A 144,179-nucleotide genomic window follows, 5' to 3' on the forward strand; every position below is an offset into this window, starting at 1 on the left:
CGCCATCCACTGACGTCCTGTATCCTTCCCAGGGTCATCAAGTGTGCCCCCATCTCAACAGGCGAGTAGCTTGTGATAGAATCAACTGTTCGAATGAATCCATTATTCCTGCATTTATTAATTTGGACAGTTAAGCTGTAAAGGAAATTTACAGCTGGAGGTAGCATCATTTGTTTGTGCTTATATTCACAGAATATGCTATGGTGCACTGCTGTCTTCCTAATAAATCAGCCCAAACCGCTGCTGTTCTCACATACCCCGATACGTTAAATGCAACAGGCTCTTGCGCATTCTCCGGCACAGAGGGTGTCTCACATTGGCCAGGGAGATTGCTCCAAATGTCAGTGGAAGTCAGCAATCACAAATCCCCGAAGCACTGAGTGTCCCTGACAGCGCACGGGCAGCTGAGCACCACGCTGAGCTCGGTACCTGCTCCAGCAGCGGGAAGAAAAGCGCTGCCTGGAGGGCAGGAGCCTGTGCAGGACGGTGACCGTGCAGCGAAGGGATTCCTGGAGCTGCTCCCATGATAACTATTAAACCACAAAACCTCATTTTGCAGCAACGCTGGTCAGTTTTCCAGGAACCAGCCCTTAGGAGCTGCGGCTCTCTCACCAGAAGCGCAGAACAAGCCATCCTTCATCAGCCCACGCCACAGTTTGGACACATGAGAGCTGCTGCCACGCGCAACGAGCCAGGCTCACCCAGCAAAGCACGCTGCTGCCGTGCACACCGCGCTGCCGGGCACCTCCACCTTCCCTGCCCCTTGGGAATACCACAGTGACCCCCCTCAGAAATCACAACCAGAGCATCACACCGCTGCTGGGCACCTCCACAGGTGGCTTTGGATGGAGGAAGATGTCTGTGGGGCTAACACTGCCTGCCTGGACCGACCCGTCCCCGAGCAGAGGTGCTGAGCCAGCCGGGGAGGGCTGCCCCTTCCTCCCAGCACGCAGGGCAGCCCAGAGCACCACCGAGTGCTCCCCCAGGCTGCCCAGCAGGCAGCGAGCCGGGGGCAGAAGGCCGCCTGCTGCTCCCCCCTACTCCGCAGAGGGAAGCCCAGCCCCAGCCCCAGCCCCAGCCGGGTCCAACGCTGCCACCTACCGACCCTGCCCGAGCGGCCACCGCAACGCTTCCCAGGCCAGGCAGCGGAGGCAGAAGCTGCCACCGAGCCGAAGACATTTTAGGAGCAAGAAATCTCCTGGGTTTCGCTGACTGCCGCCCCTTGCTCGCTCCGGATTTAGCGGGCATCCCGCAGACACGAAGCAGGTCAGCGAACAGAAGTCAGCCATGGGGACGGGCTGACAGGCACTGGGATGCCGGGGTGCTTCGAAAAGCCACCGTACCTTGTGATGCTCTCAGCTTATTAACCCAGAATGAACTAATTGTTGCTGCCAGCGCAGTTGGTCTGGGAGCTGTGCTCGTTCAGAAGGACAGCCAAAATGTAGAGAGAGCGAACGCTGCTGTGTATGTGACCAGGTGGGCTTTAACAGGGCAAGTGGGGCACAGTCAGACCAGAGACAAGAAAATCAGCACCAGTCCCACCTTCATCAGCCGGTGCCCGCTTCTGTGTTAGTGGGGCCACAACACAATTCTTCCTAACGAGAGGAAGAACGGTGTGAACGCAGGATTTAGAGCACAGAGGAGAAAACGCTCCAGCCAGCCTTGATACCAGGTCAGGCAACAAAACCACCACAGCTGGATACCAGCAGAACACAATAAAGCAAAAATTGGCATTTTTTTCATCCTGCATAGTCTCCCAGTACAGCAGGCGGAGGCACGCAGACAGTAGGGCCCAACAGCTGCCCGCGAGGTGCTCAGCCACGGGACCACAGCGATGATGGTGAGGGCTGCCAGCGGCACAGCACCAAGCCCGGCCCTCCCAGCTTCTGGCGGTCAGCAATGCCTGCTGCTGTGCTCGTGCCCCTTTCCCAGCCCCTGTGCCACTGCCCAGCTGGCCAGGCCGCTGGCGATTTGGCAGTCGGGAGCTCTGCCCTTACCAGCAGCGCCAGACGCAAGGCATGGGGCCAGCCCCGGTGCCACTGTCCCATCCTCAGGCTGCCTCGTACCTCGGGTCCTGGTGGCACTGCGCTGAGTTTGCTCCCTCTTCCTCCTCAGTCAAAGGCTTGTCTCTAGTTTTGCTCCTCCGATCTCCTCCCACTCACATTATTTGGGAGTTTTAAAGAGATCTTTCACAGGGGCTAATGCCGCCCTCCCCAGCACACGGCCTGACTTCACACAGCTGCCTCCCCTCCGCAAATACCCACAGCGAGGTTTAACCACCCGCCCTCAACTCCTTGGGCTCAACCCCTCAAGAAAATGAGGGCTCAGATCTGAACCAGACATCTCAGAATTAAAACACAGATCGACAGCAAATTTTCCGCCACATCTTCTGCTGGCTTGTGGTCCAGAGTGAACGGCAGCCTCCCTCTGCGCACCAGCCACTGGAGGAACCGGGCAGTTCGGAATTGCAGCCACGCGTTGTGAACTGTTTGTTCTAGTCAGACCAGGAATTAGTTAGGCAAGAAACTCACAAGCAATTTTGTTGTAATGAACCGTTTGAGAATTTAGCAATCTGCTCACAGGCCATTTTCAGACAGAACAAAAGAGGAATTCATCCAGTAACTTAATTGCAAATTATTTTCTCATGTGTAGCAGAAGGACATGGCACTGAACTGCAGCTCCTATGCAGAGCTGTCAGGGCGCTTCGCACACAGGAGAGCAGCCGTACGACTGTGCTGTGAGGGGAGAACACTGCTCTGCTGTAGAAATGGAGAACAAAGGATGGGAGATAGATGCTAAAAAAGTGGCTAAAATAGCCAAATGGATAAGCGACCCAACTGTGGCGTTCAGATAAGGATGGCCCGATAGATATGTGGAAAATTTTTTGTCCTGGGGTGGGGAACAAAACTGAGACTTGGTCCTTCTCCAGTTAATCCCAAGAAGCAAGGTCAAGATTTCTACATTTTTACATGCAAAAATAAGCAAAAAAAAAAAAAAAAAACAACAAATGGAGGAGTTTCATATGTTATCCTGAATTCTTTATTATAGAACTAAGTAGATTTGTAAAACGTTCTAAAATGGAAATTTAGAATCCTAATTCTGCAATTTTGGATGGTCCCCAACAAACCTCACTTGGGGAATCTCGTGGAAGCCAGCACTTTCCTGTGATGTCCCTTTCCATAAAAATTACTGTGTTCTTGACTGCTGATCCCAGGGAAACCCTCACCTCCCTCCCTGTTCACTCTGTACCATGCCCAAGCCTTGTAACCTCAAAGGCAGCTGTTCTTGCAGGACGCTCTGCACAGAGCACCAATCACTCCAGGTCTGATCTGTTCTCCACTTGTCTGTTCCTCGAGGCCCACAGGGCGTTTTTCTGCTCTTTTGCATTTTGGCTTCAACTGTCTAATGCACTGCAGCAAAAGGATCAGAAGAAATTAATAATTGATAGAGGAGTGTCAGAGGGATTGGGCTCCAGTACACAGCAGCATCCTCAGGCCTCCCAGTGCGACATGCCCTGAGGACAGCCACGGGGCATCAGCCTCCGACCCCGAGGGCAGAGCTCCCAGCCGGGGCGAGGTGTGCAGAGGAGCGGACTCAATGCAGCGCAGACACTGCACGCAGCCCTGCAGCACAGGAAAGCAGCTCACCCAACTCCTGCTGCAGACAGCAGCCCTGCAGAGGAGAAGCCTGCCAAGCTCTCTGCCCGCTGCCCCGCAGAAGATGCAGTTTAGGGGCACAGCCTGCCCATGCCAGGGTCAGGAGCACCCTACACCTGCAGGCCTGAACCACCCGTCCCACGACGTTTCAGCTGAGCAGTCAGCCCCAGCAAGGGCTTTGCTCTTCTCAGCACAGTCAAGGTGAGACACCAACAGACGTGCCTGGTCTCCTGGGCTAGCCAGGACTGGTGGCTGCAGCTGGCTGCGATACGTGCAGGGCAGGTTACGACAGCTGTCAGTGCTAACCACCCAAAGCAGCTATTTACAGCTTCTCTGAACTCTCAGAAACAGCGAGCCCTTAGAAATAGTTAGAGCAAGTCCCTCTTCCAAGAGAGGTGGTACAGGACAAGAATATAACAGTTGTGCTCACAGCTATGTGCAGCAACACAAGCCAGACCAGATGCAGCTCAGTTGCTTTTTTTTTTTTGCTTGCTTGGAGAAAGAGGTTCGTTCTTCCTCTGTGTCACTGAGGCCCACTCACTTTCTAACGTGATAATGCCAGCCTGGTGCTGAACAGTTTTACAGAGAGGTGACACCACCACAAGCACAGCCCAAAGGGCTTTCATACCCCTTTGCAGTGACGCTCCAAAGCAGTTAGGCTTCATTCAGGCAACTCTGAGCAGTGCAATCCAAAACATACATTAGGATCCCCTGTCTAGTCCAATTAAAATTCTTCCAAGATTTCCACTGTCAGGCATAAAATAGAGCTTGCATGGAAAAGTATTCACCTAGAATGCATCCTTACATGTAGCTTATTTTCAGAAATGCTCAGCTAGAACATCACGTCAGAGGATCATTATGCTTTCAGCAAAGTTAAGACTTCAGAAGAGGCTGTTCTGGTGTTTTAATCGCCTCCTCCAGTTCCAAGGTCCTATTGTACAAATAAAATATCTTCTAATTGTGCCACATAAATTAACTCCACATACAAAAGGGAAATCAAATACTTCAATTAAGGTTTGTGAGGTACAAATATCCTCATCTAGATTAGTTCAAAGTAAGCTCAAGACTCGGAAAATCGTTTTCGTTCTTTATCTCAGCATAGGAAGAACATCTTTGAGATGGGGTTGCAGGGGGATATGTGCTGCTCTAGTGATTCAGGACATCCCCTGCACTTGGCAGAAGCACTCAGCCTTCTGGTCTCAGTTCCCCATGACTCCTCTGCACCTGGACGCCCACCCCAGCCCCTTCTTCCTCTTCCTCCCTGCCCTGCTTCATGCTGAGGCCAGCCCTCCTTGCCTTCCCCTTGCTGCACTGAAACTTGTTCATGCCCAAAGTGCTGCTGAGGAATACTGGGGACAAAGGTCATTGTCCTTCTCTCCTTGGGGCCAGGGCACAGGGTGCTAAGGTTTGAACCACCTCTCACGGGACACATCTCCCCATGGATGCTGTGGCCGCCTTCATCCACACCCAGCTCCTCTCAGCCCCTTGGCCATGCACACATCAGAACTTATCTGAGTGAGACCACTCAGGAGCTCTCTTACCACTTTGAGATTAATCCTACAGAACTCAATCCTTGACCCAACAGAACTCGCAAAGCGCTTTGGCTAAGGTTCCTATACAACCATCACCTCAACATTCCCAGCTCAGAGAGAAATCCAGTGGTTTTCTGAGGAGCTACCACAGGACTATGTCAGAAACAAAGCACAGACGACATCCGTAGTCCAAGATATTCCATAGATTGCAATAAACCCCCAGAATTCAGCCTGGTTCTGGCTCTCAGAGCAGCTGCTCTAGCAAAGCGCTCTCAGTGGCTGCTTAAAAGCAGAGTAAATTCCAGTTGTCACACCATCAGCACAGCCGATTGAATTAGAGGAGCATATTTATGTGCCTAACAAGTTTGAATCTGCAGAAAAACCTGCTGGGAGTGATTTGAAAAGACTAATGAGACTTTTCCCATCAGCGGCCCGGTATACTCTCCTTTAAAGGTTTATGAGCATGTCATTTAGTTTCACTACAGCTTTTGCAAAATCATTAATGAACTTGTGAAAACAATTAGAGAGATAAAAGGGCAAGAAATGTGTGTGTTAGCTCAAAACCTGTGATAATACAGAGCAAGTGAAGCAGAGAAGAATGCACTGCTTTGAAGGCATCAGACAAGATCCTGATGTTTTATGCCTGTTAAAATTATCATTCCTAGCTTTGCTCCTGCTAATCCTAAGGTGGAAAAATATCTGTGTAGAACACGATCTTGGAGTTTCTGTCACTTATTAAAACGAGAGGGACAGCAGAACCATCTCATTAGAGTAAACAGAAGACATGGATGTCAGGCCATATAAATGCACCTTGTTAACACCTGCATCAACTGAATGGCAGAGATGGGAATGCTGTAAGGACTGGACCTGACTTTGATCTTTGGAAGCTACCTTTGAATAACTCCCTGCCAAACCAACCGCACACTGCAGAAGAAAACAGACTGTTGAAAGGGAGAAAAGCCCTAGAATTACAGGGATCTTTTCTTGCTTTGGGTGCTCATGGGTTATTTTGGCCTGCAGACCCAGCCCACACCACGAGCAGTGAACACACCGACATTTTTCCCTTGGAAAGACATTTTCTCCTCCTGTGCCAAAGGGAAGAAGAAAATTACACAAGTGAGAACAGACATGGAGGTAGTCCATCTCAAACCAGTTCTGCTTTAGAGCAGCACAATCCCCCCACACAAGCCACCCCAGCTGCCCAGCAGCACGGATCTCCCATGGCTTCAGGCAGCAGTCTGCCTGCATCACCACTCGAGTGCCAGCCCATCCTCATGGGGCCGAGGGGTTCCTGGGCGGCGGGGAAGGGGCTTCCTGGTGGGGACCACGCACAGGACGGAGCAGAGCACAGCAAGGGATTGAGCTGCACAGCAGCTGCCAAACTCCCTCCAGCTATCAAACTGCTTCTCCGCCAGCTCCCAGCTGCTTGGCAGCCCCCAGCGTGTCTCTTCCAGCAGAGACCGAGCCTGCTCCTCAGCTCAGCGCCTGGGCTCCACCCAAGAGCATACACCTCTCCGTTCATATCGATCTCCATGAGGAAGGAGACACCAGGCTGCAGTGACAGCAAATGAGAAAGCAATAACTAACTTAACTCCTACCACCTTTCTCCTCTGTACAGCTACTGAGTTCTTAGCCCTTTGCAACTGGCTGTGCTTCCACCCAAGTGATTCTCTTCTTCACTGGTTTCTGATCGGTTTTCTGGAGCTCTCAGAAAAAGAAGTGCTAACTTAGAAAATGGAGACTGCAAGCTTCACTTCGTTCTTACCTTGGAAGCACTGCAGGTTTGGCCATCTATGCAGCAAAAATATAGCTAAATATAGGTCAAAAACAATGCCAGTTCTGGATGATTTGTAGGCTAAGTTTGAATGTTAACTGCTACAGAAAGTTGCTGTCTCTGGGAAAGTCTGCAAACAAGTTCTTTCTCCGCACATTAACGACCTGCAACTGGCAAATGGGATCACGATAGTCTGTCCCATCCCAGCCTGACGAGTTAGGTAATGTCTGGAAAGCACTTGGACCTCAGGAAGGAGAATTTCAGCAGTTTCACTTCTTAAGTGACTAACTCACTTTTAGAAACAGAGCTTGGCTGCCTCAGCCGTGGCATCATTTCTAAGTGGTTTAACCTACGTGCTGGGCTCTCTTCTCCAGTAGCTGCAGAGAGTTCCAGTTCGGGCCTAGAGTCGCAGAGCCTGGGACAAAGACAGAGCACTCCTGGCTGCGAGTCAACCCGTCCTGGAGAAAAAGCAATCTGTACCAGTGGCTCAGAGTCAATATACACATGGAGAAAAAAAATACTAGGATGTGTCTGCCATCCCCTACACCCACACTAACTGGACTAAACAGGATTGGTCCACAGCCCAGAAAAAGTACTGGAAACCTTTGCAATGACTTCAGGGAATTTGAATCCTGCTCAAAAACTCACAGGTTTTGGTGGTATGAAACCCCAGCTGGAGTCTTCTGTCTCTAGGATATGCTTCTAGGAAGAGCTGCATTGTGCCTTTTCCTGCAATGATTGGCATCTTGCACAGACTGCCCTGTGCACAACAGCTGAGACTGCAATCCCTGCTGCCACTCCACAAACCTGTGCATTCGGATATTTGCTCCACTGTATCAGAATTTGGCCCAGTCCCTGCGTCTGGCAGGGAAAAATGCATTTAAAAGTTCTACACAGCAGCCATTCCTCCTTTCCATAACATGCTCCAGTCTTAATTGCCTTGTTTGGATTCTCCTCTCATCCCTCAAACCTTCCTGATGGGAATAAAACACACAGTAGATGACAACTTTCAAGTAATTTTCATGTCACATCTGATAACTGCTGTAGTAAGGTTATTGATACTGTTATTAATTCTTTCATTTCAATTTTCCCTATACATTTCTGCCCCCAGCAAACCCTCAATATGAAATTATTTTCTGAACTGTTTCCAGCCTGCTCCTGATGTTGCTCTCAGAACGATCCGAAGACAGATAATACAGCTGTCATTTCTCAAGGCTCCCCTGCCATGCTTTGATAAAACCCATATCGTGGTTTTGATGGTGCCAGATTTTACAAGCCTATTAAGCTGTCTCTGCCAAGCGATGGTTTTCCCTTTACAAGCCCTGGGCTGACACAGAGTTTCCAGGCTCTCCACAATGTTTAACGTCCCATCTCCACCCAACTGCCTCCCATTTTCTCTATTTTTTTTTTTAATCTGACTGCCCATTATACCAGAAGATTCAAGTGAGGAATCCAGCATAGCCACAAGGAGCAATTGCCTTATTTGTCCTCAAACAGGATGACGAGGAGAAATATTTGCATTTAAATAGAAAAACATAAACTCCTTTATAAAAAAAAAAAAAAAAAGATATCCTGCATTCCATTTCTGATTTCTGTGCCTCTTTTTTTTTTTTTTCCCCTAACAAAGAGATCTCCATTCACCAAAGCATTTAGCACATATTTCAGTCCCTCCTAAATCTGATAAATTAGAAACTAAACACATGCCCAAGCACTTCATGGAAATCCCATCAGCTCTAGTGAGAGTCAGCCATGCACAGACAGCAGAGATGTGGCACAGGTGGGAAGAAAGAGCTGCTCACTCCAGCACTGCTTGGTACTGTCAGACATTGGCTGTTCTGATGTGCAGATCGGGTCTCACAGGTCGTATCTGCCCTTCTGCAGCCCTCCCAGATTTTGCTCACATGGGTCACTGCACAGGGGAGCAGACGAATTAAATCAATCTTTAATTAAACACTGACTCCCCATAACGTTGCCCACTTTGAGTTTTCAAGGGCTCATCAGTTCTAGTGGTAAGTAGCCAAATAACAGAGTTCAGAGAAGGAAATATTCATCATAAACAGAGATGGCTCTTCTGGACAGCAGCACAGCCTGCCCACAGCAGATGGTTGCTCTGAATCACAGTCACTGGCTTCTCTCTGCAACTGCCTATAAAAGCTAACAGAACTCAAACAAGCCATCTCGGTGGTACCCTAATGCCTTCACGGTGGGCAGCAGACCCAGCTTCCCCTCCACATCCCCATCCTTCTGATACGCAGCAGAATCCCAGCAGAGTGAGTGGGAGCAGTTCCTGTTTCTCCACCCTGCTGAAACCCAGCCAAGCCTGAAGAAAGCTGGTTAGAAATTTTCTGATGTTGACAAATGTCAATTAAGTTGCAAGCAAACTGTTTTGAAATGGAGTCGTGGGGAGAACTCTCTCATCTCCATGAGCACTAGTAGCACGCAGACAACTGACCTGGCAGAAGACAACAGCTTGGCAGCCTGTGCCGATGCCCACGAGTCTTGCAGAGCCCCAGCTCCCACAGCCCCAGCTGCGGCAGCAAGCACGTGCTGCACGGGGGTGCTGCGAGGCTGCACGTTTGGGAACCAAAAAGACATGGCTGGATTTACAAGACAGAAAACGACGATACAGAGGAGAAAACAATGATCTTGGAAAATAATTCTCACTTAAGCTCTCCACAGTGCTGATGCCGATCTTGCAGAGCTAAGTGTTGGGCAGCATGAGGGCAACCTCGATTTTGTACAAAGACCTGAAAAACCCCTAGGGGAACTGCATCCAGACCAAAGAGTCAACTTTCAGAGAATGAGAAGACACAGAAATGAGTTTAAACAAAAGCCAGAAGAAAACCAGGACCTGGAGAACAATTCCTGCTGAGACAGACATAAGGTATTTAATGTGTCTGAGCAAAACAAAGGGACAACTCTATTGATGCTCACAGGTACTTGCACACAAAAAAGATAGCCAGGAGTAATCCTCACCAAAACAGGACCCAATGAGCAGAAACTGAAGTCAAATACATTTAAGCTTGGAAATAAAAGCTTGTTTCCCAGCAGTGAGAGTAATTAAACCATTGGAATAGCTTCCCTGGGGAAGTGGCAGACTTCCCCCCCGGGAAGCATAGCACTGCTGGGCAATACACTTTAATCTGCTTCATCTGTCCCTGCAGACCCGCGCGTGCCAGGCAGATATATCGCAGCGGTCCCCTCCCACACGGCCTGCCGCAGGGCTAAAGGCCCTTGGCTTACATCTGTCCTGCTGGGAACCAAAAGCACGAAGCCAAGGAGCTCCTTCCCAAGCCAGGGCTTGGCTCTGGCTCTCCTGGCAGGGCCTGTGGAAACCCAGGGACCTCCAGACCATGCCAGGCCCAGAGCTCCCAAGCTCTCGGCTAACTCCCAGAGCAGCAGTTTCCACCCCCGAACAGGGAGCCTTGGTGCAGGTATCCAACAGCTCCACCGCACTGCGAAGTGCTCTAGTTTTTCCCCTCTGCCAGGGAGTTTTGAGCTGTTCACTTCACATTCAGAAACAGAACCTGCTTATTTTATCATATTCTAGTCAAAAGATCTCTAAGAGGACAGCCCGTTGCTGAGAGGATCTCCACTCCCAGCCGGGCAGTCCGTGAGCAGAGCTCACCTGACAAGGTCCCTCCAGCTCTGCAAGCACAGAGCCCAGAGCTCCGAACTGGCACGAGCAGAGAACAGACTGAGACAGCCACCTGCACCATCTATCGCCAGGCCACAGATCATCCCAGAGCGGTGTCACAAAATGGGCTTGGTTTTCTTCAACACTTTGCACTGGGACTGGGACCACACTTTCCAACCGAACACATGGGGCACCAGACCGGAAACCCATGGTGTGAGAAGCAGCACCAGCGTGCCTTCAATGCGAGGGTGAGGCAACACAGGTCTCTTTGAATTCTCCCCTCCCAGGCTTTCCAGACACCTGGAAGGGGGCAGTTCAGCAGCCAGACAACACTGCTCGTTCCATTCATTATACATCTCCAACCAAGAGACTTTGCTGCAACCTGGTAAGCACCTGAACCCCATTTGCACTTGCCCGCACATTGCTGACTCCCCAATAAACCACCTTAAGATGGTGAGGACACCGAGTTCAGTGGCAGTTGTTTTCCTGCACAGAGAGGTGAGGTCAGTATGGTCTACCTCAGATCTTCCAGTGCAATGTGAGCCATTTCTTTTTATGCGCTGCAGGCGCCTTTCAAGCATACAGTAGGTTATTTTCTAACGAGCTGGAACATCTTGCTTGATGAGATCTCTGTTCAAATTGTTATTTTCCTCCAGCTGGGTCAGAGCTTTTTGGCTTTGGCACAACAAGAAAAGCACATACATTTTCTGAGATTTATGTATTGTAAGGACTCAGGTGCCCACACGGGCAGAAGCAGGGCTCAGCCATCCACCCTGCTCTGACGGGTTGCTTCCCATTCCTACTAAACACTGCCTATGAGGGGACATTTCCCCTGCCTCCACCCCGATCCCACCAGTCTCAAGGGAGCAGTCACGGTCCTTGCACTTGTCTACAAGAGCACTGTCGCACCCACCAGGCAACGTGACGGAAACACGGCATGGTACAAAGAGAGGAGCAATGCACGCATGAGGTGCACGGTGCAGATGCTGCTCCCAAGAGCAACCAGCAGCGTGCAACGCAGCAGTGCAGCAAGGCTGCAAGCGTCGGTGCCAGATGAGTTCACCCGTCACGACTGACGGAGCTCCTTTCAGCACTCGGCCAACGTGCAGTTATTTGCTTTTATAACATCCCTTGTTTGATGACAAACCTACCCACGCTGCTGCTTCAAAAAATGAGATGTTTCACAAATAGCCATGCAGCGCTTTTATCTTCAAAGGCAATTCCCAGCGAGGCCACCGTTTCCACTCCACTACTCTCCCTCCACTGCCACCAGGTGTCCACCCTCCCCAGCATGCAGGGAGCAGCAGATGTGAGGCAGACCACATTGTGCAATCTGTTAGATCAGGGCTAGAAAAACAATAATAATCCTGCCTGAACTCATGAATAAACAGACTGGTTTAATTACGGGTATGCTCTGACAGAAAGAATTTCCCATTCAAGCCTTTCATAGCACTCTCCCAAAAATACATGAGGACCTCAAGAATATCAACATGTGTATCCTCACATTACCCCGATGGGCAAAGCAAAATCCATTTTTACAGAGGATAACCTGAAGTAGGGTTTGTGTTTTGTTTAAAGAAGTCTGAGGCCTATGATTGTCTGCCAATCTCAGTGAGGTGACAGCAAGAACCTGATGGTGGAGAGCTGGACTTTCCATCCCAGGCAGGCAGCACATGGCACTCGTGTGCCATATTCTGCCCAAAATGCCATGGTGCTATATTAAGTTTTGTGCTGCAGTGCTTGATTTATAACCAGGAAAAAAAATAAGAGGCGATTCCTACCTCTTTCCATCCTCCTGGCCCACCCTCAGACTATTCAGTACCTAGACTGCAGAACACAGAAGCTATCCTGTCTTTCCTAGCCATGTTCCTTAAAGCCACCCAGCGTGCCGGCTCTGGGCGGTGTTGCAAGTCCCTGCAGACCCGCAGCACTGAGGTTACTGGATACACCCCTTGGTTCACTAGAAAGGCTTAAGGTCAGACACCTCTACAAGCCTGTCCCACTGAACTGTAGGAAAACTGCTGTCCCTTCAGGCACGGAGACACGTGAGAAGACAGCAGAGCCATCATCACCTGACGGATTTAATTTTTACTCATGCTGCAATTTCTGCTGTCCTCTGCAGGCAGCCCATGCATAAAAGAAGAAATGCCAGATAAAACCTGAGTATCTAGGGAAGGAGATAGAACCACCGCTACCAAAAATGCCCAAGATAATGCTGCAGGGAAGGGGAAGCCCTGAACAGGCCCTGCAGAGACAGTGCCCAGGTGTGCACAGAGGAAAGCAGTGCCTTATTCACCAAGGATTCAGTCACCCCTCACCCTGACTTCACTGAGGTGTTCATATGCCATAGGAATAGAGAAATGGGAATCTGGGTCTACTTGAAAGTCAATGGTCAAGTAGATAGTCAAGTGAAAGCTAGAGCAGTGCTTCAGCTGGCATTTAGGGGCTGGATGTATGGGCTCTCACCCATACACTGGAGCACCAAGAGCAAAGAGCGGGACAAATGCGCTCCCTGCACCTCATGTTTCTGGCCAGGCATTATTTTGTGGCCACTGCCACCTCGTGGCGCTGTCACTGACAGAGGGGCCCAGAAACAATGCGGGGACTCCTTCACCCCCATTACAACTTAAAACAGAGGAGCTCTCTGGGCTTCACAAGAACATAGAAGCAAGAAGAGACCAGGCTTGAGTGTTTTTACCTGGCTGAAACACCCTTGCAAAACACATCCGCCTAATTCCAGGCCCGTTAATTCAGCCCAGGCCTTTGAAGCCCATCCCTGTCCACATAGGTTCTGCTTCATTCAAAACAAACCTGGAACTAAAATATTCTCTGTGTTACAGTTTCTCCTTTAATAATAATAAATAATAAAAAAAAAAAGGCCTGGATATAATTGAAGTTGTCTGTTCTGGCAGGTGGCTGATAACAAACAACGCTCCTATCACCACAAAAGTTGTCTGGGGCTTACTGGATAGTACCTCCCTGCTGGTAAAGTGTGATCTGCTTTATTCCTGCTGCCTCTTGCTATCTGAGAAGCTGGTCCAACCAATTTCCATCCATTACTGCTGCTCACCAACAGATTGGTTTCTTTAGGTCCAACACCAACAGCCCAGGCTCAATGATCCAGGCACCCCAGGTACAGTGTGCACCCGCAGCCCCCTCTGAAGGCTGACATTTAACACCTCCAAACTGCTGCTACAGCCCGTTTGCACACAAAGCCAAGGACAGACTCTGCCCATGTCACCAACAAGCACCTACTGTGAGGCTACATTACTTTCATCGTGAAGGCAGGCCCTGGTTCTCCCTGCAGACTGTCGCTCAAATGTCCTCACAGCCTTCCAGCTGGAAGTCCTGTTTGCCAAAGGTGGCCAACTACCACTAATGAGTCTTCCAGGGCAACTTGATCACCAACCACCATTACAACATGAACTTCTGAGGACTACCTTTAAATTTTAGGTCTTAAAATTCAAGGCCTAGTGCCATTTGTGCATGCTTTCCATTATGTTCTTAAAGAACACTGTGCACATAAGCAGAGTGAGGCCTAAATCAACACACACAATCAAACTACAGATGATATTGCAAGAAACGTCTCCTTGAAAGTGACTTTCTTCCTTATAGGGGAAAGAGAAAAGCTGAGGTTTTATTCTTAACAATCCTGAGCTTCCCTTCCCCATAGCTGAACAACCACTTGACACCATTTGAAAAGATCCGATGCAGAGCCCTTGTTTTCATTGCCTGCACACAGTCCTTTGGAGAAGGATCACCATGGGTTAGTCCAGACAGCACAACACATTTCCACCTGGGACACACAACCTTCCCCAAATTTCCCCTCTGCAACTTCGAAACACTAGCAAAGGTGGTGTAAAAATTTGTGTGAAATGTGCAAGCTATACCTTTAAAGATGAAACACCTGCTTTCAGGTGCCAGACAGAAGACAGACCCATTTCTTACTCCATCAGGTACAAGCAGATCTGGGAGTACCTGCACTGAGCCAGCACCCCTGCATGCACACAGCCTTAATTGTAACTTCAAACTGCCTTATCCCCACCCTCCTGCATGTTAGCAGGAACCCTTCTTCTCTCTGCTGTGTGACCTCTGCCTATTGTCTGTAGTGACATTTACAGTTGCTTTTGTTTCCCCTGCTCTGTAGGCTGGTTCCTAGAGCCTTTTCATACTTGGAACGTGTCAAGTAAATAGAAACACTGACAGGGAGACTAATTTAAGCATCAAGGAACCAAACTACCATTAAAACACTAACACGCACAGGAACACATTCTAATATGCTAAGGAATAATAGCCAATCTGAAAAACAATAGGTAATTTTCTTCTGCCTCCTGCTCTTTTTATGGTTCATACTACCTGCCATAAGTAGCGATTACAGAGCCCATAACGCGGCATGGAGGAGAGGAGGCGGGGAGCCCAGCGTACACTACAAAACACTCACCCTCAAACTCTGCCCATCAAAGGGAATTTAATCTCCAGATGTCTACCATTTAAGAAATATCAAGCAAAATGGTGAGAATAGACTGCAAAATGCCTTTTTTTGCCATTATACTCACTACTGAGGGAAAACATTTTTGATGGGGTGACCTTTGCATTGAGCTGTGTTCATACTGAAATGCATTTTGCAGACCGTGAAAAAAGCAGCTCTTTTTGACAGCTGAACTCAATACATAGGAACTATTTAAGAGAAGCTGCTTTACAAACAGCAGGCGGCAGATGACAATTAGTTTTATTCTTCTATTATGGTACTGATAGGAAAAAAATTATCTCCATTAGTCACAGTGTGCTTGATACTACAACAAAGAGAGACCAGACTCTCCCTGTCTTCTTTCCCGTATTTTATTTTCTGTGTCTGCCCGCGTCGCCTTAATTCCATCCTACGCATACACTTACATTTACTCTTCTGTCTGTTCCCAATTCTGTCTCCCCTGGGTTTAATTCAGCCCTAAATATATTGCATATTGAAATGTGTTAAATGCAAACCCTAAACTATAGCAGAGCATTGCATTACTCCTTGAAGACCAAAATACAACGCTAAATCCAAAGAAGACAAGCACTGAGAAGGAGAAGTAAAGCAGCACAGAACAAGCCTTTTTACAAGATTATTTTCTTTCAAAGCCTCACCTTTTACCTCACAGTGGTGACTCCAGCAGCTGAGGGAAGGCAGGGGCCATGGCCGGACCCAGACCAGAACCATTACTTCCCTGGGGGGAAGCCAGTTTTGCCGTTCCTGCTTAGAGCTAGAAGTTTTGGGGCAAACCAGCATTTGTGGCTGTACGCAGGGAACACACAAAGGGCCAAGTCCACCAACACCCCATCAGAACCCCTCAGAAGAAGCACCAAGACACACCACCACACCTCCTATCCCGCCTGGGCCCTGCCACCATTACATGACGCTCCTTCACACAGCCACCCCAGCCCCACAGGGAGAAGAGCCCCTCACTCACCCATCCTCACAGCTAGAGGTGGTAACAGTCGGCAGCTGCCCTCCATCTCATCACCAGCCCGCCAGGAGGGGCCAGGCCCAAGGCAGCCCAGCTGTGAGCTGCCCACACTGAGGCAGGGCCGGCAGCCATCTTAGGTGGCATCCCTCAGCTGCAGTGCCCTCCTCAGCACGGCCCTGTCAGGCCGCTGGGGCTGGTGGAAGCTCTCATCTATTTACTGCCAAACACTGGGATATTTAATTCCTTCAAAATACTCTCCAGAAATGCATCTTCCTCCAGCTGGTTAACGGCTTCTCACTGATGGCCCAGTGTGTGAGGAGAAAAGCACGTGGCTGTTTCGGTAGTGGCAGCATGGCTCTTGAAGAGCTCTTAAAGCTTGGCGTCTATGTAAACATCTTTCAGCAAACACAAAATCATGAAAGCCCAAGTCTGGTGGTGATTGCTGAGACAAAAGAGGGAGAAATGGGACACTGGAGTGCTTTTGGAAGTAGAGCTGCAAGAGCATAGGGTATCGACGCAATGTTTGCTGGCACTTGTGCTGTATATACCACAAGGGCCCGCTCCCTCTCCGTGCTCATCATGTTACCGAAAATGACAGCCAACTGCTTTTGGAAATAAAAAGAAACACAGACAGACTTTGCACCCACTTCTGAGTACCATTTGGGGAAGCACATGCATCTGGTGCCTCTCTGAAAACCCAAAAGGTGAGGACAGGGCACCAGGACTGCAGCTTAGCAAAGAGGGAAATGTGCAAAAGCAGCCCAGCACCGCCAGTCTGGGCCCTCTGCACGAGGCTGAGGAGGGCCAGGAAGGCAGCAGTCTTTGTCTATGGAAAAAAAAAACAAATGTGAGTGTTGCTTTGCCACTCAAAGGCCTGGCTTTGGAAGCACCAGCTCCTACACAGGAATCCCCCAAACCCCACTATTACCCTGATCTGCCCCAGCTGCCAACCAGCACAAGCATCACAGGCGGGAGCAGACATGGATCTAGAAATGCCTCACCAGTGCTCAAGTATTCCCATTTCCCTGTCATTCCCAAACTAGACAAAAGGATTAACCCCACAAGCATGGACACCACTCTGAGCTGGTGTCCTCGCTTGTATCCAGTAAACCAGACAAAGCTACAGCATACACTTGCGCTTGTTGGTGTTTTGTTTCATAACTTGTTTTGTTTCTTGTTCATATAAGTGCATAGTAAGTTTCTTCAGCGATAAGCTGAATTTGAGAAGAAAGAATTTTCAGTCTCAGGCTGGTCCGGGTATGCAGCATCATTTTGCTTCAGAAGGGACTAATTTCACTGCCCCATTTGCAGAAAAGTGACCGTTTTCCTCAGCTTGTCAGACACCTCATAAGAGTGATGGAGCAGAGGCCACAAAGGTGGCAGAAGAGCATTTGGTGTGGTCTAGGGCCTGAGAGCGCTGTGTGAAGCACCAGACAGTGACCCACAAAGACAAAGAGGTTTACAGAACCCATTCCCATCCAGGCAAGCGTGTAAATGAAAGGGCAAACAAAACTAATAAAAATATATATCTTATAAAGAAGTTATTTGGCCATAAATGAACACCAGGGTGGCAACATCAGGCACGACAGTTCCCAGATATGTTTTTTCCTGAAGGTCAGGCAGCCCTTTGACTAATAAAATTTGAGAAGCATGCCTATAAAGTCTATTCCTGCCTCTGTTCTCTGCCTGCAGAGAGAATATATGTGCACGAGCCTGTATTTCAGATAGCTGTGGCCAAGGATAACTCAAAAGATCTTCCTGATAAAAATATCCTTTGTTGTATGGCAGTTCCCAAACAATGATTTTGGTAGAAAATAGGCACAGTCACATGAAAAGCTACACACAGGATACAAAAGGCAACAAACAACAGTATGTGAATTCAGACTGTTCTTTAAACATTTTAATATCAGCTGAAGCATTGAAAATGTGATCAGCATATAGTTAGGAGACAGTTCTTTGCATCTAAAAATACCATGCCAGCTCTGGAAGAGAGCAGTCATCAGCAGACAGGAAAGTTACATAAGCCTTTGTGTGCCATTGCCTATGAGAAGCAAAAGGGCCCCAGGTGCTTTCTTGGTGTGGGAAATAGCACATAGCTTATCAAGCAGTTTGATTTTTATGACAACTAACGTAACAAATCCATCAGGGTCATCCTGAAAGAACCACAAGACGCAGGTATTCACGCTATACATTGGCCTCCTTTGATAAAAGGCCAGGCATCACCCGTAGCACTTAAAAAATAATACCTATTTTTAAATGTACAATCTCCAAATAACTTCGTAAACCCTGAAGTGAGAAACAACATTTGGGGCCAATTTTGTGACTGCTTTGCATGAGGCCATGCTCCCAATACAGCAGAAACAATAATGAACTCCATGGACAGCTTCCAGTTGGATTTACTGGGCAGTATTGCCTCTCAGAGCCATCACAGCCTGGCGGTGCTTGGATCTGTGCCAGTGGAAATCTTCCCTTCAGTTGTTTGAGCTTTGGATCACGACTGACTTGCACAGACCTTTAAATGTGAGCTTCAGTGAGATTCACGGAGAAAGGTGAATGCAGCACATATTGCCTATTAAAGGTCACTGGTTCAGGGACAAATTTGAGCAGGCAGCAGCCAAGATCAGACATTATCCTCAAGACTGACCGTAAATTACTTTATCCTTCAGATCAGCTAAAAGCAAGGACCTGAACATCACCTAGACTGCAAGGGACACCTGAAATCTGGGTCCTTCTCAGGCCTACACAGAGGCTTTTATCCTCCTTTCCTTTGTGGCTGAGGAATGGTGAGCACTGGCACGGCTGCACACCAGTCCTGCTGCAGTCCCGACTCAACCCCAATCCCCACACCCCCATGTGCTTCCCATAGAATCTCTGTTGTTGTTCCATGCAGATGGCTCTGTTTTTACTTAAGGCAATTCCATGCCTTTCATTGTGTTTTTAATGCTCATTTCACCAAGATTCACTCCCACAACTGTGCTTTCTGGCTTCTTCCAGCTTTTGTCCTTTATTTTTACTGCTGGAGTCAGAGATGATTATCTCTAAGAAAAAAAATTCAGCTGAATTATGCTGATGGTAAGCGCTGTTTCTCCTGCTCTGTCTGATTTTCCATGCAAGATGCTTTTCGTACAGCTTTAAGTGTTTTATTATTTGGAAATTGGTAGCCACACCTCCAAGTCTCCCTCCTTTCCCTGCTGTGGAAAGCTCCAGCATTGCTGCAGGGAGGGGCCGTAGCCTCTGGCTGGCCTGGATAGGAGAGGACCACAGAAACATTCCACAAACACAGGCTGCTCCGGGGCACTGTCACCTCCTGTGGAGGCACTGAGGTGGCTCTGAGCACCTCTGTGTGCCCCTGGAGGCAGGGATCTTCCTGCACCAGGGCACATCTCGCTGAGAGGCAGCAATAGCAATGCAGGCTTGCCAGAAGCAGCATGTGCTCCAATGTGACACGGAGATAGATCCTCGAGCCATCTCTGTTGCTGCCGGTGCTGGGAGGTGGCCAGGCAGTGGGGAAGCATTGCTGAGGTCCAGAACTGAAGAAGGATCCTGATATCACCCAGAATCAGCATGAGTCAGGGGTGGACAACGCTGTCCTTCTAGAGCATCCTCTTCCCCCTGGCACGAGGTCTCAGAAGACGCTACATGAGTCTCCAGCCACAACGAAGGTCCTCATGAGAAGCACTTTGCCATCCTTTCAGGCAGAAAGAGCCAAGCCCTCCCCAGCCGTGCTCTGTGTTAGACCTCCCCACGTTTTCTTCCCAACGCTGTTGATGCCTACTCGCGATTTGGACCACCAGTTCTCAGCTGCTTCTTCAGCCACTTCTCACGCATCCACAGCAGCCTTGCTGCCCTACCAACCTATTGCATAGGACCTGGCAATGACGTAAGCCCTCTTACATCACTTAGGGGGCTAGCACCCAAAGCTAGTAGAGCAGATGACCCTGTAAGGGAAGGAAAAAGCATTAAAAGCTTTCCCATGTTGCCACAGCCTGCCAGCAGGTCCATCGAGGTCCATGTCCCCTCAGCTGGCCATGCTGCCCAGGCACTACAGGGGAGACTCATCTACTTCAGCCAAATCACTGCTGTAACCCAAGCATCTCGGTTTTTATTCCCTGCCTACTCGTTGGATCCCTGCACCAGTATAAATTACCTGCTTATCTCACAGCATGCTGAGAAAAGGCAGCTTCATGCCCATACAAGACCTCCATGCAACATCCCATGGGCTTGTGAAATAATATATGGTCAGAACCATGAAATAGAGCAAGAACTATTGAAAGCCACTGCTGGATCAGCATTTTTTTTTTCATCAAAGCAGCAGGTTTTTTTGGTAATAGTTTTTCCCCCTTTTGGCATTTCCATTAGAAAACCAACAGGGGAAAAAAAAAGGAAAGGAAAAAAACCCTCAACAATCTCCGAATAAAAGTTATAAGCAGCCTGACACCTAGTAATGAGATATTTCAAGCCATGGCCTGGCACTTTTATAGTATTTCTAAACTATGCACTCAATCAAGTGAAGTTCGGAAGAATGGAAAGTCTGTTACTCCCAGGCATATGTCTTAAGGTTTTTCATCTTATGCCTCAGCAATGGAAGAATACAGTACAAATAAGGCAGGCAAATAACTGGCAAGTAATTACTTTTGCCACACTATAATTATTTCCCTCAACAAAAAGACTTCCAAGACAGCTCCTGACACAGCCAACCTGAGAAGCTCTTGGCTCCTCTCATTTGAAATACTTCATGACTTTTCTTAAGGAAACAGAGCTCAAACATTCCCTTTGTCTGTCCAGCCTGTTGTCTTCCCATCCCCAAGCAAATCTGCAATCCACTAGCCAATTTCACTCAAAGTTTAAACACGGCACTAGAGGTCCAAGATTTTCCATTTCTGCATGTTCCCATGAAATCATATGCAGAAGAGAGAAGAAATCCTAGTGCCACTGCAGAAAAGCAACTGGAAGAGGGGTACCCGTGGAGCCGCTTGTCCAGATTTGTCCAGAAGCTGTTGCAAAGGGACCCAATGCCCCACACTAGTGTGGGCACAGCAAGGTGCCTGGCTGTGGCAGGGCTAAGCTCTGCTCCAGAAACCTGGAAACAAATGGCAAGTATAACAGCAAGCCCTCATTGAATCAGGCAGTACTTTTAAGGTTAATCTCAGGGATCAGGCCAAAACCCTGCAAAACCAGAAGGGGCAGCTCAGCAGCGGGGCTGCCAGACCCCAACACAGCCAGCAGGACTCAGCGGGCTCTGGGCACGCGCACAACAAGCACCTACCTCCCTGTGGGGCCCCAGCACCGCTCCTGGCTGCTGAGCACCAGGGACAGGGACACCTGAAAGCACCCAGAGAAAAGCAAGGCAGGGAGCAGGAGATGAGGAGGTTCCATCAGCAGAAACACGGGCAATGGGCACACTCAAGCAGCCAGCCGTATCTTCATCAACAAACTCCACTTGGAGCATCCAACTCATCATAAGACTTTTTTTTTTTCCCACAAAAATATTTGTGTTTTCTCAAAGCACAGCCGTGCCTAGGCCACTTGCTCAGCTCTCCCACGTGATGCCATCCATTGGTGCTAATTGTGGAGACAGAAAAATCATCCGCATTCTGCCCATAACGATCCATTGTTATTTTTATGCATGCACACACAGACACAAGTAAAGAACCCTTCTCATTTCAAGCTGTGCTATTATGCTAACTACAGAGAAATAAATATGCCACACTGTAGCTAATAAGTGTCATTCACATCAGTATTTATTCCAAACATGTTTCCCCCATCACGTCTGCTCTGCCTGGAACTGCTCATCACTAAAGAGGAGACCTTTCTTTCTAGTGATTTAAGCAAACAGGAAAAGTTAGCAATTAAAGCACTCTTTTGTACAGTTTAACACTTTTTATTTCGGCTATGAGGGAGTGTCACCTGCCATCACGGTATCTTTATTTTTGAGCCATTACCTACCAGCACTGGGCTCTCATTTTGCTGATTTGCAAGTTGGGTTCCCCCACCATGCCTGGGTGCCCACCAAGCAGGTAGGCTCAGGGTCATTTTTACCCAAGCCCTGGTACATTCCCCATACTGCTGCCACCACCTCCCTGTCACTAGGACATTGCTTAGTGATTCCCTTGCAGGGTTACTTCTCCACTCTTCAAAGGCTTGCTGGCAAGGACTGACCGTCACTCAGGGAAAGTGTTTTAGAGCTGAAAATAGGATCTCCTGATTTTTATTTTCTCCCAAAACAGTCTGTCTTGCAGGTAGCAGATGACTTTAGCGGTTCTACCACAATCGTCTCATCTTTTGCTTGACGAAAACTCAGAAATTCCCTTTGCCTGGACTAAACTATAATTATTTTTTCGTTTTTAAAATAGAACCAAGCCAGAAATCTTCCACCTGGACAAATGGACAGATCCACCTGCCCATCCACACCAGAGCAAGCACCAGCCTCTGCAGAAACACAGCTCCTGGATCTGCAGCCTGCCCAAATGAAGTAAAAATGGCTTCAAAACTGAGGACAGCAGATGCTCAACTCAGGGGCTGATGCTGAAGCCCTAAGAAGTGAGTCCCAAGGACTGAATGACAGCCAGCACTAATTACCTGCTCAAACAAACTTGTGGATTGTATATTGAGGATCCTGTTAGGCAAGAATGTAGCTGAGCATGTTGCTGCAAGCGAGGAGACAAGCAGCCATGGGAACTGCAGAGGTGTAGGGAGAAAAGAATAAAAATGTTATGGGGAAAGTGATATTTTTTTCTTATTATTAAAGGCTTGATTTAAAAAGGTACTAAAAGGTACTAAACCCCCAAATTCTCATTGATTTTCCTGGACTTTACTTTTTAAAACAAACTCACTGCATGAATCAACAGACCAAACTATTAGGTTAGGCTCCATCCATATTTAATGAGACTGGGAAGTTCACCAGGGGTGGGTTTCAGCAGCAGCTTTTGTTTTAAACTCGCTCATTGACTGCTTTTCTCCTGCTGCTCCCAGACATAATCCTTGCTCCTTCCTGCTCACAGCCTCGTCCAGCTGAAAATACAACCTCTACGCTACGTTTCTTCCCCACAACAGAACAGACAAATCCCACCCCAACCTAGCTGTGGAGAAGACAGCCAGATGTTGCACACACGTTTCTATCCAAGACCACTTACCAAGTGTTTTGCTAGCCCTGCCTTTTTCATATTTTCTTGTGTTGGGGCAACAGGGACATCTAGAGATCACAGGCAGAGGAGTGCAAGCTTCTGTAAAAACAGCATTTTCTGTGGAAGTGGTAGCACAATATGATTACAGAGCTGGAATAACAAATAAAACTAGTGCAATTTGAAAGAAATCAACTCCTGGTTATAACCAATGGGACTCGTGGCTTGCCCCAACGCAGCACTACACCCAAGCTGTGAAGAGAAGCACCCCCCTGGCAGACCAAGCTCAGGTTGGGTCGCTCAGTGCACATACCCCGCTAGGGAGCCCTGTCCAAAAGCAGCTGATACAAAAGGAGTGCAAATGCAATGAAAAGTGCAGCACTAGTAGACGTAACACCTGATAAAACTTAGCTAAACTAGACTCGGTACTTGAATCCTGCCCTTTCAATTCCAGTGCATCCCTGAGAGCATCCCTTTGAGCTGTTGTTTTCGAACTGAGGCATTTTCACATGACTTTCTTGCTGGATCCACATCTCCGCTGGTGGAAGAAGCCCAAAACTCTTCCAGAGCCATTTCGCTGTCACCAAGTTCATGGCATGTTAGTGCAGATGCAGGATGTGAGGGGTGAGGATGCACAATGAGACTGTCACGTGGGGCCAGTGACACCCCACAAATCCAAGCCTGAATATTTCATTGTCCCTGCAGGGTGCTGGGACTCCTCCATGAGCCATAGGAACTACAGAACTGCGAGCTGCCAGGGAGGCCTGAGCACTTATGAAGAGCACAATCGTTCCACATGTAATATTTTGCAAGCAGTCGTGGACACACAGCCTCATTTCCAATCAGCTACTGGGTAGCCAGATACATCTGAAAGCTGAGCATGAAAACAAGTATTGCTGCAGTGCAACAGAGTGCTGGGCACCAGGTAATTACATCTGCTTTTAACTAACTCAAAGAGTAAAAACTTCCTTCAGTTTACTTGTTTTTATATGCCTACAGCCAAACTCACAAGAAAAGTCATCATGCAGCACAGAGCAGGTAGAATACGCTACCTATTTCATTACAATATGCACCAAGCCCGTTTGCTTTTATAGAGCGTTCGGCATCGGCTTTAGCAGTGTTTTATGTCACTATAAAAACCTGAGTGGTGATTGCTGATCTCAAGCGCCCTGCATTATGCTGTTGCATGGCACTAAAATTTGATCAACTACAACCGTACAGTGACTGTAGTCCTGGTGGCAGCCCAAGAACAAAATACACATCCCTGGAGGTTTGTCTTAAGCAGCCACAACCAGCACATGAAGGAGCCGAAGCTGGGCTGCAGGACACACAGCACGGCTACAGCACAGACAGCTACAGCTAACCCAGTACAGAAAGCAATCTTTGATTACCTTGTTAGACTGAAACTTGTCATCAGCACGTACAAGACTTTCATAAAGGGGTTTTAACTTGCTTGAAGCTTTTTGTGAGTAATTCTTGTAGCTTTGCTCTGCTTGTGAAGGTGGCTTCACCACTACACTATCTTCCTGATCGTACTCACACCTGGACAGCACCAAATGGGGTAAAATTCAACAGGGATGAGGTCCGGTGCCTTTGTTACACAAAGTCAGAGAAGGTAACCGAGTGTCTCTTCTGGACTTACTTCCCAAATCAGATTTTAGAAGGTGAAACAATTATCCTAACGACATAAGTTTTATTTTCCCTAATTTAATGTGGTGTGCATTTTTGGCCTGCTGTTTTCCTTCCTCCAACCTCAGTAAAACTGCAGCTGGAATGTGCGGCAGGTGACGAAGTAACCCCATTTCCATGCTTCAGGAGAACTGGCACACCAAGGAGTCAGCCCTGCTGAAGCATCAGAGGCCAGCTGAAACCGGTGCTACACAGGCTGAGCTTGATGAAAGTACTGCCACATCACAAGTATTGCATTTTTCCAGGTTGCAGTTCGGTTGTTAATCAAGTATCTGCTCATCCTTTCACTCCAGGTAAGGCATGGGGAAAAAGCAGCCCCAAAGACATTTTTTCACTGTTGTTTTTAAAGCATCCAAGCAAAGCGCACATCCTAACCACACGCACAGCACCGAGTTATATCACAAACTCTCACAACGTGCGGTCCCATCTGTTTCTAATAGACACAACAATCCCGCCCTTCTCCAGCTAACGGCGGTGCCTCCCAGCCTTCCCAGTAACAGGCCCAGACACTCAAACAACACAAATGAGCAGGAAAAGCTACCACTGTTAGCTGCAGCCTGTACAATAGGGGATGGAAAACCCTCCTGATGTTCAAGCAGCTGGTTCTGGAGATCACTGACCCAGACAAAACAAGCCCCTATACACAGGAAAAGCTGCCTCCGTTTTGAGACCCCTGTGCTTTTGCCTCCTGGTGCGTCTTAAAAGCCCTCCTCACTGACCAAACTCTAAAACTGAAGACTATCATGAGCAGCCTTCAATGTTTTCTGCTGCTTACTCCAGCTGCAGCCACCATCCACCACCTCTGAAGCATCCCCTCCACGACAGCTCCCAGGCCCTTCAGAGATAAACAGAGCCCCCTCTACTCCCCCATCAGGTTCTCCTGCACATCTCCACGATGTGCCCAGCACTGCACCCTGTTCCTGCACCCTTCACTCGGTGCTCCCCACACCAACCACAAGCAACTTCTGACTCTTTCACTGCCACAAAATTACTACTCGGTGCCAAATCTGCTGAGGCAAGTTATAAAGCCTCATTTGTCATTTCAACCCATTTTCTCTCCCTACTTTTGGTAGTGTAGCAACATGCGTACTTGTCTGTCACTGCTAGGTTTTGTCTCAGCTCCAAAAGGCGTAAAAGAGTCACTAAAATAACTGCAGACATCCATGATCGAGGTTTAATTACTGCTTGCATTTCTGTGCAAATAATTGACACACAAGTTTGAGAAACAGAACACCCACGCTCCACTCAACTGAGCTGACCGAATTACCTGTTGCAGAAAACAAACACAAGGGACACAGAGGAGAGAGGGCATTTCAGTGAACTTATGTCACACACAAGGGTTTAACCTGGTGCAGGATTTTTAAGGTCCATACTTATCTCTCATATTATCTTAAATTAGGCTCTGTTGCATTAAAAAGAATACATTTCTTTGTAAACCCGAGTACAGGCCTGGATATTTAGCTCTGTACAGAGTAGAGGCTGGCAGCAACACCAAAGCCCTCTTAGGACTCCTCTCAGGACAGACTGCCTTCAAAGACTCCAGTGATACAAAGTCAGATGCTGCCATCTGTTGACAACTTCCCACTGCAACAAAAACGACGTATTTCTCTTAATGCACAGCAGGCTGTTCAAACATGTTTTATTCTGTTCTTAAACAGCAGCAGAACAGGAAACAGCAATCAGCATCAGGAAACACTGATCATGTATCTGACAGCACGAGCGTGGCTGGGCTGTACGGGTGATGGATCACCAACCCTCTCCCAACTACCCCCCTTAGTGAGCAGTTTTCCTAACTCAGACCAACTTCTGACCCCATATCACCACGTGGGGCTCAGGCTGCCGCTGCTCACTTACCTTGTGGTGAGGCGAGCAGAGCAGACAAGGAGGCACCGCAGGCAGCACAACGTTGTCACGCGCTGTCTGCAACGCAGCAGCAGCCTCTCCCGCGGCACAACAGCTGAGCAAGCAGGCACTCTGCTGTCCTGCTCACACAGAGCTTGGCGTTGAGTTTGGGCTTAGCAAGTAGAAGCAGCACTCTAGCCAAAAGGCTAAGACCTCTCTCTACATCTTGAGGGCACGGAGGTGAAACAAACGCTTACAGATAGCCAAGGCAGCACCAGAAGTAAAACTGTTAAGAAAGGGGCTTGCAGCACATGCACTTTCTGCAGCTGTCACTCACTCTGCCAGTTTTCCCCATACGAAAGTCGACTGCATCTGTCCCACCAGGGTCTCCTCCATCAGCATCCCCTTCCACTCCGTAGGTACCGAACACCTTCTCTCGAATTAACACTTTGCTTTCACTGCCAGTTGCGACCTGTACTGAACTTTCGGGTTTGTGCCATGCTACCTGTCACCTCTCTGCTAATGCTTTTGTTACCCCAAAGGACAATGAACTTTTACCTACAAACACTGCTTTCCCAAGGCATGCAGCCTCAGCTCAGAAAACATCACTGAGGCTTAAGATACCACTTTCAGGTTTTAAACATCTGAAATGAGAATTTCTGCCAACCCACATAAAGCAGCTGCATTCCAGGGCACGTCACAATCCTGGTGTCAGCGCCTGAACCCCACTTGAGAAGTTTCCTGGACCCCAGCCAGCAGTCATCACCCAGGGGCAGAGAACTCTCACCAAAGAGCTGCAGGCAATGTACTCAGAGATCATCTTAGGAACTCAGACCAGCTGCATAAGCTTCCACATGTGGCAACTCAGCATATAATTTAATTACCTTCATTTGATACACTGAGGAAAAGTTGCATCTGCTGCTGCATGCTTCCCTGCAAGTCTTTCTGTTCATACTGGAGCTTTCATTTCCATTTTCTAGTTCTAAATAATAGGAGTTGGGCTGGCCTGTGGAAGAAGTTAACACAGATTGGTCAGCTGAGGGTATTAGAAACACTCTTGCTTCAGAAGTCTCCGTGCTGGGGTCCTAACAGTGAGTGTACTTGTACAGTAGCAAAGCACATAAACACAGGTAAAATTGTTCAGAAAAACTCACGTGTTGTCACTAATTGGTTTAAAATATCAATGTCAGGGAATCACAGAACCATCATAAAGGGGCTGGGTTGGAAAGGACGTTAAAAGTCACCTATTTCCAACCACCTTGCCATGGGCAGGACACCTTCTAGCATGTCCTTCGAGGAACTTGAAGCCCTAGCAAATTCCTCTGAAGGAAGCCTTCTTGATGCATCTCTGATCTTCTTTCATCAGGGGTCAGGAACATTTGTTCTCTTCGGGCCTGATACAAATCAAGATTTTATAAACAGGAACAGAAGAATCTGGGTAAGATTTTCAGGGTTACTTTAAGCAAGAAACCTAACAGCTCAGCTTGTATATGCAGTCAATACTGCAGAAGTACCCCTGCTGTGGGTGCTGAGACAACAAAAAAGTACCAAAATAGTTTGATTTTGCAATAAAAATGCAATAAAAAGGACCAAGTGTATTTTTTTCCTTTGTAACAACTCTGTAATATCTTCAGCTAAGCAAATTTGTTGCAAGTTAAACCAAGGACCATACTGATCACATCTGTGTGTTCTGATGCCATCTGGAATTCAGACTTTGCGACCTTTAGCTGAATGTGACAGACAACGCAGGAAAACCAGCCTTTTTAATCATTTCCCTGCTCTTCTCAGGTCAGTTGCAAGCCCCTACTACAGGACACTAGTGTACACCATGCTATTATTGTAAGCATGCTTTTGCAGTTCACTTGCTAGCTTCTTGTTCCTCAAAGATCCACATTAGGCAAGACTGTATGATTGCATGGGAAGAATTGAGACCAGTTTGTTCATCAGCCAGCCATCACATCCTCCTCTCCTCTGTAAAAAACAACAACAAAAAAACTAAGACTAATTTGAAATAGGTTACGTAGTTACAAACTATAGAGTTTAAAGGGTTGTGCCTACAAGCAGTTGCTTCCATCCCAAGCCTCTCTGAAAGCTTTGTGAGGAAGCATTGCCTTCAAGGCACAGTACATCTACCCAAGGAATTGTACTCCTGACCAGAACTTACCATCAAGAAGGAAAATTGTGTCCAATGGTTTCTATCCAGAACCACAAATTCAAGTTGTTCTAAGCTGTTGAAACAGGTTTGCTATGTTTCAATATGAGCATTCCTAACAAACACTCCAAAAAAGCAAAATAAGGCACAGATTTCCAACTGTTGTTGAAGAAGCCTGCTTCCCATTCTCTACCATCTGCAAGCAGCTCTTCAGCAGCACTCATCTGCTGCGTGTGCTGCTTTTAAGGAAATTTGCTGGTATTTCTGTATCAAGCACACTACGCTGTCACACATCACATGCTTAAAATGAAGACTAACAACTCATTCCATACAAAACACACTTTCTTCCTCACTATGACAAGTGACTTACAGAAATCCCATTTTTTTGCAATCATGCAAAGCAGCTGCACAGCAACTGTCCTGCCCAAATTCTGATGTTTCAAAGGACTATCGAACCAGAAACACAAAGGGAAAGGAACAATTCACCCTTATACCTTAATTACTCTTTAATACCGTATGATTTAAGAATTCTGTGATCTAAAGTCAAACTTCAGTCATCTAACTACTCCACAACCCTACATCTTGTAACTTAATACATAATCTTAAACCTCAAGCAGTAAATAGTTTCTGGCAAGGAATCTTCTATTATTTGGCCAAAAAGTGAAGCTATGGAGTTGCACTTTTGTAACTGTGGTGACCCACGTATCTAAGAGCTAAGAGGTGATCTCACCAGCGGGTATCAAAGTACAGTTTAACACAATAATTTCTCTACTGAGGATATTCTGCACAACTACCTGTAGCTGTCATCCAAAACAAATGGTAACTATTAAAAGTTTGTTGTATCATTAACAGAAACTAAAGCTGTAACCAGGAATGTGTGGAAACCAAGTGTCATTTGAAGTACAGGCAGAGCTTAAGCACTGTTGAAGAGTTTTCTGTTACAAGCACTATTGCAGGTACCGTTACAAGTCATTAAAATACCAAGTGGAAAGACCAGAGTCCATTTGAACAATTTATTAGTAACCTCTTTTACAAGTTTTAGAAAAAGAATCCCAGGATTTTGCCTCCTGTGTGTTTTCGCCTAGCCTCCTCATGGTCCATGATGCCAGCTGAGGTTGTCAGAACAATGTACCTATTAAGAAAGAACAAACATTCAATTTATTGTCAGTTTTGTCCTATGTTCATGCAGAGCTGATGGCACTAACTTCATTTTTGTATTACAATAGTAAGATTTGATTCTTTCAGTAAGAGCCTAACATAGCTAAGATCATGTTATCAATGAAAAAGGAACTTCTCTCACAACTCCGAAACACACAAAGCACGTCCACAACCTTCTGTTCTCCAGTGAGGTTTACTCACACGTTCCTACCAGAAGTCAGGTTAGCTGTTCCAGCAGTAGCAAGTAACAGCTCTCAGACAAAATCTTCTTCTATTTCACAGACATTTTTCCTGGGAGCAGGTAGAGTTGCCATGGTGCCAGACAGCTCAGCTCTGAATGCTTTGTCACTCACTGTTTTGAACACTGCTCAGCCTGATGCAGATGAATATCTGGACCCAGACTGACAACTGAAGCAGCCTGAGTCATTTCTAATGCCATCATTTGGATTATCAGCATACTTCAAACATCTTTGTGTTTGAAAACCTCCTGTCCTACCACTCTATAAATACTCTTGAAAAATCTCCATATGACAACACATGCTAGTCAGCTATGTAGGTACAGCTCAACTAAGCAGCTTATCACCAGAGCTTTAAGAAGAGAAATGACAAGGAACTGTTAATCCTGCCTCTGATGGGGCAGAGTGGCTGAGCTACTGCAATTTATTACTCTCGACTTAGTGAGTTTGGGGAGGGAAAAACATACTGTAACATCTGTGTTTCAGAGGTTCAAAACTCATTGAGTCTTGCACCACTTAATATCTTATTCAACTTGTACACAATCAGGAAGTGTAAAGTACTGCAACCCTACTGCAACTCAGTCATCTACTGACTTCCCTTACTCCTCTCCCATCTCTAAAGGGTAATTCATAAAATTAAAATGAGCAACAGAAAAATCTTGTTTTCTTGGTAAACTACAGAAGTGGTGAAACCAGGATGTACCAAAGCCAAGCAAAACAAAAAACTGTTCTTGGTTCATAGTGCCCCTTTAGAACTGGCTAAAAGGAGTATTTGTATGGAAGTTGAATTTTTAGGCTCTTATCTCCTTTTAGACTAATGAGTGAAGTATCACAGGACTCTTAACTCAGGCAGTATCAAAGTGTAATTTAAAAAAAAAAAAATCATTTTCACATATGCCAGCCACGGATTCACCTCCACCCCATACTCACCCAAACTGACGCGAAGGCAGTAGGTTGTTCTGCCACTTTTCCAAATCCTTCAGCTGAACATCAAATCTGGGACTGATTACACCACACTATAAAACAGAATTCCATTACAAACTGGAGAACTGTATAAAGTGCATTTTGTACACCTGTCATTCTAACTCATTATATGAAAGAATTAAACAACTGCAATTAAAATATTCTGGCAGCAAAAGATTAGAGTATCAAAAGCATGTATCATCACCGTAGTATGAAATAGCTTTCTCTCAGAGAAACCACGACTCACAGTTGTTCAGCTTTTATTTCCTTAGCCTCACCTCCTTTCTCTTGCCTAAACAGAGTGACACACACTGCTGCTGATGCTAAACAATTTAATGACTAGACCTGGGAGAGCACAAAAGCATGCCATAAACCATTAAAGATTAAGTAGTATCCTACTTCATCAAAAAACTGAGATTATTCAAGGACAGACTACTTCTAATCATCATATGGAGTTAGCAAAAACAAAACAAAACAAAACAGAACAAAAAAACCACTAGGTTTTAAACAGGGAGAAAGTAACACACACAGTTACCAGCATCGCCAAGTTAATCGTATTACTTATTGACCATAACCACGACTAGCACCTCTAGTTACCTCACTGGCTCCAATTTTCTTAACTTCCAAGAGCCAAACAGGACACCTTACTGCAGTGATGGACATTTTCCTGAACCAAACAACTGTTCTCTTATTGCAGCTGTTGAGAGAAACATCACATACAGCTGCACCCTGAAAGATCTGCTACAAAATCATCCAGAAAGAGTTCAAGAAACACTATTCTCTAATCTGACACAGATTATTTTTATGACAGACACATAAAACTAGTAAATGGGGGTTGTGTCAGATTCTTTGCCACTACACTGAGGCAATTTTCAGCTGCATTATCTGTTCATCATGGAAACAGACCTCAACATGTTTTTGCAAATTAACTTTAGCTTTCTTTACTTAAAAACCACTTCTCATTCAAATAGCATAACTAGAAACAATGGCGCACAGCATGTCATCACGGAAGTAGAAAACTACTCAATATCTTAAGTCAAAAGCGTTACAAAAATGCCAAACACCTAGAAGTACCTCGTACACCCCAGGAATTCGCAAAGCACTAATTAATGTAACATTTACCTTTCTCTCAACCACAAGCAATGCTCATCTGGCAGCAGCAGGGGGGGTTGGCTCTCACCATTTACAGGTATTAAACATCAACTGGAAAGCAACTCAGTTGCTCTCTCCTATGACAAAAGTCTCCTAGATAACTACGGCGTCAAATAAAGAGAAATCACGAGATAGCAAGGAAGTCCTTAAGAGAAACACATGGTACCTACAAGCTGACTTCCCCAAAGATGTGGCACAAAGATGTGGCATGGTGTGTTTAACAGAAATGTAATTAGCCAACTGAACTATTATGAACCTAAAGTTTAGTATTTGATAACTACTGGTAACACCGATATTACTCTCGTTTACATGGACTTAATTAAATACCCTCTTCTCACGAGTAATTCATTCAGAATTGGAGCAGACAAACAAAAAAGCCTCATTTAACCATCCCCCCAGAGAAGTGAATTCAGGAAAATGAATCCTACCTTGTTGAGTCTGCCTGTGAGATTGACAACGATCTTCCCAGCTCTGTGATCGTCAATTATCTCAAATTCACCAATGTAACCTAGAGAAGATCAGAAAACGGACAAATCAAAAGATGGTAACAAGATACAGCACAGCTTGTTTGACTCACTTCAAGCATCTTAAGTCAAAAAAAAAACAAAACACCATAACACTACAGCATCTGCAGAATTCCAGAAGTTTTTAGCAATTATGCTTTAAGTTACTTTACGTGTGCCTCTGATATGGCTCAGTTGCACCCAAGTATCAATTGCTGTCTTTAGTTACACTCTGTAAAGGTGGAACCCATCTGAAATAGTGGTTGGTTTGGTGTTTTCTTCTCCAGAACTTGTCCTGGACAAGGACACTTGTGGTAGTTCTGTTTGGACTTCCTTTATAAAGAATACTGTAACAGTATATAAAAAGTCATCAATAAACTTATCCCCCCAAAAACAATTAACAGCACACTCACCTAAAAACATGCCTACGTTCATAATTTATAATCATTTTAGAACAACAATTATCACCAATTCACTGTGAAAAGTCTGAAAAGAACCAAATCAACTCCACAAGATGCTCAAGTTTACCTGAAAATCTCAGTCACTAAAGCAAACCAGACAGAAACCGTGAACCAGAGCAACATCAGCACTGCGGGGTCTCCACTCACCATGTTTCATCATCACAGTTAAAAACCGGACGATTACTTTGGAGCATGGCCTGATGAGAACTTGGCGTTTCCCACGTTTCTCTGCATTGTTGATGCTTTTGAGAGCATCGGCCAGTACGTTCATGCGCACCATGGTGCCTGGGGGGAAGGAGAGAGCCAGTTACGTACACCAGGTTTCCATCAGGGCCACACTGACAGAAGGACGCCTTTCTAAGGCTGATTTTAGATCTAAAAGACCTAAGACTGACAAAAAAAAAAAAAAAAAAAAAAGTTGTGCTAAACCTCAAAAGGCATTCTGAAACAAAAAAAGCAAGTCAATACACACTCAGGTGTGCTCAGAAGAATGCACAGCTGTTGTAACAACTTGGGAAATCTTGGGAAAGAAAAACTTGGGAAAGTGTTGTTTAAACTTGAACTTTACCAGTAAGCACATATGAAGATGTGAAAACCACCACGAAGACATGTCATCCGTGTGACATCTCTCCCAGGTGAGCGTTTGGGGTTTTATAACCCAGTTACGCAGTATCAGCCCCACTCAAGGACCAGCCCATGCACGGCATTAACTATGCTAGACGCTGCTTAGCTTGCTCACCACCAGAGGAATTACAGGACGACAGTAACACGCGGCTCTTCCACCCAGGAGCATGGGCACCAATTCTTGCACTCCGGGGACGAGGACAAGCGCCCCGAGCCGTGCCATGCCCACCGAGCCACCCCCAACCGAGCCAGCGCGGCCGCAGCCCCCCAGGCAGCCCCCAGACCCAGGGGCCGCTCCCCGCGGGCCAACTCCCGCCGCACTCGCGGCTTCAGGCCGGAGCCGGGCAGCCCCCCCCGCCCCCAGGGCCGATCGCGCGCCGCCCGCCCCGGGCCTCCCCTCACGGCCCCGCTTCCGCCGCCTCCCTCAGCGCCCTCCCGCGCCCCCCCCCCGGCTCCCCGCGGGCTCCTCAGAGGGCCGGGCGGGGGCGGCAGCGGCTCAAAGCGGCCCGGGCGGGTCGGGGGCAGTCCCCGGGGCCCGGCGGGGCGGGCGGGGGCGGCGGCGGGGCGCGGATGGCAGCGGCGAGCGGCGGATGGCGGCCGGGGGCGGCAGCGGCGCCCAACTCACCGGCGCCGCAAGATGGCGGAAAAGGAAGGGGCCGGGCGCGCCGCGCGGGGTTATGGGAAGGCCGCGGCCGCGGGGTGGCGAGAGCGGCCCGGAGAGATCTCGCGAGAGCCCGCGAGACCCGGGCGGGAGGCAGCGGCGCGCGAGGCTCGGCCCCTCCCCATTGGTCTGGAGGCGCTTCCGGGGCGAGGCGGCTTCTCGCGTTCCCATGGCGACCGGGACGCTGCCGCTACGGCGGCCCCGAGGGGACAAAAGAAGCGGCGTTGCGTGAGGGCGGGGACAGGGGGCAGCCCTGGAACGCGGCACAGGGCCGGGCCCGGGGCTCCTCCTGCCCGCAGCCAAAGCACGGGGAGGCTCCTGGGGCACGGCTCCCCCCGGCTCCCCCCGAGCTCCAGGGGGCCCCGCACGCCGGCAGCACACAGACCGCCACCCTCAGCCCTTCAGCATCCCCATGGCAAAGCTGCAGCGGGAGTTCACGCCGGAATTTACACCTCCAAAGGAACGCACGGCTCCTGCTGTAACGGAGCTGCCTCCCTCTGAGCCAGCCCCAGCACGGGGCGGAGGTGCCAGCAGGGCTCCCAGCACCCGGCCCCCGTTGCCTTTTGACATGCCCCATTTCTTCCACCAACAGCTCGTGCCAGTTGAGCAGAGCACTTCCCAAATGAATCTCTGCAGCTGAGATCTACTCCAAGACTCACTTCCTGAGCCTGACTGTCCACAGCCCCGGGGACTTCCACCAGTGTTAATTAACCACAGGTGGCGTTACAGCCTCACAGCCCGCCCCCCTCCAGCAGGAGCTGGCCCCACACTGCCAGGAGCTGTGCTGATCTCAGGGAGGTGCTGCAGGAGGACCCAGCCACGCACAGGACTGCCACATGACACAAACACCACTTCCTCCTCCAGTTCCTCAGATGCACACACGGGATTTTTTGTATGGTCAAAGAACAAGTCTGGAAGAAGTTTCTTACTCTGTATTTGCCTATTCAACAGGTACAATACACCAAGAGTTCATTTTAAAACAGTAAACTTTTAAAATGCATTAACACAGGTTTTAGCTTTTCAAAGAAAAGAAGTTCAGTTTTTAAAAAAGGAGGGAGGTCATAGAAAAGCACAAACAACTCAGACAGGCTTATTTACAACAGACAAACTTAAGAAGTTCAGGGTGATATGGTGTACAGACAACATTCATAAGACCAAACATGCTACATGGCTCTGTGACAACAGCAGTTTCAGAACAATCAGCTGTTAAGGTAACACACCTTACCTCATTGTCTACAGTCTCAGTGCAATAAATTGAGGTTTACACTACAGCTACAGAGCTACAATTTATATATCCAGACCCCAATCTAGCAGATGATCTGGTCTATGCAGCCAGAAAAGCAAACAGACAACTAGCTCACCTTCTGCCCCAGATGTGGGTACTCCCCCCCTCAGCTATGATCATTCCTACCCAGCTAATTGTGCCCCTTCCACAAGGCTCAGTAGTAACGAGCTTCCAAGAAGAAGTTTCCAGAACTTTCATACTTGCTGTAACTACAAGACATTAACCAGTGAAGCTACAGGTTATGAGAACGCTGTCGCACACTACAATCGGGATGGGGCATTTTTGTAAGGGGCCTCTTCATTTGCTGACAAAACTAAAGCTCCGCATGGCAAAGGCCAGGATCCTTCCTATGAGATAGCTGCAGGCTGCAGAACCTTAACCTGGACAGCAAAAGAGAGAAACCCAGAGCAGCTGCTAGTGACATTTTGACTTCATCAGGGAGCCAATAAAAAAAAAAAAGCAAGCCAGTGAGCAATACTACTTCTATTATCTTATAGATACATTAATTCTCAAAACTCTTTCCAAGGAAACTTTGCAAACAGCAGTCAAGTCTTCATTCATTTTTCTTTTCCTTGTGCTTGAGAAGCTTGTTTATCTCCCTTTTTGCCATTCCAACATACTTCGTAATGATCCCATGCTGGTTTAATCCAGGAAACAGCAGCAAGAAACTCACTGGAGAAACAAAACCAAAAATTATTTACTAACCCTTTAACAAGCTTCTGTCACCTTGCAATTCCTCACTTCCTGTAAGCCCCACTAACTGCTGAAAAACAAAAATTAAACCCCAAGCCAAAAAAAATCCCTCAACAAATAATCAAGTTTTACTTCTACCAGCCTCATACCATTTTAGGAAGCTAACAAACTCAGTTTTGCTTTGCACACTACACACTTACCAATGAGATAAGTCAGAAAGAGGTTGTGAACTTGCTGTCCAATCCAGGCAACCACAGCAAGGGAACAAAGCATGGTCATGAAGTACTAAAACAAGCAAAGAGACCAGTTAACCACAGATCTGTTGGGAATTTTCCGCCTTCCCCTCAGCATTCAGCAACATGTCAAAGTTTAAAACCTGCTAAAGTTCCCAGGTCATGCCCATGCAATACACGCAGCCTTGTTAGCATTGTGATTAGAGACTGTCTGTACATTCCCTTTTATTTTCAGGCCATCACTATTACAGTAAAGCAACTCTTTTCTATCCCTCACACCTTGCTATCCCCACTGGTAAAACTTCTGCTTCACTCAGCACCTGAAGCTTTATCCTCATCAGTATACTTCGTAGCTCCTGTACTTACACTGACATGTTAAGGTCTTGTTTTTCAGGCAGATGGTGTGCAACTGAAAACACACCTATTTTAATGTGGTCTTTACAGGCTGTTTCTAAAAACTGAAATATCCAAAGAAACACAATTTATATTTTAAGATCAAGAGTACGCTTCTAATTGAAGCAGTATTGCAATTTTAAAGACAGGTATCGTGCCACTCAGGGTTTGACTAGCATGTGTGACTGGCATTAAGCCACAGGCAGAATCATTGGTTCCTGCTTCAAGAATACTGGTTTATTCAGACATGTTCCTTGCTAAAGAACTTCGGACTAAACAAAGCAGAGATCATTTAAAACCAACTCCCAGAACTCATTACCATTTTAGGCTTCTCTTCCTTTATTGTGAAGAGACGTTTCCACCAGCCAACAATTCGGCGACGAGACTTGACCAGGTTGCTGCAAATTTCATGAAATCTTTGCTGCTGTTCTGTAGTCCTTTTTTTTTTTTTAAAAAAAAAAAAAAAAAGACAGGAATAAGAACCCAAGTTTTCATCTCTATTTTTTTTTTAAATGTCTCATACTATTTCCCAGCAGAAAGAAAAGTTGTCCAATACTTATCCTGACATTTGCCCCACTTCATTTTGTACCCTATTTTTAATAGAGCATTGTCTCTCAAATCAACTCCGAAAAAACCACTGAACCACCCCTATTCAGAACAGGAGAGCACTGCTTTTAATTATTCAATACCAATGTGCATTCCTTTAGTACATTAGGCAAGAACATTTATCCACTAGTCAAAGCAGACTAGAATTTTTAAACACAAAATCCATTTCAAATATGGTTCACCTCCAGTGTACTGTGTTCATAAGCCCTGCCCTTCTTTGAAGTTATTTCAATCACTTATGATCACATTATCAGTCTTAAGATCCCTGGGCATTACTTCATCTTCATATTTACAGCTACTACTTTTTCCAAACATAGAATACAATCCCCTTCATATTTTTAGCAGAACTAGAATCTCTAATGGACCGCAAAGAATGCACCCTACGCCTTCAACAGGAACAATAAAGACATATTGCAGTAGTTACATTTCAAAAAAAAAAAAAAAAAAAAGCAAGACATTTTACATGAGTTCTCACCTCATATACTATCGACATTGTCAATTGCAAGGACTACATAGGAATCATTTGACATTTGCAAAGTGGTAAATACCCATTTTGCTAAAATTAATAATTCCTTTACACTCAAGCTATTTAAATTTGAGCTTTTCTTACCATTTATTAGAGCCAAAGATCCTAGGTGCAAGAGCAGGAACAAGATAATCAGCCAGACAGAGGAACATAACAAAACAGGAGACACCTGAAAGAACTGACGGATCCAAGTAGTAGATCATCCTGGAAAAAAAAAAAAAAAGCAATAAACACTCAATGTATTCAGCCATCTCAACAGATTGGCTAGGGATTTCAAATAGTAGACCTACCCCTTTGAAAAAAAATTGAAGCTGGACAAATTTGCTCATCTTACTCATGAAAAGAGGTTTAAGCACTGTACTTCAACCTCATTACAAGGAAATTCAGATGAAAAGATCAAAATACAATTTTCTGAATGCACTTGAACATAAAGTGCCGCAATACAGAAAGCACAATATGATGTTCACTGCAAGTAAAAGTTCATTATTGCTCTCCCAGAAGTTGAGAAGTTGAGTTTGGGATGGGGATGAGTGAGGAAACACGTGAAACAACTAGCTAGGGTGAAAACTCTCATCTTGTTGGTTCTTAAGTAAATCACAGGGTCCAGACACACTCCAGGCTGCTATTTACTGCCTCACCTGCAACAACTAACCAAACCTGTTTCAGACAAGGAGTCACAAGCCTCCAAGCAGGACAGTGCTGTGCTCTTATATATGAGGTTTGCCACCATTTAAATGCAGCTGTACAGGTAGTGGACAAGAACTAGCTTTTCTCATAAGCGTGTTAACATTCAGTTGAGTCCTGTGTAACTTATTTGCACTTTGCAGAACTTCTTGAACAGTGAAGAAAGACAAACCACTGCAGGGCCAGCTTTCTACACATCTGGCACAGTGCTGCTGTGCTGAACATTCGTCTTCAATACAGCACCAATTAAGAATTTGAAGCTGTTCTATTTCCTTCAACTATTATTCAACATGGTATTTCCTGCAGTCACATAACTTTTTAAAATTACAATTACTTTTCAAAATTACTTTTCAGTTTCATTTGACTTCCACCCTCCTCACCTCTCTTGAGGGCCATAAAATTTGCATTAGCCAGAAGACACTGTTCCTACCTCACCTTATTCGACATTCGTACGTCCCCTCTTTTCCTTAGTCCAACAGCGCATGCAGCTGCAACTCTCCAGCTGGTGTGGACACTTACCTGTACAAGGTAGGTAGGAGCCACCCTGACTACCACCATGGCACACAAAGGCATGGACAGGCCTCCAGCACGCCCATTTTGTACCCCCGTCAAAAGACAAGTTACATCCTCCCACTTTGACTCAATGCTGCATTCAGCCTGTCATTCTCTTCTCTTCCTTTCTCAAAGGAGAAAAGAGAATCTAGAAGGACCAAGTTGTGTGAAACCAACTGAATTTGTCACTAAACACCACAGCAAAGACACAGAATAGCTAGTAAGGAAAGTTTGCCCTATGGAAGCAGGTTTTTCCTTATGACCATAATGGTATTGCTGGTGGCTTAGGGAAGAAGGCCAGAAGATGACCAGATCTGACAAGCAGAACACACCAGTGAACAGCACACAGCTGAGCATGCTGAAGAGCTACAGCAACTCCGCCTGCCAAACAGCTTCTGCAGAAAACACCATCCCCCCAGTAGGATGCGACTTGTGTTACTTCCTGTTCTCAGTTCTGGGTTTTTCTTTTCAAAGTTTACACGCATTCAGAAATAGAACTCGAAGAGCCTTCCTATGTGATTGTTTTAAGACGTCTTTGTAGTCTTTTCTTAGCAGTTTTGCTACTAGCCATGAGCACAGTGCTCATGCTCTCTCTATGAGCTACTTACAGGAAAGAAAAGGAAACAACACTCATCAGCGCAAGAGGAAACCAGGCTCTCTCCCAGCGAAGAATTTTATCAGTCATCAAAATCACTTCTCCCCATCCTTGCAACTGCTCTTCCAAGCTAGCAGTTTCCGCAGCCTACACAAAAAAAAGAGAAGAAAGTGTTATTACTAGTCAGAATCAGATTGGTTCCCACACAAAGTAGCTGAAGAAAATGTCAGAGACCCCAGCCACGAATCCAAGTAATTAAATTATTAATAACACACTAAATTATGACACAGTAGAAGGGAAGTAATAGCGTATCTTCCCAGGCTAAATGCTACCTCCTCACAGATTTTATCAAGGTGTTCTCCTTGAATATTTCCTCAGTTTAGAGAAAAAGTCGAGTTTTAAAGCCCAGCTAAAACCCCTCAACTTTTAATTTTCAACATCAGGAAAACATATTTTAAATAGCTCTCACATTGCAGCATTTTCAAAGATAACCCTAACACAGTCAATCAGTTTTCTAGATGTTGTCCAACACTAACATTTTGCTATACGGAAGATAGTTGAAAAGACTCAGAAATACAGTACGGAAAAGTTATCCAGCTGATCACACTTGGCATGCAGAGAAAGTTTTCCTACCAGTTGCCCACGACAGTGACCAGGCAGCCTTTAAACTGCTGTTCCCATGTTATTCCTCCATTCCTCCCCACACACCTTTTGCAAAGAGGCCCTGCCTGCCCTGGCACCAGCTCACTAAGCAGTTCACCTCAGGTGTGCCACATTTAGCATGGCTTAATAGTTTGCCCTCAGGGGAACAATGGATCTCACATATTGCAAAATCCTCATAAACACAAATGGAGCTGACTGCCCCCACAGCAAGGGGTAAAAAGCCATGGAGACCTGCACATGTGCTGTGCAGAGATAGAGCAGATGTAGTTCTCAATCACATGCTGCTCTTATCTTAAATGGCCTGACACCACTAAATATGGACAGCTGAGCGCAGCTACCACTGTAAGGCATAGTTTACTTTTGTCACACCATCTGAATTATTTGAAAACCACATTTCAGGGCAAAAAAAAAGATCAGAAAGCTATCTCACAGACTGCTGAATACCCTTCAGTCATTATATCTTCCTCGTGTTATAGACAAAAAACCTCATACAAAATAGCTGCTTTACTCCAGAAATCAGTTTATGACAAGCCGGTTTGGCTTTACTAACTCCAGCTCTTTGCATTTATTGCAACCAAGAGAAAATTAATGGGAAGCATACCGGGAGGTAAGAGCGTTATTGATCATGGTCAGGGTACCACAAGTCAGCTTCTGTCAACACCTAAACACTCCTGATGGGCAGGATCTGGCACAGTGGTGTTTCCCCCCCCTCCCCTCCCTTAATTAAAAAAAGCTTCCATAAGTGTGAACTGTTGTGAATAGGGCATCCGCTCCTCTAGGATACTTGAATCCGAAGCAGACTCTTCCTGCAGAAGCTCAGGCTTCCCTTCCACCCCCGGGCGGCGGAGGGTTTCCTTCATCCCTTCCCAGGCGAGGAACAACAAACGCAAATAAATAACGCTCTAGGAAGCTTCCCTTCTTCACCTTTTGCTTTTTAATGCCTTTCCAGCACCCACGCTTACAGTTACAGACATAAAGGCGTTTCTTTAAGCTTAGGAGCATTCCAGCTCCCCCGCCCAACAGCCCGGCCGCTGCCCCCTCACTCAGCCCCGGCGCTGAGGGGACGGCCGGAGGAGCCCAAACACAGCCGCGGCCGTTAAACGGCACCCCGAGCAGGGCAGGGATCGCCACCAGCTCCCGCCCGGCAGTCCCATCCCCTCACCAGCTGGTAGGCGCTGTTGTTGTCGCCCTCCGCCATCTTGTGCCGCCCTCCTCACACCGCCGCCCCCGCCGCCTTTTGTAGCCGCCGCAGCACCGTGTCCGCGTCCCGATTGGCCAGCTCGAACGCCGCGCGGGCCAATCGCCGAGCCCTCGCCGCACCCACGCCGCAGCCGGTTGGGCGGTGAGGTTTGAAGCGAGGCGGTTGACCAATCAGCGCGCGGGGCGGGCACCTCCTCCCTTCTCTCCGTCGCAATGCGACGGCGGCGGGCGGGCGGGGCCCGGCCTGAGGGGCGCTGAGGGAGCTCTGCCGGAGGCGGGGCAGCGCAGGGGCTGTCAGCGCTCGGCGCGTGTTTGTAGTTTAAATCTTTGCCCCCCCAGCGCCGGAAATGTCGTTTTTAAGAGGCAAATAAGTGGAAGGTTTGGGGTTTCGTAAAATTCATAGAGTCATTAGGGTTGGAAAAGCCCTCCGAGGTCCAACCACCCCCTACCACCAGTGTCACCCACTGACCGTGTCCCCAAGCACCACGCCCAACCCCTCCTTGAACGCCCCCAGGGACGGTGACCACCTCTGGGCAGCCCGTCCCAGCGCTGCCCGCTCTTTCTGACAGAAATGTCTCCTCATTTCCACCCTGAGCCTCCCCTGGCACACACCGAGGCCGTTCCCTGTGGTGCTACCACGAGAAGGGCGGCTCCTCTCCCCGGCACACAGGGCTCGAGGGCGGGTTTGGGGCTTAGGACGCGGGGGGCGCGTTGCTGAGGCAGCGCAGGGCCACGGGTGTCTCAGCAGCGAGCAGGGCTGCAGGAGGGCTGCGAGGCAGCACCGCGCCCGGGGGGGATTCCTGGGTTACCACACAGGAAGGCTGCCCGGCTCTGACAACCGCAGCTGACCCAGCTGGGGTAATTGCCACCTGTCCACCAATTTTATTTTTTTTTAGGTCAGTGCAGCATGAGAACAGACATGGGAGAAAGGCATTAGGATATAAGTATTTTTTTCTGACACAGCTTCCTCAATGTTACAGTCACACATGCTATGAGCTTAATCATAGTCTCTGCAATGCAGTGGCAAACGGAGAGCAAAAAAAAAAATCCACATTTTTAATTATTTCCGGCACAAAAATTGCAGTGCTTTTCCAGCCCTTCTCCCCAGTTTCATGGAGAGGAAAAAATGAAGGAGAGAGAGCAGGCTACCGTCTCAGATGTACCATCTACTTTAACATGTGCCTGTACTGAATTGTTTGATCTTTTCCCAGGTTCTCTTTGGATGTGCTCAAGATTGTATATAAAGAACAGATACATGATATTTTTGAACATCTTTCAAATTCATTTGCATGTTATTAAAATCTAAGAATATCTTAGTGTACTGTTTTGCACTAAGAAATGGTGGAATCCACTCTCAAAATCCATAATTGCACCACAGCACAGCTCACACAAAAGCTAATTTCTAAAGCAAGTAATGCCTACAGTGATTTTGATGAAAGTATTTGAGAAAGCATGGTCTCAAGCAGAAAGCATAATGCATTGCCTTTACCATTCCTAGGAGCATTTGCAGCCTCCATAGCTATTTGATATAACCATCCAGCTCCTGGTTTCACCCATCTGTATGATTCTCACTGAAAAACACAACTACTTACCACCGAAAAAAACCAGGAACTTCCATCATCTTTAATGCCACTGTCAGATTCATCGTCTTCGAGCTAGTCTTTCACATGCCAGCACCTGAATCAGTTTCCCATTCGAACTTTCCTCCCATTCAAGCGAACCCCTGCAGATGCCATTTCCTTGTGTGCTTCTCCGTGGCTGAGGGGCAGGTGGGACAGTGAGTCTCACGGGGTGCCCTTTCCGCCCCAAAACAGCAGAGCTGCACCAGCACACTGCACTGAGCAGAGCATAGGGTCCTGCCCTGCTGCCCAATGCTCCCCAGCCAGACTGGTGGAAGCACAGTGTAAAGTGGGCATCAAGCATCACCAACGCTTTTATAGAAACTTCATTACAAAAACTTATAGGATATTTTCTCATTTTCCTTGGAAAAATTTTAGGTTTAACCAAGTCTGTACCAGTGTGCCATATTGTCACCCTTCACCAAGAACATGGCAGCTCACAAATGCTGACAGTCACACTAACTTTTAAGCATGTTAGGTGTTTAGGTGTCTCTTCAACGTGAGCTAGGCAAATATAAGTCTCTGTAGAATCCTGTTTTAATTTAGGATTTGTTTTATATTAAGCATTTTATTCTCCCCCATAACTTTCAAAACCACAAGTAGTTTGACATAAGGAAATTATGAATACACATTTTATTTTTTAAAATTTTATTAAATTACGCAGTAAAGAACCCATCTCCACACAAGTGTTTCATTTCTGGATAGCAGAGGTATAATACATGAGCCACAGGTGAGTGCATTACCCCTCCCTTCCCCCCAGCTTCCAAGAAATAAAACAGCATGTATAATACACTCTTGTTACTCCGGTACTCCAAACAGATTGTTCATAAGGTCATTTTTAACTGAAGAAAAAGTAAAAAAGGACCAACAGTGTAAAGTGTCTTGTTCTGCATATGAATGTTCTTCACGGCAACATTCCAATACCTTCTTTCTTGCAATACTCGGCATGGCAGAGGGTTCAGGACAGTGGAATGCATTTGCAAGGGTATTGTTAAATATAAAGCCTGTGACTTCCCTAGAGTTATTCAGGCAATCAGAATGCAAAAAAAAAAAAAAAAGGCCATATGTCTGTTGAAAATTCTTACACTTCAAAGTGCATATCCACAAAAAATTGGCAACAGAGTAGAAATTGAATCCTAAGACCTACTGAGGAGGCAGAGCAGTTAGTCAGCATAGTGCAAATAATGAAAATAATACAAGTTCTTCTACTACTTATGCCTGGTGTTAATTTGTATTATCTGAAACTAGCCACACTTTCTACTCAGATGAACTGCTGCAAATCCATTCAATTGAATGAATATGTTGCCAGTAGTGAGCTTGGCTCAAATCCTTTAATACTTAAATTTTGATTGAAAAAATGCTGTATTTAAAGTGTGCTTTTACTCTGAAAAGTGACTAAAATGGCATAAAGGATCTTCCCATACCTCATTCTTCAGCAACTGTCTGTAATGAACTCACAGAGTTTACAAAAGATAAACACTTTTCATACATAGCTATGCAAATTTATCTTGGTTGAGAATGCCAGTGTGGATTTCTGCTTTAGCTATCAGCACCTGTAAGATTTTGTTGTTGTAACTGAATTGTTAGATTTATTTGCTGTAAGAAAAAGAGGTTGCCTTTTCCTAAAGGTGTCCCACTTAAAAAAAAATGAAGCAAGAAGTATTTTAGACAACTCTCAGACAAGCAAGACATAGATCTAAGAAGATGCCATTTTTAGAGAGACTTTTCTGATCATAATCACACTTGGTGTGCAGAACTGATTTGAAAAAAACTTGGAAGATTCGCTATGGATGCATTATTGAACAACCATCTATAAAAGCAATCTGGCAAAGCAAAATTACTTTGCAGAAATTTTTACAGATCTGGTTGAACAAAAAATTGGAGAGTCCTTCATTTCCTGGATTATATGTATGCCCCTGTGAACTGAAGCACTATAATTTACAAGTGTGAACTAAAAGTATTAGGAAAGTGAAGTAAAAAGCGTATCACTCTACCTCCACCAGAACATCACTTTATTGTTTATCTGTCATCAACAATGTAAAACTCTACTAGATACTCTATCCTGGTTTTTAAAAAGGTAAAGATTACATTGGATTAGCTACGTCGTACGAAAGAAACTACAGCAATCACAGTAGAATGAGATTGGAGGGACAATTTGAATTACAAAAAAGTGTACACTGCAAGCAGAGGGAAGTGCACATTAAATCAAATGCCTGTAGGATTCATTACTTTTAAATGCACAGTGACAATTTTGAGAAACTGTACATAATAGAATCACAGAAATGACTTTAAAATAACCAAAATTACATTTTGCATTTGACCATCCAACTCATAAGTAATCATTGATGTTCCATATTTTCAGTGCTTTTGGAAAATTTGTTTACCAAACAAAATTTAAGTTGTTAATTTGACTAAACTGTGAAGTAGAAGGATTGAAATAAAAAGTATATTGGAAGTACGCCTAACCTACAAGAATAAGCCAAGAGGGGTGTATGCAAGGAGAGGCTGGGAGGGAAGAAAGAAAGGAAAGAGGAAAGGGAGAAGAGAACAAAGGCTTTTTCTTCTATCTCAGAAGTTCTTCCAATGCAGCGTATTTCTGATGTACAGCTCTTTGCTTTCAGTCCATTTCTGAAGTTTACGTTTTGTAGCCTTTTTCCGTACTAACTGGTCAACTCAACCAGCACTGTTGCCAAGCAACAGGAGTAACAAGAATCTGAATGCATCAAATCTTCCTTGCTGTGATTTCTTCATGGCCCCATTTTTTCTGTTTTTCTTTGAACAGGGTTCGGTGTTTCCTGAATTGTTCACAGGGTCAGGTGGAATTGAGTTCCAAATCACTCTGCGGTTTGTAGCATCCCGATTTCTTTCTGCAGCTAACCCCCAGACACGTTTGCAGTTCTTCCAGAGCAGAAAGACAAACCGTGTTGTTCAAGCGGTGAACGTGCACCCTTGACCTTGGGGGTTGCAGACCATTGTGTTTAGCGTATCCCTGAGTGCAGCTATCCTGCAGGATTCACTTCCCAGTGCACCGAGATTTCCTAGGTTTCCTCAGATTAAGCCCCAGTATGCATCACCACCGACTGTGGTGCGGCTATGGATGCCTGAGGCCGAGTTGATTCTGGTGGATGTCTGACCTCGCTGAACCAGACTGATCTGCTTTCTCCCTACTCATACCCAGGCAGTCCAACCTTCATACAGCTGAGCCAAGTTATCTAGATTAGTTGCTTCCTTAATCACAAAGTCAACCTATTAAAAAGGTCAAACAAGTAATTAAAACATGCTTTTTTTTTTTATAGTGCTTAAGCCATCTTAACATTTACTGTAAAATTTCTTCCCCTGCAAATACAAAATTTCAGTAAGAAAATCTATAGTCGCTGTAAACTTACATAACTTTCTGTATTCCAGATAAGAAATAAGAATTTCTACTGGAGAAGCAAAAAGATCAAGCATCTCATTCATAACCCCTATACTGAAAAGTCACAACATTCTCAATTTTATGGGTCCTCTGAGAACTTCTCAGAGAGAAGCATTGCTGTGTTATGCCTGTGAACAGATCAGTCTTGTCCTTCACACAGCTGTACAAAACTGATACTCACTGGTTACCAAGAGCTATGTAACAAATGTTAGCTTACTCGTGTACAAAAGACCATTTTATCAGATTCATTAGATCATATAAATCTGATACAGGAAACAAAAACATTGGATAAAAATGCAGCAATACATGGGAAAAACATACCTTCACTTGCTTTGGAATTTAAATAGCATTTAAATTCCAAATAAAATTTAAATATCTCTAAAGGGACCACAAAAGGATTTCAGTCTTTAAGACATAGTTCATCATGCATACACACATACTTACTATCAAATATTTAAAGCAAGGACCGGTACTTTCCAACTAACCTGTTCAGCAACAGACATTCTCCTGTTGGGATCCACATCTCGGCCCTCTAACTTGGCTTTGACTCGCTTCCACACGCTAACAGCATATGAATTCCTTTCCTGCACAGCTAAAGGCACAAAATAGAATTCAATTTTACATTCCTGCATAGAAGCCAACTGAGGAGTTTTTGCTGCTGTTGCCCACGGTACTCCTTTATTTACCTTTTCCTGTTTTAGGGTCCCTGGCTGTCTTTTTGGGACTACAGGCAACACTTTTGCCAGTTCCTGGGACTGTGCTCGGAGGAGTATCTGCTGACGTGGCAAGATTTTTCTGAATTAGCTTTCTTGCATTCTGTGACATCACCTCTGGCTGAGTTTTCTGCCCCGTATTGCTACGTACAGCTGTGAAGGAAGTTAATAAATCATTTAAAATAGATATTAGATGCAAAAAAGCACAATTAAATGTGTACCAAATGCAGTTATCAATACTTCACCATAAACAAATGCACTTTATATGTGTAGTTTAAACTGTGCACCGCTTCCCTCTTATCATTTTCTAATTTATTTTATAATTTCTTCCACTTTACAGAATTAAACAAGAGGTTTTATTCTACTGCAGAACATTTTCATTAAGCATGTTTTAATGGGATCTTTCAACCTCTCAAACTAGATTGTTTTATACAGTTCTAAAATTGAGTTATTGCTCTTGATAGAAGTCAGGAACTTGTGTTTAGTCCAAATATTCAGAGTAGAGTAAGTTTTTAAACAGGAAGAAATATGTACTTCAGAGGAAGTTTATTCATGTTTATAACTGCAAAGAAATGAAATTATTTTGGACACGAATACATTTGCTGGGTGTCAGGATTAATTCTCAAGTCACTATACATTTTAATAACTTCAACAGGAATTGTAGTTCAGTTTATATATATGACAACAGGTTCTGCGTATTCTGGGCTTTGTGGAACAAATCCAGATCTCAAAGACTACGACCAAATGGTGCAGAATGACATGAATTTTATAGGCTTATATAGTCTAATAAATTTTGAAATGCAGTCCTCATAAAAAGTTAATTCCCTCTCTAATAGGAATTCCTAATATTTGTACTTCTTCAATATTACCTGCAGCAAAGGTTGGTTGATATGTAGCAGCTGATGTTGGGCTTGAGCATTCATTTGATGTATCCGTGACTAAGGGTGATGCAAAACTCACTAGATTATTGTAGACACTAGAAAACACAATGGAGTCGATAAAAACACATGGAACTAAAGTTATTGAAAACTCAAAATGAAAGTTATAAGTCAAACTTAGCAAAAAGATTTCTGTATTTTTAAGACAACCACCAACTATGTACTCCTTGTTGCATTTCTGCTATATGCAAATAGATTTAAATAACGTCTTCAGCTGACAGAAGGTGACTTTCTTACCTTTGGCTCTGTGTTTTTAGTTCTTTCAAGGTGGGAGTTATTTCCTGCAGCATTTCAACATGTTCCTGACTGCGGACTTGACCCATAACCTGAACTAATGTAAACAGAACTGTCTGAATATTATCTTGCCATGATTTATATTCACCCAAGAACTGCCTAACACTATTCTCATAGGGAACATCTTCACCATCTGCCAAAGCTGCTTCTTCATCCTGCAACAAAGATGTGCAAAAAGATTAAGTACTTGCTATATCTTGGCAAATAGAATGAAACTGAACATTTGTTAGCCTTATCAGTTTGCCATTTGACTACAAATAATCATAACTTTCAGTAGCTATATTTCAAAACAAATTTGAAAATGATTATTTTCCTGATGAAAAGCCAAGAGGATTTTAAAAGCATAAAGAAAATCTTTGAACAGATGATGAAAAAGGGTTTAATTTAACCAGAACCCGATTAACCTAACTCCAGAAATAAAAGCTTCATAACATTTATTTAATCTTTAAAAAAATCATGTCTTGAACTCCACATGCATGAATGCATTTCACTGTTTTTATATACTTCAAAAAGCAAAGTTACTAGTGCTATTTTTCTTCAACTGTACTGACACGGTTTTGAGCAAGAAGTTTAATAAAGTTTCAGGCATACCTTTGCCATAGCTTTCAGTAGATGCTTGACATCTCCAAGTTGTCTATTATGACCCGTGAGCACAGTTTTAATACTATCCACCAGATTCTGAATTGTTTCACAAACTGTTTCTATTTGTTGTTCTCTCTCTGTCTGTACCGTTCTCTGTGTAGATATTTCTTGGGTCAACTGCTTGTGAGCTGAGTGAAGCCATTCAGAGCTGCCAATAGGATGTTCAAGACCAGTGCCCTAAAAATAAACAGAAATATTTCTGTATCTCTATCCAGAGATAAAATTCAATTACTGTGTCAGTGCCACTGCCAAGTGTTTAGCAGGTGATGGAATAGCTGCATAATCTACAACCCATTAGGAGGTACGCATAATATTAACTTCAAATGAAAGACAACATGGAGAACTCTTAATTATAGCAATTCTGTAGAGCTACATATTTTGTTTTGATTTTTACTCACCACTCTCTGAAGTAACCGAAGCTCCAGGTCAGAGACTGAGCTGTTGAACTGTGATGCAAACGAACACATTTGTTGACAGCGTTTGAGAAGTTCAAATAATGCAGCATCAAGATTTAAGGCTTCTGCTGTTCTAGTACGTAAACTTTCAAAATGGATGATATTACTGCAGAGGAAAGTAACCTGAAAGTCAAAGCAAGAGTGAGAAAGAAGACATTCCAGTTAAGCTGCATATTACACAAACTGTATTTGTTCCATATCCTTAGGAAGGAGAATTTTAAATATAGAAGTAAAGCCCCTCTGTTACAGTAACAGTATCATTTCAGGGTAATCCAGCCCCTTGGCAGCTCTCCCTTATATGATTCCCATTGCTTTTAAAGTGGGATTCCCAGAAGTATTTGGTTATCTGTGCCTGCTCTTTAAATGCTGATTAGGCAAAGTATCTGCTACATAAATCAATTAATCTCAAATAGGAAACGGAAATTGAATGCACTTATCAAGTGTGTACTACACATATAGTACCTGACTTGCTCTTTGACTTTCTTTCAGGACAAGGTTTCTTCTTTCAGCAATAGTGGCATCAAAATCTTGCAAGACTGGTGCCAGTGCAGGATTAGCACCTCCTGCCCATTTTAAACGCTGCTCAATACTTGCTTCAAGTGCTGCTAGTTTCTCCTGCAATGGGGGAGGAAAAAAAACACAGGCATATATCAATATGTATCCACTATATCATATTAAGACTAATTTAAAAAGAAATTATGCATATGCAGCACAAGCAGATACATTTGCAAACCCATATACTTAAAATACGGAGGCATTCATTAATGACAAATATTAGCCTATGCTGTTTAAAGATTTATTTTCAATACACATCAGAACTGGATTTGATTGTTATGGAAATTAAGTCACCTGTCTACATTCTACCCAGCCAGAAAAGAAAACACATAAAAACAAGTTAGAGTAATCACATTTCTAGATTAAAAATTAGATAAAAATTCAAGGAGTCCTAGATTATTTTACAAATAAACTTCAAAAAATTATTAAAGGATCTTCACAACTAAAATCAAAATTACAATTCAACAAGCTAAACAGTATACATATATATTTTTAAAACAATTAAACTACCTATGTTGCTGATATCCGAAAGTCTAAAAAGATGAGTCAAGCCAGAGCATACAGAAATCTCAATAGAGTAAGCGATTTGCCCGGACCTACAAATGAAGTTTCTGACACTTGATTGCAACAGAAATAACAGTAAGGATGACTTAAGTCTGATATTCAAAGACTAGGTGCATATCAGCCTTCAGAATCAAGTGTTTTTTTATGTATCAGGGTTTTTGCTCATGAAATGGTATTCCAGAGAGAATACTGTGTATTAGGAGACAGCAAAACCAAATAATGTAGTAGTACACATAATCAGTGCAACACTACACAATCAGAGCATGACAAAGTAGATTGGAAAAAACAATGAAAATACCACAAATTTGTGCTTTGAGAGCAAGAAAATCCAGAGGTGGCAGATAATCTTGCAGCAAGCACATGGTTAGAGTCACACTCCAACATGCTACTGAAAAAACTCCCCAGAAACAGCCGTACCTGGACTGTTGCGATTGAAGCTTCAATCTGACTGAGTGTATGAAGTTTCTTCTTCATGCTGGCTAAAATTGCAGAACGAGGTGGAGGAGTAACAGAAATGGCTTGAGGGCGACTAATAAGGAGATCTTCATGTTGCCACTTTAAGAAAAAAAGAACAACACTTGATTGTCAATAATTGTGAAGCAAAGTATGTTGCAATGAGCAAACAGTAGTTCTAGTACTCTGGTACACCTTTTAAAATGCTCTTATAAGAATTAGGTGTCAGAAGACAGAACCAGAACATTTAAAATTTTAAAACATTGAATACTTAATTATGTAAGTAGTTGTGATCCACGTTTTGTTTGCTTGGACACTCTGATGACCATTAATCAGTCATTAACTTAATAGGAGTTGTTTACTCACATTTCTTTGATCATCAATATTTGGAAACAATTTACTTGTGATGCATAACAACCAAAACAGACAAATTTTCTTACCAGTCTATGAAATGGCTTAGTAATCACCTCGGACAAAGCCTCTGACCTTAACCTACAAATCACTACAAAATCAAGATCATTGATATTACAATACAACTGGATACCAGCATAAAGTTCAAGGTATACAATAGTATTTAACTAAAGTCTCAGAACAATGCTTTCAGGATCAGTCCTGCTGCTATTTATGTTTTGTAATGAGGCAACCAGGGGAGCAAGGAGAGATTTCACACATTAAGACTTAGAAGAAAAGGAAGAAGATGACATTCAGCAACACATACCCTCTGTTTTAAGCAAGCTCCTTCTCTACAGTCATATTCTATATAAAAAAAAAGGCAGGAGGGAATAGGACAATATTGCTAGTATGAAAGCAAATGTATTGCTTTTTTTCTCCTAATAAAAGACTTAATGGTTACTGAAAAAAAAATCGTATTCACTTCAAGAGAATTTTCACATTTGTATCTTACAAGACAGGAAGTCTTCCAAAGAAACTAGCTGTAACACTTCTCCTTACATATTTACAGAATAGTCTAAAATCTGAGTGTGATAAAATCCATAAAAATACTCTAAAGCTCATTCAACAAAATATATATTTCCTGTACTGCTTAGACACAGTAACAAAATCTCATTTTCCACAGGTACAATCTGGAAATAAACACATGGTGTAGTCTTACCTGGAACATGGCAATATGCAACTGCACTCTCTGAAGACTGGTCTTGCAAGATGAAATACTAGTTTCAAGTCTGCGCACTAGATCATGCTTCTTCCACGCTGTATCATACGAGCTAGCTAATACTGTTGCCCTGTTCATCACCAGCTGTGAGAACTTGCCAATTTGGATATTGTGCTCCACAGCTTTCTTGCACAGGTCATCCACAGAAACTTTGCTTTCTGCTCCAAAGTCTTTAGCTTCTACCTGAGCAATGATATCTACACCCAAAGCACTGATGAAACTGCACAAAGTAAGTCCCAAAGCTTGATTTGGAAGGCCAATTAAAAGCTGTCTCACAAAGTCAGCTGTAAAAGCCTTGATTGGTTTAGCCATTTGGTCTTCACTAAAACAAGAATTTCTATAAAGGGCTTTCACATTGACAATCTGTACAGGTCCATTTACTGCATTCTGGTCTTCAAGGGAACTGATTCCTTTTAGAAGAAAAGAAACATTTTTGTTATAAACATTGGATGCATCTAGAAAAATATTATCAGACATAAAACCAGCAAGATTACAGGAATTTATTTTTAACTTCTAGGTACTTGCCATATATGAAAGGGGAGTTACAATATAAGTGACTCTCATTTTGTGTTCTCCTCTAAAGAAAATGGGATGAAGAGTAGACAAAGTGATGCTGCGTATTGGTAACATGCACTTACCTGACAATGTTTTTGAGAAGGTACCACAGAGTCTGAAGAATTCTTTAATTGTTTGTAATCTCTTCAGAAAGAAAATTTCCTCTAGAACTTGTCGATTGTTGTCATCATCAAAGAAGTTAACTTGAGTGCTGCGGGCTTCCCTAATTATGTCAATCTTACGCCAAGCAACAGGTATTTCCATCTTGTTTAGCTGAGCAATGTAAAGGAAAAAAAAAGTTCTGATTTATAAAACTCTAATACTCCTGGCTTAAAGAGTACTTAAAAAAGAACAAATCAATACCTTTTCAATCAATAAACCAAATGCAGTTTCCACTTGAGCAAACATTCCATCAAATGCTACCAAAAGCATCTGACCAGCTGACATTTTGGGAGTTTCATCAACAGAACCATTCCTTGGCTGAATCAGCTCACCATACTGCGCATGAAGTACTCTTAAAATAAAGATGTTTTTAAAAGAAAGAAGGAAAAATTACATGTTTTTACTTAGTCTCCAACAAATAAACAGAAACAGGATTTTCTCAAACTCATTGTTCCTACAGCTAGAGCAGTTCAGAATTAAGCTGATTTTTTCCCTGGGCTCTTTGTCCTCCCCTTTTCCATATGATTCTGCACATGAGTTCTAATGCTGGACTTGTGAGAACAGTCAAGGATGTTATGTAATACAGGACTGTATTAAAGAATCAACTATAAAGTCAAATGATAGGTAGAGGATACAGTCTGCACTTCCTCTGAGCATGGTAAAAAAAAATTAGAAATATTAAATAATGCAAATATTACCTTTCCTTCCTTAAAAACAAGTACTGACTTTGACAATGTACACATATATAATAGACTGAATGACATATGGGCTAAAAGGGTGGAGGATGAGATCTTAGGTTATGGCTGAGATGGTTTAACAGCTTACCACTCCTGAAAGGATGGTCTTATCCTCTCCCTCCCTTATATCACTTCTGACCCTCACCTACCAAGATGAGCAGGCTTGCCAACAGGTTAAGCAGGAAGAAAACTAACTTAGAGGGAAAATAATAAATTGTTTTCAATTGGTATAGCAAACTTCATTATACCGCTTATGTAGCCACTGTAACTGTCTCAGAGGAAGCAGCAAGACCACTCCTTTAACTCGGCAGGAAGCTTTTGAATCAGCTCAGTTGACCAGCAAGCACTTTTCCCAGAAAGGTACTGTCCCACATTGTAAGATACATAGGCTTTTGTTTTGTTATTAAATCAAGTCACTGATTCATTATGCAAAAGCTGCTCTCCAAAGCTCCAGATGAGAGGAGAATGCCATAGCTGCATAGTGTCAGAGTTACAAGCTCTCCTTTTCACAGGTTTCTCCCACAAACTAAGGGACCAGTTTCTATTTCTAGCATCCCTCAAAGATTTCATGCAAAATCCTAACTACAAATTATGGAAAAAGTCAATTACCAAACAACTCAAAAGTCTATCTCAAGTAGATGTAAATGCTCCTCTTACCATAAACTCTGTTTAGCCATAAAATCTATGCATACATGTGTGTAGATAAATGTATGTACATGCGCCCAGAGGAAACGTACACATTTTAGATGCTGCACTTTGCTTAAGGTATTTTTGGGCAAGAAAAGTCTGCACTTCAAACAATCAAATTCAGACAAACTAATATGATTCTACTGTCTTCATTCTCTCTCGTACTAAAAGTAGTAAATTACTTACCTTGCAACATCAATGTAATGAGTATGTGTTTCTTCCTCTAAACCCATAGCTGCATTTCTTAAGTAGGCTTGAAGAGATTCAACCAGCGTTTGCAAAGGGACCCCATCAGTTGTTTGTTCAATAAGGTTATCTAATTCATGGAGCATACTTTCTAAAGTATACTCTCCTTTCATTAAGCACCTAAGCGCTTCAGGAAAAATAATCTGCCGGAAGTTTGAGTTCAATTCCTGTTGGAAATTCAGCAGGAAAACATAAGAAATCTCCACTCTTCAAAAAGTATCATATGCAACAGCTTTCTAAATTCAGTATTACACCTGCAGTAAATATCTACAATCTAACATGAGGCTGGTCAGTCAAGGGTCTTTTTTTTTTTCCCCCCATGAACAGTCAGGGATATTGTTCTCTCTAAATTTAAGTTTAGCAGCAGATTTTAACCACAACATATTAGAACCCAAACTAGCGCAAAGGTCTAACATTTGCACAATGCAGCAACAACTACTTCAACAGCAACAGCAGCAATACCTTACAGCAATCCTCAGCAGAGGATTAGTGGTGTGTAGACCAATCACACTTGGCAAATCAATTTTATAAAACGACATAGTTGCACCATAGAAAAGAAAACGTGAGCGAGTTAAGTTACTAACTGCACGATTTGATAAACTGTCTGGACTAAGCAAGGAAAAATAATAAAAAGCTTTCCAGAGCTTAGAAGGCCTAGAAGGTTGAAGATGAGGGAAGAAGATATTACAGAAAAATAAGTATCACCTGAAGTGAGATGTATACTCCATTAGCTAAATGAACAGCTTCTGATGCTTCAACTGGGTTAGGAATATCCAAGTCCTGGGGTACAAGATGACACTGCTTCAGCAGCTGCACAAGGCATGTGACATTCCCACTCATGCTGCAGAGCTCCTCCAAGAACCAGGCTCCGTCTCTTGAAGTTAAGTCAACCAGCTGCTCTCCAGCACTAGATGCTGCACCTTCCATCATTAGATTTCGCCTGGACAGATTATAACAGATGATCTGTCTGATACTGCATTCTCCACATAGCTATGAATATTCCTTTTACGTGGTCTCAAGCATGAATGCATACAGAAAAATTCAAAACGGGCAGCTCACCTTGTCAGCGTACAAAGAGCAGAGATGATAACACTTGCTAAGCTCAATGAGCCCTCCTCTCCATTTTCATGGAGGAAAACTTTTATGCAACGTTCAATTTCTTTCAGCTGCTCTTCACAGACAGGTACAGTAACTGCTTCCTGTTTCAAACGCTCCACCTGCCTGATAAGCCTGCTATTTATATCTGCTGCATAGCGCTGCAGAGTCATTTCTGTTGCAGTTATGAACTGGCACATACTTGGAGGTGGCTGAGGAGCGTACTGCATTTCATACCTGTAAAGCAAAAATACAATGTCAAAATTTGCCCTTCTCAAGCTCTAGCATGTTGCATTCTGCTCTATGGGGAAGAAAAATACTCCACATCTGAGCAGTTACTATATCACCTCCTTCATATCAAATCTGAAATACCACAGCAGTTGACGGCTACCGAAGTGACACTGTCATAAATTCACTGTGCACCTTATTTCAAAATTATTTGCAAGGAGAGGCCAAACAGTAGTCATATGGACAAAGGAGGATCAGAAGGTAAGGAATAGGAAATAAACGTGTTTCTTGAACATAATCTAGATCTTGCAAGCTAACCAGTAATAATTCTGAACTGGCCTTGACTTCAGGAGGAAAAAAAAATGCTTAAAAGCTTGACATGAGAGGAAAATAAATTTTAGTTGATTTAAGTGATTTTTAAATACTGAAGTTCCTAAAAACCCCAAATACCACTACCCTAAGGCCTGTTTAATACAGGATAACATCACTGGGTTTTTCTTTCTGTGGTAGACAGATTAAACTCCAGAACAGTATTTTTAATGCAGTTTTTTGTCTCTCCTCAGACTTCCAGAATTACAACTTAATCTTGTTTTGCTTTATAATTAGATTAATCCTTGCAAAAGCATTTAATTGAAAAATTGAAATCCTCAAGTAGCTTGACAATTAAGTTCTTCAAACAATCCGTTATTCTGACAACTTACTTCCTAAAGATATCCTGACAACGCTCTATTGTCATGTTACAGATAAGTTCTTCCATCCAAGTTTTCCATTGTTCTATTCGGTGCTTCTGAAACACAGCTTTTGGATACTGAAGAGCCACTGTTGCATAGTTGTGCAATTGTTCAAGACAACCACGTAGAACAGATCTTCTCTGCTGCAGAAGAGCACCAACCTCCCCTTCTAATTGCTCACACTGACTGATTAGATGTGCCTGGCCTGCATTTTGCAGAAATGCTGTTGCTGGTACATAACTTGGAGGACCTGTAAAGACAGACATTTGAAAATTAGGTTTTACTTATCTTTGAAACATACAAGTTTTACAGCATACAAATACTAAGCATTAACATCATTAAAAAAATAACAGTCTTTTACCTGTGGTAAAGGAGGAATTAAGATTTCATATTGGTAATTTTGATCTCAACACAAGTGAGTAATCTCATGTACAGCTAGGGCAAGATGGACAAGTTGCTTCAGGCAGCTAAGAAGAGAAACCTTGAAGTGCTCTAAATCAGTCTTTGAAGCACCCCATTTTTTCATTTCATATATACAAGTCTTTGAGTATCCTCTAATTTAAAGGCCAAGTCTCCTGATATTAAAGTCCAGTTATTTTTCAAACCACTAAGACAAACAAAGAAAACCACCACCACCACTTTATACCTAGGTCCATTTGCGTGCTGATTTCTTGAAGCAGACTTGCAAGTTGTGTTGCCTCTAAGTTACTGAAAGCAGCTTGGTAATGTGTTATCCACTGCTCAAATTCATTCAACTTCACCTGAATTGCTTCCTGGACAGCTCTTTGTTGAGTCTGCAATTGTGTGTGCTCAGAATACCTGAATTAATGAAGCCAAAGAATCAAGTACTACAAGAAAATAGCACTTAGATATATTAAATACAAAACTATACTGAACAATACTGCACTAACTTGTTGACCAGAAAATTAATACATTCTCATCTATTACCTAAAAGTGTTGTTAATAATTGTGTTCCTACAAAACAACTGCACATGCATGTACACTTCCATGTAATTTTGAAATCATTGATCAATTTCAACTAAACTTGAAGAATAAAGTTAAGAATTACAAACAAATGCAAGAACTTTTGTACTATATATCAATAATGCATTTATTGATATATGCATCTATGCAGTTAATCCAATGGTAGCCAGCTTTCAACATACTCTGTCTTGCCTTGTGAGTCAAATGTGCAACATGGAATGGCAGAGGTTATCCTGATGGAATTATATATAAGGTCTAGGACGTAAGAATGTTCATCAGGAAAATGGATTTAATAGTTCTTCTGTAGAAGGAACAACTTGTTTACTGTAAGAATAGCTTTTATCCAGCTATTAATCTCTTTCAAACACACATTTTTAACACTTAGCTTACAAATACATACTAAACTAACAACTACATTACTATTAGATTTCCAACAGAAGCCCTAGCTCAAATGTACCTGTGCTGAAGTGTGTGAGAGGGATGATCCACTCCTTCTGCACCTTCAAGAAATTCTATCTCCTCCAGTAGTTTTCCTTGCAATTTTTCTACATCTGTCAACTGTTCTTGCAGGTTCAGATACTCTTCTAAACTACTGTCCAATTTTGGAAGCACAGCCAGCATTTCATCTCTGTTCTTAAACCAGTTAACCTATAAACAAGATACAGAACTTAGAGAACTGTACTTAATTCAAACAGTAAGAGAAAATGTATGACAGCACTTAACTTCAGTGATGTAGTTCATCTAGGACTACCTCCAGTGCCACAGGCCTAAAGCTTAAAGGAAATTATTTAGATGGCTCTCTCCAAGCATCTATTTTTTCTACCCCTAGCCTCAGGCCAAACATTAAAAAAACATGTTTTATAGTTAAGCACACAAAAGGGAAAACTAAACACTGTCAAGTTCCATACAAGCACCTCCCTAAAAAACAAATGCTGTTTAGCTCAATAAATTTTGTCAAATACTTCTAACAAATGACCACCTGTTTCCAGCACCCTCAAATACAAATAAACCAAGCGTGAGCACACAGGCTACTTCAGTTATGTAATCGAAAAGCATTTTAACGAACTCACCTTTATCTCAGCCACTCTTGAAGAGAAGAGACTACGTGTAATATCTCTTTCCATTTCTCTTTTGCTTTGTTTGTTTTCAGCCTGCTGGCCACCACCACCATAGACAGCTCCTGCAAATCCTGCTTCACCTCCTGCTGTCCAGTCCACCAGAGGATCATAAACAAAAGCTTCAAGCAACGTAAGCAAAGTCTCTCTCCCACGCCGCATGATATGAAGGACCTGTACCATGTATTTTAAACAGACTCATTTGATTTGGAGTTATCCTTGCAGAGGAGTGGAATTTTGCATTTCAAGTACCATGTTTGAATAGCTACAGATATCCATCAATTATTCCTAAACACCTCAAACACAGAAAGAACACCACAGTACATACAAACACAACTAACCTGTACTAATATCACTAACACTAAAGTTTTCATTCTAGCCTCCCACACAAACTCTAGCAACAGCCACTTGAAAAAAACTCTTTTGTTCAGAGCTTTAAAAAAAAAAAAAAAAAAGAACAACCTTCTGTCACATTTATAAAAGAGTCCTGAAAAACTTCAAGACATTTAATCTTTATTCGTTTGGTGTCAAACAGTAAGAAGATAACCATGCTCATGTCACATCCCTTTTGTCCTCCCCCCACTACCTTTTTTTAAAAGTACATCTATAAGGCTAAGCCACAAAACAGAAAACTGTCACAGCCACAACTCTTATGAAAAACCACCTTATCTACTTAGCATGGATGAGAAAATAAGGAAGATAACAGCAAGACTGAAAACACCTTTAGGGAAAAAAGCAAGCCCTGGAATGCATTTGCTAAGACTTTATATTAGAGCTCAAAAAAATATTCCCTTTATGTGGCATGAATCAGTATCTTCTTAAATTCCATTCCGTCTGAATTCTTTTAGTAAACCTGAATATCATCAGAAATTTACCAATAATTTTAGCTACTTAGTAGTAGTAATTCACTGAATTTACATAAAAGAATATAGAGCGAACAGTCTAGTTTTGGGCCATTACGTTTTCTTCCAAGTTCATCTTAATCAAACTACTTATATTTGATGAAAGTGCATATTTAGCCAAGTATATATTCCAGAAGGGTAAATCAACCTGGTTATCAAGGCTTCTATTAAGCATTCTGCTGTTGATACATAAAGGTATCTAAGACAATATTTGATAGCCCTCTTTTTTATTTTATTTTATTTTTTTTCAAATTTTTGAGCTTACCTGTTCACAAGAAAGCCTGAAAACCCCTTCTACTCCTGTCACTCCAAGTGCTGTTTCAATATTGTGTGTCATCCGGAATGGAACCTTCTCTGGTACCCTAAGGCTTTTCCCTTTAAGATAAAATTTTAAGTTGTTTCTTTTAATTACCAGGAAAGGAAACCTTTTATTAGAATAACATAAGGCATTTTTTTAAATTACCTTTTTCAAAGCAAACATTATAATCTATGTGGACAACTTCTCCTGTAGTCATATCTATAAGAACATTATCCAGATGTCTGTCTCCAAGACCAATGATGTAGCCAACCATGGACATAACTGCAGTGGATCTTGCATACGACTTTAAAGAGAGTTTCAGGAAAAAATTATTTGTGGGAATCCTCTGCCAACACACTGGACTGACTACCATCTTAAAATATTATTTTAAGTGTAAGACAAATCAAAACCAACTTTTTCCAAGCTGTTTTCTATTTGATATCTTACAAGAGTTTTCATTTCTTAGGCTGATAAACCTAGTTTAATACTGCAGAGCTATCAGGTATACACCCACTTTTTATTCCAGATGGTACAACTACAACACTTCCTACCAACATTTCATGTTACTTGAAACTTCAGCAGTGCTAGCTCACCTAACTCAGAAGCATGAATTGATTGAACACATCCCAGGCCTTTGTTGCCCCTCATCCCATTCAAAGCACAACCTTTAAAAGGCAACAGATAGTTGTTGTAACTTACCTGCGTAACTCTCCACCATTCATCCGGTGTAGTACATGATGACCAGAGCTCTTTAGCTAAGAGATTTGGGGGAGTTGCTTCCATCAGTTCTTCTAGAACAGCCCTCATAACATTCAAGGGCCAGTCCCGACGTGACACATCAAGACTAAGCCCAACAGCCTTTAAAGCAGGTCCGATTTTACTGTAGTAAAGTTCACTGGGCCTAGGCACTATTCCAGGATTCTGAGGAGTCTGATAAGAATCCTGAGCCTAAAGGAGATTAAAAAAATGTTAGTTTACATATCACAGCTCACATTAGCACAGAGAAGTTTCCAGCATTCCACGTGAGAATAACATGAAATAAACTCTAACAACAATGACTTCTATGGCTCAGAGAATTATTTTCAAGTTCAATAGTTAAAAAAAAAAAAAAAAATCAAGATACTGAAAACACTACATTTTGGCCTAACTTTACTCTTGCCAAGGTCAATTTTGGAAACACCACCATAAAAACTACACTGAAAATGGAAAAGGAGTGGAGAATGAGATATGAAATTAAAACAGTTTAAACCAATTTTAACTATTTGTTTGAAAACAGTTCTCCTTGAATTATCATGACAGAAAAGTATATATTAGATACTGTAATACATACTGTAATACAAGATATATACGCAATTTCTTTGACATCTGGTAAAATCCCAAGAGATATAAATACACAGAACCATTCTGCTTAATTGTGAACAAACCCCACATCTTTTAAAACTGTGCTGTTTAGAATTGCAAAAGCAAATGAGAATAAATGCTGCCCTTCTGATTTGTCCTAGATGTCAGAGAATACTGCCATTACCTTTTGTGCTTGTAAAGCAGCTTCCCGCTGTTGCCACCGCTTGTAAAGACCAAACAAAGGTGTAGCTCCATCCACCCACTGGATCAAGCCAGATCTTGTTCCCAGAGGTGTCACAGAGTAGTGCCTTGCGTGGAACCTCGGTGTCTCTTGACGGTTAATGGTAGCAAACATTGTGTTCACAATTGATAAGAATTGCATGATTCTTTCATCTAGATGCAAGTCTTCCAGACCTGTGTTAATTTAATTTAAAAGTTAGTTTCTAGGCAAGAAGAATACCTTTCCTGAAGCTCAAAACTTAGTATTTTTTGAAATCCTATTTCATTTCAGACTCTGAAAAGCTTTATAAATTAGGCAGATTAAGGGTGAGTTGTTCAGCCTAAACTAAAATGTTGACATAGCATTTACATACTAGAATTGGTTTATCACAGCTGTCTGTGAACAGTACACACAATAACTAACACAGTGAATAGGTCTTTCCCTCATGGGAAAGGCAAGAAGTCTCAAGAATTCTCTTCTGCCTGCACACTGATTAAAGTATCTGGGCACACTTTTCCAGAAGCTTAAGGTAGCACCCAGAACACACTGATGCTACCCTTGAAAAAAAGATCTGAAACAACCCTGACTTTCAACTTTGGAAGGCAAAAATCTTTAAATATGTATATATTTAAATATATAAATATATATGAGGTAGAACAAAGGGAAGAGTGAGCAGATGGACCAAACGTTTATTCTGTATTATGCAGGTAGATGCAACCACGCATCTTTCCAACTCCAATATGGTCTGTGTCGTTTGTAAAAAGAAACAGTAACTTGTATGAGAAAAACAATTTCTTACCTTTGAACAGATAAGGATAGTTCTTCCCATCTGAACCCAGGAAAAGCAGCTTTTTAGGTTTGGTTTTGGTAGGCAGAATTGTGATGGTGTTGCCCACACTATGAATTGTGACTGTGTCTCTGGTTGATACTTCTCCAGGGAGTGCTATTTCAGTGTTCATCATGGCAGCCAACCAAGGACTGATTTCTTCAAGCCGTAAAATATAACTAGCTCGTTTCTGTGCTCTTTGCTGCAAACTTAGCATAACCTATTACAAAGAAAGTTTTTGATTTAGGTTGAGGTTAACCTTAACAGCTAATATTAAAATGAAAAAAAAAAGACATCTTATTTTCTCTTCCAGAAAGCATGGAGATTTTCTGAAATTGCTTTTCAACCTTGGCACCCTATTAATCCATTTATAGCTTAGGATGAAGGTGACAAAATCTAAGCATCCTTTAAGCAGCAAGTGATAAGCACCAAAGTCACAGTAAACCAAACTCCTCAAGAAGTTTGCTCCTGAATTTCAGTTGTGGACAAAGACAGCAACCTTCAGCAACATCCTGTTTATGTATCTGCACACCTGCTTGTTCTGCAAAGCAGAAGGAACTACAAAAGAAGTCTGTTTGCAAACAAGTTTTATCAGGCTTTTTTTTAAAAAACATCGGGTTGGCTATGGATATCCATGTGGACAACACAAATACGTATTTGTGGTAGTTTGTTAGGGAACTGAAGAGAAAGAAGATAATGTAATTGACCAAAAAACCTGAAGCCCACTGCCCTTTTTTACTGACAGGATCCCATACATCAGAAGATGGAGAATTTTAAAAAGTAAAATAATTACACTGGCTAGAGAAATGCAATAAGGCAGACAGTCGAGGCATCAGTACCATTCATTATAGAGTTAGAAGTCACTGTGCTTCAGCGTGAAGCATACCTATGGTGATTGCAGAGGAGACAAAATTTCAGGCAGCAGTTTTGAAATGCCAAGACAATAGCAATACAATACTACGGAGAGATACAAGAAGCACATGCTGCAGTAATAGTGTGGAGAATCTCTACATTATACTCTTAGTCTGCGTATATAATACCTCTTTAAATGGGAGCCAGCTGCTTCCAGGTTTAGCAGGATTCAAAGGATTCTTAAGTTTCTCTAGTGCATTTTCAATTGCTTCTCCGTAGTTATCCTGAAACCATTTCTCATGAGGAGTTTCCGCAGGAGCTGCAGTGATGCTCCGTACATGTTCCAAAGCAAATACAATGGGCTTCATTAGAGCTGTATGCTTTTCACGCATGATTGCTATCTTCTCCTCTCTATTAAAAAATAAAAATCCTTTTAGCTCCATTAAAACAAGTTACTTCAAAAGCAAAGCATTAAAATAGAGTGCAAATGAGACAGAATCACAGAATCATCTAGGTTGGAAGAGACCTCCAAGATCACCGAGTCACAAAAATTATCCCTCTACAATGAGGTCTTTAAGAATGACCATCTTAAAATGGAAAGCAGTATTTATTTCCACATGAAATGACTGTTACATGGAATCATAGTTTGTTTTTCAAACTGAAATTTTTGAGTTTTTTTTTTTTTTAAACCACTGGAGACCTAAAGGAGAAGCCCAGGGAGTTTAAAGCATCCTAAGGAACTAATTATCATTATTAAAAAAGCTTTTAACTACGAATTCCTGAAGATGTACCCCACCCTAAAGAAGGGGAAGAGGATGACTGATTGCCCTGTTCTCCTATCCCATTTCAGACTTCACTGTAGAATTCAAGAGGTGTTTTTAAGCTTAGCCAAGTGTCCAGTGAATGGCTTTCTTCTTCCATTAATCCATTCACAGGAGAACCCAGATAAAGACCTGCTCAACACTGAAAATCAAAAGCAAATTATGATGTTCTGTGTACTCCAACGATGTGCATTTACTGTAAACTCCAAACAGGTCTCACCCATCAACATGTTTGTCCTCATCTCAGCTGAGTCATAAGAAAAACTGTGGAAATGGGGAACTATAGGATCACAAACCACAACTCAATACGCATTGGGTTCTAACACATTATTACTAATGAAATCCCAACACAGGCTCACAGACAGACTCTGTTGTTGCCTCTTGTTTCATTGGAGTACTGGATGTATGCAGCTTCAAAATGCTTTTGAATAAGGTCAGTAGCTTACAAAGCAGCAGCTAGGACAGTAAAATTTAGGAGCAACACTTGATCATTTTTTTGATAATATCCTTCACTATCAACAATTTTAGTTACTATTTTTACTTGAATTATGCAAAAAAAAAAAAAGACCTACTTCCTTAGAGTGTTGTTGTTTTGGACCCTCTTGACTTCATCTTCCAGTTGTTGAATCCTTCTGAGGACATACATGTGCTGCTGCAGTAAAACTCCCAACCAAAGTTCATCCCACAGAACTGTAACTCTGCGCAGCTCAGCCACTAGCATCTGAACCTGTATAAAATAAAAATCCAATTACTTTTAAGAAGTATTAGTATGACTTATCATTGTATATGAACAACTTGAGAAAGATGACAGCCAAAAAGCACCTAAGATGCATCAAGTGCTTTCAGCAGCCCTACACAAGTAACACAAAGTACGTATTTTGTGGTTCGAAGTAAGAGCACAAGTAACATACATTTGGTTTATTTACCTGCAATACCATTGTTGGATTTGCAGCAGAGAGTTTCTCAACAATTTTGCTGTAACAGTCTTGCATCATTGCTTGATCTTCATTTAATCCAACCTTTGTGTCATCCTTACTGCTTTCTTGGGAAGCTGGGGGACTCCCTCCATCACATTCACCACCCAACAGTTCTTCTCCTTGAATATTACCTAGCAAAGTAGGAATGGCAGAAGGAAGCTTGTTCCCTACATTTGGAAAAAAATGGAAATAAAGGATGTTAAAATATTACCTACATCAGGTGATACTTCATTTAATATCAGAATTCCATGTTATATCATGTACTTGGCCAATAATTAACAATAAAATTGAGAACTTATTTGCCAAACTGGTAAATCAAAATAAAAGGCTTCAGAAAGGTTACAAAATACCAAAGTTCTTAAGATAGAAAGTATCAAAGTCACTGAAAAAAAATAATATCACTTTATCCAGTATATTCAACATGGCTAAAATATTTTTGAACTTTTGATTTTTCCTCCTTACCTGAGGCCTGGGATTCACTGCTAAGTGAAATAGTTCCCACTATTGCAGGATACAGGATGAGATGTGGAGAATCTTGAGCCACTCGACAGAGTAGGTTGCAAATACTTTGACGAACGTAAACTTCTGGGTGATTGAGGCGGGAGAAGAGCTGAGGAATAATACCTTTATAAACAAGAAAAAACACACTGAATCATTTCTGAACACTGCAAATGATACATTTTTTAATTTTTGTTTTTTAAAAGCCTCTCATGCATTAAGAGAATGTAAGTGTCTAGTTTCCCAAAAGCTTCTCTTGGCTTTAAATAATGGTCTTTCACAATGTAGGCAATTACTTGCTTTCTCCTTCAACTCAAACAAGCATGACATCAGGTGAAATTTATAAATCCTTTAGTCAAACACTAGAAATTCAATTTCACACATTACATGTTTTATGATTTTTCAAAAAATAAGGGAGTCACACTAGTAGTTCCTGAAGTTAACGTAACCGGATGTTTCAAATGAATGCCTGATTTTGCAATAGTAGACCTCCTCCTCTGTTGCCTTCTAAACTTTGACTCAATAATGTTCTGTGGGAAAGTTCCTGATCAATCTGAAACAGTAGTGCAGTGACAGACAACTACTGAGACATCTGGCTTTAGCCACATATGTTTCTCTGAACTGTAGTTGGGGAAAAAAAACACATTATTTTGAGTGGTAAAATAATGTAATACTTCACAAACTACATTTTCTTTCTCCTTTCAATGTCTCAAGACAGGTGGAGAATCAGTGCTGTTTACATATTCTACAATCAGAATGCATGCCAGAAACTGGAAGAACACCATGAATAAAGTTATTTACTAGACAAATGCTTTCACTCCATGAAGTTTAAATCAAAATTTTATGAAAGTGCAATGAATAACTTCCTGCTTATATTTAGTGAAGGCATGAAAAAGTAATTTAACAGCTAAGTAACATATACCTACCTCTCCAAGGAGCAGTAGGTGTAGTTTCTAGCCCATGCTCTAGATACTGTCTAAGTTCCCCAGCATGTTTTACAAGCAGCCGCAATAGTCTTAAGGTTGCCATCACAATAACATCATCAGTGCTTTGTTCAGAAGTATTTCTTAGATGCAGCCTAGGATCATCTTCATCAAGTGGAACCTTGAATGAAAGAAATACTTCTGTAAGCTAAGTATATAGTCATATAATCATTTAGAGATGTTTGCAACTGAACTTCGCTAATCAGCACGACACTAACCTGACCAGCATTGAGTTTGAGGAAAGTAAAATATGCACTGCAGGAGAGTTTATAGAGACTGAAGATTCTGTCTACAACTTTCCTCCACACTTTAATTAACCCTTCTGTTGCATTTTCATCAAGATCTGAAAGCCAGGGACAACTTGTTAACAACAGACGCCATATAACATCCACCATATCATCTTCTTCATTGTCTTCATTTTCAGTGATTTGTAGAGTCATATCTTCATCCTAAATGCAAATAAAGAGAGAACAGATTTTTGACTAAGTCTCCCAACCTTTTATATAAGCACATATTAGTTGCAAATCCATCTTTTTGTTTGGGCAACGCACCCAATTGCATTACATCACTGTCCTACCACAGTCCTTAGAACAGATGAGTTGCCACTTAGTTAACAGCTGGTTTCTTAGAAAACTTGTGCATTTATCTGAATTTTAACTACAAAGCAGTTACAAGTGTTAATACGAATGACAGCTAGAGGTAAAATAAGTTTCACAGCAAAGTTGAACGTTTAAGCAACCAAATTTACACTCACTTGAATCCCAGCTGGACGACACACTGCCTGACCGAGAATCCCATAGATTTTCTCTCTATCTTCCTCTGTAATGTTGTCTGGAAGCAAGCTCTGAACCTCAGATTTTTCCCGGGGCAGCAGACGAACACCTTCTCCCTGACTGTAACATGTAACAAGTTATTGATTCCCAGTATATTCATATTTGCAGAGTCCATGAACATTGTATGTAAAGAACTTCTTTAAGGATAAATCCTCATCCTAGAGCTCAGAAATAATTTTTTTAGAAAGGGCATGAGAAAATTACTAGTTCCCTGCTCACGTGTGTCTTCTGACTGCAGAGAACTGTAATAATAAATACAATGCTAGGTTTTATCTTAAAAAAGGAGAATCAATTATGCTGTATATATTTAATGTTAGAATGAATTTACCTGGCATTATCAACTACTTTACGGCCCCATCTATAAGCCCAGCTAGCTAGGGCTGCCCAAGACTTGGCCACTTCAGGTGCCTGTACTGAAGACAAGTGATACAGCTGCCCCAAGATAAAGTCAGGTTCTCCAACTCCAATATTTACTGTAACAAAACAAACAGAACGACATATTTTATGATGTAAAACATACTTCTAGTTTCCTCAACTTACAAAACAATAGCGAAGTATTATAAGTACATAATTCTTTTTGGTCACGCCAGTTCCCAAAGAGTCAGAATTTCCAAAAAAAATTATTTTTCAGTTCTGACATTGGCTACAAAACACCAGTTTTCCATTTGCTAACAACCACTGCCTGTGCTCTACAGCTGTTTTCTCTTTCACAGAAAACAATAGATTCGTGACATCTAAGTGCAGAAAGCAGACTTCCATGAAGTACCTAAGGCAGCGTGTATGTTTACTCGCATATTTAATTTTCTTCTTCATCAAATCAAAAAGCACCAACTACTTGATATCTAATAACAGTTCTACAAATTCTGACCCTGGAAAAGAGGTACTGAATTATAGGTTAAATCCACTTTTAAACAAAGAAAGAATTATCTTGACATTTGAAAAGTCTGGCAAAAATTGGGAATTAGAGTGCACTTGATGCAACAAGAAAAACCTTCAGATTAAGCATAGATTAAAGATCACAAGAAAACCTAAGGTAAATACTTCTCACATTTATCAGAGTTTTCAAAATGTGTTTCAATGCTTAACCTAAAAGATCTCCTCTCATTCAAACTTTAACAAATGTAGAATCTGAAAGGAGCCAATCATAAAAATATTTTATATCCTTCTTCTATAAACAAATTCCAGTTTCTCGTTCAGGCACAGAATGACAAAAATACCAGAAGATATCATCTCATATTTTCTTCTTGTTACAAGTAAGTATTGTTTATTTTTATTTTTTAAGTTGTGGATACTTGCCTATAGACAGAGGCACACTGTTCGTATGCACATTAGTAAAATAAGTACATAAGTGATGGATTGCTCACGCTATCAATATAACTGGTGCTATCCCTTACTGGAACCATCAGTAACTATTTATCAAAAACCAAGGAAGCAGGAGAACACTTCTACCTGTAGATTCACTTTCAATCCTGGGATATTCTTCTTCTAGTGTATTAACAGCTGGGAGATCAATCAAAGTATATATGTTTTTAGACAAGGTAGACAGACCAGTGTGATTCTGCTGCTGTCGAGCTCGATATACTTGTTTCAACTGTCCTGAGATTTCTTTCCATTCAGCTTGAATCCATTTAGCCAGTGTAAGAATAGATTTAGCAACGGCATATTCAGCCTTGGCAGATTTGCAAAATGATATGGCACAAGAACTCAGCATTTCCATGGCATGTGTTGACTGACCTGCACATCATGAAAAGTGTATTTTCAGTAGTGTTTAACTTAATTCCAAACAAGTCTGAAATTCAGCATATTTGGATACAGCTTGTAACAACATAGTTTACAGTGAAAGTCTCTTTTAAAGTCAAAAATAGAAAGTAAGAAAGGATTGTTTGAAGACACTTTGAGACAACAGTTATAGGATGAAAGCAATTCCTAATGATACTGTCCTATTATGATTTACTCAAGGTCAGGGAAATTAGCCTGGTTATGAGGACAAGAAGATCAAGGATCTACAACAATTAGCAAAAACTCACCTGCTGTGTATAACAATTTTGTTTTCTCAATATCAAGTTCAGGACCCCATTTTTCATCTATCTGACCTGGTGCAGACAATTTTTTAAAGTGCTGGACTAAGTCTTGTGCAGTGGTGGTTTTTCCTAGCTGAACTTCACTGCATTGAGCAAGCAATCTTGTAGCTAGGGCAATATTTCCTCGCTTCCGTGCAAATTTTGCTGCTGTTAAGCCCAGCTCCATTAGATGACTCTTAATTGGGACTGTTGGTTCTGAAGAAGAAAGCAAGACATTCTAAACAAAGTTATTAAACAAACAATAGTTGTACCTGCAGCATAGTTTGTCCAATATGGCCAGCAGTTAAAAAAACTTGCTCAACCCTTATTTCCTAAAAATTCTTTAAGAAATTTCAACTATTTCATTTTTATCTAGAATATTTATCTCCTCTGAAACAAATAAAAACATATCCACAGACTGTCTGCTGGACAGAACTTTTGACTACAAGCAGTCTTTTCAATTAAGAAATATATCTGATCAACATTTTACTTCCATTACCTTTTAACAAACTGCACTTTTAAATCACTTTCACAACCATTTTAAAAATCTCATTGATAATATTGAGGCATTCAAAAGTGAAGCAATTAAAGCATGAAGAGATGAGCAAGCAAAGCTTGATTAGAAGAACAAATGCAGAACTTTTTTTAAGACAGTGTCTGCATTACAGTAGTAACTGAAATCCCTGGATATAATGCAAGACACTTACAAACCTTGAATTTAAAAAGGAATCTAAATAATACAAAAGGATGCAGATGCAGCTTTTAACAGAAGTTTTAAGTTCAAATTCTGCATTTACCTTTTGTAACACTAAAATAAGAGCTTAAATACCTTTAAGTTTTTCCATCAATTGATTCTGGTACACCGTGTACCTCAGTGCATGCATCCATGGTCTTACGTCATGCTGTTTGCACGACCTCAAAGCGTCATTGAAGAGAGGTATAAGACAGTCCTGAAAGAAGCATAAAGGTTGTATAGTTGTCACAATAAACATTTATTAAGATGCATTTTCATTTGTTAAAACCAAAGGCCATTTTAGTTCAAAGTAAACTTTATCATCTCTATCTGTAGCCAAATTGTATCATTAACAAGTAAAAAAAAAATGAAGTAACTTTTTAATATTTGAAGGTTACTTTTATTTTGTTTTTAAAGCTTTGTTAGCTGGTTTTTAAAGAGGTTGATGTATTTCTTCTAAATACAACGTAACATTCTTACCACATAGCTGTGATTTACTGTAAATGCAACTGAAAGAAATGACATAGCTATAGAAATAAGTCCAACTCAAGTTGAAATTAAAAAAAAGTCCAAGGATTTCAGAAAACTAAATGAGACCTTTTTACAGTGTGATTGACAAGGGTCAAAGGAACGGGTCCCAAGTTAGGCTAGGGAGGTTTAGATTGGATATTAGGAAGAACTTCATGGAGACAGTAGTCAAGCATCAGAACAGGTGCCCATGGAAGTGGAAGAGTCCCCATCCCTGGAGACATTTAAGAGACATGGCACAAAGGGACGTGGTTTAATGCTGGGACTTGTTGATCTTGAAGGTCTTTTCCAACCTCAACAACTGATTCTACATTCCGTATTCAAAACTTCACTACATGACTATTCAATAAAAAATATTACTCAAATTTAGGTTTTAAACACATAGGCGTACCTCTGATGTCAGCCTGTTGGATACAGTGTTTTCTAAAGCAGAAGAACAGTACAACTGAAGAGTGCTCAACACCGGTAAAGACTGAGACACAGTGAGTGTGGAAAGTCTTAAAGGTCCAATAGCTATTCGTGATGTTTGCTTTAAGTACTTTATAACATTTCTGAAATAAAAGTTATTAGAGCAGTTACTTTCATTAAACTATTTAAGAGAAAATGATTATACCAAAAATACTGAACACAAAAGCAAATTCAACATCTTAATTTGCATGATGATGAAATCTTGCAAAATCATGCACAAGTTACAATATGATACTACTGTTTAACCGACAAGAAGCAGAACTCAAAGAGCTAACAATCTCCAAGTTAAAGATCAATTTATGTCCCTCAGCCTAAGCTAGAAACAAACAACACCATAGATGCTGAAGTACAAAACAGTGTATGTTTTTCCACAGTTATGTTTAACAAACCAGAACAGCTTTTTACAGTAAAGATACTGTAAAGATACATTCATAGCACAGCACATTTTAACCTACTCAGATATTGACTGCCACTTTTGCTCCTGTTCTATGTGGTTTACAGCTGTTGCCAGACACACTGAACTTCTCAAAAGTTGTACTTCGACTGCTTTTTGAAGTTCTCTTGGGTCAGGACTTAGCATATTAGGAAGGAGCTTCTTCATGTCTACAAAGAGATTAAAAAATTGGAAACAACCAGAACTGCCAAATGTTGCAGTTTAAAAATGCATTTTTGAAAGCAGGGAACTTTGGAAATAAACCATTTTTGTGTGTTCACATTCATATTCATCGACGACATGTTACTTAAAACACATGAACTCCAGAAAACACAGATAAAAAACACAACCTTGTGACAACATTTAGAATTACCATGGCCAATCATTCTGAAGCTTGATTCATAAAGATTACAAGTCAGTCCACTGAACAGAGCAAACTGCATTCAGAAGTTTCAATTTGTCATTTATACATACACACATGAAAAAAATATTTCTTATTTGAAGTAATATACCTATTTTTTCTTTGGATCCTCCTGCAAGTAGGTTGATATTTTCTCCTGGCAATAATTCTAGTTGTTCAGTGCATTCAGCAAGTTCTCCAGACTCAAAGCTGCTCAAAGATCTGCAATTCAATGTTTATAGGTTTATTTTCACAGTTTTTTTCATTCCAGAATCTTAATAACTTATATTCAAATTAGCAAAAAATAAAGATTCAAATGAAGACCCTGAAGTTTTAACAGAGCACAAGTGACCAATTCTAAGCAAAAAGCCTGGTTTTGCAAAACGAAAGGCAATAATACTGCACCAAATGGTTAGATTTTCTCTCTGAATGGAAGAAAATCCTCTCCAGCTAGGCAGCTTTTTGTGTTATCACACTATATATACTACTCTTCAGGAAAGAAAGGAAAGTCTAACCATGCAAGACTTTTAAAGGCAATAACTTTTTCTTCTTTACACATAGAGAAGTTTTTGGATAGAATGTCATGATTTTAACTCGAGTTTACATTAAGCTGAATTTGCAGAAATATTGCAATATTGTACATATTTTACAATAAATTGTAAGTATTATCTTTCAAAAACTGTACCGTGACGTGTATTTTTAAAAGTTAAGTTGTTTGAATGGATTCATTTTCTGCCAGTAGAAGTAGATTACGTTTGCTAACTTTTACCTCCAGAGATGTTTTGCTTAAACAATAAAAAAACCTCAATAGTCAGAAAGCCACAACAACTATTCGTAATATTAACAAGCCATACAGATAAGCACATTTTTCCCTCCTAAGGATATAATATTTTTGTATCATAACTCTACTTGAATGACATCGCTTCTAAAAGACACAAAAACTTAAGGATTTCAGTAATCTAAGATACAGTTGAATAACTTGATTACATTCTTACTTTATGTAGTTAAAATCTGCTTTCAGATTTATTGAGGTATTATTAGTGCTTTTCTTCATTTCATGGACCATATTTTGCCATTCCTGAACAGCAGACCAATCAGCAATGGAAATGTAACATTCACATGCTTTGTTACCCAAGTAATTTATAACTTCAGGTGAAGAGTCACTTGGCTTAGTCAGAACAGTTTTTCTACTTTCTCCTGTGGAAAAATATAAATATATATTTGAGAGTACGTATGCAATTTCCAAATCTTTTCTCAAGAAATATGTTTTTATTTAATGTTATGTAACGGTTAAATATAAGAGAAGCAAGATTTTTTTTGTGTTTGCTTTTTTAAACAGATTGAAAATTTTCAAAGGAGGTTTTGGAAAACTTTAGTCCATATCTCCAAAAGAGTTTCAAAACAGGAAAACAGAAGAACTAAATTAGGAACAAAGAATGTCTCTTCTTAAAGATGAAACAGAATACTGAAGCAAAGTCTCAATTTGAAAAGCCCTTAATAAACATCACAATTACAAGATTACATCATAAACACTTAGGCTTAAGCTATGATGATCTAAATAATTTGGAATTAAGCTATAAAAATTAAAATATTTTACTTATTACTTTCAATTTCATTCAGCTAGATATCTTTATTGCAAAGCCTCATGTATAGATACTATTGGTTTCAATGGAATTAAGCAGTTAACTTCAACTGCAGACAGAAACAGCTCTTTAGATTTAAGAATTCAATGCTATAATTGCTATGTCTGTATTGACGAATGCTCTACTTCTACTTTTATACACATACTTTTCAAAAGAAACTAATAATACTCACCATTCAAGGAATGCTTTGGGCTGGCATTGTTGACACTATTTGAATTGGCCAACTTGAGAACAGTTTTGTCAAAGCCTGTTATGCAGCAATCCACTCCTGTCATGGCACACAGGTGCTCCTGGTATTCCACAGTTGCTTTTTCAAACCTTAAGTGATTTAATATTTTAGTTAGCATTTTACAGGATCGTTTTTCTTCTCTGGTAAACTGAGTATATTTTAAGCAGTTCTTTACCCAAAATAATGTGTCACCTTCAGCAAAAGAGAGGTTGATTAACAGAATACAAGTTGGTAAGTTGAATTTCCAGGTTTTAAAAGAGAGGATAAAGGCTTTTCCATTCAGATTTAATGCCAACTTCAAACGAAGCACAGGCTGAAGGAGATGCACACGTTAAATTTGAATATTACACCTTTTACCCAAATGTGAGTTAAATATTATTTAATAGATGATAGTAAAATTGGGTCTAGGACAACAATTCATCTTAAATTTGACATTTTTGAGCAACTCCTCATGTATTATTACAAACCTGCACATTATTTTAAGAAAATTTACAAAGATTTTAAGAAAGCTTACAAAGATAGGAAAAATACTTAAAAATACTAAAACCTCAGGTGTGTTTGTTAGCAGATAGCAGCTAAATAATTGTGTCCTTTTTTCATTTCACACAAGAGACAGTATACATTGCTTTAAAGAGATAACTTCACAATTTAGGCATACACTGTCTTGAACACTGACCCACCTATTTGAATCAGCAGCCAAAGATTCTACTTTAACAGATGTAGAAGCCACTTTTTCAAAACAGACCTAAAACTGTAAAGCATCTCCCTCTCAGCAAACTGTGTCAAATGATCAGATCTTGCCATGCACCAGAAAGTTCAACAAGCAATATATACATTAATATTTTGCAATGGAAGAAAAGGAAAATAGTATTGCTATTGTCATATAACTGAAACCAGGACATCTATGTACAAGAAACTAAGAAAAAAGAGATTATGGGAATTATCAGGACTTGAGTATAAAGGATGTTCACAAATTATCTAAAAAACAATGCCTTAGGTATCTTTGAAAAACACTGACTTTAACATGGAAACTGTATCAACAACATTGATTAATGCCACAACTTAAGATTCAGAAGTATGATTAAGCATAAGAAATAGTCCAAATTTGTAACATCCAATTATCTGGAAGAAAAACTTACCGCCCTTCTGCTTGTTGAGCTACAGAATTGATCCAGGCAAGACTCTTCCCAACTACAGCAGAAGACCAGACAGCTATACCCTGAATAGCTTCAGGACAGTGAAGCTCACATAATGCTTCTACCAGCATCATAATGGTCACTTCCAATTCATTTCCCTAAAACAAATACAAAAAAACTTCAACAAATCTTATATGGAATGAGAGTTATATGCGTAGTTAAATGCTTGGAAATGGCAGGGCAGTACTTCACTTCACTATAGAGGCATATAATGAAGTGTTCTGTGTATCCATCCATTGCACTGTTTTTGGAAAAGCACAGATACTCAGGGAAGAGTTTGTGCTATGAATTCCCAGCCTGAATGTCAGTAGTTAGCAAACACTGTATGGTGGGTCTACCGCTATATAAAAACAAATACAAGAATTCACAAAGCAGCAGGAAGGTAATTAACAGCAAGCCTTGTTAAAGTATTTAAGCAGATCAAGTCATGTACTGTAGGAACTATTCAACTTTTTAAAAACACATAACCACTTTATTCCCTCATCCCACCCCTGCACTTATCTGCTGCTTACTTCATATAGGAAACATTCCCTCATGATACATCCCCTTCCTGCTCAGAAGAGGGAGTCAAGGACATTACCACAAGACTCCTCACATTAATACAGCAAGAGCATCAAGCAGAACTTTCTGCTTAAACAGGAACCACTCAATTCACATTCAATGAACTATATCATTCATTTATGTGAAGTATTTGACCAAATGCACACAGTACACCCTAACCTCTAACCCACATTATCACCTAAATGCAGAAATCTGTCAGAACAGAAGCATGAGTTTAAAATGTTGCTTTCGAGTAAATACTGAACCAGATGTTTTGTAAGAGATTCTTAATAACTGATTACCTCAGCTTAGTTTTTATAATATAGTGGGAGTATTTTCATGACAGTCTGCAAAATTTGAAAAAGATAGTACCTGAGATAGACTGTTATTAGTTTTCATTTCTGTGAGTAAATCAAAACCATGTCTGACTGTCACAGCAGGCTGGCCAGCCAGCAATCCAACTCTCATGATGGAAAGTCTAATCCGCGTCAGCCAATCTTGGCATGTCTGGCGATTAGTATAAAAGAATGTCCTGATAACCTTTTAAAACAGGAAAAAGTAACATTTTCACAATACTGTTCATGTGTATGAATCAAAATAATTACATTAAGTACATAATATTTATAAACACCAAAGTCATAACAGGTTTTGCTGCTGCAATTGAATTTTCAACTGAGGGGTGAAGAAACAGATTAAGTTCTGCATTTTCAATTTTTTGATACAGGCATTCTTAAATCTTGCACGGCTTGCAACTGGCCAGGCATATCAGCAAGCTAAAAATCTTGAAGTGAACTAACTATAAATTATATTTTACTGTCACACTGAAGTCTGGTAATTAACTGATTTCAACAGTGAAGAACGTTTTACAGCTGATACTATGCAAAAATGTATGCTGTTTATAAATACTTCAAATGACAATCTGGTCTCAAATAATTGTTTCTTTATACTGCTGATAACCTACAAGTTAGACGTACTACAGAATTGCTTACTATTGTACCTCTATGCAAGTTTATGCACCAGAAATAACTCGTTTTCACATGCTTTCTCAGAATAAAATTACGAAGCCAGACAAATTAAGAGTCTCCAACTTGCATTAGAAGATATTATTCTCCTTTAATAAGAGTATGAGATTAAATGCTAGCAAACAAAGCTTAACTGCAGCATCCAAAAAGTTCCACAGTTAAGACCTGGACAACCCTGAAAACATTGTTCATTCAGTAGACTGTTTCAAGTAACATCAGCACCGTAAGACAGACAAACCTTGGGTGGAGAAGTGAGAGCGTTGGCACATCCTTCATATGCGTTGTACATCAATTTTTCCAAGTTTTCCAGATATTGTAAAAGGAGAACAAGCCGAAGCTGGTTGCTACTGTGTCCTTCATCATTGTCCGCAGTAGTCCACTGGCTAACATCTTGATCTGGGTTTAACGTATGGGCTGCAAGGCTCCTAATAATACCTATGTATTTTTACCAAGACATGGAAAAAATTATCAAATATACTTTAGAATTGTTATCTTGTGACACACAAAGTAAAATCTCTCAAAAATTAATAGCACTTATGCAACTGCTATTCTGGCATTGCATCTCTTGATACATCAGACAAATACATGCTAAAAATCTATAATCACTGAAAAATAAAGCCACTGCCTTGGACATGAAATTCTTTAGCTGCAATTTCCTTACATAAAAGGAAATTCCATGAGAATAAGCTATATTCTTTACATTACCTTCAATTGTTTGAAATGTATCTTGGGCTCTACCCAGAGGAGTTCGTAACTTTGAAAGAACAGTAAACTGAGCTGCCTCCCAGACAGCCCATTGCCAAAGAACAGCATCAGTCTTCAACAGATTACGAGGGATGGTTGGTTGATCTCGCTTATCTAGCCTTTGACAGCTGTAGAACAGCCTTTCTAACCAATTATCTTTCCTGAAAAAAAAAAAAAAAAAAAATCAGAACAGAAGTTCATATAGTAACAAGATCGTAATGTACACAGATCACCTATCTATTGCTGTCAAAATCTCTCAAGATTGTTTTCAGCAGCCATGTACATAATGCAAATATTTACAAAATTGTGTATTGAGGGTATTTATAAATACTTAAAGAGAAAGGTAAAGAACTGAAAGTAAAGCAATGTAACTTGTACAATAGTTATAAAATTTAAACTAGTTTGGAATTCTTCATTATCAATTCAACATCAATGAATTTCAGTTTTAAAAGAAGTTCTTACCCAGTTCGATGAGAGCTTCCATATAAAATAAAACTAATGACATCAGAGAAATCCTGTGGATGGAATGTGTTACTTGGAGCTTTGCTCATGTGACTTCTTATAGCCAAAGAAATTTCTTGTATTTCTGTGTGGGTACGGTTACTGCAGGAAGAGGGGGAAAAACAAGTCATGTTATTGAATAAATCTGAAACAAAGTTATGCAAAAGAAGATATACATATGCATATATAATGACTGGAAATAAATATACTCTTTGGTGATAAGACACAGTGCTTTTAAGAGTTCAGGTCTTTGAGACAGACTGCAGGGCATAGTATTGCTAAAATTCTGAATAACATGGACCTTAGAACTATTCATATTTGCTGCAAGAAGTACCGCACTGTTTATCAAATTTGTTAACTACTTTGTGTAATAACTACTGTTCTTAAATCTGCAACACAGTAGAAGAGACATTAAGACATCTTGTTATGCATTTTGATTTTAAATTTGGAAAATATGGTAACGTTCACCTAGCATTTTTCAGGTAACTTTCATTAAGAAACCAAACCATTACCTATACTGAAGTTAATCTGAACAACTTACCTCAACACCACATCTAAAGGAATTGACTTCAGAAGTTTTCCAAAAGCTTGCCTTACACGAGCACCACTATGTACTAGTTGAACACGACACACATCAACACATCTGCATCACCAAAAGAGGGGAAAAAAAGGTCATAACATTTCCATTAACAGCATAATTCAAATCACATACATAATTCTGTGCCATTACCTTTGTAAAAGGTCATCTGGTAGGGACGAAGACAGGGCATGGAGGCTACTACATGCTTGAAGACAAATATTCACATCTTCCAAAAGTGCTGAATTAAGGAATTAAAAGGAAAATGTCACTTGGCTTGAATTAGATAATTTACACATTACTCTGGTAGTAGAGGAGCACCTAGACATTTTTACAGCACAGCTAGTATAGACACAGGCTTTACGCTTTATTTTTATTTTGATTTAGTTAACTGGTTTTACTGTACCAGGTAAATACTTAGTAAAAGAAAGTCACTTGTCTTATACGTTACTTATGTGGCCTATTCTGACCAATGACAAGATTAATTTCCTTATGGCCTCCATACACTGGCATTATGCATAGTATATTTTCAGTAAGAAGAAACTAAGATCAAGTTAGTTAACTGCAAGCCTTGGGAAGTTATTGCTCCTGCTACTACTATAGGAACAAATGCTTTTGGTACAAGCTATTTCCAGGATATTTTGAGATCCAGAACAATATAACAAGTTATGGAAACGTTCCACTGTTTTTGATTGAGTAACACAAAATCTTACTTGCAGGATTTGGCACATCACTGATGGTTTTGGAGATTAACATCACAATCACAAAGTATTATTTTAAGAAAATAATCGTTTGCCTAATAGGTAGGGATGTGTTTAAGAGAAAGGACAGAAGGAGAGTAAGTCCTTGTGCCACACAAACCAGAGGTACCCCTAAAATTAATCATATAATCACAGTCACTTATGGAATCATGCCACATAAAAGACAGTTAATAAATATAAGTTAGTTCTATCTTACTGTTTGCTAAAAGTCCTTTACAAAACTTATGGAAAGATGGGAGAGAGAATAAAGGTGCATATGTCTCTGATTTTTTCATCAGAACAGCCACTTCCAAAGCCCATGTCATTAGTAGTTTCCTACAAAAAAGGAAAAATATTAGTTGCTCTATGCAGTTACAGAAAGCTATCTTTCAATATACCTTAAATTACACTTCAGGTTACAGATCAGCATCCTTTCAGTAAAGTTTGATGGCTCTGCTTTTAATGTATAGATCTTATAGTAGTTTCCATTTTCATAATTTTTGTAAATAGAAGTGAGCACCTATTTCTGCTCCCTCCTCCCCTCCCAGATATTGTTATTTGTGTTTCATAAGAAATACATACTTCATTGGTTAAAGTTACCCTAAGCTTTACAGACAAAAATAAGACCTATTTTCTGAGTTAAGATATTCTATTGATAAAAACACCTCCTGATTAATAAGAAAATGATAGTTACCTGGTATCTTGAGTAAGGTTATCCTTCTTAAGCAGTAGCCCCAAAAGGTTTAGTATGATTGAGAAATGTTTTTTTGTTGCTGTGGTTACAGTACTTATAACTGCTCCATCAAACAGAGAGGGAGAGGAAGAACTGAGGCTACTGGATATGAAATGGTCATGCCTGGATGGAAAAGAAAAAAAATATTAAAAACAAAATGAATACTTCATCCAAATGTACAAGAGAAAAAGAAAGTTGTAAAAGTTATATATACACACAACATTATAATAACATTATGTCAAAACTCAAGTATTTTGATGCTTGGACTAAAAGAACAAAGCTGTAGTTTTACATCAGTCCATGCAGTCCAATAACCTGGTTTCAATGGTGGCTGATGTCAAATGCAGAATGAAAATTCACCCAAAATGAAATATGTACAAAATAACTTTAGAACTAGTGTAATTCCTTTAGTTTTGACAACATTAACAAGGTCCAAAGTGTGCTTAAATCTGTTGTTTGCTTTTCATTGCCCCTCCTAGTAAGCAAAATAGTAACCAATCTTTTGTTATTCACTTTCAAAGTTCTCCCTCAGTTATCTCTATTCAAACCCAAGACTCTTAATCCCCACTTTGAATAAAATGATCAATTTTAAGGCAGGATACACTTTATTAGCATTTATCTACAAGTTATGAAAGTAAAAACTGATTAGGCTAGTTTGGGCAAAACCTTAATGGCAATAGTCTCAAATTTATCCCCCCAACAATATATTCCATTCAAGTAAGTCTATCCTAGTCCTCTTAAAATACTGATGAATTATTAGTCTTCATACCTGGAACAATGTGAATATAATGTATACAGTACTGCATACTGGACAGCAGGAAAATGAACTGCTATGTCACCATGAACAATCATCAGATTTTTACTCAGTAGTGCAAACACAGTTGGTGAAAGGGCCCACATCTGTAAGAAAAATTGCAACATAAGCACAGAAACATAATAAATAGTATCTATTTTGAACTGTAGCTTCCATACTGTTAATTTTTAATTAATTTAATTAATTTACTGTATTCTGTGACAGTAACTCCATTAATTTCATAATCTTCTCAGTTTAAAAAAGGGGAAAGAAAGTAATTACAATATGTTAAAAGCACATTGTTTTTATTTGGAATAAACTGTAACAAATATTTTCACGTGGCTGATATACTACCAGCAGACACACTGAAGATGATTTTATCTGTCTCGCTTTTCACAAAGTAGAATTACTCGGACAATATTGTAATCAATCTAAGAATAACCCTGGTAAGACACTCTTCCCTAGAAACTACTTTTCATTATGCACAAACTAGATATAAAAACCATCTGTTCCATTTCCTCTAGGTTTTAATTCTGGACATCTTTTACTATAACCTACTAGGGAACAAATACGATCATTTTAATTATACATAAGTACTACTAGTGAAATATATTATGATATATTTTAAGTTAAAGTGAATTTGTGCAAGAAGTATTAAAAATGATCTGTACAGTTTTTACTCACCCCAATTAATGAATTTTTAGCATTTCCAATGGTACTTAGGGCACTGAGGTCAAATATAACAACAAACTTTGCATTATCCACACTGAATACATGCTTCTTGAAAGACTCATGCTGGATTTCAGAACAGGCCTCGGGAAGATGTAAACTATAGAGAAGACTATTTAGGGCACAGGTCATTTCTCCTAGAATCAACCTGTAAGCAGTCTCCAAAACAGGAATGTTCTTCAGGCTCAGAACTGCTTGATATACAGCATGGGCTGCTGCAACAACCTTGGGAGTATGAAATAAAGAAACAACTGATTAGTCCGAAATTATCTCCTGGTTTCAGCTAGAATAGAGTTAATTTTCCTCATAGGAGCTGGTATGGTGCTGTGTTTTGGGTTTAGGATGAGAATAGTGTACATTGCATACCATGCAATGTCGTACTGAGCAATTGTATGGGGTGGCTGGCCAGTGTGGGGAGTGGGGACTGCTGCTTGGGAAAGGGCTGGGCATCAGTCAGCAGGCAGTGAGTAATTGGAATGTGTATCACCTGCTTTGTACATATTATTATTACTATTATTATAATTATTGTTTCTCTTCCTTTTCTGTCCTATTAAACTCTTTATCTCAACCAACAAGCTTTTTTTTTTTTTTTTTTCCCCCAGTTCTCTCTCATTGTGGGGGTAGGGGACAGTGAACAGCCAACTACCCAGCCGGGTTAAACCATAACAAATCATAAAATATATTAATTGCCAACACAGAATTAAAAGCTGTGATTCTTTATCTATGAATAGCCTAGTCTGGTACTCACACCTGTCTTCATCTCTCTGTAATTAGGTACTACTCACAGAATCCGTAGATAGCTTTATAGACCACCCACATAGTGCACACCAAGTATGAATGCCACATGATCTACAGACCTCTTTATCTGGTATGACAGCAAACTTACCAATTCCTTATCAAATCTAAATGCCAAAAGCAAGAACTAGCTACATCTGCTTTCTCATAGCTTATTTAAGATGAATAGAATTTTCCAGCTTAAAAAATACATTTTAAATGCATTAAGACTGTTGTAATACACCTGTAAAGTCACTCTTACCTCTTTTTCCTTATGATAACGGAGTACAAGTAGTTTAGACTCTGGTATAAATAATTTCTCTACAAACGAAGATGGTAGCTTTGTATTTATTTGTTCAACAATCTGGAGATAAAACACAAAATAAATACTTTTAACTATCCAATTTTTTATTACAACACAGATTATTGAAGTTGAATCAAAATAGTTTTTCTAGCCTCTATATACTATAGCTAGAAAAAAGCTTCCCAATAACACAAGTATTTTGTATTTTCTTTCTCAAATGCACATGCAGAGAATTACTTTCAGGCTTTAACATGACAGCTAAGAGAGAAAATTGCTTGAATAACCTGCATCCATATGGGCTTTCAAAACTTATGACCTACTTTTAAGAGCTATGTTTTCATTTCTCAGGTCACACCATAAGCAGATATATAGTAGATAAATAGAACATATTAGCACTAAGGTTCTGAAATTCATCAGATGGGGGTATCAACTGCAGAGACTGAAAGCCAAGCAATGCAGAGGAAAAAAGCACTCATACTAAAAACTAAAAGCATAACAACCCAACAGCATAAACAAGCTAGCAGCATAAACTACATTAAAGAATTAAAACAGAAGGATTTCTTGCTTGTGGTCAGGAAGAGTTTTAAATAAATATATATAAAACATATGCAGAAAAAAAACATTTTGCTTAAAAAAATAACATTTTCTAATTATAACATTAATAATAATAAATAAATACAAACCAGTGTCAACAGATTCAGTACTGAAATGATATAATCAGTGCCACACGTCTGACAATTTTCCATTTGATCTAATCCATATGTAATAACCATGTCACAGTGTATAGTCATACTTGGATCTAGACTACCAAGTAAAACACCAACACATTCATTGGCAGCTGTGAGTACTGCTTCAGAGAAGAACACTTGGTTTGCTGCAGTCACACATCTCATTACTCTGTACAGAACCTAGAAAATTAAGAAAAACACCCCTAAATTAAGATCAATTTAAAAAAGAGTAACTGCTTGCTATTTAATTATACGGAATTTCCATTTGATATTCTATCTCATAATATCTGCAGCAAGCTATATTCTGTTAAAAGAATATTCTGAATAACGTACATCATGGCGTCACACCCCAAACGTGTAAGAAAATAAATGTACCTTTGACTGCTTGGTTTCTTACTCAGTTAAGGGCTTAGATAAACCTTCTTGCATCACCAGAATCCTCTGCAGATTAAGACAAGTTACATAACTGTCTTGGCTTTAATTGGGAAGTCCATACCATTATTTATCAGAGAAAGTTTTTTTGTCCCTAACAGAACTCTGTAGAGGAATATATTCCAATTGTGTGGCTATTGATGGATGAGCTGCAAGATTCTTTGTTTAATCTATTTGGAAGTCATTTACACACTCTACAAGTCCTGTTACAGAAGGATAGCAGTGACTTTTCATGTTGTACAATAGAATAGTGAAAACTCAGTAAAAGTTCTCTCTAGAATAAAAGGGCTTTGCTGTTATATTTGGCTTAGATGCAATTTCAGCATGAATAAAATAAAAACTACGTTTTATAAATTACACAATTTGAATTTGAATAAATGGCAACAATATGGTTACAAAGGCAAGTAACACAGACACGAACCCTGCTACACAAAATCAAAATGCCTACACAAAATTGTTGGTTTCTGCTACATATGATTCCAATATGCCACTGTCACAACGTATGTCTTAATATTTAATACAATTCCCACAGCGTATTTCTTCAAGGAAATACATTTGCTTAAAGCTGAGAATACACATTTATAAACTATCAAACATGCACACAACTCAACATAAATAAACAGTAAAAAACCAAAACAAACTGTCATTGTATGGCAATAAATCATGTCAGCAACAAAGAAAAACCAAAGCTTGAATTCTTACATCAGTTACATATGCTTCCGTAATTGGAGGTCCTCTAATTGGGCTGAAGCGTTCCCCAATACTCCTCACCACAGTACTGAACACCCGAAGAAGCGCAGCCAGTTTAGGCAGGGACACTGAAGGAGGAGGAATATCTTCATCTACTGATTCTCCAGAAGCCACATGGCTGAGGTCCTACAGTGCACGTTTTATATATCAGTATACATAATTAGCAGTTATAAGTACTTCTGATTATTTTTAATCACAAATTTGATTTTTTGTATGTCTACTTCCCAGACACATTATAGATACTACAAAGTTGTAAATGTATTTAGACAACAACTTCACAGAGACAGGATAGAGGCACACAAAGATAAGCAAGTCACTGAACACATGGAATTCTATTCAGTAGTTCAGCTGCTGCAACAGAGTGCTCTTAGGCTATCTTGTAAATGAAAACAGAGGTTTATTTATAAGCCACTGTAGCATGTTCTGCTGCAACAGTTGCCCGCACACTTTTACCACTCTCCCAGACAATTCCCAGCTAGGGGCTGGCATCGGGATATTTGAGAGGCCATTCCCAATACACTGTTTACATGCAGCCACCTTCATCTGGAGACTGAGTTTACTACCAGGCTATCTCATGCCAGCTGGCAACAGTGCTGGGAACCTTCCCAGAAGTGCTGATCTCATTACGACAGATATTGTCTACCCCTCTGCAAAGTAAAACACACTAGCTTGAACCACCTTCTCCGTGATTTAAGTTAACATGTTACCTTAAGGCTCTTCCACAGGTAATATGCACATTGTCCAGTTCAGTGGACAAGCTGATAAGCACTGATTTACTGTGCTAACTTAATAAGCTAAAGGCTAAGTGCACATATAAGTACACTAGCAGAACTGAATGATTTATTCTGCTTTTAGTGAAACAGACTGCGCAGGAAGTACAATCTTACCCACAGAATCTGCAGGTAAAAACAAGGCAATTTTGATAGCACTTCTGTTAACATATAGACTGTAGCACAATCTAGTTATAAGCATATATACATGAGCACACATACATTAAGATCCCTTCCAACAGTCTTGGTTTAATGACAACTTCATACAACAGAGTTTATATTAACAAGCAAAGGTTACAGTGTCAATGCAAAGTATCTGTTAATTTAATATTTTTTTGTTTTCTAACAGGTTTCAAAGCTCCTGCTACATTATTTTCTGCACAATATATCCTGTTACTTTGTTTAAAAAACAGGTTTACCATTAAGCATGGAAGCATTAAGAATCTCTTTCCCCACCAATAGTCACTTCTTCCAACAAACTCTGAGGCAAAACGTCTTCAGGTTTTTAAAAATCAAAGTATTCCTGTTTCACTAATTACTTTGATATACCCAGCTCCCCAACCTCATCAGGTAAATATGCATATTCTTACTATAGGCAATTAATAATCTAAGTGCAAGGAAAGAGCCTCAAGTTGGGCCAGGGGAGGTTTAGATTGGATGTCAGGAAGAATTTATTCACAGAAAGTGTTTTGGCATTGGAACTGGCTGCCCGGGGAGGTGGTGGAAGTATTAGCCATCCACGAGCATTCCAGAATTGTCATTCTATATACACTTTGAATACGCTCTGAATTTGATCCTGTTTTCCCCAGAAAAATTCTGTAATTTCCTCTTCTACAAATGTAATACATCCATAAGTCACATCTATGTATTTATTTAATAAAAATTTATAACAGTAAACTCTGATGTATATATAATAAAGCCTTATTTACCTCAGCATATGCTTCCATATCTTCTAAAAACTGACCCAAGAGTGTGGTAGAAAAAGTAAGATCAGCCACCCAGAAGGGCTCCAAGCTCTGCAGCCACCCTGTATCAAAATACCATGCGGATTAAAACAGGGGTACAATTTAATATATAAAAATGACATTTTTGTAAAGTACAATATCTTTACCACAGCATATTCTGCAGGTACATCAAAGATAAGCTCATTTTTTCATAGTTCTTGAGAATTAAGACCCGTAAACCTACTAAAAGTTTTTAAGGAGTCACACAAAGAATTGACGTTTACATGTAGTCTGAATAAACATCCAATTTTTCCATCTACAACATGGAATGGCAAACACAAATTTACCAAAACATTAGGAACAAAATGTATTGTTACACAGCCAGAAACTCATGTTGGTTTTGTCAACTTCCACATCGATAGGACCCAACCTGTGTAAGTAAACCCACACCTCCTGCAAGCCAGACTGGACATGAGCAGCTCTGGACAAACTCACCGGACACCTGTTGCGTCAACGAAGGTTTCTGAGTGTGATCTATATGCCACCCAACCAGTATGTCCACTGTGTCCTGAAAAGCAGTTTTGGGGAAGGGAAAAAAAGAAGGCTGGTTACCCAATATGTTACAACAGCTATTCTAACTAAGAGAAAATGAAGAGGACATCTTAAGCTTACCCTAAAATTGGTGCTGAAAATGTGTGGGTAACATCGGGACACCAAAAGTATGCACTTGACACATTTGCACAGTAACTCTGGTGTATCCACATTTTCTAGAATGGACTGCAGGCTAGTCATTACAAGCTAAAAAGTAAAAGCAAAGCTATTAGACATTTCACTTCATTAACACACGTGAAACAGTCACAATGTAAAGACATGGATTTACTCAACATTCAACATTTTTTAGCAAGCTACTTGAAGTCAAACTTCTCAACACTCTTTTTGCTGGGAGGAAAAGAGTAAAAAGCATCACATATAGGGCTTTGAAAGAACCAATTAGTTGTTTCTGAGTTTGTTTCTCCTGCTGAACCTTTTTGGCTCTGGAACTAAAATATTAAACTGCAGCACAGACCTGAATGCAGTTCCACACCCAAAATAAGACCCTAGAACTAAATCCATGGGATCAAGTATGCATGCATCCTGTTCTGTCCCAGATCCAGAAAAAGTTCAACCTAGACACTACAAATAGGAGGCGGCAAATCAAAGCAATTAATACACTGCATAGCATTCCACTTTTTTTTTTTTTTTATGTGTTTGTTGATTTTTTTTTATTATTCTCAACAAAATTCTTCATCTTGAATCTGCAACATACACTAAAAAGTATCATCGAATTACGTACTAAGACCTGACATTTTCTTCTAACAAAACCAAAGAACTCCGTTCAAAGTTCCCTGCCAGTTTTAATTACACTTATGTCAACATAGTATTACCTTTTGTTCATTCTAGTTTAAGAGTTAATTTAAGCATTGCACTGGAAAAATCATTAATATTCCTGCTTAAACTTGTAGTCTTACCTGCATTAAAGATGAAAAGGCTTTCTTTTCTCCTACAGTCTCTAGTGCTTTGTAGGTTGCACACAAATAAAGAAGTTTAACTTCATCTTTTGTGGATGAGCTGAATTTGCTAAAAATCCATTTAAAGATCTTCTCAGCCTCGTAGCTCAGAGAAGCACAAAGAAGGCCAAGACAGCAAGCTCCTTCCTGTCTCAGTTCTTGAAGCAATTTGCTACTGTATTTTTGGGGAGAGAAAAAAAAAATGAAGAGTCTCCAGACATTAAAGCAGAACATAAAAAATCAAGAACAAATTCAAACATTTTCTCAAGCAGAAAAATACATGCATAAATGAAGTTGCTTCCCTCCAATTTAGCTGCTACATTGACTATAAAGTTAAAATAAAAATGTGAAATAATTTTTCAATGATATATTATTTCTATGAAATAAATCAATTTAAGTAAAAGAACAGAATAAATTGGCCAATCTACTTGCAACATGCTATTCAAGAACAAATTCTTTTTGTACAAAAACCTTAAGACTAATTTAAAAGCTAGATTACCACTGCAGCATAATACTACACCTAACCAATTAAATGTAGCTGAGAATTCATGCTACCTACAGCATAAAAGCGACACGTGTACAATAAAATTCTCTCCATGAAGTGTACTCTAGACAATACAACAGTATCTTTGGTATGCCTATGAGTCTTAGCTTTCCTCCACTTCTGTCCCATTAATAATTTTTGTCATGCCCACGCAAATTAATGCATCCTTTAATCTTTTTGATTTTTTGGAAATCAAGAACTTAATGCCATTGCTTTTTTTTTTTTTAATTCTTTAAAACCTCTAAACTGCTTAAATTTTCTAGCTTACCTTTCATTGAGTACATCATGAATGGCAGTCAGGATATTATCCAGTTGTTTAACTAGTACCTATAATATAGGATACATAAAAGGCATAAACATCATAATGCTACAATAACTTGTGCAAACTAGGTCCTGTTTACACCCACATTAAGAACACCCCTGGCAATTCTGTTTGCTAATAGAATGCTATTATGCTTTCCATAGCCACTGCAGACTAGAAGGAACTATATTAAGCAATACTGCAATATTATCCTACATGTTGTATTTCATATTTATTTCCAGTAGCCACGAAAATACACTGGCAGCCTGCTATCGAGTCTTGTTCTAAATTTAGTTCTTGTTAATAACATTACATCATAAACGTACAACTCACCATACAGCTCATCAGGAGCGTCTCCTGAAGACCTAGTCTACATTAGTAACTGAGTGTATCAGCAGAATATTTAATTGATCTGATAATAGCCTAGAGTATTAGAATTTCTCCTTAGGCAACACTTACAGAGAAATGGAGTACTATTTTCTAGGGATGAAACATTACTGATGAACCACTAATTCTCAATAAGCATAACCAATTTTTTTCTTAATACACACTGAAAAAACAATAGAGGTAAGTTGCGAAACAATACATTTAGCTACAACGCTATTACAAACAAGGTACTATCAAGAAGCTCTTTTGACAGGTTAATTAAAAGATCTGTTCTCTTCTGTTTAGAAAAACATTAATCTTCTAACACGGTGAAGTTATTTAATTTTTGTTAAGTTCTGAGCACTGGGAGGGAGGGAGGTCCACATACTTGGCCCCTCAAAACTCACACGGACATTTTAAAAGCGTGCCTGATGTCTGCAAAAGAGGCTACAAAAAGAGGGGAAAAAAGACTTCTATACAATTTAGAAGCTGGAACACAAGGGTATTACATGGCAATGGCACTGCCTAGTTACTTTTACTACTTCACTTTGTTCAACATACCTACATTTTGACCCCAAGACCAACAAGAACTCTGTTAAACTAAATTTAATGATGTAAAGAACTGCAAGAATGACTGCTAGGTTAAGAACCATCCTTTATGAAACACTACGCTCAACACTGTGGGATCACTTGATAGTTGATCTTGTTCTCATTAGCTAGCTGGGAGAAGTTTTAAAAAGTTTGTGACAAACTTTTAACGTTCTGCCTGCTCGTGAGTACAAACGTTGTCACCACCAAGTTAGGCATCAGAATGGCAACTCCTGCATGTCCCGAGAAATGAAATAAAAATGAACCTAAATTACAAAAAAAAAAAAAAAAAAAAAGAAGTGTTTTGTGAATATAAGAACAATTGTTTTTTAAAAGAATAGATTTTGAAAACATTTACTTTCCAAGCCAGTGTATTAACAAAGATTTTGTTTGAAATCCAAGCTGGACTACTAGCTAGGCTTGCACATGGTCTGTCTGCTTATGCCTATGTGCACAGAATCCAGGTCACACCCTTTGGAAAACAGCAGAATTGCCAATGGTCAATTAACTTAGAGTAACAGAAATAACCAAATTTTAAATATGGATAGAAACAGTCAACTTTTGCAGACAGATTTTAGACAGACAACTAAGCTATCACAGCACTGCCTCCAAGTGTGTATCAGGGTATTTAAACTTGTACTTTAAACTCCTGCTTTTTAAATAACGCATGGGTAACTCTTAAAGTCGTTGTCCCCCCCACCGTTCCCCTCCCCCAAAAATAAAAGGAGAGGTGTCAGACAAAAACCTCTTAATACTTTACTTCAAGATAAGTAATATTAAATATTCATATCCACACTGGGATATACTTTTATCCCCCCTGTATCCTTCAGAAACACTTGAGGATATTAGAGTTCAACAACCCATTAAAAACAAAGGTCTATGAAACAGACTGACTTTGTTCCTCCCCTACAAAAGAGGATACACATACAGAGGTGGTTTTTTATTTTCTCATTTTACACAATGCCCAAAAATCATGGGCTCCCTTTCAAGTTTAAAGGACTCAAAATATATATATTCACCACCTGGAACATTACATCCTAGTTTTTTCCAAAGAGCACATTGTGTTTCTCCTCAAATGCTTGATAAACATCAGGAATCTTTAAGGATTCAGGGCTTCCTTATGTTGCCAATATTTATCAGTATCTACTAAGATGATTACTATAACCAAGATGACTGAAAAGCAGAAGCTGGTACCAAGCAATTGTTTTCAAAAGATGCTGCAGTTAATTTTTAATACCCGTAGACAGAGTTTAATCTCGCAAATTTCAAAAACAGATGGCCAAATAGATAAGTATGCATCAATTACTGAAAAACATGGGCTGCAACTGTCACACTTACACTCCTCTCACTGTAAAAGTATCTTCTACACAGATATTGACAAATTCACTGCCTTTAAAACATCAAACCTGTAGCATCAAATCTCTGCAACACTCCCAGTGTCAGAAATTGTTCCTCTGTCCAAAAACAACTTCAATGGACGCAAAGTGTTTTTTGTATCAGCAAAGCCTTAGTGAAGCATAAGCCAATGATGTTACACACAACAGACAGTTTAACAAAGATGCTGCCCTCTTCCTAGAAAAAATCTGTATTTATGAAAATTCTGCAATATTCCTGTTTCTTAAAAAGCAAAACAAGAAGTAATTTCTTTTCCATGAGATTGCAGCTTTGCTCATGAAAACCAGTAACACGCTATCAGACTTGCAACCTGAATCTGGACAAATACCCATTACAACAGCTGACTTAAAATAACCGTACACATGCCTTGAACTCAAATTACCAAAAAGATGTCAAAGTGATGTGAAGCCTCCTACTCGTTCTACCAGTCTCCATCATAGCTATGAGCACACACCATGTCACAAACTCTTCCTATTGAACAGTTATTGAGAAAATATTACAACAAAACAGCACCATTCACTTCTCATGTTCTCTGAAGTTAACCTCTACTTGCAGTACCTTTATGGTTCAAAGGCTGACAGGTAATGGTCAATTAATTGACAGTTAATTGTTTTGAGCAACTTTATTCCAGGTGAGATTCAGATTTAAGTGAACATTACTGTAAGACCAATTATAAGAAGACTCTTCACTTGAATATAAACCATGGAATCAAAGTATTTTTTAGTATTTCCATTCTTCCTCTCAAGAGTGGATATTGGTTTGTACCACACAAATAATCATCCTTCCAAAAATGAGGTGTCATATTTACTCCAAAGGATTAGATTGACTCTTCTTCCTTGACCAGCATACAGGAAGCTACTGAAAGAAGCATTGATATTCATCTGAGGATGCTACACGAATCAAATGGGGATAGCATGCTCCTGGATAAGACAGTAAGAGAATTTCTCCTGTAACTCAGTTTTTGTATACATTTAGCCAGAAAGCTCAGTAACTATAAAACGAGCTATGCATGAGACTGTAAATATATCTGCACATTTTTAATTTAAAATACAGAAACAGCTCTTGAACAAGATAACAGCATGTTTGGTTTGCTTTTTCCTTATTTTCTTGGTAAAGGATCTAGAAGGTATTTAAAAGACCAATCAAAAAACCAAACAAATGAATGCCAGATTTACTTCTACAGCTCACATACTCAATAGGGCAGTTTGTCTTAAATAATCAAACAATAAAAAGTTTACCGAATGCCAGAAAATGAACAGACAATCCAGGAATACACTTTCCTGGATTGTATATAAAACATACCCCAATACTCAAATTTTAAAAACACAGTTTTGTAAAAAGCTCCAGTGCTGGAAAAGTAAAACCTACTAACCAGTTTGTTTTCTGGTTGCTGAATGAATTCTTTCAGTTGCTTTACAGTAGCCAGTCTTCGGTCTCTGTCGTCTTCCCGAGTAATCCTCCGAAGAAGATTTGACAGTCGAGACTCGTCAGAATAAGACAACGATCGCTCTGAAAAAGAAAAGACAATTATTTCTTGTTTCTACAGTGTTCTATCAACAATAGCTATATTGCCTGAAATGGGCATTTACATACTCAATAAGACTTTAGTTTATTAGCTTTTTTCCTAAATTACTATAATTTGTCTTAAAGCTAATACAAGGAAAATAAAAAAACAATTTAGCTACCAAAATACTTCATCTCTTCCAGCAGACAGACTAGCACCTGACTAGAATGATTTAACCTCATCGAGGTTAAAACGGATTTCTAGCTGAACGTATGAATAAAATAGTTCAACAAATAATATTTAAAGCAAACCTTTTGGAAAAAAAAAGAAAGCAAGCTGTTTCTTGAAGCAAAGAAACAGATTTAGGCTCAAGCGACCACCAAGAAATAGCATTTTCTCTGTCATTTTGGCACAAGAAAACAGATTACGGTTAGTCTTCTGATACCTAGAAGGGTTCTGCTTTGAAAAGGAAAATATATACACTTGATCTGTAGAGGAACGGAAGCATATATCTGTGCAAAGGTGCAGCGGCTACTCATTAAGTCTTTTACTTTAGCGGATCATAATACAGGAGAACTAGCAGCATCCCAAGAAAATGGAAAACAGCATCTTAAGAAAACACTTCCTATAAGCTGACCAGCAGAGCTACTCATACTAGTGAAGAAGGTCACAACCCGATTTCCCTGATTTAGATATCATTTGCAATACATTCTTCCTAAATTTGTATGAGTAACTCCTCTCCCTTTTTCACAAGAAGAAAGCAAGGTTTCTTTTCCAAAGATTGACATTAGATATTTTTGTGGTGATAAAGATCAGAAGATTCATGGAACATGAAGATTTTCTTAGTCACTGTGACTATTATGAGAACACAGAGGGCTACCACAGATGACTGATCTCGCTGCTATGTAACACATCAGTCATTCCCACGAGAATACCTTCTGCATTATGGTCATGAAGAATATTCTCAACCTTACTTCCAGGTCTTTATTTTTTGAATTTTAAAAGAGTACACGAATAAAATCAGCTTTAATAATCGGTTTCTCACCAGGCATCAGTTTAAGCAATGAACTTTGAAGACACCTGACATTCTGAAAGATTAGGGAGGCTTAGCAAACATTAAAATAGCAAGATGAGTATGAGGATCAAATATACATTTTGTTCCTAGCTAGAACATCTACATAAGACATGCTGAGATGTTATCTGACAGGTATGAAAAGAGCTTGTTTCAAGATGTTACTGATTTTACAGAAGACTAAGGCATTCATATCCACTGAGGAAGAATTACGTTTATTTTCCCTTGCTTTATCTTGAAACTGCAGTCTTTGGTAGTGGAGGAAAAGCTGCGTGGCTGGTGAGAATCACACAAGGAATCATGATCAGAAGAGACATCTTCTGAAGCTATATTTGAGGTCTTCCTGAGTGATGTTGCCATCCCAAGAACTACAATCCACACTAGATGATTGCTCGCATCTGAGGATCACCTTTTATTTCTGCCCAGAGTTCAGCTAGCAGCTGTAGCTGAAGGCTTGCCTGCCAATGGTCAATACATAGCCAAACTTCAGAAAAGGGGAGCTGGACTCATATGGGAAAAAGAATTCAAATCAGCCTTGGAAAAGAAAGAAAAGGACTGCTACAAATGACGCAGCATGCCCAGTGGTGTCCCACATCTATCATTTTCTCGGTAGGTCACTAGACCTTTAGGGAAAAAATTGTATTTGTTTTGAAAGTTCAAATGGAATTGTTTGGAAACAAAACATGCATAAACGAGAACAAAAGTTCTTTAAAAGCTTGGTTAAGGTGGAAATTAATTCAGACTACAGTACACGTAAAATGTGCAACTGGTATCCATAAATAATTCCATGCGAACAGTCTAGTAGGAAAATACCTTGTCATATATTAAGCTTTCATTCAGTAAGCTGAACAGAATCTGCATGTCCTTCACTGCTACGCTGTCCACATATGAAGCCTCTGAAAACAAAACGATGAATCTATCCTTGAACAACTCAATGCACTGACAGCCCCTCAACGCAGTCCTCTCCTCTTCAAGAAAACAGATGTGGCTCATGAGAAAGAGAATTGCCTACTCTGCAGTGTCTCCAGCTACACTCTGCTGAATGCTACCCTGGACCACAGTACGTGTCACCTGCCTCTTTTTTAACTCCCAGCTTATGCTGACCCCTGACACTTCACAAGCACGAGGGAAAGTACACCAGCACGAGCTGGGTTAGGTCACTAGATATTGCTCTTGAAGGGCAAAACAGGATACAGTGGTTTGGAAGATACTGAAAGCTAGTATTACTATTTTTTTATTTTTTTTTATTATTATTATTAATAAACAGACTCTAGATCTTCGCAAGTTATCTCCTATCCCCTGAAAAATGTTATTTGGCTCTTCAGTTTTAGAAGAGCCAAATTTTTTGTTAATTTTTTTCTGAATTAGTCCAGTTTCCTTGAAACCTTGAATTAGTTAAATCCACATCTTGCAACTTTTTAGTGCTGTCTTCTCTGTGTTTATCTTTTTGCTTATAATCTCTTCATGGAAAACTGTCTAATTTATTTTGAAAACACTGCAGTGTCCTACATTAAAAAAAAAAATCCTAAAACCAGAACTGTATAAATAAGCCTACCAAGGTTACTGGTAGAAGAGAGACATTTCACTGCTGCTAGAACAAGACATCCTATTCAAAACTCTCTACTAAAAGCAGCTTTTTTTTTTAAATCAGTTACTGCCTGATAAACATTGACATTACTCCATAAAACAATAACCATTAACTGTCTGTTGAGCCATAATCATGACCTAAAAAAAAAGAACAGAAAAGAATACAATAACCATCAACATGACTGACGCTATCCAATCAAAGCACTGGTCAATGAACACCTGCATAAGACTTCCATTTTGTGAAAAATCAGCAAAGTGTCAGCCATATGACAACTAACTCACAGAAGACAGCCATTTACATTTAAACTTTCTGAATGCACACACCTATCAGACAGGAAAATATACAATTATTTTCAGAGATCAATATAAAATATTTCAAAGATCCTGTTGCAACATAATCCCAATTTACAGAAGCTATCAAAAAAATCAGAATGACTTACTGAAACCTAAAAGCATCATGAAGACACCCCAGTTAACAAGGAGACTCAAAATCTGACATCTAGAGAAGGACAAAATACATATACAAGCATACAAGTCATAGGTAGTGACTTCAGCCATACAAGATTAACATTTTACTGATTGAAGAGGTGCTCACATACACAGAACACTGAATTTTCTGCCAATACTAACAGCAAATTCCCCCACAATTCCACTACTAAAAGTATAATTTATACTTAGTTATGTTGGACAATTCTCTTTCCTCTGCACGTATGTGACTTAAGACACTAAGTACACTGAAAAAATTTAATGTGAAGATATCAGAACAGGATTACAAAATGAGAATTTAACCCATTCCAAAGATCAGGCCTATGAAGCAGTCATGTCACTGCTTGCACCTCAGTTCCTCCACCTGCAAAGAACACTGAATAGGCTTTTCTTTCACCTCTAAAATGTAAAACCCCACGTCCCTGTATGTTTAAAAAGTATCTGGCATAGAGTAGTCATAGTTTTTCTGTCAGTGGCTCAGCTACCACTTATAAATTATAAGTGATGCAATAAATGACAGTGCTTAGTCATAACTGAGTTTCTATTTTCTTTCAAATGTCCTTGGAACAGTTTTTAAGAAACAAAACAAAAAAAACAACAAAACAAAAAATGCCCTCCATGATTTAAAGCCAAACTGTGGGAAAAGTAAAGCCTTTCTTCTCAAAATACATGCCCAGCATTCTTGCACCCTCTTGCAAGACCCTTCCAGGTTCCCTTTCGTTTCCTCCTCTTCTGCCTTCAGCTCCTCCCTGGTCTCTAATCTTCAGCTGAGCAAGAGGTAGCACGAATTGTGGCTGGTTCAGGAGTACACATGCACTGGCTAATCAGCTAGTACGATGCGATGACTGTTGACCTGCAGGCCAGTGAGAACAGATAACGGCTGAGCTCGCCGTTAGGCATTTTCCCACACTAGGGACTCTTTATTGGCGACTTTTTACCGAAGCATCTATTTTCAACAAACCTAAGAGCATATTCACTGTCCTGGAGCCCTTGGTCTCTCTGCCAAATTTGGCCACATTAAGGTATCAAAAGCTTTTAGAAGGAAATTGAAAAACTGATAGTACAAGACTTCTAGGTGAGAGGTCTAACCCATGCAGGAAATCTTGGTGTAGGGAACAGTAAATATACCTTTCTTTTAGCCTTTCTGAAATTCCATTCCTTACCTTTACAGAGAAATAAAACAATTTAGAGTTTGTTTGTTTTTTTTCCCCTTTATGTTTCTTTTAGAAACATTTCTGAAGATGACAGTTTCTGTCAACATCATCAAATTGTACATTACAAAAAAATCCACATAGATTGCCTGACCATAATCAACTTTTCACATTCTGAACACGAGAAGTTGCCAAAGGAGAACCACCTTTTCTGGAAAAATTGTAGAATCCTTACCCTGTGATTTCCTCATGTCTTTTGTGGCTAAAGCACGATTCCCATGCGGAACACTGGTAAAATCAGGATTGGTCACATTGTTAACTCTCAGCTCTTGCCCCAACGACTTCCGACCATAAGTATTTTCCCCAGATCCTCCATTGACACTGTAGCCACCTGTGGGAGAAGCAAGGTGAGATTAAAACAGGCTAACAAACTACACATTTAGTAGGGTAGCATGTTCTGAGTTATTCAGTTCATTCATATGCAAAGCAACAGTCCTAACCTCTACCATATTCTTTAGTTTCCCTTTTCACTTTCACATGCAAAAATCTTTTTTTTTTTTTTTTTTTTTTTAAAGTTTCCAAGTCACACATTTGGAATCTGATCATTCTTTCGTGAATATGAAACTCCACTGCAATAGCTTTTTTAAAAAATAGTGTTTTTTTTTTTTTAATAGATTTCACTGTAGTTGATGTTCTTATTACTTTTCACCTTGTATTTTACAAGGCCTTTCACATTGACCTGCTATTAAACAAGGCCTAGATGTATTCACTTATTTCCTCTTTGATTATGCAAATCAAATTTCAATTCTGTTTTCATTATAAATTCACAACACAGCATCAGTAAAATGGCCAAAATAACAGAAAGCTTTGAGAAAGTCATGGATTATTCTGATGATGACACACAAATTGAACAACTTTCCTTGAACACACAACAGTCAGTATTTTCACACATTAATACTGACATTATCATAAAAAATTGCATGCAATCCTACATTCTCCCACTTGAGATAAACATAGTAAATCTTCAGTAATGATACTAAATAGTAGTAAGTGTGTTGTTCAGAGTAATGCAATCGTTTTTACTCCCAGATCCCCAAGTATCTACATACTCAAATGATGAAACCGAGTTGTTTTTTTTTGTTTGTTTGTTTTTTCCCTCCAGTCTGCCACACCACTTTGAGGGGCAGGTCCTTCCTCCACACTGTGGAGAAATAAAATTGCCCACTGAACCTCTTCAGTACTTCCCTCAATGTGTTAGAGCTCACGTTTGTGGCCAGCTGCACAGCCAGCTTTCTAAAGTGCCCTCCCTGCTTGAGGCAGTGAAAAAATCACTGAAAAAAAAAATGAAACCTGGAGCAACAAAAGATATGCAAGACTTCTTTCAAAAAAGGTATTTCCACAATTCCACCTGCAGTGGTACATAAAAGTAAGCCTGGGGGCAAGGAGAGGTGGCTCTGTGTAAGAGGAGGCAACCTTCTGAGACTGAAGGATGAATAAAAACATCCAAACATCAAGGTGAATCTGGATTTTAGTAGATGTAAAAAAGAAATGTCATCTTGAAGGCAAAATTTTTGATAAAAAGAAGCTGAGAACTATCAGTAGAAGTTTGGGCAATTTTACACTCACAAAACTGCCTTACCATTACAGAAACTCCTATTCAAAATCTCAGTTATAGTTACTTACACCTACAGTAAATATAATTTATGTTTATTCTGATTTACAACATTAAACTACATTTTTAAACAAAGTAGCACGTATGCCACCTTAACATTATTTTGTCATAACAAACCAACACCACCCTATGAAGAAAACAACATCTAACAGCAATAATCGTATTTATGAGTGTACAGAAGAATATCAATAAAATTCAAAGCAACAAAAAAATTAATTTAACTGGAGACATCAGATAATCATGCATTCAGAGTGGAGACATCAACTATCAAAAATATACATGCTACCAAGTACAGAGAGAGTTCTTGAAGTTATTTCATACACTCCCTCTAGTGCACACAAAAAAATCCCAGTTGTTTTTGGATTCTTGCTAAGGAATTGGTATTTGCTACAGTATTTCTGACATTATTTGAAATGAATTAAACCAAACCTACATTATCTCTTGATGTATACAGAGTACATTTTTGGTAACAATATCAAACATAAAATTGCCATTTTTTGAATAATTAGAAACAGCAGGGCAATAATTAGGTTTCTAGGCATTAAGGCTGTAAATATCACATTATTATTCTCTTCAGACAGTTATCTGCTGGTCTGAAAAGTTTTTCAAAATCTTTAATTAAAATTACTCTTAAGTTAAATAAGTCAATTTAAATATCAAATCCGAGACCAACTAAGAATACAATGAGCTATGTCACTTATTAAATTTAGCAGAAATACACAGATACTACAACATGGATACTAGCTTTTTTTTTTCCAGTAAGGATGAGCACATCATATAGCAATAAAACCAAAAGGCAGAAAAATGATGCTGAAAGAGAGAATATCTCATCTTTATAAGCAAACCCCAGGAGGCCTTTGATTTAGTTTAAAAAACTTAAATCTGCAAATTCACCTGTCTTATTTTGTAAAGTAAAGGAGAGAAGACAAAGGTGAGAGATCTAGCTGCAGTCTTCCACTAATTAATGTGAAAGATGGTTTAAAAAAAAATAATTTAGAGATGCAGAGCAAAAGGACAGGAGTCAACAGTCATAAATTGTAACAAGGGAAATTTGAACTGGATATGAGAAAACAATTCTTTACCAGGAGAACTAAACAGGCTGCTAAGGGAGAGTGCAGAACTGCCCAGCCTTGGGGATTTTCAGAACAGAACTTCCAGAAATGATCAAGTTGGAAGTAATTTTTATTTTCAATACCAGTAATTGGAAAAGTTTCTGAAAGATTCTATGTCTATTATGACATACTGTCATCTAGAAGAGAAAAGCTAAAAGTTCTTAAGATGAAAACTCCATGTTGGCAGACTCCAGCAGAGTAACTGAAAATTCTCAGTTAAAGGCACTACTTGGCATCTGTAAGCTTACAAGTTTCTCCCCAAATAAAAACGAATTAGAAATACCTGAACTCTGGTTTTACAGTACAGAATATCCTAATCATCTCTTTTCAAGTCACAATCAAACAAAATAGCTGAGATAAGGTGCTGAGCTAGCAGAGCATGCCCTGTAAAATACAGTACTTGAGGGAGAGGGAGGTACATTTTCTTCTCAGCTGGCACTTCCCAACATCTTCACAAAAAACTACCTTACTGAATTCGTATAAACCTTACCATTTCACTACACTCCTACCACATTTCTAAGTATTTAAGAATAACCTAGCATGTTTGAATCACAGTAGAACTCTCCACATTAGCAAACACACTGATAAATAAATGTATCTGCTTTCTAATAAGTTTCTCTGCTAAAATTAACAAGCTCTGAAGGTTCACAAGGTATGCATATAAACAAATACCTGTTTCATGCTCATTTATCCTACTCACAGAACTTATTCCTTGTAAAAAAATAAATTAGCATCACTGCACTCAGCTGTAACTTTCCCTGAGATGCAGAATGCAGTTGTTTACAGAAGTTAGAGTAGACAAGATGGGGGAGTGTAAATGCTTCTGAGGTTCCAAAACAAAAACTTCACACAAATATTACTCTGAGATCTGGAGTTCACTGATCCTGCATGTCTGAAGAAAACGTGGCCTAGAAAGTGATTGTACAAGTAAAAAAAATACTCATATTTCATCTCTGTATTAGAATTCAGAATACAGGTTTATTTTTCATAATGGATACTATTTTAAATTTTCAGCTGTTTTTTAGAGAAAGTATTCCCCCCCTCCCCAAAGAAAAGACAGGCAGAAAAAAAGTAGAAGTTTCCATTCACGACAAAACACAGATCTGATCCCCAAACTAAGATTCCAATTTGCTTCAGTAAAGCTGCAAAAATTGTATATCTGAGTAGTAGTCCATTTAATCAGGCAGCCCATTTTCAATACCAGAAGCACTAGACACTATGCAGGAAAAAATTACAGCTTCCAGACCAGACATACCCAGAACACTACTCCTCAGGAAAACGTGCTTAATCTGCTAACATACTATGACTTCTCTCATATTCTTCTCTTAATGCAATGGCATATTGTCTCACCACTCACATCAGCCACAGCTTTTCTTTGATCCCTGATAAAAGGGGATTGTATCAGCTCACTGCATTTTTATTTTTATTTTTTTAAAAGGAAATAAGGTTTCTCAACCATTTCAAGTTTACTGCCTTTCTCTGAATGTCCCCTCGTTAATTACACATCAAACAGCAATCTGTGTACCTTTTTCTTCATTCTGTATGTCAGTGTGGACTCTGATATCATCGTGTCTTTGTCGAGACACCACAGCTGAATTTGAGGGTTGTAATCCATAGGAGGCAGAACTGCCCCGATCTCTGGATGAGGAGTATTTTAAATTGTCCTGGTCAGCTGATGCACTGTCAGTTCTATAAAGAGAAAAATATTTTTTTTTATATATGGGTATAACAGGAGTGGGATTCACATTTTCACTTTTAAAAGCAACATACTTAAATGACAATCCCAAACGTATCTTCCTGTGTTAAAAAATGTGCATGTCTAGCCTGCTTTTTAAAAGGTGACCTTAAATTCACATTGGGATTAGAATTGATTAATTAATACAACCACATGCAAAGGAAATGCACTCCAGTGTGTCAGTGCCATGTGTCAGGATATTCTCAAGTATATTTTCAGTTAGATGTCCACACAAGATATAAGGACAAGTTACTTCCAGAAGGGAAAAATAAAATACAGTTAGGAATAGCTCTATACCACACTGTCTGCCGTTTGTGGAAGTCATTACTAATCCACAGATGAACATTTACATAATACAATATGGGCCTTCGTGAGCAATGCAAAACCAGTTAGTAAATGGAGGTGTTACCAGCATGTAACTGATCATCAATATAGAAATAACATATTGAGCTTTTGCCAAAAAAACTGCAAAACAAGAAAATAGGCTTTACTGCGGAAAAATGTAATGTAAATTAACAGCTGTTATCCTTTAGAACAACACCTGCAAATAAGTGATTTAAAAAAAAAAAAATCTGCATGAAGCTTAAACAACTCGTATCAGAAAGCCAGTTATATCCCAGAACAAACTTACAAAGGACAAGGTGAAAATTATGAAGACAACTGGCCTCCCTGGACAGACCAAGTGATTTTGTTTTTTAAAATACCGTTACTTTAACATAGTATAGCATTTGTATGCACGAGATTTCAGATTTTAAATTAAACCAAGCACCATAAATTCATTCTTTCAAGCAATACTGGAGGTTTTACATTAAAAACAGTAAAACAATACCCATCCGAAACAAAAATTGGCAGAATTTTGTACATCTCAGATATACCTGGAAGCACACTATTGAAGTTACAGCAGTTTGTGTGTTTTGTTTTTTAAGCAAACTCCAGAGCTTTGGATAGCTCATACAGTTATTTAGCAAAAAGCAGGACATGTAATTCCTTTTTGCTGCTATAAATTCACTACAAGTTCTTGGGGAAAAAAAATACTTCATTTTTACTTTTTAAAAGAACACTGTGTTTAGAACCGGTAGCAAAACTCGGGGAAAATGAATTAAATACATCTCAAGGCCAAAAGGGAAAAACAAAGTGAGATAAAGATTTTTGAAAGCTACTGGTACTTCAGCTATCTCAAAGGCCTGCTGTTTTCAAACACAGCTCTTCCTCTGTACGACTGGAAGAGTAACATCATGAGGGTTCCTATTTGCAAAGACAATTGAAGAAAATCTCCAGGTATTTTACTACCCCTTTGAGAATGTTAAAGATGATATACTATCAACTTGGACAAGGGTTCAAAAGAAGAAAATTGTACTTCTGCCCTTTTCTCTGAAGCATCAAGTTCAGATCCCAGATAAAACTTCCACAGTGAAAGGCTGACCCTAGGTTCGCTTGGCAGGTGCAATTGCCTTTTGCTCTTTCGATATAGACATTAAGGCTATTTCATTCTGCAGTCACCCTGGCATCACAGCTACTGGTCTGTCGATCACTTGCTGGGACTACTGCATACAGCAGGCTGCTCCACTGGAGAGGCAAATCCTTGCTGCAACTCTTGGCTCGTGACGGTCAATCAGGATTGCAGAAATACAGCTGGACCTTCATCACTCACCTAAACTATGTTGAACAACCAAATTCTGCAGGGTTTCTTCAAATGGTATGAGCTTTAACTGTGCTTACAGCGTGTACAAGTTCTCCTACCAGTTACACAGCCCCCAGATTTTTTCCCTGCACTGAAACCTCGAGGGACTCCCAGCCCACTTTGAGGAAGGGCAGTCTCTTACAGAGAACTCAACTTGGTTTAGCCTTTCAATAAAAGGCATGGACAGATTTGCAATTAATAAACTTAAGTACTGATGGGTTCTTAATAGCATACCTCCCTCCCCAAAGAGCATTGCTTTTTTTCTTTAGGGTGATGGTGCTGTACGCTGTATCATCTCCAACTGCCAAGCACAGCCTGCAATTCTCAAGGCTGACCGCGAGCTGATGAAGCATTCAGCTCCATAGACTGCGTGCCCCAATCAGCTAGAGGACAACACGTGTTCTCAGCTAACCTTGGCACTGCCTTTCAACAGTCTGTAGTATTTCCCATTGTGGCAAAGTACGTAAGGGCATTGTTTCTCTGGGAAGAACTCCACACTTAATTAGTCCTGTCTTTGGGAACAGATTTCTGCAAGCTAACCAGCTCACAGCTCATCACCCAACCAAAAAGGTGAGTAAGATCTTATTTAAAATACATCTTTTCCCTGCCACGTATCCCTGCAAGATACACTAGTTCCCACCAAAGACATTTTTCCCACTACAACAAATGTGCAGTTTAGATAACCAGCAGTTTCTGCCCTTTCTTTACGACACAGAAAGAACACCCCGTGGAAAGATATTGCTTTCCACAGAACCAGGTTCTGGGACCCAGCTGGCCTCCAGGATCCGCCGTGACCTGAAGGGTTCTGCATGGAGAGAAGCCTGGAGTAAGATTCACCCGCTGCAGGCACCCCAGTGGACACCAGGCAACACGAAGGACTGTGCTCCTGGCTGTGTGCTGCCTCCCAAGTTTCAGCAGGGCATTTCTCCTGCCCACATGGCAAATCTTACACTGCGCTGTGCCAGACGGCAGGTGAGCTTACGGGACAGACGTAACACTCGCTGTCCTCTTTCAAAAGGCGTCTGTGTAAACACAAATTTATCACCTACATACGTTGATGCTGTCGCTGAAGTGAACACACACAGCACACCAATAAAGTCAACACAATGCTAGCAACCGATGAGCAGAAGTACAAACACAAGCATGACATCAGACAATGCTGGAATGGGAAACTGCAAGAATGAACATGACATTGAATTGAATTGTAACTTCAAAAGCTCAATTGCCACTTCGTGAGATGCTACTTGGCTTTATTTTCACTTAAAAAGCTCTCACTGATGAAGTGAGTTTTCAGTTGGGCCTGGTGGAAGACTTCCTGACAGCCACCAACACAGGCCCAGCTTTCTGCACAGGCTGTTTTCACAATGTCACTTACACAGAAGGGATCATGTTCAATTTTCCTGCAGGGCAATTTTTAACTTGGTTTTATCTGTCAGGAAATAGTTCTTCTGCCCAAATATACTGAAATGGTCGCTGCAGTTCCCTCAGAGAAGGCCGCTTTATTTTCTGTAGTTCCGAGGACACACAATAGGAACCCTACACACCCATTAGTGGACAAGGCCATCTGATCCCATCAGAAGTATCAGCAAGGTTTGACTACACCAATTTGTACAACTGAAGAAAGCATGGCTGAGAACAGTTAGCTTAAAAAAAGTCTTTATCTAGAATAAGCAAAAATAGGCTGATCAAAAATATTGTTTCTTTGGTTGTATGGAAACCTTGAGAATTTGGGTCCAAGAAACTTGTAACAAGCAATCTGCCATAGTGTTTGTTATCTGTAATTCTTTCTGAGCGACTGTACCATATGGATATTATTTTGAGACAAAAACTGCTTAATTATTCTATTCTATTTTACTTTATTTCCAAGTACACACTTGAGATGAATGATTTATTCTGATACATCTATCGTGTACTAGAGATCTTATTTAAGTCAGTTTGATTATTTGCCAAATTTATTTGCTATCGTGCCCATCAGTTCTTCACTACTTAAAATGTTTATCAATAAAACATCTAAAACACAGTGACTGTACCCACTCAAATTAACAGCTTCCCATTAAGTTCCCAGCCCTCCTTCCACTGGTGTGCAGAGCGATGACAACCCTCTTTCGCTCTCCCCCCCTGCATTTACCTATTTTGCCACACTCTTCTCGTATTGCTTGAGCCAAGCCCCCAAGCCTGGCTGAGCCCACTCCAAAGCCTGGTTTTGTTTCTACTCCTGTGCTGAGAGTAGTTCAGCAAAATTGTAAATGGCCACGTTTACTCCTACTGAAGTAACAGTGAGTCCCCTTTTTTCCTCCTGCAGTCCTGCCACCTGCACTACTGGACAACGACCTGCGGTCACAGCAACTTTTCCAGTGGGTTCTCAGGCTGCATCATTGCTGCTTACTGAGTAGCTCACCAGAATTCCCTTCAGTCCTGGGATGGACATTAGGAGGGCAGGTCAGGGAATCATATTCTGTCCTTATTCTTCCACAGGCACCTTCTGATAGCCCTTTTCGGGCCGGTTAAATCCCTGGCCTGCTCTTGTCTGGCTGCTCTTGCCTGGAAGCCTATCTGCTCTCCAAGCTCCCTTCGCTTCCCGCTGACACACTTTCGTGTTCTTTCATCTTTCGCACATCTCGGTCTCCCCTGGCTTCACATTAAAAACAAAGGCTTTCACATTACGAACTTCTGCTCCCCCATTTCACCAAGGAAGAAAAAAACTAAACAACCACCTCCCCAAACCAAAAAAGCTCTTTGATCTCATACCTTCCCACCTTATCAGCATATTCAACAAACTCAGATGTGAAAGGAGATCAAGAATTACTTGTTACCGGTTCAGAAGTGAACCCATTCCTGTTCAACATCTCCCACGCAGTCCACTGCACCTCTTCCCGAGGTTTCCCTTGACCTTTTCATAATCACTGTCAAAACTGATACTGCAACTCATTCTCTAGCCATAAACTTGCCTTTGACATCTGGGACTGTGTGGTCTCTCTGTGTACATACATACACATTAAAACTCACTTCCTTTTTTATTGCAATATACACAGTTACTAGTTCTTGCTTCTTGTAAAAGACACACCTCTGCCCTTTACAGTCACAGAAAACAAACTGCTCCAAACACTGTTTTCTTAGCCCATTTCCTCTGATGGGTCTCTGCACTCCCTGCTGATACCTCCTGCTCTGACTCATGTTGAACACGGGGAACTTGTCCAACATTGCTCTCCTGCTTAGGAGACAGCTACCTTGAAGGAGAATCATATTTTCCTGCCTTCTCTTATGATTTCTAGACTGGTGGGGACCTAGAACATAACTTGGTTTGGCAGGCACTGTGGTAACAGAAATTAGGAATTCCTAGCACTGACTTACATTTCACCAGAAGGATACACTGCATTTTCAGGAACAAATTTCAAGACTGAATCTGTGTCTAATAAGCCACCTCCAGGTCTTCTATCACATGTGCAAGACTTTCTTTTTCTCTTCTCCACATACAACCCTGCTAACCTGTATTATTGTTAGAGAGCCAGAGGTCCTGCTAATTAAAATCTTATCCCCTTTTCTCACTTTGGCCTAAGAACAAGAAAGTCATGGCGCGCACAGCGCTTGCTGCCCTGCCACCCTCCACTCTCCCTCCTGGTCAGTACTACAAGTGCGTAAGAACTGTTTTGCCACCCACAGCATTTCCTATGAAAGAGAAGCGTTACTTATTTTGCTATATAATCAATCTTCAGTACTACATTGAATCTACTCTGCCATACCTTGACCTTTGCACTGACATGAAGTTATTTTTTTCCCCCAGAAGTCATATCAGGGAAAACACGGGACAACCTGTCAAATAAAAAGGAAAGGAAAAAGAATGAAAGGTCTAGAAAGCTGTAGAGATTGGAAGAGGTGGACAGGATCTCATCAGGCTTTCTCAAAACGAAGAAAAATCCACAACCACTGCCTTATTGTTCTGTCACATACACCCAGAATTTGTCCAAAAAGCTTTGTGTTGCTATTAATTTAGGGCCTGGCACACCTCTGGGCACACACTAATCTGTCCATATATATGAGCACAACTTCTCCCTCTGTAACACACAGAGGATCTATCAGTACACACACCACAGTAAGACCAGTCCATATGCATCTGACAGATACGAATTAAAAAAGAAAAAATCGATTTCTAATCAAAAACTACTCTCCCTTAGAGAACCGTCCCAGCACCAACTTTCAGTTTGACCATTTTCACCCCAAGCCCCAGTGCTTATTAGCATTACTAAAAACTGAGAGGAATCTAGACCTATAATGGCAATTGTCTAGTCACTTTTACACACACACGAATGTGTCTGAAAGCACAATCCATCTGATAATACACCCAGGCATCAGGAGCTTTCTTCTCCGCCCACAGCAACTTGAAACAACTACAACATTTTTCATTATTTTAGCCACGTACATCCCTTCTTCTATGCCCTGAAAAAAAAAACCTTTACCAGCAGTATCGCCTGTGCTAAAAGAAACTAACAGCCAACAGAAAAGAAAGGGGAAGGAAATTACACTTGGATATATGCTGCACTGGGGGGCTGTCCAGGAGCACATTCAAAACAGAAGAGAAACACTCACTGCCCAAAGCATGGGACAGATCTCCTTTCAACAGCCCATGTGAGTCACTTAAAAATTAGTTAATGCCAAAACAACAAAGATTAAATTAATCTCTAGTTCAATCTTAAAGGTTAGCGTCGACTCACAGGTCCCATACAGCCAAAGTTACCAGTTTGAGATTTAGAAACCCTACGCAAAACACAAAGAAATGTGAGATCTGTTTGGGACCGGGTGAACACTTCTAATTCCTGGGTTCTCTCACCTGACTAAAAACCACAAATATTTAAAGGAAGGGACACAATTGAACTCTTACAAGTATTAGTGAAGAGGTGCTTCTCCACAGGAGACCTGATTACACAACCTGATGGAAACAGACCTAGACCCCATCCACACACCACCAAGTTCCCCCTCCTGCCACGCTTTCTGTAGTGCTTTCAGCTTTGTTTCTCATGTGGCTTTTCAAATAATTATTTTAGCAATGCCATCTACAGCACCTGTACTTGAGAGTTAAACTACAGCATGAGGAAAGGAACAGAATCAGACACACAGGGAAGAGACTAGCTGCTTAACCCATCCTTTTCGCCACACAAAGCATTTCTGCGGCTAGGTCCTTATTCTCACCCCTAACGCAACTGAAACCCCCGCAGGCAACAGTTTACTGGAAAAAGTCTTTTTTCCTAGACACTGCAAGACAATTTTAGACTAAAACATAAAATCTGTGACAAGTTAATGCATCCAACCAGGGAGCATTTATAGAAGCCATCCACTGCAAAGACACAAGGTGTACACCCAATTTCTTCCACATGGGAACTGCAGGCGAATGGGTAGTTACCAGAACTCAGGCTGCAGCCCACAAATCTGAAGCAAGGCAGTAGTTAAGGAGCAGGAGAGAGACCAGACTGCTACATACCAAAAAATCTTCACTAAGAATTAAATGCTATGTCACTGATAAAGTTTACTCCTTTTAAGTGTGGAAAAAGTTATAATACTTTTCATACAATATCCCGGAGTTGGAAGGAACCCACGAGGATCATCGAGTCCAACTCCTGGCTCCACACAGGACCACCCAAAAATCAGACCCTATGTCTGAGAGCAGTGTCCAAATCCTTCCTGACCTCTGGCAGGCTCAGGGCCGAGACCACTGCCCCGGGGAGCTGTTCCACAGCCCGACCACCAGTGACAATTCTTGTTCTAGCACCCAGCCTGACCCTCCTGTCACAGCTCCATGCCGCTATGGTAAGTTATGTGACCAAGCAGCTCAACAGGAGAAGAAATTAGAATTTAAATGACCACGACACGCACACCATTAAGAACCGAATACTCGAGTCCTTAGCATTACCCCTGGAGGTGGCACCGCTAGCTGTTCAACCACAAGGCAAGCTGCTGTCATAGTAAATACCGAAGTGACATCTGTGTTTCGCAAGATCTACCTTCATACCCACCCGTTTTCCCCAGTCCAAATCACACGTGGCTGGGACTTGTCATCGGTGAATACGTTCCCAAGCACATGGCCCTGAGTCTGTGCTGGCAATTTTAAAAGCAGGATCCCATATCACACTAAAGTTTCAAAAACAGTAAAAAAAAAAAAAAAATCCCCAAACTTCCACATTAAAAAATAAATAAATAAGAAACACCAACAATTTCTCCAGAGGAATGCAGACTACTTAATAGCAATGCTGGGTGGCACAGCAAGCACACCGGCACGGGGTATACCCGAGGTGATCGAGGCCCTGACCACGCTCTGTACACCTGACCGAAGATGTCATCAGGCCGGGAGTTTCACTTACTACAAATTAAAGCACCGGGCACAAACACACCTTTAAACCCAGCGCATTGCACAAGCTCCCACCCTGCTCTCCTTACAGCTCCGCCACTTTCCCCAGCTGAGGAAACAATAACCCTGCGCTCTTTCGTTAACCCGCACCAGCGCTCCTTCAGCCACCGAGAACAAGCCTGCACAAAGCCCCCCCGAACCCCCCAACCCCTGTAGGCCCCCAGGACCCCCACCATTACCCCATGACCACCCCATGCCACACCAGGACCCCCCCCACCACAGGACTCCCCCCCTCGAGTCCCCCACCCCATCTCAGGACGCCCCCCACCACCACCCCAGCCCCCCTCCAGATTCCCCCTACCCACCAGGCCCCCCTCACCCCACCCCAACCCCCCCACCCCTCCAGGATCCCCCTCACCCCTCCCCAAACCCCCCCCAACCACACGGGGACCCCCGCGGAGCCGCAGCCGGCGGGGTCCATCTCCCTCAGCGCCCTCCCCGGGACCCTCCCACGCCGGCCTCGCTGACAGCCGCGGCCCGGCCCCGCGGCCCCGGCTACCGGCGGCGCTGCCCGGCTCCCGCCGAGCCCCACCGGCGCCCCCCGCCCCCTGCACAACCCCCGGGGCCGGCCCGGAGGCCCTCACCCCCCCCCCCAAGCCCCGCACCAGGCCCGGCAGCGGCCGCCGCCCGCCCGTAGGCCCCGCAGCCAGGAAGCGGCCCCGCCGCCGCCCCGCTCCCTTCCCCGTCCCCCCCCCCACAACCCTTCGGCCTCCCCGGGGGCCCTGCCCGAGCCCGCAGCCCCGCAGCCCCTCGCGGGGCCGTGCCCACCTGGGTTGCCAGTCATTCCAGCCCCGCGGGTGGTAGTGCTGCCTGCTGCCGGTGCCGCTCAGCCGAGACCCCGGGGCTCTGCGGCTCATTACCTTGCCCGAGACGGCATGGCCGGCCGGGCAGCGGCGCGGGGCGAGGCGGCGGCGGCGGAGAAGGACGAGGAGGAGGAGGTGAAGGAGGAGGACGAGGAAGGGGAGAGGCGAGGCGAGGCGCGGGCGGCTGCTGCTGTCTCACACCGCAGGGAGGGGACGCGGCCGCCGCGGCTGCTCCGGCTGCTGCCCGGCCGCGCGGCACGCCGGGATGGCGGACATGGGCCGCCCGCCCCCTCCGCGGGGCAGGCCGGGAGCCAGGCGGCGGCCGCTCCGCCCTCGGCCCCGCGGGGACGGGACGCCCCGACACGGGGCTGCCCCGCGCCTCAGCGCCGCCTCGAGCCCCTCAGCGCCCTCCCCCCGAGTCCCTCAGCGCCCCCCCGAGCCCCTCAGCGCCCCCCCCCGAGCTCTTCAGCGCCCTCCTCCCGAGCCCCTCAGCCCCCCGGGGGAGGCGCCGGCTTGGCACGGGGCAGCGCTCTCCCCTCCTTCAGCCGCGAGGGTTGAGGGGGGGATCGCTAAGGAGTGAGAGGAGGCAGCCCCACAGTGAGGGGAGCCCGGGGAGCAGAGATGCCTCGGCGGGGGCTGCTCGCAGCCCGCCGGTTGTGAGGGGAGCCAGCCCCCAGCTGGGGTCACTCCTTCGTGTCCCCATGCTGTCACTTCTCCCGGGGCTGCCTCTTCTCGCAGATCACTAGTGATCGGGCTAGAGGGAATGGCCTTAACGTGTGCCAGGGGAGGTTCTGGTTGGAAATGAGGAGACATTTCTCTCAGAAAGTGCAGTCAGGTGTTGGAACAGGTTGCCCAAGGATGCGGTGGCATCACCGTCCCTAGGGGTGTTCAACGAAAAGTTGGATGTGGTGCTTAGGGACATGGTTTAGCGGGTGATGTTGGCAGGAGGGTGACGGTTGGACTGTTTCCCTCTCTTCCCTCACCACTCACCCATGCCCAGGTTTGTCCCTGTGAGGACATCACCCATGCAAGGCTGCCAGGCAAAGTCTGATGCTTGGTACTGGTCAGCAAAAAGCTGACTAATCCCATACTACTAGTTTCTCATTTTTCCAGCTGCCAAAACGTGCTTCAAAAGCAGACCAACAACACAGCCTCCTTCGAAGCCAGAATGGCCTCTGTGTAAAGCAGCTGCCACATTCGCTGGGACAGTGGTTGATGTACGCTGTGTTGAAAGCCTACCTGTAAATTGGGAAGGCTAATAAATCTGAGGAGTGAAAGAAGTCTCCACGATTTGTTAGATATTCTGGACACATTTCCCAAAACATGATGTGAAGATTGTCTCAGGCATATTTTCATTCCTCCTGCAAAACCTGAAAACTTCCATGAGTGCGTATGATAAACCATATTCCTGACTTCAGAATATTTCCTTGTTTATGAAAAATTATAATAGCTTAGTCAGATATTCAGCAAAGAGACCTGAGTAGACTGAACTATTTTAACTACAGTATCCTAGATTTGCCATTGCTGGAGGACTGAAGGAGCCTTTTAAATTCCTATGTGCTTAATAAGCCAGGGTTCTGCTGGTGCCTTGGCTGAGACAGATGGCATGCTGCTGCCTCCCTTGGCTTCTGCTGGGCAGCCATGATCCCACTGATACGGGTCTGTTGGCTTCTAGTCCATAAGTAATGCTTGCAAGACATGCACAGATTTCAGAAACAGTTCCAGGACAAAAAAAAAAAAATATCATGAGGCTTCATTGTGGCACAAGTCCTTTTTGATACAGTATGACCCAATGCCCATCAGACTACACTTCAACTGTCATACGCTTGTATATCTTGATTAAGTGAATTGGTTTTGTGAAAAGAATCAATTCCACAGGCCATGATAAATAGTTTTATTTTTCTTTTTTACAATTGAGATGGACAGCCACAATTACACAACACACAGCAAAACTAAGTTTTCATAAGTATAGCAACAATATTTGCTGCAAAGTTACTCATGCTTTCAACAAAATATAACAGATCCTCAGCCACTGGTGATGCAGCAGGAGGTTTTTCTTTTTATTTCTTGACTGAGTAGTATCCTAATGGTAACAACATAAATCACTTGTAGGGAAGGTAATATCAGAAATGTATTTTTAACTACCTTTCAAGCTGATTTAGCGAGGGGAGGCAAGAAGGAAAGTTGGCACAAAATGACCAGTAACTGCCTGCATATAGCAAGAGTTTAAGAAACACTGATTTATTGTTTGGTACAAGAAATTTTGTATCAGGAATCCTGTATTTTAGTGGTGAATTTGCTGCAGTCTTGTGGTCTAATGCAGATCACTTCTGAGTGTAGTTGTCTGATGGATCGGTGATGATTAGTTCTCTTAACTGTTGTTATACACAGCCTTAAACACGTAAAATGCTATAGAGTTGCCAAATGCCATTAAAGGCATACTTGATCTGTTTCTACAAGGATGATTATGTTGTGAATTTCAGTAGTATTACAGATAATAGTTAATATTCACATCATGATCTGTGGCATAGAGCAATAATTATTTGTATAGCGCTTTTTCAGTTGCAGATTTCACTCAGCCACTTTGCAAAGATGGATAAGGCCATTCAGGCACCACTTTATGGATGAAAAAGCGCAGGGAGGCCGAGGTCTGGATATTCAAAACTGCCTTCTAATTTTCTGTCCTGAATTTTGGGACTGCAATTTTAGATACTTAGGGGCCAGCACTGCCATCAGTTGAAGCTGCTGGTCCTCGAGTCTCACTAAATAAATAAGTAAATAAGATGTCTAAATCTGGATCCCCCCCCCCCCCAAAAAAAAAAAAAATGTATGGACTTAAAAAACATCCTAAATGTCAGAATGGGTCAATGACACTCACAGATACACCTCCAGTCTCTCTCCCAAGTGTGTGCTCAATCCACTCAATCAAACGGTCCATGTCCATCATAATGAAGAACTCTGGAGTGATGGAAACTGTGAACCACACTTTTCGTAGTTTATAATTCACAGTAGTGATTTCTCTAATATATAAAAAGCAAACTGTATTAATCTGAGTGTTATTTTTAGTTGGAATAAAGTGTGAATTGTATATATTTAATGTGCCTAAATAGGACATTAAGCACCATATTGGATCTTTTACCCCTTTCTAGTTTATTTCCTTACTGAGCAAGTATGTCTAGAACAATTAGCTAGTGATGAAGATTACAAGTCACTTCTGGCCCTTTTCTGGCCCTTGGCTTGCCCTGATCCATAACAAAGCTACAGATTGAGAAGAAAGAAAAGAAAAAAAAAAAAAAAAGAACCAGCAGCCATGAGAGGGAAAAAGATGCTATTTCCTCTTCTAGAAATAGGACAGAAGCCAAGGAGCAAAACAGTACTTAACTAGAGCAGAGAAGGACCAGATGCCAAGATCCTGTGGCTTGAATATTGCAGATGGATGCCTCCTAAAAATTATAAAAGATTCCTCGAACAGTTGTTCCCTATACCTGCCAATTCTACTGCTTTGATGGTAGAATCCTGTTTTTATCAGTAACCCACCAGATTTTCGGTTGAATGGCCCCATACTCCACCAGCTCACTGTTCTCTTGACATTGCGGACTCAAAGCACGTGTTATGTGTGGCCAATCTGTACAGGCATGGAGAGCCCAGGGTGCCCAGAACATATTGTACCGGTGGTGCAGGCACAGCTCATCAGCGCATGCACAGGAGGTCCCTCAGGACTCCTACTGTTCTCTTCATTAAAAATGTCGGCAGGTGTAATTATCTATGGAGATAGTAGTGCTGAGTGAAGGTACTGTGTATCACGAGCAAATGGTGCAATCTGCATTGGGGTTTACTTTGCTTCATCCCAAAATGCTTTTCTTCCTTCATCTTTCAGTGTGTATTAATACAGAAATACAAGAGAAAATAGTCCCCAAAGCAAGGTATATTGAACCATTCTAGGGTTTTGTGTTGAAAATCTTTTTAATTAAAAATAAATAAATCTTACATTTTAGAATTCCCTAATAAATGCACTGTGAATGGAATACTAACAACAACAAATGTTTACCTTCTTTTCTTTATATAAAAGACAAAGGAAAATATTTTACCATTCTGAGCATTTATTAAACTACTTTGAGTGTAAGTGGGATAGCACATGGAGCCATCTGCTCTATTTCCTCAAGGTCTTTTAGAGGATAACTTTTACTGAACAGCATTCTTCTACATCAGCGCAATAAATATAATGAATTAAATTTGTTGCAACTCACATTTTTGCTTTACTGGATTTCTTTAAGGCTATTATTTTAAGAGGTGAGTGTTTTACTTCTCTAGGTAAGGTAGCATTAGATACTTCTGTATACAGAATATGAGAATATATTTGAGTTCCTATCACAGATGTTTGTTATAGTGTTGTTACACTACAGACTACAGAAGTCCTTGGTTGTGCATTTAAGCTGTTTCTTGATGCTGTTTATTATCTAGATGTTTTGCTGTTTATTATTTATATGCTATCTTAAATGTTCTAGACACCGCTCGCATACTATCAGCAATAGTCATCAGTCACATATAATAAATGAAGTGAACATTCCATTTAAATGAATGGTACCTTAACAAGTAGTCATTCGAGTTATGTTGACCTGACAAATCTATAGCCTATAACAGATTTAGGTCTTGAAGTATTTAGGTCTTGAAATGTCCAAGAAAAAATGGCAGAATAGTAAATTTTGTTCATATTACGTCTGTTAAATTTCAGCCAGGGCAAAAGCAGAAAGACAGACAGCCCAAAGTAGTAGTTTCCATGCTGGTCCTCAGGAGAGCACAAACTGCAACAATTCTCTTCAGAGTTTTGGAAATCACACAGAATGCCTCAGAGGAAAGTCATGGTATGCATGCAGCATCTTATGTAGTTCAATTGACAACATCAGAGCAACACAGTTTAAAAAAATTATCAACATCTCAGAAAAATCAACCTCTTTGTGAAACTATCTCACATCTGATTGGTAGACAACTCTGGCTAAGGATCAAGTATGCTTCTACTCACGCCAAATAAATGCGCGCCACGAGCAGCAGTCCCTTCTCTTCTGTTCCGTAGGGCTCCGACCAGACTCCCCTTCCTCTGCACTGTACCCAGGGCCCTGCCCAGGGTGTTCTCTTACCTGCTGCAGGTTAATTCATACTGCTGCAGAAGTTGGCTGTTTTGACTCTTAGTTTGGGGAGATTTGTACTATTTGCATTATTTCTGGGGAGCCTGGACTGAAGCTTAATGAAAAACACGGCATCCTGCAAGAATGAGAAGCTGAATCAGGACTTATGAGAAATTGCATATTATGAAATGCTGCACAGAGCTGGAACAGAGCTGGCGTTAACTGTACTGCACTGCAGAAAAAGACAAAGTTGGAGCAAGAAGCAGTTTTCTCTTACCGTGGATGCCAAGAGTACAAGACTTACACAGTGAAGTCCTCCTCAAAAATTAATAGTGTACTTGATGCTGTGTTACCTTTTCAGTGAATCTGAGAGCTTCCATCTGGTGAAATAGCTGCCCTCCCACATGAATTTTCATGCTCAGTAAACCCAAGTTTGTATCATGTTTGCTGAAGGGGCAATTTGAAAGAAGTTGCCAGGAAAGTATCAAGCCCTTAAGGCATAATAAGCCTAGGGAAATTTGTTTGGATGGTGTAATGAATCCAACTTGTTAATTTAGCTCAGTTTGGTGCTGATAGCAGAGAGCTGTGAAAATTAAAAGAAAAATTGGTCTAAGAGGTGTTGTATGATTAAAAGCAAAACACTCAGTAAACTCCCCCAAGGTATTTGTCCTTTAATCTTCTCTAATTTTAGTTGCTTTTTCCAGGCTTATTTTCCTACCTGTTTGTTTTTTTTTTTTTTGTTTTTTTTTTTTTTCATGTGTTCCAGGTCTCAACATTACTAAGTCCATAGCTCTCATTTTGCTTGAAGTCTCTGGACAGGACATTGGTGTTATCACTAGAGACGTCACTTGGGGTCATACTTTGAGCGACAGCTGGATAACCAGGCTTTATGACAAAACCAAAACAAAACAGTATCAGAACACAACAGGGAGGAGTCATGGGGTGAGACAGAGAGAGATTTAAGCAGCAGATCTGCCAGAGTACACTGCTCCAAGCTGGGCAGCCTTCCATGGGACTGATTTTCTATGTGAAATACAACAAGAGCATCTGCCAATTCTGCACACATTTCTCAAGCCCCACTCAGCTTTTCTCACAGTCCTGAAGAGTGTTTTGGTGGAAACACACATATCGAGGCTTTTCACTACAGAGCTGGCAGTGGGCGTAACCATTATTAGCAGCATTATTACAGCATGGCCTGAAAGTTGGTCAAGGGACTACATAACTTCTTCTTCCTTAAGAAAGCAGACAAAAATCAGCTTTTTTATGCTACTTTGCATGGTCATGAGCTACAAGGACATCAGTATGGGCTCTGGTGGACAGATGTTCCTGGGGCCACAGCCACCTGGCTCAATCCAGAGCAGCCCCAGGAGGGCTCAAAGTCTCCCCAGGGGGAATTATGGTCCCATGAACAACCTGATTGAAATGTCACCTGCATAGCTGTTATTGCATGTTATTCTTGTGAGGAAGGCTGCAGCCACATCTGAATAATGACACAATGCAATTCAAACTGAACCAAAAGAGTAAATTTTCTCCCACTGCCAGATACATTCAGTGCAAAGACTATACCAATTTAAGCCGGCAAAAAGCTTGGTTTGAGGGAGGTGTCTAGCAGTAAATGAAAGAGAATCTGATTTCCTAAATAACACACATGCATCGTAACCACCAAATCATCTTCCTGGAGTACTCTATCTAAATCACTACAATTTCCAGCTTCTGCAACAGCAGCCTTACAAACCACAGCTTCCTCCAATACATGGCTTTGACTCATCCCCAGGCCAGGATAAAAAAAAAAAAAAAAGAGTAAGTGGTGTTGCTCATAAAAACTCTACATTATTGATATTCAACCTCACTTCTGGCTTTTTCCCCTATTTACTGGTTTTGATTTGGGAACCCTCATAAAATTCTCTTAATTCAGCTTTTGCATTTTTACAGAGAAAACTCCAAAGGTTTAAGCGGAAAGAAACAGAAGAAAAACAGCGGATCTCATCATGCTATATTTACATGTTCTTTTAACTCCTTTTGGTGATTTACACCTAATTGATATTCCTCAGTCCCCACTAATTTTAATCTAAAAACATGTTATTCCGTAAAACTCTGTATTTTAAAGCCTTCTAGGCAGAAGTGACATCTTTGCTTATATTTAGCAGAGCAAGACCTTGACCTAGTTGGGATTTCTGAGCACAACATAACATTAAGTCTAATAATTCTCCTACAGAAGAGCTCAAGAACCTGGAGACAGTGGGAGCCTCATCATTTGGAGCAGAGTGAGCTCATAAACACAGCCTCTTCCTCCGCCCCTTTGTTTTTCTGCACCTTAATGGGCTGCCCAGGGAAGTGGTGGAATCACCATCCCTGGAGGTCTTTAAAGGATGTTTAGATATTGAACTTAGCAATATGGTTTAGTGGAGGACTTGTTAGTATTAGGTCAGAAGTTGCACTCAATGACCTTGAGGTCTCTTCCAACCTAGACGATTCTGTGTTTCTGTAGGCTACGCCGCACTTTAGTCCCATTCCTTGCAGCACAGCTCCCCTCCTTGGGGTCGCAGCTCCTGGAGGTGATGCTTGTGGCAGCTTGCAGTCCTTTAATCCATAGGACCTTTAGCAAACATGACTGGCCTTTCATTCAGCTGGAAAGTAATCAGTAAGTGACATAAATTTATTGTTGTCTGTCATCTAAGTTCCTCCAAATTCTTATTTGAGATATTAATTAGATTGTTTTCAGTCTGCAGTTTGTAATTACTTAATTCTCTCAGCTCCTTGAACTCATTGTTCCTCAGTCTTACATATACGGAGACCATTCAGAATGAATAAATTTAACCTTGAAATAATCAGTAGTGCGCAAGGATAGTGCTTCATCATGGTGCTTCTTCTTGTTTTTGCTTGCTGAATATAAAAACAGACAATGTTTTCCTCGCCCAACTCATTCATTCAGATGTTTTTGTAAAACACTGACGCTGGGAGCTGCACTGCATTTATGCCATGTCTGACGTGCCCATTAGTTAAACACCTACTCTCCAGATAAATGGATTTCAGCTTCATGTGTGCAGACCCAGTCCACCAACCCCATAACGACCTGCTCACAAATCCATAAATCTTTTCACCAACACACGGTACCAGAGAAACTAAGCATTTCGTCACGGAGGAGAAAACCCATGATAAGACAGAAGAGTGACACTGAGAAATGCAGCAGTACAAACCTCAGCTGGACAGGTAATTGTTGCTTCAGCACAGGTACCACTCTGAAATGTAGCCTACATACATATGTGTACATTTCCACTCACACTACCTGGAGCAACACAATCAACTTTAAATCTGGAATACAAGTTGTAAAAACAAAACAAAATGCCCACATCTGTTTGAATGATATGTCCTCTAAATTTTGAGCTTCATATAATTAAAAATGACACTGCAACAAATTACAAAGCAACCTATCGTTTTTAAGATCTACTGAAATCAGTCCTTCAGGGGTAGATTTTTAATGTGTTTCCCTCCTCTTTTCACTCTCTTCTGCCTGCGAGTGTCAACTGCAGCGTGGTGGCTCCCTGAGGATAACTCAGGGCATGACTCCTAGACCAGCACTGCAGGGTGCTGAACATTGCTGACATGGCTACAGTCCAGTGTACATAAATGCAGCCCGATGCACATCACCATCTTAAAGTGGCTTCACATGTAACTCACAGATTTTTTTTTTCCAATCAGTGAATAGAGAGAGATTTGCATAAGGGGCAGGATACATGTAATTCCTCTTCGTTCCCCAAACCCTACTTCATTACAAATCACGTGCCTTAGTAAATATGTAAATTTAATGTATTTTTTTTTTAATGCCTGAATTGATTAATTACATCATTTTATTTATTTGAATTATTTTAGCAGGGTTCAGCTGTTCATAATACCTGCTGAATATTTATAGATCTATATAGCACTAAGGTGATGATTTGGAGGATATCTGGCTCCTTACAGATTTCTGGATATGGGTTGGCTCTGATTTGCCTGGGAGGGTAACAGAGTTGCTGTCCTCACCTCAGAGCCCTCCTGTGGTCTTCTAGCCCAGTACCCGAATGACAGCGTGTCTGTTCCTGAGTTCCTGCAGGGCACAGACTGACATATTAGCATAAACTGGAGTTGAGGATTATGTTAATATGTCAGGCTCGGCACCAGAGTGGGGAAATAGGGCAGGGAGCTGGGAACTGCAGCCTCAGCTGCCATCACTGCGAGAGCTGCAGAGCTCAGGGGAGGAGCTAGAACTCCCACCTTGAACGTGCAATTCTGTTATTGTACAGGCTGCCTTATTTGTGTCTAATTTTTGCCTACTCACTTGCATATGGATTGCAAAGGGTCTTTTCACAGTATTCAGTCCCTGTTGTGCTGAGTCGTGAGGATTCGTCTCTGGTGTGTTCAAACCCACTGCTTACTGACCATCAGCCCAGCAGTGCCTGCTTTTATAAACATCAGCTGCTGTAAACCCCAAATGATACCTTTACTTATGTCTTGGTTTTCTAAGTAACAGCCTACACTTTCTTATGAGCCAGAGTGGTTTAAATGCACGCTGCCAGCGCACAGTTCGGTTTCTCTGGCCGGCCCCTGCCAGGCTGTTGCTGTTTCCTGTGCAACCGCCCCACCACTCACTGGGGGTCAAAGCACCACAACTGTACTGACATCACCCCACACACTGCCCTGAGCAGGGTGCAGCCTCTGCCTGCAGCATCAGGACACTGACGGTCTTGGGAACTGGTGAAACCAACTGGCAGATCCTCATCCCGCTGCGTGCCTCCCTCTCTCCCACCCTGCAACATCAGCCTACAGAGTCGTTCTGTTTCACTCTTTTCACCATCGTATTTAGGCATTTTTCCTTGGTTTCATCTGTTCTGCTTCATGTGGCATCCGTGAAGGACCATCACACCTGCATTCTCTGCCCTGATCCCCGAGTCCACAAGCTTCTCTGCTTTTACCCCAGCAAGTTCAGCCCCTCTTGCTGTCTGGAAGCTTGTCCCTTAACAACTTTTCCTGTTTTTACATACTCCCAACATGAATGATTAGGAAATCCTTAGTGTCTCCAGTCCTACTGTTCTCCTACACCACACAAACACATTATTCCTTCATCTGCAATGGCTTCTTTAGCAGAGATAGCAATGACACGAGAGCTCAGCAGAACACAAGCTGACAACCTATAGAGGGTTTTGTATTTGGACAGCCATACCAAGTAGCCAGGGTAAGTCTCTGAATGCCTTCCACATGTAAGGTTTGCCCCAGCCTCAGAACTGGCTCCACTGAAGCCACCCTTTTATAGCCCAGCCCTTAGAGTTGTGCTGTACCAGTTCAGAAGGTCTCAGCACAGACGGCCCCTTGTGGAGCCAGGCTGGGCAGTGCAGGTGAGAGGCCAAAAATTAAAAAGCACTCCTCGTTCTGAGCAGTGAGTTATGAAATACACATCCCTAGTGGGGCGCTGGGAGTTGCTAAATGAGTTTCTGATAGTCTCCATAGCAATGGAAAAGCATACTAAGATGAGAAACCACAGAGAAGATGTATGCCAGAGATAGGTCTCCTTGACAACAACCGAGGCATGGGACTGAGAAGCTAAAGCTGGATCCTCCCGTCCTCCCCTGCCGCGGTGACTCAGGACGCTGTACGGGGGCTACTCTAAATAAAAGCAACAAGCACCAAGACAAGAATAGATGGAACTGCTAACACCAGCGATAAAACCACTCATTTACACTGCTTGGAAATGTGTGTGTGTCTGCATGTCAATTCCTTTGCCTACCCAGAGATGTTGTGTATTAACAAGCTGCAAAGTCAAGTATACAAAAATTGCCAGGCTTACTATAAAGCCCTGCAATCATATGCATTCCTCCTGTTTATTTGCCATATGAGACATTCCTTAATTACATGATCAAATGAGAATTTTCTATAGGAACCCTGCCTTGTTCAGCATGCTAGGCAGATGATGCCTACTGAATTGGTGAGTCAATATTTTGTCTTTTCCTTGTTGTTCAATAACTTGCCTCGGGCCTTCTTTATTTCATGCTATACAAACATATTCACAAAGACAGAATAAATTCCTCCCTGACAATTTCTGCAGCAGTTATTATAGCAGTAAGGTTAAACACTACCAAACTGGAATAATGCTAAAAATACTAGCTAAAAAATAAACTCCAACTACAAAGGCAAAAAAGCAGGAAGAAGCAAGCCAAAAATGTTCTACAGCTGTGCTGTTCCCCAGCAGCATTCCAGCAACCAAATGATCCAGCTGTTCCTTTTGTTCCTGTTTCCCTCCCCACTTCCCCAGATTTCAGTAAGGTTTTATGGCACAGGCATACCCAAACATCCCGCTCACATCCCTCTGCCATGCCCTGCAGTCAGCAATGCCCTGCAAGGGACTAGGATACTTGGGGCGTGTGTCTGTGTGTTTCAAAAGCATAGTTAATAACTAATACCAAAACAAAGAGGACACACTTTAACTTGGTGCTGGGTTCTCAGTGGGCATTGGCACTGAGAGCAGGTACTGCCATGCCATCTTGGGGTCATTAATGTAAAAACAAAGTGTAGATCCCTGTTTGATTCTTCAAGCAGGTGCTAGGTATTAAGACAAGTCCATACTGTGGTTTGTCACGTCAATGGCAAGGTTAAACAAAGCACAGTGTTCTCAGGCAGGGGAAGTATCACAAAGCACAACATTCTGTCACTTTTGTAATAAATAAAAATCATAGTTGGGTAGCTTGAAATTTTATTGAAATTAAATCATATTGATTTCCTCCAGCTTTCTTGTAATTAAAGGAAGTAATGGCCCTTTGATTCTTTAGGCAATTTAAAATTAATTCCATTGTTATATCCTACTTTGGTTATTAGCTGCAGACTGCAGATCCCACAGGCCAGCTGAATAGCTTGCCCTCTCCCCCTCTGTCACCAGCTGACTCTGCACTGCACTGAGGATTTCAGTATTCCCTAGAAACCAAGAATCTATGAATCTTTCTGCAGCAATGTCAGCAGAGGGGTTTTTCACCTTTGTAACCAGCAGTCAGATGAAATTAAAAAAAAAAAAAAGGTAGTGGGAGGGATCAGGTCAAAACCTGGGGCCCAATAGTCTCTAGGCTAGAAGCAACTGGTTCCTAAACCAGGAGGCCTGTTGAGGAGCTGCACCTTCCTCCAGGCCAGCTGCTGCCGAACCCTGGAAGGTCATTTTGGGCCACAGTTTGCCCAAAGAGGGAAAGGGACACCAAGGTGCAGGGATAAATCCAGTGAGAGCTGGGCCTCATCCTACAGATGTAGTTGCTGGTGTAGTGCAGTGTAATCACGTTGACTTTGGGCTCATCCAACGCATCATCTTCTTGTAGTCAATGTTGTTAATCCCTGTTACCTTTCTGGGGATATTTTTCAATTTCTGCACACACACACAGAAAAGTTGTTTTGTAATTAGCACAAGGCTGCAAGTGCTGCCCCTGATCCTGTAGGAAGTTTCTCGTCCAGAGACCAAGGTGTCTCAGTGCCTTGGCTCTGGCTGCGCTGGGCGCCGCATACAGACACTGATCTGCCAAATTAAAAAGAACAATGGCGAAATATGTCACCAGCTGCCAGCAAGACAGGCTGCATCGCATGAGGTGTCTGCCTGTGAAGCCAATTAAATGCACACCTCTGGAAGAGAGTTTCAGAGTGCCATCAGCATGAGAGCGAGTCCCAGAAAAGACAGCACATCTGAAAAACAAGTGAGATTTTCTTAATACCTTTTATCCAGGTGTGCAAAGCTGGCAGCCATTACAAGCCTTGGAAGAGATCTTGTCCGTGTTGTGTGAGGAATACCATTTGCCTTGTGGCAAGAAGTGCCTCAATGTAGGCTTCGGTTTGACCTCACGGTTCTCCACGCCATGGTTTCACCTGCTGTTGTGCAGTGCAGCCACCTCTGGCTCAGAAAGCAATAGCCCAAAATACAGCTCAGCTGGTCCCTGCAGCACAAGTAGGCAGGACACCTTTCCCTGCAGGCTGCAGGGGGCTGCTCACGCCCTTCAGAAGTCACAAATTCTCCCTAAGGCTAGAAGAATCCCATAGAGATCAATATGGCCCAAATAGCCTGGCGCAGACAGAGTTATATTTCAAGCAGACTTCAGTGATCGTTAGGAATGCTAACATGAGCCCACAGCTACCTTTTCTCTTCCCCTCGTTTTCAGAGCTTTTTCTTTAATAATAATAATAATAATAATAATAAAGAAAATATGAAAGGAGAACATTAAATGTATCAACTATGAACTCAGATTAAAATAAAGTATTTATGAGTATCCTTATCGCAGGCTTTGTAACTGATAGACATTTTTTCTGTACCACATGTGACAAGTGTAACAGCAGGGTTAAATGCTGCCAGGGCTGTTATTAAACTACCAAATGAGAGAGGAAATCAGAACACAATTTCCACAAATGCTCTTAGGCTGCAGGCTGATCTTAGCCACAAGTGAAGACTGCCCCTTAGGATTACAGTTTGCGATAAGAGAGGATGCACAGCTTTTCACCCAGCAGTAGGGCAAAGGAATTGAACAGGTTTTTTTGGTTGTTGTTTTTGTTTTTTCTCAAAAGGAAAACCCCATCCCCACCCCCGGAGGTCAGACAGGGAATTTGTCCCAGCAGCTCCATTCAATAGCACAGACGCATCCTGCAGCTCTGACACATGTACCTCGCTCTTCTGTATGATATCTCTATCAATTCCTCTGATACACAACATTTATTTTTACTCTAGGAAAAAAAGCAACAAACAGACAAAACAATAAAGTGCCACAGGAAAACCAGCTGAACTTCTTCATACTAGAGGGAACTCTGAACAAAACACAGTCCTGGCTGAGCTCATTTTAAACAGCATCTGGATCCAAATTTTTCAAGTCATTCACATCTTCAGAAAAAGACAAGCTAAAAACCCTTGAACAAACATCCCCGTCCATAGTGTGCAGCTCCAAGTCTGAGGATCTGCCCCGTCACAGGGTGCAGGATTGAATAGCTTCCAGTGAGACAATGACAAATGTTAAACAAGAAACAGAGTTGGAAAGCAAACGAACATAAGTGAGCCAACACGCTGCCTGTCAACTATAAAAGCAATTTTCAAACTGGTGATGGTTGAAAGTAAAGAAATAAATGCACGTATTTAACAGACACAACAATAGCACTCCTACCTGACACGAATTCAGTGCAGCAGTGGATGACCCTGGGGCTCAACCAAGCTCTGAGGGGCTTCAGGTGGTAACTTGTGACAGATGATGATGATTCCTCCCCCCAAGAAAGCCAGCAGCAATGCACAAAATGGTTCCTCAAACCAGAAACACCTGGTGCTGGCCAGCCCACTGACCATGTTCCTATCGAATAGTCCACCATCCACATCCTTGCCCCCTTCCCTGATGCTGTGCCAGCTCTGGCTGCAGGAGTGCTCCTGTGCTCGTGGCTCACAGCCCGCAGCTGAGCCCCAGGGAGTGATGGATGCAGGCAGGACAGGCAGCGGAACCCATGCCAGGTGCCCCTGTCTCTGCTGGGTGGTTTTCAGGGCAAAATGCTGGCTGTGCTAAGAAAAATCATGATTAATTCAGTGGAGAAAGATTTGAGGAAAGTAGGAAAGTTCTGAAGAAAATGGTTGTGTTATTATTTGGTCTGTCTCTTCTAGAAACCTTCCCTGACTTGTTATGTTTGTGTGGGTGTAAAAGACAAGTCCTCATTTTTCACCTCCCTGGTACTTTGGGGTGGCAGGGATGAGAACCTCTGCAGGCTCCCTCTAACGGGAGGAGGATGAAATAATCAGATTTTGCCAAAGCTCACCTGACTCCATCCACTGGAAGGCTGTAAATTCACATCCCCTTATGGACCCTTTGGGATGTGCCCATTTTGTACAAACACAGTGCCAACATCCTGCAACGCACACATATCATCAGGGGAGAGCAGGAAAGGACTGTGAAGGGCATAACACCGGGTTTCCCCAATGTGACATGCTGGCATGTAAAATGGGACAGCAGCCACAGGCAAAACAAAACCAGCAACTAAACCTTTACAAATTCCTTTCAGTTCTTCAGTGGAGTTGGGCAAATATTGCCTGCACTACTGCTGTATGGTTCTCGTAACTCTGCCCTCAGCCCAGCTCCTCATCACCCTCCAGCTCAAGGGTGTCAAAGCTCATCCCATTTTCCCCAATATACAGGGAAAGCCAGGAAGCTAGGATGGTGCCCAGTGGGACAGGATGTCCACAACCCCAAAAATACAAGCATCAGTGCTGCCAGGGCTTGGACATGAGCAGAAACGTCCCCCTCCTTCTTCCCATCCCTGCTATCCCATAGCCTGTGCCCAGAGGGGAGACACAAGGGAATTCTGTTCCATTCTGTTCTATTCTACAAATTTCAAGGGATGAGTTTCCAGATATCATGATGCTGTATGGCAGATCCCAACCTCTTCCTTCTGTGAAGGACTCATCACTTCCACCACTCCTTGCCTTTTACTGTCCATGCCTCCCTCCTTCTCCATCAGCTTTTCCTTTCTCTCAGCCTCCTGCTCCTCTTTTGCACAGCCTCTGACCACACAAACCAAGACTTAACCCCCTTTTTATTTAAATCTTTTTTTTTTCAGGTTTCATTTTACTCATTTCCCCTCCTTTATTCTCTCACCTCTCCTTTTCCTTTCTCAACCACTTTTTTTTTTTTTTTAACCCTGGTTTTGTTCCAGGGTGCAGCCCCTGAACCAGTGAATTACAGATCTTTTGCAAACACATTTCTAGAAGCACCTCCAGCCTCTGAAAGCAGCAAGTGTTCAGAAGACTGGGGCCAGGAGGATCATCTAGCAGTCGCCACACACAAGATGCTATTACAGACCAAGGTGGTGATCCTCACCCTGAATTTAGGTTTCTCTGGACTTCGGGCAGCCCCGATGAGGCCATCATCCCACAGCACGATGCCAGTACCTCCGTGGGTGCCTGCTCCCAGGACCCATCGTCCTGCCCACCCCAGCACCCTCCGCTCCCACAGAAGCGAGCGGGAAGGGGCTGCTCTGACATGCAGTTCTTGCTATCATCAGCAGATGGCCAAATATTACCACACATTCCTAACATTTACATCAAGAGGGCCACCTAACTGGGTACAAAACTCCTTTCCCTGCCAGAAGCGTTTATTTATAAAATGGCATATGTACACTTGGCATTTACTTTTCTATAATATTACAAAACGTGTGACAAGTGTTAACACTCATTTCCTTTCTCACTTTTGGTGTGCTTGCCAAAGTAAAAAGCACTAAGCAAACAAGGAGCAGGACAAAGCTCTGCCCTCAAACACCTAAGCATTATTTCTTATTCCAAATGGATTTTGAAATCAAGAGAAAAGCCAAGGCCCCGGGCCTGCCCCTGTGTTCTCCCAGCTGGCAGGAGGTGGCAGAGTAAAGGCTCTGTCACACAGAGCCGAGGAGAAGGCATTTGAATGCAGAAAATGTTTCATTAAAAACGTGGAAAAGGCACAGTGAGGGCTGGTTTTTGGAAATACACGGCCTGATCGTGTATGCTGCTTTGAAGAAAAGCAAGCGAAGCTCCTACTGCACTGCTGCACCAGGGCAGGGGGCCCCAATTTGGTGCTTTAACGTTGCGTGGTGTCTGAAAATAATCGATACGGGCACTGGCACCGATGTGACTAACAGGAGCAAAAAGCCAAGGAGTAACCTTTCCAGCATCACCTCAGGGCATGCCTGTGCAGACGGCTGGGCTGATTCAGCCTCAGCACGTGACGGGCAGTAGCAATGAGTGGCTGTAGCTCACAGAGCACCAGGAGCTCAGGCCCCACCTTACCCAGAGCATCTGTGGTCTTTGCAGGCAGAAATGCATGGCGGTGGCCTGGGCTCTGGGGCCGTTGGCTTGCCAGATTCACCTTTGCTAGGGCTGGTCAGGAAAAGCATCTTAGCTCCTGCCTCTGCATCCCATCATCCACATCGGTCACAGAGGACAAAGAGAGAAGAAACAGCTCCATCACTTGAGCACACTTTGGGAGATTGATTTTCCTGAAACACTGAGTTTCCAGTAGCTCAGGAATTGCCATTTAATGTCTAAGTGATGAAGGATTACTAGTTGAAGAATTAGTGCCAGCTGTAGGCAGACTGACGTGCCTCCCCCTTGGTGCAGCACTCTATTTCACTTCTCCTCAAGCTGCATGAGCTCTGTCCTAGCCAGCTCGGTAGTGATGGGGGTGCAGGGAAGGCTTTTGATATCACCATCACCTGCAGAAAAGGCAAGGCTGCCCCACTGCCACGTCCCCACCTTGGTCCTGGATGACAAACGTCAAGGCTGGTGGCCCATCACTCTTAGTTACATGGAGGAGGTGGGATGACTTTCTGGAAATGCATAGGACCTAATCTGTGGACTGAGCTGACAAAGAAGGTAAAAATAGAAGGTAAAATTCATACCTGGGTTCTGCCTTTTGTGCTAAACCATTAGGATTACATATATGTCCACAGGGCTTTCATCCTGGGAGCCAGTGCTCCCTGCCTGCAGCCCAGGAGGGACATGGAGATGAGGAACTGGGCATAAAACACACAGCGGGACTAAACAGGAAGAGATGTTCATAGATCACCTCCCTTGTGTAGGAACCTGGTCCCTGGCATGGATTTGAATGCTGCAGTCATGTTCTGAGACGTGAGTGCTGCAACAGGAGCTACGGCACTTCCTGAGGTTCTTGGACTCCTCTGCCAGACGCAGCCAGGCTGTGCTCACAGCAGTCAGTGCACCAGCTTGGGCTCCTGCTGTTTTGGAAACCTGTCCCTAGAAGTCCTTTCTACCTACCATAACTCATTTTAGGATTTTCTAGCTTTAAAAGAAGTCTGTCACGGCATGGAGACTTAAAAGATTTTTTTCTTCAGCTTAATGTATTTATAAGGTTATCTGTGGCTCAGCAATCTGGTTTAATCAATTTGGGCAGATATAATTTAGGTACCAAACTTTTCAATTTGAGAAAATAACTCCCTTTGTCTTCTGAGAGCCCTATTATGACTAAGAGCATCACCGACTTTACGACAAACATAATTCCACCCAGAGACACCAGCAATCTTGGTAGGCAGTTTTAGAAACATGCAATTCTATATATGTCAGAGAAAACAGATGATCTGAAAGTAAAATGGCTCACTAAAGAATAAACAGAGCATCCTGCCAATCTTTTGTGCTTCATGTTTTCTTGGTTGGCTGCAGGTTGGGGACTTCCAGAGGAATGTTTGGAGCCCGAGCCCTGTTTTGATGCCTGGCCCCAAGCAGGGAGTAAAGGGGTCTGCTGAGCTTAAGGGGTGAGCAGGGGACAGGGAACACCTAGACCTGAGGAAGGTGGGATGGAGATCCTCCCCTGTGATAGAAAAGCACATCCCCAGCCCTGCACGCCTGTGAGATGTTAGATTTTTTGGCCAGTGACTGAACAGTGGAAACCACAAGGTAATCTCTGCACGTGTGCATTAATAACCGCCTGCTCCCGTGCTAATCACGCCAGCCACGAGGCGGCTGCTAAGCAACTAAACCCCGGCAAGGAGGCACTTCTGAGATAATTCTAAAAATAGGCTCTGGCAGGCGAGACAGCGCGAGCACCCGAAGCCGTGACGTCAGGCTCCTTGCTGCCGCCCGCAGCCCGGGCAAGCACCTCCGGGCATCCCCAGGGACCAGCAGCAGAGACTGACAGCGGTCCGGCAGCCTCTGACACGTTGCTTCTGCACATCCAGCCCCAGTCTGTGCCTAAAGGTGGGTGCAGCCCCACAGCAGCCTTTGGGGATGCTGCAGGGCACGGGGATACCCCTGCTGTATCTGTGCCTGGATGGGAAAGGATGCCCTGAGCAAATCTGATGCTACAGGGAGCAATTGGTTTAAACTGACAAAACCATGAACGTGACTGGAAATGAGAAGTGACATCTGGACTTTGGCAGAACCTGTCCTGCCCTGCAGGGCTGGGGCGGGTGGGATGGTGCTGTGGTGGGAGCTGTGGGCAGGGAGGGCTGGCTCCTCGCGGGCGATGGGCATCCTCCTCCTCCTCACTACACCACTGCAGGAACAGGAAAGTCCGGGCAGCCACCACCCACGCTTCAGGATGACTGCTGCTGTCAGCAATGCAGCCATTTCTCTCCTCCGAATACCACTTTCTGGTAAAACAGGGGCCTGAGGGAGCTGTTTCTTGAGAGCAGTAAGAGCCCCAGGGTCAAAGGAGTGGAGGCAGGTGAGCACCCCAGCAAGCAGCGGGGTCCTGTGCCACCCCCATGCGGACAGCCACAGACCAGTGCCTTCAAGAACCCCAGCAAGCACCTTTGTCATGTTTTCTCCTGCTCCATCACTTCTCCTGGGAGAGCAAGGTGTGGAATTTGGCACCAGCCATTTGGCTGCCCGCTCTTCCCAACAACTTCCTCACCGAACATAAAAACACACTCAAAAGTAGAAAGAGCAGAGCTAGAAACTTTCACACCCCTTGCAGAGGAAATGACCTCTGAGCTGTGGAGGGGGCCATAAATTTCCCAGCAAACGTACTCCAGGCGTGGGTGTGTGTTCATCTCCCAAATACCAGCGTTGCCTCCAGTGGGAGCAAGAGCAAGCCCACTGCTAACACACAGTGCTTGATCTCGGCGCCTCTTACGCATCAACACTGCTGGTGAAACAAATACCAGGCTTTGATAAAATGAGTATGTGTCAACATACTTCTGACTCACGAGGTTTCAAAGGGAGAGTCGGGAGGATCCTGTTTCAGCGCTTTTTATCAGGCCATGACACAGACATCCAGGCTGGAAATCCTGCCGTGCCCTGGGCCTGCCTCGCTTAGAGCGACGCTGAGATCTCGGTGCACTTGGAAGGAGATTTCCAAGGGAGAAGCCCTGTACCCATTCACTCCACATGCACCAGCTCACAAAACCTCTCTCCAAACCCAGGAGGAGGGCTCAGCCAAAATACAATGCCCATAAACATTTTACAGAAGGTTTCTCATCATCCATCCCTGTCACTGCTGTGACAATGTGACAAGCGTCATGCGTGGGGTGGCACCAGGATGCCCAGCCTGTAACTTCTGCTGCCATGAGTGTATTCACTGCTCCCCTCCATGGGTTACTCTGATTGCTTGTTAAAAAGCTGAGGGTTTGATACCTCCCAGCTGTGAAGTACAAAGAAAACCTTTTGAGAGATCTTGCACCGCAAATGTACTTGCCTGTGCTGGTCTGTATCTCGGTGATAAATGAAGCCCAGCACACTTGAAAGAGCTTCTTAATCTTTGAAAAGCAAACCAAACCCAATAATCCTTTGTACTTTCATTATCCCATCTACCCGGTTTCTTTTGCTCTCCTTCCAGAAGTACTGGTGTCTCATGGACAGCCTGGCCTGGTTCCCTCATGGGGTTGGCTGCACAGAGGCACCGGCACCTGGGAAGGAGAGGGGCAAGGAGGGCCAGAAAGGGGAGAAAAAGGGACCTAGAGGGACAGCCTTAGAGCAAGGTAAAAAAACAGCTTCTCTAGAACACAGTCACGGCCTGGCTTGATGCACAGCACCTACAGGCAGGTTTTTGCCCCGTCCCTCCTACCCAGAGGTTGAAGCACCACAGAGCAGAAGTCCCAGGGCAGCCAGGGCACATGGAGGGACCTCACAGAGCTTCACTCCCCACCTGCAGTCAGCTGCTCAAGCAAAGGGTCTCCCTGGCACCTCCACCAGCAGCACAAGCAGCGTGGTTTCTTTTTTACAAATGCCAGTGATCTTTTCCGAGAGATATTGTGGAGCCCTTGAGGCTGCTTCCGAACGTCCTGCTCCCCACAAGACCTGAATTCAGCAGGCTGAGATTTGCTGCTGTCTGCTCCAAACTGCCTTTGCTTGCCACAGCCTTGACTCATCCCAGGCAGCCAAAGGGCTTCTGTTCTGCTGCCTTATCACTGCTTCAAGGAATACAGGAAGAGATTTGAGCTCTCTGGCCTCGGGATATTTTGAAAAATGACACAAGGGAGCAGTGAGTTTGCCAACTTTTCCCTGCATCTCTTGGTCCAAGGCATTGTCACTCTTTAGCCATCAGGGCAGGTTCAGGTTCTCAGTGAGTAGAAGGGAAGGAAATACTCCTAGGACCAGTGCTTTGTGTGTTTGCCAATAAGAGGCATTAGGATGACCATACACTTCTACTTGCCAGAGCTCCCCAGGCCACCTGTGCTCTCCTGGTGACTCCTCATACATGTGCACAGGTCCCATAGGCCCACCCCAGCCTAGAGCTGTCCACAGCTCCCTGCAAACCCAAACCCACCCACAAAAAGGACTTACCACCACTGCACCCCTCCAGCATGGTGGAAGGATGCTACAAAACCAGGAGCCTGTTGCTAGGCTTTATTTCCCCCCTAGGCTCCACCATGAAGTCTCTTCAATAACGTTTTTATGGCTCCATCAATCTTATTTAAACTTCAGCATAAATAAATTGCAGCACATTCACAGTCCCATCACGGTGCTCTGACTCACCCAGTCCCAGCAGATGTTGTATATTAAATTAATTTTGGAATGTATTCCAAAGAAATTGTTTCAGCTTCTTCAGCTGGAGAACTCCCCATGCCGTTCATCAGGGCAAGGCAACACAGGATAGCTAATAGGAGGACTTTAATTAGCTGGTGATTAGCCTCATTAGGACTCAATTCATTAATAATGTAAGTCACCCCCCTCTCCCTTGGCTCAGTGGAGGAGGGGGAAATAATTATTACACTGATGTGGGGGACAACGCAGTGTGGGTTCAGGGCTTCCTTTCCTACACAGGACAAGGATCCCCCGTTGGATACGGGGCCAAACTGCATCTCGTTCCACTTGGGGCAGCTCTAACACACCAAACAGACTTCATATTTACTCTGGCATTACTCAGAGCTGGGTTAAGCCCACAGACTAAAATGTTTACCAACTAGGTGGAAAAAATGTATTTTCCAGGCATTAATTTCTGCTTCACCCAGCACATGCAGCTTCAGTTATGCCTGTGGGAAGCACACGAGACTGATGAGATCAGGGACAGAGGTAACCAGGCCACCTGCTGAACACCAAATTTTCTGGACAGCTGGTTCAGATCCACATCTCTCAAAAATATTTGGGCTATTATTTTCCAGCTAGTTTTGGCCCTTGCAGGGCCTTTGGCCTTTGACCACCCTGGTACAGCAGGCTGAAAGCTTGTTTGCTTGAGGTTTGTCTTTTGGCTCCATGCTTGAGATGTATGTCAGGGGCCTGTAGAATGTTAATATATATAATATTTAATTAATTTAAAATATTCAATTAAAATATTAAATATATATATATATTAAAGGAAAACACAACCTGAATCCAACATTTTGTTCTGTTTTGCTCTGACACAGGGGTGCAATGTCAGCCCTGGGACCACGGGTGGGTGCCAGGGCACCTTCCTGCAGCGCTGGGTGAATGGGCTGCAGCACCACAGCATGCAGGGAGATGCCGAAGTGCCCAGCATGCTTAGAAATAGGAAAAGTGTGATTAAACTGAATCACTATTTGACTGACTGGCTGACAAGATAATTAGCTGTCCCACACAGCTAATTAGCAAATTCCTGAGGCTGCAGTAACCAGCAGACCTAAAGCATACCAAACTCCTTGCTAATTCAGCCTTGCTGCACATCTCCTCTTCTGACGCAGCCTTATCTCCGAGCGAAGCCTGTGCATGAGCAGGAGACACCTGCCTGCTTAGCTGCCAGCACTGTGGTTCCCAGCCCAGGGACATCAGCCCATCGCTTTCTGCACGGGAAGACGCCTTCTCCCCACACCCTGGGCTGTGCAGCTTTGCCAGGGGTGCAAGCACAGACAGCCCCGGTGCTTCCACAGACCAGAAGCTGGGCTGTGCCCAGCAGCTTTCAGCTCTGCTCCCTTAAAGCCAAGCCCAGTTCCCAGCAGGAGACAGAGAGGTGCTGCAGAGACAAGGACTTCCCAGGCAAAAGAGCATTTCTACCAACCCTGACAAAGCTACTGAAATACATCTCAGTGCAGCGAGCTGAACTGTGCTCCGTCTGTGTGTTTCATCATGGTTTGCCATCTCTGGCACCAATCTGCACCTGTACTGCACAGCCCGCCAGCCAGCTCCAGCCACCGCCTGACCTTTGCTCGGCTGCACTGCTCGATCCTGGAAAACAACTACAGGCACTGAGGCTCTCTGCTTTTCCCTCTACATCACATCAGGCTGCTCGGTAAGAGCTGCTCAGCCACCTCCACATCCTGCAGCTTTCCTTGAGAGCTCCCGGTCCCTTCTGGAGTGCAGGAAGCCGGGAGGAGAAGGCTTGTCCGACCCTGCTGCTCTCCCCATGAGGCACCTCCATGCCCTGCAGGCATCCCAAATACATCCTGGGGCACCACTGTGAGAAGCCCCCAGTTCCCTCCCACTGCCTCCAGGCCACAGGGTGCTGCGGCACAGCCCAACTGGCCTTGGGCAGCTCCCAGCTCCCTCCCCATCCCTATTTCTACCCATCTGCTATCCCTGTGCAGGAGCACCGTTTCCTTCGGTAATGGAAATAAAACCCAAAGTCTCTGGCTCCTGACACCACACTTCAGGTAACCAACAGATTTTTTGGTGCTGAGTGTGGCCAGAATCAGCCCCGCTCCTGCCAGCTGCGCTGGAAGCAGCGGGTTTGGGCAGCAGGCGCTGCGAGACGCTGCAAACACCATGGCAGCTGATAACGTCTGCCGTGATGACTCACCACTGTTGATTTGGGCAGAGGCAAGAAAAACAGCCTGAAATGTGCCTGTTCGGCATTCGTATCCTCAGCGATGGGATATTAGCTCTGAGCACGTCCCCGATCCCCCTCCCTCTTTCAGTTCAGCATCGCTGAAATTTGTTTTTCTGCATTGGAAAGGTGATATATTGACAGCCACGTATTTGGGGAATCAGTTTGTGTCACTGCCAGAGATGTCACATTCACATGGATCACAACTGCATCAACAAAATACCTGGCACCGTTTGACCTTCTCATCTCCCCAGGCAATTTTTCTTCCTTTCTCTTTTTCCCTGAAGCTGCTCAATTATTAGCTTTGTCACCATAGGGGTGACTGACAGAGCCAACGCTCCTGATGGCTTTTCAGGGCTGTTCTCCCCAAGGAGTGGGGTGAGGTACTTTGTCACAGCTTCCAGGCAGGACCCTGACCCTGGGGAGCTGCAGAGATGACCGAGCACCGCTGCCAGCACATTGTGGCTGGGGACGGGGTCAAACAGCACAAAGTAACCTCAGACATCAAACCATCATGCTGCAGCGTGGACAGCAGCTCATCTCGAGCTGTCAGGTTGCATTTCTGGTGTTCTGGTGCTCAGTCTCAGTGTACTGAGTCCTCAAACATTATTTTTCAGACACTGATATTTCCCCCCCCCGAGAAGTAGCATCTCCTAGAACCATGGGTGTGAATGAGCCAGGGCTGCTCATCGCAGCTTGCCCTTTCTCAACATCACTGCTCACCAAGAAGTCAGGAGCTGCTGCAGTGACCACGTGGCGTCACAGGGGCTTGTGCTCCTGGCTAGCCCTTTGTCCTCTTCTCTCCCTTTCTTTCGTCACTTCAACACGTATAGTAGTGCTGCATGAGCACAAACAGCCTCCCCATGGGAAGGGTGTAATGCAGGTATTCCAGCTTTAAGTACTAACAGGTCCAAATTAACCATCCAGGTGCAAACATCAAAAAGTATGGGTGGAGGGAGTTTTCCAAGGGGCACTGATTTCAGCTATGCCTGGAGAGTCTGGCCATGATGCTGCAAGTCCGCATCAGCAGCCATGCTCGTGTTCTGCCCAAGGAGTACTTGCAAGGTTAATGTTTCTCATAAAAGACTTATTTTTGCAATTATAAAATTGAAAAACTTAATGATCCTTATATTTGAGCAGACCTGGCCACGGATGAGCCACAGCCATAAAACCTTACTTGCAGGGAAAAGCAGCCTGCCCATCCAAATGGCCATTTATCTTGTTATTACACACATCCCTATTCATTTATATTTTTTTCAATAATTTCTATTTTTTTTTTTCCTTTTCAAAAGCAAAGAACCACAGAGGAGCTATCTGAAACCACATGAATGAAGAAGAAAGGCTGCTGCACCGACAAGCACCCTCTGCAGCTGTCAAAGCGTACGTAACCTGCTCTCTTTGAGAGAAATGGAGCTGGTGGGGCTCATGGTTATCGACGGAAGGATGGACAGAAGGAAGGATGCAGAGAAGGATGTGTGAAGTCTCTGGTGATTACCAGAGGGCGCAATAAAATTCATTTCTGAAGTCTGTTGTGCTTAGTGCTAGCATTTGCCATTCAGCCCTGGGCAGCACACACAGAGCAGCCAGCACATGTACCATACAGTGCTCGCTTCTTGGTTGGAAACTCCATTTACAAACCCAGGGCAAAATGCTTGCTACGCGGTGCCAGATGTGCTGCCACACCAAACAGGAATTTCCATAAAGCAATTCCCAATTTTACACAAAATCTTTATCCACATTGGGATGAAACACCATGATAGGGACTTGGGGAAGCATTTTTCTTGGAAGGAAGGGGATGCTGGTGGTCTCACACCACAGCACGCTTGCATGGAGGCTCAGCTGGGGCTGTGTGGAGCCCCCATAGAGCATTTTGGTGAGCCCCCCAGCCAGTGCTGGGCCTCAGTCAGGGTCTCTGCCCCCAGGGTCACTTCCTATGCTAAAGGGAATTGGGATGGTCATAGGGATAATAGGCAAAACACACCGCAGAAAGGCGGCACACAAGCAGCAGTCTCCCAGCCAACACAAGTACTGCAGGACTCCTGTGTATCTCCTCCACGCCTCTCCTGATTTGCATAGCCAAAAGATGGCAGCACTTTCTCACATATGTGCCACCACAATGCTCCCTATCCCCTGAAAATGCACACAGGCGTGTACAGCTCCAGAACAACCCAGCTGCCGCCACGTCCATCCGTCTCACCTGCCGATGGCCACAGGGCCAGGTGGGCTGCAAGTGGCAGCGACAAGGCTGGTGTCACCCACGGCCATGGTGGCAGAGCCAGCAATAATGATGGCACAGGCACATGGACGTCCACACCGGCACCCCATGGGCAAGGAATTACCCAGCCAGGCAGCTGCAGGAAAGGACTCGCTCTTGGTCTTCTGAGTGCTATTTGACCTCTTTATTATTATTTTTAAAGAAGGGGAAAAAAATCAAGTAGAATTTGCCCTCAGCCTAGGTTTGCATTCAGAAGATGTTGCATCCTCTGCCACGCAGCATGGTGCGGCTCCCAGCACAGCCTCTCCTGGGTTAGGTGTAGCGGCAGACAGAAAACACTCGGCTTTGATTTTCCCCTTTCCCAAGGTGGTAAATCCACCCCAAATTACAGATGCAATTAATTTCACTTGCCTTTCCCCTGCCCCTCCTCCCAACCTGCACCCATTTCTCGTGTCAATCTCCTTCACTCATTTGCTGAGCATTTCCCAGCCAGCCCCTGCAAGCCCTCGGTTACCTGCATGGCTCTGCCAGGAGACTGCCAATGCCCAGGACCAGAGCGATGCCTTCCTCAGTCCTGAAGAAAATGTCACCTGGATTTTAACTCAGAGGAAAATAAGTTCTAATGATAGCTAACTTTTACAGGGGAAAGCAGTATTTGGGCTGATAGCGAGACCTACCAGAGATGGATTTCAGGAGGACCTGCAGCTCCTACCCACCACCTGCAAACCTCCCGCTCAGGTTTCTACAGCAAACAGCCCCCTTCCACCAGTGGGAAATTTGGGGAGAGAAGCACCTGGGACGAATTAATTAGTGACATCACTAATTAGGAGCAGCAAGACATTTCCATCCACAAATACTGCTGTGCTGTGGGTACCTTGCCTAGCACTGAGGGAAGAGCTGCCGTGGGGATTTTGGCTTAAAGAAGATGCCTCAGACATTGTCATCAGAGTGAAAACTTATCACATGCCAGCTGTTCCTTACACCCAGCTCCAGTTTTGGTTTTCTGCTCTGTGAGGGTGTCACAGCTTGAGCTGCTACTCTCTAGCTTACATACATACAAGCGTACATATGGATGTGGGGAAAGACAGGCTAAAAGAACAGATTTTCTTTACAAAATCAGGAACCTGGGGTTGGGACTAACTGTAAACCAAAGGGGGCAGAACATCCTGATCACACTGTGTGTAGTATTTTCTCCTTGTTTCCTCGCAGATGAGCTGAATTTCCATGACAGCACTCCCCAGGCCAGGCAAGGCAGGGGCAGCAAGCAGGCCTGCCACACAGTCACTGGTAATCCTTTCCCCTCCTTTTTCCCAATATTTTCCATGCTGCCTGAGCAGCTGAGCTGCCCAAGCTGCTGGACACCGCCGGATCCAGCACTCCCAGCAGTGACCAGGCTGGGTGGATGCTGCTTTGCCCAGAGGAGCAGCAAAGCCAAGGAGAGCCCAGTGCTGCTCTGCCAAACCCAGCTGGCAGCTCAGCAGCATTGCTAGGGGACAAGCAGTAACAAACATTACAGCAACTTGCACGGGAAACATGATCTGTACCGTGTCCCTTGCAAAATGAAAGCACAACATCTCCCAGCCTCGCTCGTGCTGGCAGGCATTTCATTTTGGTGCTGATGGTGCCTGGGGATGCGTTGCTCACAAAAAACAGGCAGCCGAGCTGCTTGCTTAACAAAAAGCTGCAGGGAAGCAAGTTTGCTCCAACCTCCAGCCCAGCACCTGTAGGTGACAGGCACCACACCCTGGATTTTGGGGACATGGTAACAGTTATTGTGCCACGTCCAAAACAGATGTTCAGAGCATAAGTTTGTGACTTCTGCTATGGCTGCAAGAGCGTTAATCCCCAAAAGGGCCAAGGCAGACCTCTGGGATAAACATGGGTTCCCCAGGAACCCAGCCTCCTGGGGAGACAGACAGCCCCAGCAGGGAAAATTGTTATCCTCTGCAGCAATTTATAACCTTCGAGAACAGGCAGAGGCCAGCAGCAGTCATGGCTTAATAGCAGTGATTTCAGGCTTTGTTTTCAAACTGCGTATTTAGTATCACGTTAGGATGCAGATAGGAGCCTTTCTCAGTCTGGCACTGTTTGATGCCCTGGGTATTTCCAGGGAAGTGAGTGGAGGGGCACAAAGTAAATCAGTGCAGAGTAGGGCTCCCTGAAAAAAACACCTGTCCTTAGTGGAGAATCCAGTTCCCAAAATCATCTAGCAGAGACAAACCACTTAACTAAAATAAATCATTGTGAAGGCAATTCAGAGAACAAGAGAGAAAATTGCTTTTGTTCTCCAGTCACAAACTCCAGACTGACAATCACACTGGGTACTTCCATGCTTTCTTGCTGGCTGGCCCTTTCCCAGCCATAGAGTCTTGTTTGCACCCAGACTTGCAGTCCTCATGTAGCAGAAAGAGGCCACTGGGCCAGATTCAGGTCACATAACAGTTTGGGTGATGGCAAAGGAATACGAAAATAGGTGGCCAGAGATGCTGCAAGTGTGACCCTACTCTTCCAGTGACCTTCCTGGCCTGACCTGGATCCTGCGATGCTGGTCTGACTGCCCCATTGCTGCCCATAAAGATCATATATTACTGGTGACGGCAAGATTCAGGCTGAAGGCAGTCTCATTTCAGCAGTGGGAGCCATGATTCATTTCCTGTGGCCTATAGCTTGCGCGACATATGGCAAGGTTTTTTTTTTAAAACCATGGGATGGAGACAAGGAGTGACAGCATGCACTCAAGGAGGGTGCACGACCACGTCCATCTGACAGTAAAGCTGGCACGTTGCTGCGGGTGGGCTTCTGCCTCCCTCCCTGCCCCAAGGAAACTCATGGACCCATGAGAGCCACCTCCGATGTTCTCTATCCTGGCATCCCAACCTTCTGCCTCCCCCAGGTTACAACGGGGAGTTGTAACTGTGCTGCGAGTGCTAGCTTGGGTTTGATTTTGTGTTTTTAATGGTGAGTCCAAGCAAGAAAACACCCATGGTAAACTGCATATATTCTGGTGAACTCAAGGAGGTTAGGTTCCACCTTGAAAAAAGTATTCAGGATGCTTCTTGTCCTGTCCTGGGTGATCTCACTTCTCCTGAGATGCTGAAAGATGTATTTAGCCACCTTGTGGAGTGCATTTTATCTCCATACAGGACCATTGCCTGAGCAAATCTGATGCAACTAGGACCTTTTGGGACTCCAGACTAAATCATTTCAAGAAACTTGAAGAAAAAAAAAAAAAAAAAAAAAAAAAGGTAACCAGAAGTACAGAGTGCAAGCTCTAATACATTCAATAACTCATTGGTGACAGCTGAAACTAACTTAACAGTGCAGTTGTGGAAGTGGTACTTAATTAACATTCTCCTGGGTTCCTGCTCTGAGCATCCAGAACTCCATTCAGAAAGTGGCTGGAGGAAATTCTGTTGATGCTAGGGATGCAAGTAGTAAGCATGTTGCATCTAAAAGTGCCCATCAAAAAATAAAAATAAATAAATAAATAAATAAAATAAAATAAACAATCTATCCTTCAAAAAAAAATCCCTTACATAGATACTAATTTAGTTGCAATGGGGCGCAGCCATTTAGCATATGCCATTAATTGTGTAGGCTCCGTCACTGAGTGGAGACACGGCCACTGCTGGAAAATGCAGACATATTCCCCAAATGGCATATTAATAATGAGATCTTTCATAGGAGGATCCGTGACTCATTTGAGAAGAAAAATGGGTCATTCACTGCACTGAGCCATCTGAAGAAAACGGCAGCTTTTTTGGGGAGGGAGTTGTTCAGTTTCAACCAGAAAATGGAGAAGGCAAAGGGGGAGAGGATGGGTGGCTGATGCTGCTTCATGACATTAGCAGTACTTCCATTTTAAAGTTAAAATCCCCACCCTGAGAGGCATTTCATGCCTTGTAGGGCTGGATGCTAAAAAAATAAGATCAGGAATGGAAGAAACTGCAAGTGTCGCACAGCATCACTTCACCCCACCCAAAGCCACAAGCTGTCCCATCCTTCCCAAAGTCCCATCCTGGTGGCCCCTGGGGTTGAAGGCACCACGTGCACAGGGATGCTTTGGATGCCTGCTGGTTCTCAGCTAACTTCCCAGGTAACTGAGGTTCCCAGGTTTCTGGAATAATGTGTAATAGATGAAGAGTTTATGGTAGATGCTGGATACAAACAAAAATGTCAAATCAGAGTGAGCCCTCTCGGTGCCCTGCCTGTGTTTCTGCCTGCACTCACTCAAGCATGAGCTGCTCCCTGCTCCTGTGTGATGCTGCTTGCATGCATGCGGGGTCCAGGGTGATAAATAGTACAGAAATCCTCATCGGCACAAGTATGTAGGGGGGATTAGATGGGTTACACGCAAAATGACAGCCAGCTCCCCCGCACAGCTACAGCAGAGCCTTTGTGAGGAGGTAATGCATAATAACAGGGCAGGTTACAAAGCTGGCGTTTAAGATTTCGTTATAGCCATAAATCTTACTGCTACTACAGAATTGTAATCACTTTCACAACCCAGCTAAATCCAGGGTAACTTTCTGTATTAGATGAATGCATTCATCATTCCCATTCAGCAGTTACTTGGGCCCATGACTTTCCGTGATGCTTTGGAGATTAACAAAGACCACAACCCTTTCCTGAGGGCATTTGCCCTCTGCCCTGATGAAAAGATTCACATTTCTTTGCTTTATCCCTCCCTTCTGCTGTTGCCTTCCCCTCCCTCTGCCCTCGACCTTCCACTTCAGAGCCATGGGCCCAGCCGGAGGGAGGAGATGATGGGGAAAGGATGCCCCTGTGCTGCATGCAGGGTGTTCCCTCCTCATGCAGACACAAAACAACCTCTGTCTGTAAACCTGATGCAGTGTCCTACCTCCAAATGTAATTATCTCAACAAGATAAAAGAGGAATTAATGGCAAGTGGATTTTCTCAGTTAAACAAATACTTGACAACCAACACTGAGCTCTTAAACTGCCACTGGACTGTGGATAAATTGACTCTCATGAACCAACGGCCACTGAGTCTAAACAGCATCCAAATCAAATTAATTTCCTCTCCAGGATAAAAACGTCTTCCCCACCCCTTTCAACAGCCACCTCTGAACATTGGACCTGGACCTGCAGCACCGTTTTCCCCTGGTGCTCCACCGCTTTGCACCACCAAGTGAAAATCAGTGAGCATTTAATCCAGGCTGGCCCTTTCCCAGACCACAAAGACTTCAGGCACTCTGGAAGCTGAAGGAGGTGGTTATTTCCCCTGAGAAATAGCCCTCCAGCCCCTAGCTCCTGTCCCCATCACACAGGTGATGGTTATCCCCCAACCTGCCTCCTGGTTAAGCCTCCACACTTTCCTACCCCACAGCATGCCCAGACCTCTGAGTGCACCCAGATGAGGATATTTGATTACAGTCTTCTCCATGCTAACGGGGTGCAAGAAAGAAATCTCTTCCTGCAAATGCTTTCCTTTTTTTAGCAAGGTCTCCAGCAACTCGGATTTACTGTTATCCCAAACAACAGCACAATACAGACTTCAGACAGGATGAGCAGAGCAAACCTGCCCTGACTGCAGGGTTGTGTTACCTGCTCTGGGCAGTGGGATGTGGCTGTAACACACATCACACCCCAGCAAAGTTTCCATTTGGAAATATGCTCCGTAGACGTACCAGTCACTCGTGCACAGCCCTGATGAGTGCTGGCACATCGGCACCCTGACAGGCAGCTCCACAAACACCGCAATCAACAGCCGAGAATAATTTTCAAGAAATACAAATGAGCAAATATCCGGTTGCCATGGCTACCCCAAGAGCCGGACGGTATTTTAACAGATGACAAAACACAGCTCCGGTTAGCCAGTGCAGCAGGAGCTCTGCATGCACAGCACCCTCTGAGGACACCACCCAAAGGAGCCCGAGGAGCATCACCCCCTCCTGCCGAGAGCAGCCTTGGCTGAGGTGGCAGCACAGCTGGGCACAGAGGACAAGAAGGACAGGGAGCAGTAGGAGGGCAGCAGCATCTTTAAGCAGCTCCAGTGAGTTCAGTGTGCTGGTGCCAGCTGTGACTCCCTTCCCTACCACATCACCTGCCTTCTGGCACCATGACCGTCAAGGATGACTGGCCTTACCAGCAGGAACCAATTACTCTCTCATTAGATCTGATCAACAGCACCTCCGATGATTTGCAACTGGGAATGGAAGTTTCCAGCCAAGGTGCCAAGTCCCTGCCAAGAGAAAGCATTTAGTAAAAGAGCTGGTCACCCTATTTACACCACACCAAAAAGGGCTGCAAACCCAGGACCTGTGCTCTCCATCACAGCAGTCTCCATGGGAAGCCCTCGCCTTTCCTGTTAACTCCTGGTGGAGGCAGAAACCCCCATGGCACAGAAGGGAAGCCCCCAATACACCAAACTCTGTCTCCTGCTCAGGGGCCACATCCTACTCAATGCCTCCTTGTAAATGGCTCCAGAACATCGCCACACCCCTTCCCCAGGGCGGCAGCAGTCTGAAAGGCTTTTAAAAATGTGCTTACCTTCTCAGAACCCCAAGTTTTGCTTATCAGCCTTGAACATAGGTGCTAAATGCTCGTGCTATGCACAGACCAAAGGCAAACCAGACTCTGGGCAGGTTTTATGCACAATCTCAGGTTTTCAAAATGTAATGGCATTGGCAAAGGGTGGTGCAGGCTGCTCACAGCTGCACAAACCAAATGCACTGAGCCCAGCCCCTGCCTCGTGCCTCCTGCTGCGCTCCCCACATCACAGCACTCACTGGCTGTTTTGGAGGCTCAGAAGCTAGAGCTTGTCCTTGCAGTTTCCTCTCCTGGACGTCCAGCAGTGCATTTCAAGATACAAAAAGAAAATAATAATAGGAAAAAGAGAATTAAAAGGCAGTTGGTCCAAGCAGTCCCATCCCTCCTGCCTGTCATGCCAGAGCTGGGGGCAACATCATCTCTACAGACCGAGAAATGGGATACAGGAGGGCAAAGACATTTGTCACCAGTAGGTGATTATTTTGTTTGCTCCCACAGTATGTCACTGGCTTATCCTGAGTTTCAAGCATTACAATCATACATTATTCGGCTCCTAAAAATCCTGGAGAAGTAACAGGAGCCTCCTGCATACATTGCTTGCAAGTGGAGTAGCATGGGGGAATCCCCTGCTGCCAGCCTCCCAGTGCCTGTGGCCAGCAGCACAGAGACAGCCAAGGCAAGAGGGCAGCTGGGGATGATGGGCAGAGGCACAGAAAAATGAAAATAAATATTCGGAAAAAATAAAACAAATGTTCAGCCTGAGGAGCTGCAGCTCCTTCTGGCCAAGAAAACACCAAGGGCCATCTCCTCCTCCACCAAGCAGACCCCATGGATACAGGAGTTCATCTGGAAGATTAAAACTCCCTTTTTTGTTTCGAGTTGGATTTGACTGCTATGAAACAGAAGACACCAATAGTGGAAGAAGGGTGGTTTCTCTTTAAAGTAAGGATCCTGGAGCCTGAGGAGAAAGCAGGGGAGGTCTGCAAAACAAAGCGCCTATTAACTCTGG

The 144,179-nt window shown here is 42.5% G+C and overlaps 3 protein-coding genes across 3 annotated transcripts; all 3 read right to left on the reverse strand.

Annotated features, from left to right (window-relative positions):
* Positions 1 to 29,846: 29,846 nt before the first annotated feature.
* On the reverse strand, positions 29,847 to 34,606 carry RPS15A (ribosomal protein S15a). The gene is made up of 5 exons (XM_084295687.1): positions 34,570 to 34,606; positions 33,468 to 33,605; positions 32,785 to 32,864; positions 31,172 to 31,257; positions 29,847 to 29,979 (listed from the first exon to the last, which is right to left on the reverse strand). The coding sequence occupies exons 2-5, from the start codon at positions 33,598 to 33,600 to the stop codon at positions 29,886 to 29,888; spliced, it is 393 nt and encodes a 130-aa protein (XP_084151813.1). The 5' UTR covers positions 33,601 to 33,605; positions 34,570 to 34,606; the 3' UTR covers positions 29,847 to 29,885.
* A 911-nt stretch (positions 34,607 to 35,517) lies between these two features.
* On the reverse strand, positions 35,518 to 42,092 carry ARL6IP1 (ARL6 interacting reticulophagy regulator 1). Its single transcript, XM_084295634.1, has 6 exons — positions 41,998 to 42,092; positions 40,186 to 40,319; positions 38,426 to 38,545; positions 37,529 to 37,646; positions 36,784 to 36,868; positions 35,518 to 36,562 (listed from the first exon to the last, which is right to left on the reverse strand). The coding sequence occupies exons 1-6, from the start codon at positions 42,031 to 42,033 to the stop codon at positions 36,444 to 36,446; spliced, it is 612 nt and encodes a 203-aa protein (XP_084151760.1). The 5' UTR covers positions 42,034 to 42,092; the 3' UTR covers positions 35,518 to 36,443.
* Positions 42,093 to 44,331: 2,239 nt separating this feature from the next.
* Positions 44,332 to 110,893, reverse strand: SMG1 (SMG1 nonsense mediated mRNA decay associated PI3K related kinase). The gene is made up of 63 exons (XM_084296124.1): positions 110,623 to 110,893; positions 101,567 to 101,730; positions 97,493 to 97,648; positions 92,830 to 92,966; positions 89,076 to 89,134; positions 88,225 to 88,438; positions 87,389 to 87,514; positions 87,212 to 87,284; positions 86,702 to 86,799; positions 84,955 to 85,128; positions 83,776 to 84,000; positions 83,051 to 83,152; positions 81,970 to 82,239; positions 81,262 to 81,392; positions 80,454 to 80,615; positions 79,977 to 80,095; positions 79,173 to 79,260; positions 78,984 to 79,085; positions 78,404 to 78,544; positions 77,903 to 78,102; positions 77,436 to 77,632; positions 76,548 to 76,715; positions 75,579 to 75,733; positions 74,383 to 74,528; positions 73,563 to 73,764; positions 72,680 to 72,789; positions 72,190 to 72,337; positions 71,658 to 71,817; positions 70,835 to 70,955; positions 69,973 to 70,221; positions 69,395 to 69,679; positions 68,274 to 68,418; positions 67,867 to 68,005; positions 67,331 to 67,561; positions 67,056 to 67,233; positions 66,094 to 66,255; positions 65,581 to 65,798; positions 65,227 to 65,381; positions 64,022 to 64,244; positions 62,955 to 63,201; positions 62,120 to 62,349; positions 61,294 to 61,542; positions 60,760 to 60,898; positions 60,562 to 60,671; positions 59,350 to 59,568; positions 58,737 to 58,927; positions 57,942 to 58,114; positions 57,266 to 57,545; positions 56,301 to 56,573; positions 55,947 to 56,181; positions 55,182 to 55,408; positions 53,773 to 53,923; positions 53,493 to 53,682; positions 52,795 to 53,264; positions 51,648 to 51,785; positions 50,574 to 50,726; positions 50,055 to 50,234; positions 49,606 to 49,833; positions 48,958 to 49,169; positions 48,652 to 48,758; positions 47,756 to 47,935; positions 47,555 to 47,661; positions 44,332 to 46,900 (listed from the first exon to the last, which is right to left on the reverse strand). Exons 1-63 carry the CDS (start codon positions 110,709 to 110,711, stop codon positions 46,823 to 46,825), a joined length of 10,989 nt encoding a protein of 3,662 aa, XP_084152250.1. The 5' UTR covers positions 110,712 to 110,893; the 3' UTR covers positions 44,332 to 46,822.
* Positions 110,894 to 144,179: the final 33,286 nt, after the last annotated feature.

This window comes from Netta rufina (assembly GCF_964035555.1).
Source record: "Netta rufina genome assembly, chromosome: 15".
Lineage (NCBI taxonomy): Eukaryota > Metazoa > Chordata > Aves > Anseriformes > Anatidae > Netta > Netta rufina.

Excerpts from the sequence above, each read along its gene's own strand:
- RPS15A (XM_084295687.1), bottom strand. The coding sequence starts at position 33,600 with ATGGTGCGCATGAACGTACTGGCCGATGCTCTCAAAAGCATCAACAAT. Across the intron at positions 31,258-32,784 it reads TCACAGGCAGACTCAACAAG|TGTGGTGTAATCAGTCCCAG; the intron begins GTAGGATTCATT and ends TCTGTTTTATAG. Across the intron at positions 29,980-31,171 it reads CTGCCTTCGCGTCAGTTTGG|GTACATTGTTCTGACAACCT; the intron begins GTGAGTATGGGG and ends CTTTCTTAATAG.
- ARL6IP1 (XM_084295634.1), bottom strand. The coding sequence starts at position 42,033 with ATGGCGGAGGGCGACAACAACAGCGCCTACCAGCTG. Across the intron at positions 38,546-40,185 it reads GTTGTTTCCTTTTCTTTCCT|GATGATCTACTACTTGGATC; the intron begins GTAAGTAGCTCA and ends TTTTTTTTCCAG. Across the intron at positions 37,647-38,425 it reads ATCTTTGGCTCTAATAAATG|GACTACAGAACAGCAGCAAA; the intron begins GTAAGAAAAGCT and ends AAAAAAAAAAAG.
- SMG1 (XM_084296124.1), bottom strand. The coding sequence starts at position 110,711 with ATGAGCCGCAGAGCCCCGGGGTCTCGGCTGAGCGGCACCGGCAGCAGG. Across the intron at positions 69,680-69,972 it reads AAAATTGTTATACACAGCAG|GTCAGTCAACACATGCCATG; the intron begins GTGAGTTTTTGC and ends CATGATGTGCAG. Across the intron at positions 53,265-53,492 it reads CTTCTCAAAAACATTGTCAG|GAATCAGTTCCCTTGAAGAC; the intron begins GTAAGTGCATGT and ends TTCTTCTAAAAG.